We start from the raw sequence: 143,059 nt of genomic DNA on the forward strand, positions 1-143,059 counted from the left end.
TGCCTCCCTCTCACCGGCCAAGTGCTTCCAGTCATCCTCCCCAGCTCCTCCAGTGTCCTCTCCCTGTACGACGATTTGTCCACTTGCTCCAAGCATGTCTGAAAATGCATCCCCGAACTCACATGGTGACAATATCAGATGTTCTGCTGTTATTTGTATTTGTTGATTTGAATCTAATTTTAAGCAGGGAACAATCCAGAGATATGAAATGTAGCTTCAATAAGGCATAACTAAATTCACCATTGTTTTTAATAAGTAAAAACACTTCATTGTTGTTACTGACACTTCATGGCCATAATAATCCATATTTGAAATTTGATCTGCTGTGATTAGAATGGCATATGTTCCTTTATGTGTAGCAATTTGTGCATTTGCAATACATTTAAAGGACATATTAATATGAATATTTTTATTTATGTTGTAAGATGGGAAATCACAAGCCCGTGACGTTCTACGGCTTTGTTTTGCATAGAGGTTCATCACCTCCGTTCTCCATGTATTTTTTCAGGCGGCCTTCCACTGAGAAAGAGGTGTGAAAGGCCAGCCATTTGTTTTATGATCCCCGCTCTGTCTTTGTCAGCCTCAGACAGGAGACACCAAGGGCATGACAGTGCAGAAACAACAAATTCTGATTGGTCTATGGCAAGTTCCTGGGAGTCAAATGTATAAAAGAATGTTCTCTTTGGGGTTTCTGTTTGCTTTCCATCGGGAACTGGGCCTTCTCGTTCCTGAGTCTTTTCTTCTTCTCCTGGCTTTTTCTCTATCTTTCTCTATCTTTTCTCCTTTCTTTTATTTTTGGTTTTCTCTCTAACATTGGTACCTTTTTTACAAACAATAGTTACAACTGCAATAATAATCTACTGGTGTTAATAAATCAGAAACTGTTCATCCTTTTAACCGTTATTGTGCCATGCCTTTTTCTGCCAGGTAACATCAGGTTGGAGTGGTTTTAATACAATGCGTTTGTGTGTAGAGAGAAAATGTTTTTACTATTCTCCACTTTTTACAATGTGCTTCTCATATTATATGGTCTAATGCAACCGTATTGCACACAAATCTTTTCATAGTTCTCTTACTCTCACATGCAATAGGGCACACAAACACACACAATCATTTATTGTATTTTTTTTAGAACATGAGCCTATAATTTGCAACAAGGCATCTTTCCCCCAGAAGAGCTAACAGCTTGGAAAATTAATTTTCAGCATTTTATTTTTTCTCTTCATGCAAGCACAGTCATGTTAAGAACCAAAGTGTTAAGATTACTGTAAAAGAAGCCACAGCAGGCCAGACTGATTCTAATACTTTGTGTGTGTTTGTCATGTTTATGCATCTGAGCTACTGAAGTCATATGCTTCCGTCTCAGCCTGATAACCGTAGAGAGGGTTGGAGAAGGACATTTTGCCATCATAACCCTAAAAGAGACACACAGGCACACACTTTAGATATATATACCAAAAGTCAAGTTTTTTGGTTGAGATTCTCAAATAAATGCTGATGATGGCAATCAGTGACACTTATTTCAGGGCTGATTTTGTGTCTAATCCCCTTACCTCCATCTCGCTCCTCCATGGGTACACACTGATTGCAAGCCCAGGAAGGTGACCTGGCCTGGGTGACCAGGCCTTGGTCCTCTGCTTCAGTGTGGGTTTCTGCGAATTCACACAATGTAAACAGTATGTAACAGTGTATACAACCTATTAACATGTTGACTGAATTATGGACAAATGTACTTGTCACAAGTAGAGGGGACATGCAGGTATAAGTATCTGACAACCAAAAGCTAAGGAAACAGAAACAATGCTCAGAAAACACAGGGGAACGGGCTCAGAAATAGATTCAAGCACAAAGCTTGCGATGTAGATTTTAAATTGGGTCCAGTATATCAGCCAAAACCTTAACATGTTAACATGAATGTGGGCATGATAATGTGTTACCATGTTTGGGCCGCCAACAGATGCTTGAACACCCTAATGTCTGAGGACCTTAAACTCCACATAAAACAACAATATTCAATGTTTCATGGTGTATCGTCTTTTTTAAAGAGGTTCCTGATATCACGGAATACTGTTACCATTTTGGCATGTTCTGTAGGGGGTCTGCAACCAGCCTCAAAAGTGTGTCCGTACACTCCTACATCCCTGATTTGATGACATGATTTTCAGCCTTGTGTTTATATGGAAGCTGAAGCATATGGAGCATATGAACCAGTAGACCACAAACAAACAGGTTCAAACTCCACTTACTACCATTGTGTCCCTGTGCAAGACACTTAACAGTTGCTCCTGAGGGTCTGTCCCTGTAACTACTGGTTGTAAGGGCATCTGATAAATGCCATAAATGTAAATATAAGAAATGATCCCTAATCGATAATAATGAAAACTAAACATATAGATATGTATGACTTTTTTTCTTGGATTTCTAGGAGAATAAAATCTCATAAATAGCACTGTCACACTCACTTAGTGAGTAGTGAGTAATGAGAAATAGGACACACGTATTTATGCACTAAGCTTGGGGCTTGTTTGCTAGTGTATTGCAAGGCATACTCAGGAATGACATAGACATTACCAGAATAAACTGTTTGGCAATTATGTGTATCTTGAAGAAAAGATCTTTATAAGATCTTGAAATGGGAGGAGCCTGATGACTGACAGCTCTCAAATAAGCTACTTTCTCATTCTGGATGTTTAAAATAGTCAATACATCACATGTACAAACATAATTTAAAAAAGTGTTTCTTTCTTGTGTAAATTTGTGTACATTTTAAGGACAAGGTTGGCAAATGCTACACTGAAAGGTTCTCTCTGAGGAACAGTTCTACCAGCCTGAATTGACAAATCACCGGCAGGCGAAGCCTACTGACCTCAGCCTTCCAAACAGACAAGCTGTCTTCTGTTTCCAGAGGAACCTTATCAGAATTACTGTAACAAAAGAGAGTACAGTGTAAACACACACACACAGGCCAGGAGGAAAGAAGGAAATATTTTAAGAAACTGTGAAAGCCATGAACGCTAAAATGTTTTTGTTGCGACATACTCAGCTAAGTGTCTTTTCTGGAGTACAAACACCACTGTGATGGACATTCCAATGACCAGCAGAAACAGAGACAGGCCTATACCAGCATACACAGCCACTGAAAGACACACACACTCGCCATTATATGTAGCGCACATACCTTCACTTCAAACGTGTTTTTGTAAAAAAAATAGAACTAATCATTTACAAAGATGCTAGAATCAACCAAGATCATTTAGGCAATATAGTGAGAAAATATGCAATGTGCCAAAAAAATGTGTCATGCTTTTCAGTTAGTATATTTGGTCCTCACACACACAGACACACACACATACACACACGCAGAGTAATACCCAGTGAAGTTTCCTTTAGCAGGTGTGGTGGAGTCACTGTGGGCCGGTCTTTTTCTCTTACATGACAACGGTTACCAGTCCAGCCAAACTGACACCTGAAGAGAATCCGACCATTACACTGGTATCACAAAAAAGGGAGAAATCTCTATATATTCCTGCATACAGTGGTGTAAATACTTAGAACTACTTGGTGGAGAAAGACTGAAGGTTGCAACCTTTTTTTTTTTTTTTTAATCAATTTTAAATTCATTGGAAGTATATCTGGATGTCCCAAAGAGTAAATTTTTAAGAATAAGAGTGTGGCATGAAGCTGAATGACAAATGAATAATTTTTTTTTACATCCATTCAAACTAATCAATGAGATTAACACATAATACTAATACAAAAGTTTCAAAGGAAGACAGAATATAACTGGCAGAGAAAGAAGAAGACTGCAAGAAATACAGAAGAATTAAGCAAGAGCAGAGGAGGTGAGAAACAAATGAGGTGTGATCCACCCATCAGCATCCCTGAGTTAATTGTCTACTATACTGAAATCACAAATAAACACACATACACTCCTGTTCATCACCCCCTCACAGTTGGCCTTAATAAACACACAACCATCTCCCCCAGCCAGTTTGATGATCTTTCCCCATCTGCTGTGTTATTAAAAGCTCCACATATTATCTGTTTATGCTGTAATCAGACATGTTCTTTATTATTCCTGACTGGGTGCCTGGACCTTGTGAAGGTCCAGCCGTGCAATTACTGCTGTGCTAACATACATTTACAGATGCCCTTATCCAGAGCGACTTACAATCAGGAGTTACAGGGACAGTCCCCCCTTGAGACACTCAGTGTTGAGGGACACAATGGTAGTAAGTGGGATTTGAACCTAGGTCTTCTGGTTCATAGGCGAGTGTGTTACCCACTAGGCTACTACCACCCAACAGACGTTCTCTTTGCTTTAAGAAATCTCACACTCAGTAGGCAGGGCAGAAACTGCTCTAATGTAAAAATAGACCAGTCAGACAACTCTGTACTAAACGTGTCTCCTTGCTGCAAGAACATTAAAACTGGGATCCAGTGACTCTGTATCTACTTTGGGTAAGTTTTAAAACGTGAGGAGAATCCTTCAAAGAGTGTTTCATCAGTTTTTGAACTTTTTAATTCTCTCCCACATGTTTAATGTTGACCAGTTAATATGCCAAATCAAAGCACAGGATGATATTTCTCAGCAGCGAATCAGCAAACAAATGTTATGGAAAGTATGCATTATATTTCAAGCATCATGTATCAGTTGAATTAATTTTGATCATTTGTTGACAAGCTGCTGGTTAAAATGACTGCATCAGTCCTGACTCCTACTACATCTACATACTGCATCTATTAATGGATTCATCCTGTGAATCCTTAACCTGGTCTGTAATTAAGTAAGCATCATTTATTCAAGAATGCTAGTGGAATTGTAATGGTAAATATGTGTCAGGATTGGCTGCAGCTTGAGACACACCTGGGCCCGATCAGGACAGTTTTTAAAAGGCACTGTGCAGCAGCTGGGCAGCGACGTTCTTTACATTTACGCCATTTGGCGGACGCCCTTATCCAGCGACTTATCCAGCTGTTCATTAGGACCCCCAACTATGAATACAACCTTTTTATTCACTCTGTTGTACATTCTGTACACTAGTTTGACAATAAGAAGGTTACAAGTTAATCTAAATATTCTTTAAAGAGGAAGGTCTTGAGCTGTCATTTGAAGGTGCTCAGTGACTGAGCTGTTCTGACCTCGAGGGGAAGTTCATTCCACCACCGAGGGGCCAAGACTGAGAAGAGTCTAGATGAGTGTCTTCCTTTTACCTTCAGAGATGGAGGGACCAGGCGAGCAGTACTGGAGGCTCGGAGTATACGAGGAGCAGTGCGAGGTATAATAAGGGCTGTGAGGTAGGATGCGGCTACTCCTTGTTTGGCTTTGTAGGCCAGCATCCTGTGGCTTTATGTCCACCAGATAACGACCTAGCAGCAGAGCAGAACCCCAGGGAGGAATTTCCTGACCCAACTGCGCTGGTCCAGGGCGATGTGGACAAGCCCCAAAATACCCATAAGTCCAGCTAGGGGGGGGTGCTCCCCCAAAGTTTTTTTGGGGGGGATGCAGTTCGGGTTAGGGGCTCCTCCAGAGGGGAGGGTGGGTGGGGAGTAAGAAGAAGCCAGTAAGAAGGGCGCGCCAGGCATCGGCCTGGGTCCGCCTCCAGAGGGAGCCAGCCAGAGGGTCCAGGTCCGCCAGCGGGAGGACACTGCAGGCAGAGGCCCTGTGATTGCCACCGCCCGCCCCGCCTCCTCCTCCTCCTCTGATGGTACTGCTGGGGCTCGGGGACGTAGCCCGTGGAGGGGGCGCTCTGCCAGGATTGGCTGCAGCTTGAGACACACCTGGGTCCAATCAGGACAGTGCTTAAAAGGCACTGTGCAGCAGCTGCTACATTCTTTAGTGGCCCTGCAACTGTTTGTGTTTAGTTGTTTTGAGCAATTGCCACATGCCTGCGGGTTGGTTAGAACAACTTACAATCAGTAGTTACAGGGACAGTCTCCTTGGAGACACTCATGGTAAAGTGTTTCGCTCTGGGACACAATGGTAGTAAGTGGGGTTTAAACCTGGGTCTTCTGGTTCATAGGTGAGTGTGTTACCCACTAGGCTACTACCATCTCACAATTGGCTTATGTCTGTCAATGTCTCAGAGCAGGGCCTGACTTTTACTGGGGATAAAGGCTTAGAATTCCCACACACTCCGCCAAGCATGAATTCAGAAAGAAAATATTTTTGGTATCTGTAAATACATCTGTATGAATGTGTTATGTACTTTTGAAATATTATTCAGTGACAAAATAAATTGTGCCAGCAGATCCCTGTCACTGCCAAAAGGGAAAGTGAAGTGATTGTCATTGTGAAATACCTCAAATGGATCATCTGTCCAAAATTGTATACCTATTTAGCCAATTAATGACAGTTAATAATTCTATGACACCAGAAACATTTAATAAATAAATGTTAAAACATTATACAGTATTTCAATTCAGATATATTGTGCATAGACATTGAAATTTTTATATGAACTATTCACTGTACAGGTATGATTACCTGTACAATGAATAGTTCATATAAAAATTTCAATTTAAAATAGCATTGTTAAATGTTTTTCTGCATTCTTATAAGTTCATTAATAAGATGAGGGACTGGAAAGGAATATTCTAATTATATTTATATTCTGAAGGAACCATAGTTTTAATTCCTGGTAGACGCATCTTTACAGTGTCTACATTGATGTAGCACATGGTTTTTCTTTTGGATGTAGTTCTCTGAGTTAATTGTTTGTGTGTGTGTGTTTAAATGTGTCTGTACCTACAGACAAACAGGTCCATGCTCGTGTATGTGACATGTTCCTCTGTTCATACAATAACCTGTTGGACATTCTGAAAAACACATAAAAAACATTAAACATATGCATTTACAGCATTTATCCAAAGCGACTTACAATCAGTACTTACAGGGACAATCCCCCTGGAGCAATTTAGGATTAAGTGTCTTGCTCAGGGACACAATGGTAGTAAGGGATTCGAACCTGGGTCTTATGGTTCACATGCAAGAGTGTTACCCACTAGGCTACTACCACCATATGCGTGCACACAAATCACACTCCCCAGTTCTCTAGAAAAGATCTGCTTTGTTTTTGTCTGGGTGGAGCTCAGATGCCCCTCCACTTCCTCAGCTGACAGACAGCTGACTGCTCCCCAGCCCCAGCTCTAACTAGTGTTGACTACTGGGTGTTTAAGATGGGTGTTACCATGGCAACAAGATTCATCTGGTTGAAAGGGCAGGCAGTCGACTGTGACATCACAGCGTTTCTCATACGGGATGCAGGAGATCTCTTCACAAACCAGCGAGCCTAAACCACACTGTTCCAGTGCTGATGGAGAGATAGATAGAGAGATAAAGTGTGTGAGTGTGTATGTTCAGAGAAATGACAGAAATTGAGGACGAATTTTTTTACATTGTACTGCCACAAAGCACTTTTACTGAGCCTGAAGGATATATTATGGTGCTATGTTAGACCTACACTGTTGCTGTTAGGTTTACTCCTATTCACTTGATGCAATATATACTGTAGTAGCATCTGTAGGTACTCGGCCACTGTATCTCCACTGGAGACCAAAACTGCTCCAGGAATATTTACATTTACAGCATTTTTCAGACGCCCTTATCCAGAGCGACTTACAATCAATAGTTACAGGGACAGTCCCCCCCTGGAGCAATTTAGGGTTAAGTGTCTTGCTCAGGGACACAATAGTAGTAAGTGGGATTTGAACCTGGGTCTTCTGGTTAATAGGCAAGTGTGTTAACCACTAGGCTACTGCCACCCTATGAGTGGAATATGAGTGGACATTCAATGAATGGACTAGATATTCCAGCATTTTGTATCATCTTATTGCAGCTACAGTTCCAGCATTGTAGGTATGATGCTGAAGCTAAGGAAAGTAAGGAGTAGACATAAGCTTATTTGACTAACTGTGTGTGTTGTACGTCTGTGGTATGCGCAGACACGGTCAGATTTTAGTGTCTTACAGCACTGGTTCTCATCCTCCCCCTCAGGGCAGTCAGGGACTCCATCACAGCGCAGCAGGGCAGGCAGACAAGAGCGGTCGGCACACTGGAAACGCTGAGGGCCACAGTCATTCTGGGGCGGCACGGTTCCTGGGGAAACGCTGGAGCACAGATCTTCGTCGGAATGGTCAGCACAATCCCACTCACCATCACAGTGCCAGCTCTCTGGGACACACTCGGAGATGTATGCACACTGGAACTCTCCACTACTACAGGTCAGTGGCACAGGGGTCACCAGAGCTGGACACACACACACACACACACACACATATCTGATAAGCCATAACATGATTGTGTATGTCCAAAACAGCTTTGACCTTTCACAGCTGGGACTCCACAAGCCCTCTGAATATATGCTGAAGTATCTGGCACCACGTTCTGTAAGCTCTGAGGTTGTGCCTCAATGGATCAGACTAGTTTTTCTAGCACATCCCACAGATCCTTGATTACACAACATTCATATTTCTACTAGAGCCAGCACTAACTGTTACCAAAACTCTCCTATTGGAGCTGACAAAATGGACCAGCCTTCCAGAAGAAGTTTGAGACCCAGTGATGGAACATAGCATTGACTATTTCCTATATTCCACAAAAGTCATTGGGAAACAGTAAGCAGGACTTTGTTTATAGTAATATTTACGTTTGTGGACAGTAGGCTGCTCTTATTAAAAAAAAGTTGCTTTTAAGAACCCCCACCCCCTGTGGAGCACTCTGTGGTGAAGGAGACATCGTCAATGGCAATGTCTGTCCACTGGTCCCCACCGACCTCAGCCTGAAAAACCACACTAAAGGGCACAGCATGGGATAAGATCACGCTTCCATAGTGCCACTCTTTGCCACGGTTGCCACTGGTCACCCACATCAACAGACGAGTACCACTCTGGCCCACTGTAAACACCTGTGGAAACAAAAAGCACCAAATCAATTTATTTTCCCCATTTCCACTACATTCTATGACCACTTCGCATCTAAAAAATGAGAATGTTATTATCTTTTAACAAACTGAAAACCTCTTCACCATTTTACCTGCTACTCAGCTGAAGTGGGGAGGCATAATGGAATACAGCTTTAGTTCTGTCACTGTCAAAGAGTTCATCTCATAAAGTGCGTAAAAACAGTACTTATTGTCACCACCTTTCTGAAATTCTTTTCGATTTCTCCTCAACACATTGTGTACATAAATCACCTTACTTCAGGCTTTCATTTAGAATTGGATAAGGCCACACGAGCAGCCATATGTCCAAAATCAATGAAACATTGAATGTAAATGAAACAGAAACCAACACCGTTCAACAGCTGTATAAATGATGGGTTAAAAAACGTAGGACATATAAAGCATTGTATTGAAAGGATTTAAGCAAACATTTGGGGACCTGACATGGTCAATACATAACCACCCACACTGTTTACAGTTCATAAAAAATAAAACTTTCTGTAGCCGATATCAGTTGTTATAACGCTGACCTTGAGCGATCCCATTTGCTCTGATCCGTACATGTAGAACCAGAAGCGCAAGTGGCACACTCCCGTACTGGCTGGAAACTCTTTGCGGGTTATTACCCGGGCAACGTCTCCTTCTCTCTGGACTGCAGAATTTGCATATAGAAAGCTGCCTTGTCCATCTTTGAGAAAGAACAGGGAAATATTGGCTACAAAAGAAAAATTATGAGAAAAAGATGGATGTGGTGGGAACTGGTGCTTTCAGTTTGTATTTTTATGATGTAATGTACACCGTGGCGATAGTGGTAATACCACTATGCTTACTCTGAACACTGCCACAAAACTCATTCATTTCTGCCTCTGTCTTTCACCATATCCCTCACACACTCCATCTGCTGAGTTCTCCCACAGCAGTGATTACATCTAAGTTACCCAATAAACTGAAGAATGTCTCAATTTCCTCTTCTGAAAGTATCATAGTGCACTGTAATATTGTCCATCTGCCCCCAACACACACACACACACACACACACAGCAAACCCCACTTGAGCTCTCCAGAGAGCAGAGAGGTGTGTGGCAATAATATCACTTTCCAATTTCAACTACAGCATCTACAACATGGCACCTTTTTCCTATTTTATTCTATGAGATGTGCCAAATGTTAGCACAGACATGTGAGTACAGGTCCAGCAGGAAATAAGACACCAAAGGGGATTTTCATGCATATTTAATTAATTTAAAAAGACATTTCACAGGGTCAGGACTGCTGGATGCTGCAGTCACAGACATAAATTCACATTAATTCACCTTTAATTGTAATCGCATAGTAATTTTATGTAATCAAGGTGTCATGGCCATAATTACTTTTGATACTAAGTAATGAGAATAGTAGTAACTTTTTAAATTATTGACCTAACTAATAGTGACCAAAGTTGTTTTCAAATGTACATTATAATCCCCCAATGGTATTTGTATGGGAATTGAGTGGGAAATTTTTGAAAGCCCTGCAGCTCCATATTGAATTCCATCAGTTTGTAACCCACAGTAAGTTTGACCCACAGCAAGGTGGCAGATGTGTTAATCTATAGCACACATTACATCATTTACATGGTTGCAATTACCAGGACTATGGTCAGACATGGGTCCTGTTCCAGGGTTGTCTGAGGTCTGCCTGATTGTCCAGTCAAAGTCATCATCTGACTCTTGTGACCACTGGCACACGGGCTGCCATGAGTGTTCAGGCAGGTTAAAGTCACAGGTGCCTGGGAGGCTGACACCTGAGAGATACAGAAAGTGACTACAAATAACCATCATAAATCCTTGACAGCTGCATAAAAATGCCAAATTGATGTGAAAACGTCTGATTGGTCAGTTAGATTTAATTTTTATGAACAAACCACATGCTAACATTTTTTGCTAGGACTAAACAAAATAGCATTAACTCTATTAGATGCTATTTATGATGAAACAAACTGCTTAACACTCATGAAATGACAAAATTTGTAACCGTAAAAAAGCTTAAAGTTGCTGAGTGACTACAGCATGTAAAGTTGCAACTGTTATGGGTCTGTTAGGCAGGGTTTCATTTTTCTCCTACGCTTGTCGAGATTCAGCCTTTGGCAGGAACTGCTGAGCAATTATTACTAAGGCCTCCCTTTCCTCCTGCAAACCATCCTAGATTTTAACAGATGAAAAGTGTACAGAGACAGACATGCATTGCGATTCAGTAGCACGTGGTCTGTAAGATGTTTGTTTTCACTGTATTCCAGGGGTAGTGGAAGTGTAGCACAGCTTAATTTTTTTATGTCATGTTGTTACTCACTGCAATCCATCTCATCTGACCCATCAGCACAGTCAGCTTTGTGGTCACAAATGAGGTGAGATTCAATGCAGTGACCATCGTGGCACACAAAATCAGTTACTGAGGGACAGGATCCAGGCACTGCATCTAAGACATTCACACACAAAAAGAAAAATGTTAACGTTTGTCACATGGTTTACAGGAATGTTTCACAGGTTCTAAAAGGCCATGTTAGTAGCAAGAGTGTCAGCTAGCATTGGCCTTTAGGCTCTTAGTACAGTTAAGGTAATACCTCGGCTATTTAGCTGAGAGCTAGAGCGGCACACATCACAGGGTACCCTGAGTGCCCTCTGAGGATCAGAGACTTCTACTGAGAATTTTACTAGACTGTGTCACACCAAGGTTGCAAAACACAGCTGTCTGACACCGTAAAATGAACACGGTCCTTTAACACCCCCAGTTCCACCAGCTCACCAGCTTCCATCCCTGCCACCCCTCACGGTCTGTTAGTTTTCCCATTAACACTTCATAAAACACCCGATCCCCTTCAGTGTCACGAGAGCAGCTGTTCAGCACAGACACATTTTACAGGCAATCAAACAATACCCTCATGACAATACCCCACACAACCTATTGGTTCTCATGACGTTAACAGGAAGCACAATGCTAGTATGCAGGTTTAAAAGTCCAAACCCTTGCTGCAGCAGTTCATACTGCAGTTCAAAATGAAAGACAAAGACATTTTGGGCTCCACGGCAACGATTTAAAGACAGTTTTTAAACAATACTTTGCTGTGTCCACCACCAAGTTTCTAGTGGTGCATTGCTCATTGATCTTGTACCCCTCCTTTTTAGAAGTGGGGTGACAAGCCATGTTTGTTACTTGTTATAGGTTTGTTACTTGTTATTGGTTGGCCTAGCAGGTAAGAAAACTGATTCCAAACTGCAAAGGTGACCCTGCAGGGGTGGCCTAGAGGGTAAGGAAACAGACCCATAATCAGAAGGTTGCCTGTTCAAATCCCAAACCACCAAGGTACCACTGGGGTTCCACTGAGAAAAGTACTGTGCCAACGCACAGCTCCCTGGGTGCTGCTCATGGCTACCCACTGCTCACTAAGGGTGATGGGTTAAATGCAGAGGACACATTTTGTTGTGTCACCGTGTGCTGTGCTGCAGTGTATCACAATGATAATCACTTCACTTTCACTTAGTATGCCCAAAACCCACCTCTGAATAATAATTTTTCCACTTGCACAGACGTGGTTCAAAGAGCAATTTGGACTTGGGCATGTTTTACACTGTGTGCCAGATCACTGAATTAGAGTAGTCAATCATTAATAATGTAAAAAATAATGCTAATAAAATGAGAGTAAAAAATGCTGCTGTCCAGTGCTTTTATAATCACATTTCATAGACATTTGCAGAACAATCAAAGAGCCAAATTGTCTCCAAATTGTTACACATTGACTTAATGGTGTGTCCACAGAGGTTTTTACAATATCTAATACCTACAACAGGTTTTAGCAGTTCTTTTCTGTTATTAACATGTAAAGTGTGAGTGACTGCAATGAAGTGTGATTTGATCAGTCTCACCGCAACTCTGGTACCACCAGTGTCTTAGAATCTGTTTCAGTGCCGGTTTTACAGCCTTTCATGAAATTACTCTGCTCAAATTATTTCTGCATCTTTTTCTTCCATCGGGTTATTGTTTTGCATTTATAACTTGATCTCAAGATCTTGTACAAATTAATGAATCAAAATCTGTCTCACATGCTTTTGCTGTGCTTTAATTTCAGTTTACCGTGTCTGTTTCCTCAGACGCATATGTTTAAATATACTGTATTCTTTTTGTGACATTATTTTTTCACATTTATAAAGAAAAGGTTAAGCACCTGAATATAACACTGACTACTGAAACCAATCCTAGTAATTCCCTGTGAATCATAAGTTCTGGCCCCTGTTATATCCATGAGGTTTCAGACAAAACATTATGGCAGCCTTCCATTTTTATGCATCACAATAGTTAAGTATATTAGGGAATGAGAAACTGGTCATTCACTAAGCAGGCCGATAACCATTTGAGGTGAATATATATCTGTAATGCATACTCACATGGAGCACAGTCAACAAACTCCAGGTCATCCAGTGCAGCTCCACCACTGATGTCACGTGACCGCACCCCTTCAAAGATGAGCTGAAAATTCCGAAGCTTTCGGAGTGGAACCTCCGCTCTTCTCCACCCTTCTCCTGCCCTCTCCTCATTTGTCCAAACCTCCCACTGATTATTCTCTGTCTGTAACAGAAAACAGAACAGAAATCTTCATGTATTCATTGATGGTGAAGGATAAAAAAAAGATGTTGACTTTACATGTAGTTAGTATAGATTTTTTTTTTTGTAATTTATGTTGTTATATTGGATGCCTTAGTAACTGCCATACATATTTTTGTCCACCACTGTTTGAGCATCAAGGCCCTAGGGAATCATATGTAATGTACATGAAGGAATGTGTAAGCAACACAAGTAATATGTTTTTGTAACCATATTGGTGAAGCAGCAGGAACTAGAAGAAGACACCATGTATGGGTTGGAAAATTGGTAGTCACAGTGCGCTGTTAGTATAATAAGGTTTTGTTCAGATGTTTCATTGCTCTTGTGCCCAGGCCGAATGGCACAGGAGTCTGCAACTATCAATAAAAATTAATTAGGTCAGTTAGTCACGTCATTAGCAAAGCAGTGCTTCTGTATTAAAATAACTTTGCATCACCAGAACAATTTCATATTTGCATACAGCACAGGACATTATTCAAACACATTTATGGATAAAAATATCAAACAAACATTCATCATTCACCAAATGTTTTCAGTAAAAAGCAGCCTGACAGCAAGACCAGTACTTCATTTGTGTCACTGTTTCAGTTCTCATTTGAAAACTATTTTATTGAAAGTGTTTATGAGTCTACAGCAGTCTACCATGAACACCAAAATAAAAACTAAAACTGGTTCATTACTGGTACAGTAATTACATTCCATAGTATTATTAGACACATGCAGACAAAAAGACCTGACACTTAAAGATGCACTGCCCTGTAATTAGCTTTGTGTGTCTGTTCTTTAATAAACTTTGAAGATAAAGTAGTTCCCAGTCTAACTATCTACTCTACACTCTCATTATTTTCTTAAGTGGGATGCTAAATGAAACTAAATCCGGTATGTGTGTGTGCGCAAGTGGGAATAAAGGTATTGTTGTCCCACTTAAAAATATGGCAGATGTTTGTCATTTTTATCATAAGTACACTTCAACTGTAAGAGACTGAATGTAAAAAAAAAATTTTTTTAAGGGAATTTATTTAAATATGGTGCAGAAAATAAGTATTTGGTCAATAGCAAGAGTTCACCTCAACACTTTGTAATGTAACCTGGCAACGAGGTGAAGCAATGAGGTGTAGGTCTTCACCAGGTTTGCACACACAGTAGTTTGTCCCATCCTTTCATGCAGATCATCTCAAGAGCTCCGATGTTTTGGGGCTGTCCCAGACTTTCAACCCCCCCCACCCCACCCCACCCCCACAGATTCTGTATTGGATTGAGGTTTGGTTAACTGACTAGGCCACTCCAGAACCTTGCAATGTGGTATCATGTCATGTTCATTGTCATGTTCGAAGATCCAGCTACGTTTCACCATCAATGCTCTCACTGATGGAAGTGCCCAAAATCTCACAATACACAAAATTGCCCAAAATCTCACAATACACAATACATCCCATTGTAAATTCCCTAATATGAATCAGTCATTCTGTCCCCTTTGCAGCCTCAAAGCATAACAGTGGGTGTGGTGTTCTTGGGATGCAACTCAGCATTCTTCACCCTCCCAACACGAGTTCTATTTTGGTCTGACCACATGACATTCTCCCAATCCTCCTCTGGATCATCCAGATTGTCTCTGGCAAACTTTAGATGGGCTTGGACATGTGCTACTGAAGTAGGGGAATCTTTGGAATGCTGCAAGATTTTAATCCATGATGACATTGAGTTACTAAAAGTACACTTTGTTACTGTGGTCACATCTCTCTTCAGGTCATTGACCAGATCCCCCTGTGTAGTTCTGGGCTATTTCTCAAGATCATTTTTACCACACGCAGCCCCAGATTCCATTTTCTAATAATTGCTCCAATTGCTCTTCTCACCAAGCTGCTTGCCTATTGTAGATTGTACAACTGCACAAGTCTGGGACGAGTCAGTCTGTTTGAAGGTGTGGCTAGGTGTCTTTAATACAAATAACTAGTTCAAATTCAGGAAACAAATGATAGTAACAAGCTCTTCTAATTCTGTGAGCCCAGAATTCTTGATTGTTTATAGCTGTACTTGTTTTCTTCACCATATACAAATAAATTGTTTAAAATTCCTTCAATGAGATTTCTTGGATTTTTACAACTGTCTCTCACAGTTGATGTGTACCTTAGTGAGACAACTTGCACAATTGGTGGCTGCCAAATACTATTGGCCCACTGTATCTGTCATGTGACTCTGGCCACATGACCAGGAACACTGTGAAAACCAGGTAACGCGACTCCCATAAATTGGCAATATGGCCACTATCAACTTTACTCGGCTCTATTTCTCCTCAGTTAAGTAAAACTGTCCTTATCTGTCTCCTCATCTACCCACTCATCCTTTCGTCCTGTCCCTTCCCCGATCTGGTCCGAGAACGTCAACATCTGTGGGGTTGTTGCGGCTTACACCAGCTCACGTTCGCAGATTAATACGGTGGAAACTTACCTGCCTCCTTTGTGCTCAGCCGCACTGGGGTACTCGTTCCCATCAACACACGTTCTCTTTCTGTTCCGTGTCAGAACCGTGACAGTATCTGTTTGTTGATTCGGTTTTGGTCATGGTGCATATAACCTGAATGTATCAAGTGCCTTGTCTAAATCTATGTCTAATGACTGACATGTTGTCTATTAGAGCTCATTGAGTTGAAGGTCAGTTAGTACTTGATTCATACACACCATACCATCCGAGATGTGAGCATTAGATGCTCTGCCATCATTACTGACCACACTGACTCACTGGCTGTCTGCTGAATGCAAATGATATATTAATTTAGGTACGCCATGCCAGCTGAGGAACAGGGTGCATTAGTCAAGGCGCCAAAAGGTGTGTTCTGGTGTGCCTTCAAAATGCATAATTTTACATTTACAGTATTTTACAGCATTTATATTTTACTGCTTATATTTTACATGCTTATGTTATACCTCATCTATTCATTTGCACATTTAACCCAAACTGCCCTGTTACCTTGACAAAGAGGTGTATGGTGCCTTTTGCCTTATGAGATATAAAGTAATAGAAGGTGAGTTTGCAAGTGGCACTGGATTCTTTCCATACGGAACTCCTCATGTGAGCCTTATCACCCTTGAGTCCTGTAGGTGTGACCTCAAGATACACAAAATGCCCTAAGAGAAAAACAAGAGAGAGAGAAACTGAAAAAAAGGGCCAAAACAGGAATGAGAGTGGGACAGACAGAAAAAATTAGAAGACCAAGTAAAAGCAGTTCAGAAAGATTGATTTCTCTCTCCTTGGCATTCAGTTGAAAATGAATTACTAGGGATCTTACATCTGCCAGAGGTGGGGTCAGAGGTCACATTGTAACCATTAACAGCCTCCTCAGAATCTGACAGCTACACTCAGCTTCAGCTTATTCTATGAGAATAAGATCTGCAGCTGGTAGGAGCTGAGCCTCAGACCATCAGACAAAAACCTCAACCTCAGCAAAACAGTATAAACAGCAAAATGGTACATGAAAGTGAAGTGATTGTCATTGCGATACACTGCATCACAGCATACTGTGCACACAACGAAAAGTGTCCTCTGCATTTAACCCATCACCCTTACTGAGCAGTGGGCAGCCATGAAAGGTGCCGGGGAGCAGTGTGTGGGGACGGTGCTTTGCTCAGGGGCACCTGAGATCAGGATTCGCACCGGCAACCTTCTGATTACAGGGCCGATTCCTTAACCGCTAGGCCACCACTGTCCCACATTAAACAGTTGTGTACATGCAATATTCACATCTCTTTCACACACGGAGAAATAATCTTTACCATGTTCGTTCTTCAGAGTGTGGTCAAAAGGAGGTCTGATGCTCTGGATGGATCCTACACCAAGCGTCCAATCAAAATTGTCCGCCAATGACTTTTTCCAGCCACAGCGGCCATTCTCAAAAGAACAGGACGTCCCACAGAACTTTTCATCTGACGCATCCCCGCAGTTGTCCACAAAATCACAGCTCTGCTCTGGCAGGAAGCACCCACCATTATCACACTGCAAATAGCCCAAATCACAGGAACCTGGAAACACACATACACACGTTTTGGAGTTCAGATAGGGTTAGGGTAACATGTCACAGGAGTAAATTGTAGTGACCAGTCAGCGGAACAGCGTGATCAGTGGAAGGACACTTTATCTCTGATGTTAACGACACTACAAATCATCCAGCGCTGCATCAGCTCCAGATTCAGGTTGTGGCGTGTGGTATAGAACCTAAGCCCCTGTTAAACCGATGCCTGTTAAACCAGCCAACCAACTGAGCCAACCACGTAATGTTGCCCAACAGTGGTCCTTTTATAATGGCATCGCCAGGCTGCTGCTTCAACTTTTCCCAACATAGAACGATTTTGGCTCTGCCATCTAGTTTTAAATCTTATTTTTAGTGCTCCCCCGTCTCTGTGTGGCAACAGAATGGAACAGCCAAATATTGACCATACCTGAACACTAATATGGGACATATGTATATAAATGGACACTTAAGTAGTATAGCGTGTATGTATTTAATATGTACTGTGTAACATGCTCATCAACACTGTGTTGAAATGGAAGGAAATTAGACTGAAGCTAATTTGATACTGCCAAAGGCAGAGCTGTTGGCAGACCAAGTGCAGTCAAAATGAAGACCTAAGACCTAAAATGCATGGATGACAATGTGAAATAATCAATAACCAATGACCCATCACCAGAACACAACCCACTAACCCAATTAGCAAAATCATGTAAAAAATGCTCTGTACTTTTTTCTTTTTACAGAATAGATTTTATCTATAGCAGCTTTTAGAAAAGGGAACAGTTAGAGTCTATATAGGTTAAACATTGACAGGGGCAGCTGAATGTTTCAGCCTCACAGGTTGATTCCAGGCTCTGTACATTGCATGTTCCCCTCGTGTTGGTTTCCTCTGGGTTCTCCGGTTTCTGATATTGTCCCTAGGAGTGAGCGTGTGAGTGAATGCTGTCTGTTAATGGTGAGTCCTCACCCTGCTCCAAATAAGCAGTGATTGAGAAAGTTATTTTATAAAGGGGTTCTTGTTATTGTGTGGGATTTTCTCTACATTACCTTTAAGGTATTTATCAGACACTCTTGTCCAGAGCGACATACATCAGTGATTTGTAGTCAATATCTGTTCTTTATACCTGTATAGCCAGACTTAAATCAAAAACTGCTGCTCTTCAGCTAAACTCTTTATTAAATTTATCTGTGAATTTATCTGTGCATGAGCTACAGAAATTATGGCACAGGACATTCAATAAGGCTTGAACCCTCAGTAATGGCCTATTGCATATTACCCAGTGTACCACATACTGGGTTTCCCAATGCTCCAGTAATTTCACCAGAACTCAAACAGTGCCCCCTTTTGGAGGGAGATGGAAAATGTCGTTGCAGTTCGCCATGTGTATTCAGAATCATTAACATCAACTGGTTCAGTTCAGGTTCAGATAATTATATTAGCTGGATTACATTTATACAAAGGAACCACAAATGGAAACCCAGAATCCGGGTTAAACCTGAGCAGGTCCTTTATGATATTGATTTTTTTTTTTTTTTTTTTTTTTTTAGTGAAGTGGTTGTCACATGTGATACACAGCAGCACAGCACACGGTGAACACAGTGAAATTTGTCCTCTGCATTTATCCCATCACCCTGAGTGAGCAGTGGGCAGCCATGAGAGGCGCCCGGGGAGCAGTGTGTGGGGACGGTGCTTTCCTCGTTGGCACCTCAGTGGCACCTTGGCGGATCAGGATTCGAACCGGCAACCTCCTGATTACGAGACCGCTGCCTTAACTGCTAGGCCACCACTGCCCCACACAAATCCAGAAGAGAGGACAAAGAATGAGGGAGATTAATAAAATCCATCACTTCTGAAGTATTATAATTCTTCGGCCTCAAGGACAGCGGGTACCAGTATTAGAGCATCCTCAATCACAGAAACAGATCATTCGAGCCAAGGTCATTTTTGACTCAGTCGTCTCTTTAATCAGTTTCCAATGATGAATGAAAATCTTCCTTTTGGTAAAAACACAAATTAAAAATTTTACCTGAAACTTTAAAACAAATTATTTAGTAAATAAAATTAAAGAACTCTGATTGCAGGCCTGCCCCCATGATTCCTGGCATCTGACATCCTCCCTATTGAATTGTGCCTACATCAGTGCTCCAGGTTCCGTATTGTACCGAATCACTCGATGGAAGGGAGACACGTTTGTGCTCAGCTGCTCTTACATTGTTTCTTAGTTTTGTGGTTTTGAGTGTTATGTTAGCTTTTCAGGTAGTGTGTGTGTGTGTGTGTGTGTGTGTGTGTGTGTGTGTGTGTGTGTGTGTGTGTGTGTGTGTGTGTGATCCCTGTGTGAGTGGTGCCTTTCCTGTCCCCGTTTCCAAGGTCCCTTTGTCCAGTTTAAAAATAAAATAAAATAAAAATCGTTTGGTTCTAATCTATGCCTGGGTCCTCCTCCTCTTTTCTGTGTTGTGTCACTGGCATCAAACTGTCAGATATCAAACCTTCATGCTAGTGATCCACAGTCCTAATTGCATTTGTTAGAACTGTCGTTTAATTAGAGTAAGAAAATAATTAACATTAGACCCTCAAATAGTTCAAACAGATAATGTCAGTTCTGGAGAACTATATGGGATATAACTTGCACTGTGTATTTAGCCACTACACACCCACACACAAACACACATAACAACACATGCTAGAAATGATCAGGCAGGATGTACACAGCAACCCATAGGTCTCCAGCACTGATTGTCCTTTCATTGTCCTTTCAGTTTACAGTTTACAAACCAGCCAATCATGTTAGTTTACTATCTAATAATCGCTAATCATCTGTACACACAAACTTGTTGTACGAAATGGTAAAACAATTATAATAAATTATTACATATTAAAGCTTATTGTGGAATACTTAACACAACCATACATATATGCATGTCTTTTTCTGTATGTACACATTTAGCCTGGCTCTTTTATACACATATGACTGATTCAGTGTTCCTGAGGGCTGAGTGTGTGTCACTTGTTTGTTCTTCATGGTTGGGCTATGGATCATAATTTATGTCCAGATATAAAATGGTGGTCTGAAATTCAATATATTGAATCCAATCTGTTTGCCACAGAATCATACAAAATTTGACAGACTGACATTCATCAAATGAAATTGGACAGATAATGTGCTGAACACAGAAAAACACAAGGCCAAAAAGCAGACACATTACCATGTGAAGGTGGAGGAGGTGTGGCTTCATTCTCAGTCTCAGGCTTGCTGAGGATACAACCAGGAGAAAATATGATATCGTCCAGGCAGATGTCTCCTCTTGAGTTGGGACCAACCCTACCCTCGAACATCACCCAGAAGTGCCCAGAGGAGCTCAAGGTCACCTCCTGTCTTTGCCAGTTGTTGCCTTGATCTCCAGTCAGGTTGAGCAGAAGCTGGTGAGAGGAGCCTGACACCTGATAGATGGTTAGAGTCCCACTACCCTCTCCTGACATGTGTGTGTGAAACACCATCTAACAACAGAAACAACAGAAGACAAAAATAATACATTATGAAGGAAGACCTAAGTATTCTCTTCACTCAACCTTTTGATGAATGGCACATGTTGCCATAGCCACAAACTCGGAATCTTTAAAAATGTAAATCTTTACATTTTAAAAATCTTATAAAATTAAATTAAGGGTCAATGGATGGACATTAAATCACCTGAAAAAAAACAACAACTCTGTAGCAAGAACATATCCTTCAATCTTAGCATAACAAAAACAGGCTTTTTATCAGACCTTGCAGTCTTTGCTGCGGGGGCTGAACAGGGGTCCAGAGATCCGTGCAATGTCTCCAGGCTTCTGTGGAAAGGAGCTCTCCAGGTACAGGTAGTTGCCCGAGGCGTCTCGCATGGTGTGATCCGTTGAGGGTCCTGTGCCAAGTGTGGGTGTGCTTCCTGCTTTGATCCTCCAGTCAAAATCATCTTTCTGGCACTGCCGCCAGGAACAGAGGTCAAACTCGAAGTTGCAGCGTCCAGTGGCAGAGCCCTCTGAAGTGAGCATAGAACATATATCTTCAATATGTTTTTATATTTTTCCAATATGTGTCTGGCAGGGCTGTGTGAATGTCTCACTGCAGATGAAGTGTTCTTCATCAGAGTCGTCTCCACAGTCACTGATGAAGTCACACAGGCGCGTGTGTGGGATGCAGTTGCCATTTGCACAGGTGAACTCCTCCCGCCTGCAGGGGCGGGGTGGCTTGAGGGCAGGAGCACAATGAGTGAAGAGAACATCATCCACGACCACGTCCCCCATGTAGCTAACACCACGCTTCGCCCTCAGAATCACCTGCAGCACACATACAAACTTCCTGTACCATAATTCAGACACCAAGAGGACCCGAACACTTCTATTTCCATTTTATATGCTCAAAGTGACCTTTCATAACTCTGTTAGACTGATTAAATTCTCAAAAGTGCACTTCAGACAGTGATATGAAAAGTGGATTACACTCGATGATCTGATTAGGTGACATGACGACTGCCGGATGATGAAAGAGCAGAGTGATGAATGTTGATAACTGACTTTAAAAGAAGGGTCATATTAACCAGCCTTCTAAAATATCAAATGCAACATCTCAAGTATCAGGATTTGCAGCACTACCTGGCCAAGTGCTAATAAATCTACAAGATGACTATGGATGAAAGCAGCAGATGAAAAAGGCCCAACTAATCATACATCCCAGTGCATCTGTAGGATGTACATCTCACCTGTAATAAACAGGTGATTTATTGCTACAATACACTATCAACAGCCATAACCTTTCAGTACAACTAAAACCTGCAGCTTGTAACAGATGATGCACATGGTCAGGGACTGATGGAAAAAAGATGGACAGACAACGCATATTTGCATATATGCCCATTCAAATTGTATTTGGATCAAGAAGGACAACAGTATGCCTGTATTTGATTAGAGCAGGGAAGGGGTTGGAGTGGATGCAGGGTTCTGGGATGACTGAGCCAATACCACAGGTGTATAGAGCCATGGGAGGAGCCGCTGTAAAAACATATTTGCATATTGACTGCATTTCCCAGCGTGCTCTGCAGTAATGGTGGTGTGACACAAGCCAAATCACATGCCAGGTTACTGATGGGTCAAAGAGGACTGTGTGGAGATGATCTTTTCTCAGCAGAGAAGAAGTTAGTCTATCTTCCATTTGTGTTAATTTTGCAGTATCAACACCCATCCACCAACTCGAGGATCGCCCCAATTAGATGCCATCCCCTCCCTCTGCGGCCCTTACTGCCCAAAAACCCATTTGGTGGCCATGTAATCATGATGTCAGGGTCGCGTACAAAAATAAATAAATAAATCCCCACCTCCATAATGTCGCCTTGTGCAATCGGTTTGTGTGTTAGAGCATTTTGAATGTGTTGTGGTACTTATTGGGAATCTGGAGAAAATAACTTTAATGTTGTATGTTCCACAGTGGAGGAAGCGCTCTATTAGGGTTGAAGTAGGGTTAGTGATTAGGAAGCAAGTCCAGACACTCCACAATCTGCCATGGGACACAAGATCCTGTGTTGGTGGCTGAAAAGGGGGTTACAATTGTATGATTGAAAGGTTACAAATATTATCTGTATATATCTGTATATTACAAATACCGGCGCTCACACCAGTCATCCATGGATCACAATTTAAAAAACACATCCAGACATATCCAGATTCTTTTTCTTAAAACATCCTGATATTTATATTCTTATATTGGATTAAGGGGTAGTGGTGGCCTAGCGGTTAAGGAAGAGGCCACGTAATCAAAAGTTTGCCGGTTCCCAAGCTGCCAATGTGCCACTGAGGTGCCACTGAGCAAAGCACCGTCCCCACACACTGCTCCCCGGGTGCCTGTCATGGCTGCCCACTGCTCACCAAGGGTTGATTCTGAAGAAGGATGGATGGTTTATTATATCTTGCATTTAACTTTTAACTTTAAAAAGTTTCCATCCATCAACATTCTTTGCTGATTGATTTGAAATGTCAAGGCTGTCTCACTGGGCAAATGTGTTTCCGTCTGTCTGAAAGTTCATATTTTTGGTTCATCTCTGGGTATCTCTCTGCTTTATCATTTGTATTTAAGTGGAGTAAGAATCTTGGAATACCTAACAATACAGGGCATAAATCCTGGGATGAAGGTTTCCCTTTCTTTTGTCTGGCCATCTGTCTGGTAAAGGATCAGACCAACGTAAACACATCTGCACAGGTCTAAACACATCTGAACTTTGATGGATTCCACAGAAGAAGAGACGTACCTGGAAGTTGTGTTGAATTCCAATGAACACCTCCCCTCTCCTCCAGCGGTTACCTTGGTTACCCGTCTGGGACCAGATGACATTTGTGAGACTCTCAGACAGAATTAAAACCTGCAAGAGGAGTAAAGAGTGCTCTTGTTTTAATATCAAATGGTGAGAAACTCCAGGAAAAACTATACTGTCTATACACCCTTACCTGAAAAGTTCCCACTGTGAACCCTCTCATGTGATACCAGAATTCCAAAGTGCACTGTGGCCCCGTGGAGGAAATCAGTGGAGTCAAAAGATCAGTGGTGTGTCCATAGCCTCCATTAGAGCTGTCAGCGTATATATACCATCCTTCTGCACTGCCGCTGAAATCACACATAATCATCTCACACAATCAGGGACACTGCACTGTTTTAATATAAATCACTGGTCAAATTAATTCTGTGTTACCTAGTTTAGGTGTGACAACTGTAAACTACTTAAACTTAGCCTGTAAAGGAGGAAAATTAGAAAACAGGACAAAGGCAGTACCATATCAGTACCTTTTGCTTTAACATAAGAAGGTTTTGCCATAAGAGTACTAAATGCTTTTTTCAGCATGTGCTGTGTTCTTTCTGAATACATAAAATCATAAAAAAATTATACAAAAATTATTTGTACATCAAATTTTGCCTTAGATGGACAAAAAACATTTTGAAGAGCAAACTTTCCCATTGGTCTCTATAGACCTGTGTGTGTGTGTGTAATGGCTCACATTGTATGGTCAGTGCTTGGTCTATGATTCTTCTCTCCTTGGTGGATGCTGCTGCCCTGCCCAGTGAGCCAGCGGAACGCATGCAGATGAACTTGGGGAGACGGATGATCAAGGTACCATCCACATAATGAGTCCTCAAAATTACACAAGGTTTTCACTACAGATGCAACAACACACAAAAGTTTCACTGGAATAAAATACAGTTTCATCCAAGAGGCCATTTTACCAAAGAAAATGATCACAATGTCATATATAAATATATACATAGTGTTTAAATAATTTACAGCATGAATGAGAGTGATTATACAAAGCATGTGTGGTGGTTGTAGTGCAAGAAGATCACTTATAAATACCACAGTCAAGTTCATCTGAGCCATCGGAGCAGTCGTGCCTAAAGTCACAGACCTGGCTGAGAGCCACACACTCTCCATGTGCAACACACACAAACTGGCCCTCAGAACAAGTGTGTGGAGGCACCACAGAAGATGAGAGTGCTGGATGGGGGGTGGTTGTGGGCCCAGTGGATGGCAGGGCACCTGAATTGAATAAAATGACAAACAAATAGGTTACAGTCAGAGGAACACAATCACATGAAATAAATAGATAAAAGTAACATTTTACCATCATACAGATAAATGTGATAAACTTGTTCAATCAATTTTTCCATAATTTATAAGAATACCACTCGTAGACAACAAACAGGTCGACAGTTCCATTGGTCACCCTGTTTTTACCTTCAAAAGGCTGACACCCTAAAAATGACAGGTCATCTATGGCAATATCTCCAGTGAAGTCGTCTCCTACAGTCCCCTCTAGCAGTATCTGCCAGTGGAAAAGGGCACACAGCCACAGTCAGAAGTTACATACGCTGATTGTTGTCATTGTCATTTTGTGAATTCTTTGAACTGTTCCTTTTGTGGAAATGATAGATTGTCCAACATACATGTATAATTTAGTGCACTTAAGAGTAAAGCATAAAAACACAGAATTAAACAAGAGAGACAGAAACAGGAATATGATAACCATTTATGAAGGTGTAAGAAATGAAGGAACGTAAGTGTCTTTTCCTCTTAAAATAAGATAAGAAAGTGGGGGACATCAGTAGAAAGGCAGGATTTTCCTGAACATCACAATGTTGAATAACACAATAACTCTTGATAAATCATAAATCACTGGCCATCTTTCAAACAAGCAGAAACTTCTACCTCACATGCTCATATTAATTAGACACAAATTGAATAGATGTGACTGTGTGGTTCCCAGTTTATCTGAAGAATGGTAGATTAGAATATTTAAAATGTTTTTGTATTGTGAGATGAACATTCCATGGTACTTTCTTATTCACTCAGTCATTGTGCTCTTTGTAAGATTATTAAGTTAATTTACCTGAAAGGGTTGAGCACTGTTGAGAAAGAGCGTCTTCCTGTGCCATAGGTTGCCTTGGTCACCATATCGTACCCAAAGCATATGGCCCCTCCCATTGCTCTTGGTGCGCATGTAGACGGCTAGCCGGAAGACATGCTGGCCGTACATGTGATAGTGGAATCGAAAAACACAGGAGGAACTAGACTGGTGCTCATCCCGCCAGATGCTGGGCTTGAAAGGCTGACTGACAAGCACAGCTGTGTCTTTGAACTCCTGTGGAGCGGAGGATTCAATGTAAAGATAGTGACCATTGGCATTGGCGAGAGTATGGTCTGCCCAGGGGCCGGTGGTCTCAGTTGGTGTGGGCCCCTGCACTCTCATCCAGTTAAAGACATCCCCCTCAGTGTCCTGAGACCAGGTACACAAGTCCTGCTCAAAGTCACACATTAAATCCGGAGCTAAAGAGATAGAAGGAAGAGGATCAGAGAGACATTAGGCAAATGGTCTAATATTAATTGGTTAAACCAACCAGCAGACACTCACAACAGCTCTCCTCATCTGTTCCATCACCACAGTCATCCACAAGGTCGCAGAGCAGCAGGCGATTGATGCAGGCCCGTGTAAAGCCACAGTGGAACTGCTCAGCTGGGCACTCTACCGCCGGCTGGGGCAAGGAACAGTTGTGGAAGACTAAATCATCAATGGCGGACATGCCATCATACATGCCCAAACTGAGCTTGGTTAATGAGAACTGGAAAGGCTTTAACTGGCGACCCAGCTGGACAGTCACTGGATGCCACTGGTTGCCTTGGTGATAGAGCGTACGCCAGAGAATAGTGACACTGTCTTCTCCTTCAATAAGAAGGTGCATGTCTGCAGCACCAACCTTATTACCAGAACTGAAGTACCTAAGAGAAGGTAGTGAAATAAGACAAATGTTCATTGAAAAGAGATGTGGTCTGTAAATTAACCTATGAATTACAGTTGTAAGGATTTGTTTGTAATGCAATGTAGTTGATGAGACTGGACCCATATTTGCTAATGCAATCTTGAATATATTGGAACTTATGGTGATTTATGTTATGTCTGCTGATTACCAAAAAGTTGCATTTAGAGCCTTGACTTGGATTCAAAATAGCAACATTAATGAAAGAGACAGTCTGGAAATCTCACCAAAAGGTCATGATACATCCTGATGCTGCTTGGCTGAATTTTGGACCCCGAAGAAAAGCCTTTTGGGAAAAGCTGCTACTGTTTTTCTGAAGGAACATGAAATGACCTGTCCAAACAGGTGACTGGTCAATGTGGGACAAAATACAAACAAAGAAAATTGACCAAGCATGGATATTTGTATCACTTACCATCACTTGTGTTGGTGGTATGGTCTCGAGGTGGAGCTTGGTGTTGATGCTGTGCAGTCAATCCGGTAAATGAACTTCTGACCCAGTCGAAACCATCTCCAGGAACAAACTCAAACAAGCCACATGAGCCATCCTCAAAATCACACTGGGATGCTGCATGAAAACAAGACAGAATATTTTTACAACAGTGTATATATATATATATAGATCATTGTAAAAAGTATTTGTGAGTTGTATAGTAATGTACATTCAGGGCCTGGGGTCTCTTGTTTAAGTGGTGCATGTGTTCATTTCTAGTTGTTTCTACATCATAAAGGAAGTGAAGTGATTGTCATTGTGAAGCACAATGAAATGTGTCCTCTGCTTTTAACCCATCACCCTTGATGAACCGTTGGCAGCAATGAAAGGCACCTTAGAGGCACCTTGGAGGCTCGGGATTCTAACCAGCAACCTTCCGATTATGGGTCCGCTTCCTTACAATCAATGTTTAGTTCATGTTAAACATTTCTCAGGACTAATTAATAGCAGGGTACATTGGGGTAATATATCTGCATAGATATTGTTTTTTTTTTTTTACAATGGGATATAATTGCATTTCTAATAAAGCTTCATATATAGATATAATATTTATTTTCTTCTACCCTAACCTTATTAAGACCTAAAATAAAGGCTTATTAAGAGAAGTTAATGATATGTATTGACAAACATTGTTATAAGACATAGAAATAAATTCTCTATGCACTATTCACAACTAATTTCTTAAATAACTTCTATCTTAAATGATACTTTAAGATATTTAGTTCCAGAAGCATATCCTAATCTGAAATCAATGAAACATCTAGACTGTCTTGTTCACAAAATGAATAAATCTCATGAATTTGGAAACAACTGGTTGTAACTTGCATAATTTGGGTTTATGAACCAGACAATTATGTTTTTTGTGCAAAAGCAACATTCTGTAACTTTGACTGTTGAAGTGAAAGTGAAGTGATTGTCATTGTGATACACTGCAGCACGGCACACGGTGACACAACGAAATGTGTCCTCTGCTTTTAAACCTCACCCTTGGTGAGCAGTGGGCAGCCATGACAGGTGCCCGGGGAGCAGTGTTTGGGGACGGTACTTTGCTCAGTGGCACCTTGGCGGATCTGGATTCGAACCAGCAACCTTCTGATTATGGGGTTGCTTCCTTAACCGCTATGCCACCACTGCCCCCTATCACTTATATCATTCTTTCAGTCAAAGTATATCAGCAAATGAAAATGAAATGAGACTCACGGCAGTTGTCCTCGTCCTCCCCTTCTGGACAGTCCAGGGTAAAGTCACACACTCTCTTGCTTTCAACACACTCTCCATTTGCACAGCAGAAAGAGGAGAGGAGATGTTCTTGGTCTGAAACGAAACCCACAAACAATTGGCTCTGTTCAGCTGCTTGGAAAATCATTTGAGGAGGTTCACTCACTTCAAATAAGTACATTATGTATATAATGGCAGTGGAATGGAATACAGTGTATACACTCATATTTCAATTTAAAAAACAACATATACAACATGTAATGTATCTAATCTAATGTAATGATGTAAGTGTGACATTTTACTCATTTTGAAATATTTGGGAACCAACTGTAAGTGGTATTGAAAACAAACAGCTGAATGACAAAATGTTGTAACTAAATTGTTACAGTGATTGTCATTGTGAAATACAGCAGCACAGCACACGGTGCACACATAAAAGCAGTGTGCAGGGACGGTTCCTTGCTGAAGCGCACCTCAGTGGCACCTGGGTTGTAGGGATTTGAACCCTGCCAGTTCAATGAGTCTGCTTCCTTAACCACTAGGCCAACCACTGCCCCAAACATGACTAGTAACTAAGGGAGGCAGAGGTTCACCAAATGGCGATATTCTGCATCTATAAATGCTCAAAAGCTGCAAAAATGTAAAATATATGCAGAAATGTATATATGATGAACTGACCCTCTTACCTGTGAGAGTGTCACAGCCTTGGCTAAATGACAGGTCATCAATGGCCAGAGACTGTAAATGGTCAGTATTGCTGAAGATTTGTCCCCTAATGATCACCTGATCCCAGGTTTTTGGAAAAGAAAAATTTTAATATCATCTCATGTCAGGTGCAAATGTTTTAGGCCAACTAGATCTATTTAGTATGAAATTATGTCTTTCTAAAGGAAGAAAAACCTTCTAAACATTTTAGAAAAATGCCCTGAAATCTTTTTAAAATTGCCCTTTTTGTCAGGATTGCCTGCAGCTGGCCTCCACACCTGACTTTAATCCTGACGCCCCATAAATGCCGGAAGTTTCCGCCCGTTCGGGGTCGCTGGCATTTTCGTGAACTCTATGCACGAACTTGACCTTGTTTAGTTTTATGTGTTTTGAGTTCTGGCAATCGCCACACGCCTACGGGTTTGTTTCAGTTCTTGATTTATGTTAAACTGTTTTTGGCCATCTCGCCATTGTTTATTTGTATTTCTTTGTTTATTGTATAATAAAACCCCTTCCCAGTATATCAGACCTCTGCGCTTCCTTCCCCCGTAAGTCCGTAGTCGTGACAGAATGCCAGCGACCCACCCAAAAGCGCAGAGGTGGAAAGCAGAGGAGAAGAAACGCCGCGAAGGACGCAGCCCGGCGCGGCGAACGCGGACGGCAGGGGAGAGACGCGCCGCCCGTTCTGGTGGAGCGTTTTCTCCCCGAGAAGCCGTGGTACGCGGCGCCGCGTGATGACGTCACCCCCGGGAAACTCCGCGAAACCCGGAAGCGACAACGTCGGCGGGTGAGTGGGCGGAGCGAGGACGTTGGCGTCGGCAGCAGCGAGGAAGTGACGTGGGCAGCGAGCGCAGAAGATGCGACCCCCACGATCTTCGCCATGTCGAGCCAAGAAATCTGCGCTCTGCTGGCAAGGCTCCCCGTGGACTGGGACGACACGGACGACGACGAGAGCACGGGAGACGAGAGTTGGGCTCCGCCCATCGCACCAGTCTGCGATCGTCGCAAGGTCCGTGGGGACCCACGTCACTTCCAGGGGGGTGAGAAGCGGCAACAACAACGGCGGCGTTCCTCCAGCGAGGAGGTGGGCAGCCTCCAGCCCGAATGGCCAGAGTACTGCCCATGGGAGCTTATCGCGCCATGGGTCCAGGATGTCCGCAGGGTGGACGACCCTTGGAGTCACCGGTGGGAGGACACGGATGACGAAAGCGATGATGACGTGGATTTTCGGTGGGCGGTCGGTGCCGGGATGGCTCCGCCCAGCGTGCGCGTCCGAGATCATCGCGGCGTCCGTGATGACCCATGTGACTTCCGGGGGTACGAGGTTGACACGGACGACGACCAGGATGACGCCGTTTGGGCAGGCGGTGCCGGGATGGCTCCGCCCATCGCGCCCATCCAGGAGCGTCACGAGGTCCGTGGAGACCCACGTCCCTCCCAGCAGTGTGAGGAAAGCTGGTGGAAGAGGGCGACGGGAGGTCGCCAGCCAGCAACTGCGCTGCCGGGACTGCCTCGCAGGGAATCCTCCATTCCTGCTCCAGTCGCCGACCCGCCTTCCCTCTGCCCGGACGTTCCCCAGCAAAATGGCAGCGCAGCACCAGCGTCCACACCTGCTGGAGAAGACGTCCACCCCCCTCCACACCACACACCTACCACCATCTCCAGCGACGTGCCCAGCCCCGTGTGGGACCGCCCAATTGTCCCGGGACCCTTCAGTGGGGCAGCAGACACAGACGAGATCACTACCATCCTCACGTGTCTGACTGGATCAGCATGGGGCTGGAGCACAACCCTCTGGCAGCAGGGAGAGACAGACAGGAGTTTTCGGGACTTCCAACAGAGACTGAGGGCGGAGTTTGATCGGCCTGAGCCAGGGATCGAACTCTGCCCCTCCACCACATCCAGTGCCAGTCAGGATCCGGGGCAAGAAGACCCAGCACTGGTGGGCGACGAGAAGGTCGCTCCTCCCGAGATCCTGGCTGTGCCCCCTGAGGAGGTCCCGGAGAGCCCAGAGAGGGAGCCAGACGACCCTCTCTTCTGTCTGTCTCTGTCTGTGTGTGTCTGTGTGGCATATGTGTCCGTATGTCGCCCCCACTTCCCCTCTTTGTGTCCACCAGATGGCGACCCAGCCGCGGAGCTGAACCCCAGGGAGGAGGTTCCTGACCCGAATGTGCTGGTCCAAGGCGAGGTGGACAAGCCCCAAGGTACCCCTAAGTCCAGCCGGGGGGGGTGCTCCCCCAAAGAATTTTTTGGGGGGGGTGCAGTTCGGGTTGGGGACTCCTCCTGAGGGGAGGGGAGGTGGGGAAGCGATGGAGCTGGGTCCTCCGGTAGCCAGTGAGGAGGGCGGGGCAGGCATGGGCCTGCGTCTGCCTCCAGAGGGGTGGAGCGCCATAGAGCCCCCGGGTAGGCATGAGGACCCAGCTGGGACAGGCAGGAAGAGGGCCTGCTTGTCCCAACGGACGCAGAAGGGGCTAGCCGGATGGTCTGGCAATGCCCCCCCCTTGGCACCAGGGCCGTGCAGCGAGAGGGGCTGCATAGTCCCAGAAGGCACCAGCCTGGGGTGCCTGGAACAGTCGCCGGAGGCTCTGGGACAATCTCCCTGCGCGGTGCAGGGGGTGACACAAGATGTGTCAGAGGGGACATGTGGAGACAGGGCCCACACGTACCCAGATGGATCGGCCCTGATTATTGTGTGCAGGTACGGGAGTCCGGGGCCGTCATGCGGGACCACGCCGGGGAGCCAGGCCGAGGGTCCGGGGCCGCCATGCGGGGACCACGCCGGGGAGCCAGGCCGAGGGTCCGGGGCGCCAAGCGGGACCACGCCGGGGAGCCAGGCCGAGGGTCCGGGGCCGCCAAGCGGGACCACGCCGGGGAGCCAGGCCGAGGGTCGGGGCCGCCAAGCGGGACCACGCCGGGGAGCCAGGCCGAGGGTACGGGGCCGCAAGCGGGACCACGCCGGGGGAGCCAGGCCGAGGGTCCGGGGCCGCCAAAGCGGGACCACGCCGGGGAGCCAGGCGAGGGTCCGGGGGCCGCCAAGCGGGAACCACGCGGGGAGCCAGGCCGAGGGTCCGGGGCGCCAAGCGGGACCACGCCGGGAGCCAGGCCGAGGGTCCGCGGGCCGCCCAAGCGGGACCACGCCGGGGGGAGCCAGGCCGAGGGTCCGGGGCCGCCACGACTGACCACGCCGGGGAGCCAGGCGAGGGGTCCGGGGCCGCCACGCCTGACCACGCCGGGGAGCCAGCCCGAGGGTCCGGGGCCGCCACGCCCTGACCACGCCGGGGAGCCAGCCCGAGGGACCGGGGCCGCCACGCCTGACCACGCCGGGGAGCCAGCCCGAGGGACCGGGGCCGCCACGCCTGACCACGCCGGGGAGCCAGCCCGAGGGACCGGGGCCGCCACGCCTGACCACGCCGGGGAGCCAGCCCGAGGGACCGGGGCCGCCACGCCTGACCACGCCGGGGAGCCAGCCCGAGGGACCGGGGCCGCCACGCCTGACCACGCCGGGGAGCCAGCCCGAGGGACCGGGTCCTCCAAGGGGAGGATACAGCAGGGCAGGAGCCCTGTGGTTGCCGCCGTCCACCCCGCCGCCTCCACTGATGGTACTGTTGGGGCTCCGAGGACGTAGCCCTTGGAGGGGGGGGCTCTGTCAGGATTGCCTGCAGCTGGCCTCCACACCTGACTTTAATCCTGACGCCCCATAAATGCCGGAAGTTTCCGCCCGTTCGGGGTCGCTGGCATTTTCGTGAACTCTATGCACGAACTTGACCTTGTTTAGTTTTATGTGTTTTGAGTTCTGGCAATCGCCACACGCCTACGGGTTTGTTTCAGTTCTTGATTTATGTTAAACTGTTTTTGGCCATCTCGCCATTGTTTATTTGTATTTCTTTGTTTATTGTATAATAAAACCCCTTCCCAGTATGTCAGACCTCTGCGCTTCCTTCCCCCGTAAGTCCGTAGTCGTGACACTTTTACAGTCCTCTGTAAACAATGGAACAGTTAATGTTGGTAAAATGTGGATGTGTTTGCACAGAGCATTCTGTAGAAACACTTAAAAACAAGCAGGAGTAGATTTCTGCTCAACATTGCCCATCCCCCTTCAGTTTCTTAGATTGTCAATATATTAACCTTGCTTCACTCTACTATCAGCTGGGGGACTTTTTCCATGTGTCCAAAGTACAGTTTCTGTTTTCTCCCAAGCCATTTGTTTTATGACTGGTTACTGATAGAGGGGGATTTTTTTTTTTTCCTGAGTCTCTACATGGGACATTAGGGCATTGGGGGCTTTTGTGAAAAAAAATAAACAAGTTCCCCAGGCAGTTCCCCAATTAAATTCTTTAATTAAAGTAAACTGAATTTAGCATATGTTTTGTTTGATGGGTGGGAGTGGTTCTGGCATGATAAGAGATCCCAGACACCCTGTGTACAAGATGGGAAGGAGGGAGATAGATGAGGAGATTGGACAGGAGGGCATTTAAATCATTAATTACTACAGGCCTCTGCCATTTACACATACTTTATAAAAACATACAATAAGTTCACTTAATTGGTAGTGGAAATAATTACAAAACGTTCTGGGTGGGTAATTAGTTGCAGTTTAGAGTTGCAGTTTTTTGGCACGATCATAACCCTATTTCAACTACTTGCATTACAACTACAGTGACTTCTATAATACACAATATTTATTGAATGTTGATCACAGAACATGGTTCATACGATTTCATCCAGGAATAATGGAAATGTTACAGTTGTACTACAGACTGTTTTCTGTATATGCATAGCACTTAATAAAAGCTTTTGTGTTTATGCTGATTGTATGAACTCTCTCTCTGTCAGACATGCACAAACCTGAAATTCAGTATTGCTCTTCAGTGGGACTACAGTTTGTTGCCAAATGTCAGTGTCTGTACTTGGCATTTGAGTCGTCCACATGGCCACTTCCACATTCTTGCTGCCACTGTTTGACTGGATCAAAACCTGCAGCTCCCCAATCACTTTGCCAAAATGCCAGTAGAACTCTACCTTCACAAGGTGGAGAAAACATCTATGTTAATCTATGTCCTCCAACCTTTCCTTTAAAAATAATACCTATAGCAGGATGTATGGTCAGACTTTACCTTGCAGGAGTCTGACGGTAGAAACACAGGGCTGATCAAATCTGCTATGGCCTTCTCTCCATTGGGAGACCTCAGAGACAAGTAATGACCTAAAAGAAAGCCATATACAAACATACCAATAGAAAGTACTACAAGTCTATAGTTAAAGGAAACCCTAAACATATTAGTATATGTCCCAAACCTGTGTTTTTATAGCCCCTAATTTTAAATAAATTATAGTACTTTGTTAACCTGTTTCAATATTCTCTGTCCATTTATGGTCCTCTGTGAACAACTGATAGTTGATGTTGCGAAGATGTATGCTACACAGTAGTGTAGATTTACTGGAGTAGATTTCTGCTGAACATTGCCCATCCCCCTTAATTCTCTTTACTCCTCTATCGGCTGGGCAACTTTCCTCTATGTCCAAAGTACATTGGTTGGAAAAGGGCAGCAACAAGACCACTGTTATTGAACAGATTTAACCCCACCGACCTTACTTTCATTAATTTGATTATCATTAATCCCAACCATGAGGAAGTGGAGGGGAGTAAATCAGACAGCTCCAAACTTGAACTGTTTACCTGTTATACTCAATCAGTGTCCAACACTAAAATCTTCTCTGAGACCCACATAAGGTTTGATTAAAACTGATGCATCTCATTAAATACCACTCCACCTCAGAGAATGAAGAAGTACCTGTGAAGTTCCCCCTGGCATCAGCTTCAGGACCAGAGCTTGTCTGACCGGTTCCTCTGGACCATCCTCTGTCTTCATTTGGACCGTTGAAGAGACCACACAAACCCTCCTCAAAATCACACTGCAAACCTGCACAGACAAATTCAAATGAAGAGTTACTAAGAACATGCAAAATGGAGGACGTGCAAACACTCAACATGAGTTCAAAAGGGTGTCATTCAATAAAAAGAAATAAAAGTCAAAAACTACACATATGCAACTGAAAAAAAATAGTTTCCGCTACTGTAAAATGTCGATGAGGGTATTTTTTCAACATATTGCCAGTTAAGAACGCATGATGTTAAACACATAATTAGACTTTAATGAGGTGTGGATACTTTTAACTCTACCTATGGAAAACTACCTTTTTGTGATAATTATAATACAACCCAGTTAGAAGAGAAGATATGAGCTACAGTCACGGAAAAAATATTTGAACCCCTGCCTATTTTTTGTAAGTTTGCCCACTTATACAAATTTTAATGAATTAATTAAATATTTGATCCCGTTGCAAAATGTGCTTTATTACTTGATGGCAAAAGGTCAGATGTTTCTAGTAGGTTCTATAAGGTTTGCTTTTCTGATTTTTTGCAGAGGTGATTTTGTCACACTCTTCTTTGTAGATCCTGCATGTAACTTTGTTTTGTCTAACATGGGCAGTAGTGGTCTAGCAGGTAAGGAAACAGACCCATAACAATAAGGTTGCCTGAAAACTGCAAAGGTGCCACTGAGTGCCACTGAGCAAATCACCGTCCCCACACACTGCTCCCCAGGCACCTTTCATGGCTGATCACTAAGGATGATGGGTTAAACGAAGAGGACATTAGGGGCAGTGAGGGCCTAGTGGGTAAAGAAGCAGACCCACCAAACCACCAAAAGTGCCACTGAGCAAAGCACCGTCCCCACACTCCGCTCTCCGGGTGCATGGCTGCCCACTGCTCACCAAGGATGATGGGTTAACAGCTGAGGACACGCTGTGCTGTGCTGTGTTGTGTTTCACAATGACAATCACTTAACTTATGTGGCTGAAATTACAATTAAACTCAACTAGAACTTGAGAGCCTGTCCAAGTTAATAATGTTTTGTGGATGATATTTGCCAATTTGGACCTTTAACTCCCTCCACAATCTATAGGATTAAGGCGAGTTCCCAGGCCCGCCTCCAGATGGGCTGAGCCAGGACAGGGACAGCACTGCGCAGTGACTACTTCTAGGCTCTGTGATGCCTAGGTGCCCCTGGCACCAAATCGTAGTCGTGCATGGGTTCTAATAACCCACAGCAACTTCTCGTTCGCTGTGGGTGATTTGGAAACTTTATATGTCAGACATTATGCAGCATTAGGTGGGCGTGCATTGTGGATACAGTAATAGTTGCTTCCTTCTATGCTGCATTTTCTCCTTCTCCTTGTATGCATCTCTCTTTCTCACCAACCGTGGCATTACAAATAATTGCAGACAATCTCTTAAGAATAGCAAGCCACTATGACATATGCGCTATGTGCGGGATCTCAGGAGAATTATAGGAAGCGTGTGGGAAACTTGTCATAAATGAACCTGAACCACGCCCTGGTCCGACCAAGTGTCTTGATTTCATTTACTGATATGGACTCCAGTATTGCTCCATTAAGATGGTTTCAGACTGAACAGCATACAGTGAAGGCGACGTTGTTCAGAGAAGAAAGATGGCATGGTTAACGCCATCACTGGCATGTACCACCCTCACGACTCTGCAGAAGCTTGCGGCATGCCTACTTGAAGACCACACATTGCAGTCAAATTTGAATTCTGACCAGCTCTGCCAAGTTACACAATTTCAAAATGTCTAACAGTTAAGAATATTACTTAATAATTTACATAAGTAATAAAAGTAATCAAATGTACATTACTTTTATATTTTAATTGAAATAGTTGCACTGCTATTACATTTAAAATATAGTAACTTGTAATTGTAATTTCCAATTTTCAAAGTAATCTTGCAAACAATGGATGTACCTAATAAAGTGGTCGAGATTTTTTTTTTTTTTAACATAAAGCATGTCCTTTTAAAAAGTTTGAAGTTTTATATGAGACAGAGGTGCTTTGTGATCCAGGGCAAATTTATAATTTAGGTAAATAACCAATTTTATATACATAATATGTAAAAATTCTATTTTACCCCAAAAAATCATGAATTACAGTGTTGATAAGTTATTTCAGTTAAACTTCCTGACTGTTAGAGTGAAGCTCATTTGTACTCACATACTCCATGTTGGCTGCCACTGCATTGTCCTTTGCTGAAGTTGCACAGAAACTTATCTGAGACACATAATCCATCTAAGCACTCAAATTCTCCAGGGGAACATTGTCTACTGGCTTCACTCACCAGAGACCATGACAGAAAAAGAAGTGCCCACAAACACACCATCGAAAGACTTTTCTTAATGTGGTCACAAGAACTCTGCTTCCCACATGAAGATTAATGTCGCAATTATTCAATCAACTGAACTGTTTTAACTATAATTTAGTAATTATATAGAAAGAAAAACATGATGAATAAGAGTGCAGTGTGAAAGAGTGCTCTCTTCCTTTTACACCAATAAGCCATAAATGACTTTTATGGCTGTTACTCAACAGGTTGTATTCCGTTTTGTCTGTGCATGCTTGTGTGTTCTTCCTTAACAGCATTTAAAATGTAAGATAGTCCCTCAATTATTTCATGTGTTCTTTTGCAAACTAAATGTGTTGCAGCCCACACTGTAGTACGTACAGAACAACTGTACAGAGATAAATGAGGTCCCAATGCTGTGAGGTATGTAAGAGGGATTTCCAATGCATAATTATTCCTTTCTAATATATAAAACACCTTTATTTCAAACATCTAAAATTATAAGTACACCTACCTTGAAATTAGAATTAAAGGCAAGAGGGTCCCCATCAGGGACAAAAAATTTATCAATCAGAAAACATGAGCTTTACATGCAGTAAAGCACCAAGCATAATGCTTTCAAAAAGTTGGATCATAAACCAACGTGATCAAGGTGCCAGTCATTGATGACAGTCAATAATGCCATTTCTTGTCCTTACAGACCTTGCCACTAAGGGACGCCCTGCAATTTGACATTTGTTCATAATCTGCTCTTATATCTTAAATTATTGCCTTGTCTGGAATTCTGCCATTTTTAAATAAAAACTATTAAAAAACAAATGGATGGAACCTGTGGTGCTGCTATTTTTATTAAACGTACATAAACTTTCACAACCATTTAATTACATTTCACTTCAGCAACCAGTCATTTACTGTCACACCTCCAGCCTCACCTGCCTTGCTCCTACTCTCCAACCTACTGATTACTTACTAATCACAGCCAGCAAAATTGACCCTGATTGGCACAGACTAGTGTTGACCCACATGCCTCAGTAGAGACTTGTGCTCACTAGCACCTAGTTGATATTGTTTTTTTGTCCCTTATAAGGGGAAAAGAGGTCATCGCGTCACATGTTTTGTATTTGTCTCGAATACCTGTTTGTGCTTTCTGTATATCAAACCTTTTACTTTATATTTTGCACTTGGGTCGGAAGATTCAGCATGATGCTTACAAAATATGAAAGTGAAGTCATTATGAAACACTGCAGCGCAGCACATGGTGACACAATGAAATGTGTCCTCTGCTTTTAAGTGAAAGTGAAAAGTGAAAGTGAAGTGATTGTCACATGTGATACACAGCAGCACAGCACACAGTGAAATTTGTCCTCTGCATTTAACCCATCACCCTGAGTGAGCAGTGGGAAGCCATGACAGGCGCCCGGGGAGCAGTGTGTGGGGACGGTGCTTTGCTCAGTGGCACTTCAGTGGCACCTTGGAGGGTCGGGATTCAAACCGGCAACCTTCAGATTACGGGGCTGCTTCCTTAAATGCTAGGCCACTACATTTTTAATGGTTTATTTCTTTTATGTGTTTGGCCAGAGATTTTGCCATCTCTTCCGGTTAAGATGGACTGTTAATTATAGACAGAGATTTCGACCATGCAAATCTCAAGTCAGTTCTCCCAAAATTCCATCAACATGTGGACTTTGCGACACTCAATCCCGTCTACACTAATGTCGCCAGTGTGTACCGGGTGGAGCCCCGCCCCATGACTACAGAGGTACATGAGCTGCTCAAAGCCTCCGCCTTGAGGAAGGGTGACAAGGTGGCCAGAACACACGGACAGAAAATTCACAGCCACTGCCAGGACAGCGGTGACACGTAGCGCATGTGGCAGGGCATCCAGGTCATCACAAACTACAGGACCAAAATCTGTGCCTGTGATAGTGACCCCTCCCTACTAAATTTGCTCAATGACTTCTACGCATGATTCGACAAACAGAATGACGTGACTGCAAGGAAATCCAACCCTCCTTCTAGTGATCAGGTGCTGTGTCTCTAACCACAGCGTACGTGAGGAAAACTGTTTGCAGAGTTAACTCACCAAAGGCTGCTGGACCAGACAACCAGACAACATCCCTGGAAGATGCTCAGAGAATGTGCAGACCAGCTGGCAGATGTTCTCACTGACATTTCACTTAGCCCCGTCATTGTTCCAAACGTGTCTTTAGACCCCCACTATCATGCCTGTGCCTAAGAAGTCTTCAGTGTCGTGTCTCAGTGACTACCGTCCCGTTGTACTTACACCCATCATAATGAAGTGCTTTGAGAGGCTGATCATGAAACATGTAAAGACCCTGCTGCCCAATGAAAAGCTGCTAATGGTCATAGAAATGAAAAGTAAAGTAAAATATAAATCAATCGATGTCCTTCACAACCTTCAGATTATGAGACTGATGCGCTACCTACTGTGCTAACAAGGTTTGCTTTCAAGTCTATATCCTGGTAAACTGAGAACTTTATGTTTTAACTTGATCACAAAGCTGAAAAGAGGTTTTCAAATTCTGTGAGAAAACAGATTTCTCCTGTTAAACCCTGACCAAACATAAGCTCTTGTACTTGGGTCTCAAGCAGCTAGACATAAGATGGCTGACTACATCATAACCCTGGATAGCCTTTCTATTTCACCAAGTATTGAAGTAAAGGATCTAGGTGTCATCATTGATGCAGGTCTCTCATTCAATTCGCACATAGATAATGTCACTAGGATAGCATTCTTTCACCTTGGAAATATTGCGAAAATAAGAAATATCATTTCAATGCATGATGCAGAAAAGTTGGTCCATGCATTTATCACATCAAGGTTAGATTACTGCAACGCACTACTGTCTGGATGCTCTAGTAGGTGCATGAGAAACATCACCCCAGTCTTACATTCACTGCACTGGTTACCCATCAAATTTAGATTTGACTAAATTCGCCCCGCAATACCTGAGTGAACTTTTAGTTCTTTACGACCCGCCGCGCCCCCTTCGATCAATGGGTGGTACTGCTGGTACCAAAAGTACAGAAGGTCACAGCTGGAAGCAGATCCTTCTCATATAGAGCACCACAGTTGTGGAACGGCTTGCCTGTCAGTGTCCGGGACTCAGACACAGTCTCAGTGTTTAAATGCAATCTGTTTTCGATGGCTTTTTGTTAAAGTCCTAGACCCTCATTTCACTTCACTTTGCCACAGTGTCAATTATAAAGTCCAGTTTATCACAGAGTCCCCCTGTTAGACACAGACACAGACAAAGTTAGGCTGTCCTAGTTAGGGTACCGGGCCACTGTAGCACCAATATACCACTATAACCACATATTTCAGTATCGGTCGTACAGTGCAACCGTCTGCCGCTGCTTCTGTTTGTTTTCTCCGAGACACGGAATCAAGCACCCAGACTACTGGCAGACCCCAGTGAAGAGACCATCCTGGTTCCTGACAACTGCTAAACATGGACATAGCTTTAAATGAACCAGAGGGTCACCACAGCCACCACCACCGTTACAACTACAGCTTCAGGGATCTTCAAGTGGACCAGTAGCATCATTATGGACACGTAATCTAGACCATGACACTGGACTACATTCTGGACTTCTCCAACCCTACAACTGTAGGACTTATTATTATATTGTACAAATCATCACCAGCCCTGCACTGACAACATTTGCACTCTACCCTGGAAGGGGGTCCCTCTCTACCACTCCTTCCCAATGTTTCTTCCTTTCTTTTTTTCTCTCTCCTACAGTTTTTCCTTGTGTGCAGAAGGGTCAAGTGTGGGGGTGTCAACTGTAGGGCTTGTTGAATGATGAATGGGCAAAAAATGTACTCTCTTAAGTATTGCTAACAATTCTCTCTACTCAGTGGTAACACAACAATTTGCCTGACCAGGGACTTGAACCTTGGTTGATTTTGGACAAGCTAAAGTACTTTCAGTTTGAGATAATATTTTGTTCTTGGACCAGCTCATAGACAGTCTGTGCTCTTATTAATAAAAACCAGCTAATGGTCATAGAATTGAAAAGTAAAGTAAAATATAATTCAATCTATGCCCTGGTTGAGGATTGAACTCAAGACCTTCAGACTATGAGACTGACACGCTATCTACTGCACTAACAAGGCCTGCCCTCAAAATGTGCACTTTATGTTTTACAATTGTGGGCCACAAGTCAGTGAGAAAACAGAAGTGTAAGGAAATAAAAATCTGCACACATAAAGATACTAAATCCTAAGTATAGGATTATTAGAGATGGTGTTCTGGTTGTGGCAAACTTTGTGTTTGGTGAATGGTGTTGATGATGTCATTTCCGCGAATGCCCCCTCAACTTCTATAGGCTTCAATTTCCTTGTGGCTCATCTGATGCACATGCAGCTCCAGAAGTATATAATACACAGGCAACAAAATATGTAAATGTAAACAAATATAAACTGGATCAATTTATTTGTCCAGAACCAGAAGGCATTTTTTCTAATTTGCACCTTTGAGGCTGGTATATACATTCAGTTGTGGTAAATAGTTAACATAAACTCATTATTAACATGAATGGCATGACATAAATGGTGCTTTTGGGGATTTTTTTTTCATTGTTGTTAAATGATTAAAGAAAAGAAAGAAAGGATTTATTATTCAAAAAAGGCTCTAATAGCAAGAGCTGTTTCAGACATTGCAAGTGGTTGATGTTTTTTTCCATTCCGCAACCAGTTTTGATGTATGCTTGGATCATTGTCCTAATGAATACCCAAGTACGTTTCAACTATCAACCAGTTGTTGATTTCCATCTTCTTTGAGCAATTAACCAGTACAACTGGCCGCAAAACCGCCCCAAAGCACAATGTGTGACAACACAGTCTTACATCTGCTTCTTCAAAAGGTATCTATGGTCTTTGTGACCTTCTTGTCTGATCATTAATTTTTTGCTCTCCAATTGGGCAGCTTGAATTTGTATGCGCTGATTTTGGAACAGATGTTTCTTTCATGGACAACACCCTCTCAGTCCATAGTTATTCCAGCAGTTTGCAGTTCATTCTCTCAGCAGAAGGTGACAGTTTGGATCTTCTGGCAAATATTGTCTACACTGTATGTAAACCTCGGACCAGTATTTATCCATAAAGCATAATGTTTAATGAAACCAACACATTTAAATGAGGCACATTTCTTATCTCGTATCTCTCGTATTTCGTGTATCAGTTTTCGTATATCCAGAATTAGACACACACACATATACCCTCATAAACACAAACACTGACAAGATACATCCAGTAGAGGGCAGCAGGCTGCAAGAAAACAATCCCTCTAGTTTTTGCTATTCTCTGAAACTGCCCTGAACTTTGTGTGTGTTTACACTGATTAATAAAAAGACAATCACTGTATGGATTGTACAAAAGTATATATTGTCATAATAATGAGACCCCAAAAGATTCAGCCTTGGTTTTGGTTTCTGCATATCAGTAGAAACGTGTGTAGAAGGTGTGTTCCTCTATGCTTTTCTCACCCTGTTGCCCCCGTGTATCCAGATTGGTTGAAAAGTTAATGCGATGTTGACACTGTTTTCACGCAGGCACTGAGGCAGAAACTTAAATGAAGGGACACAAATTGCAGTGTAATTATGCATACCGCTCTTGTGGGATTGGAATAGTGCAACTGAGAAATCCTCCTCCAGCGTGCTGCCATTCTACTCATTCCTATGACTGACTTGGCTGGTCTATGGAGAAGAAATTATATGCTACAGGACAGTTTTGACAAGTCCCTAAGCACAGTAAATAGCTGTGCCTTTGTGTGTTCTAACTGAAAGTTAAGTTGTAAACGAAAAAAGTCAGATAAGAAATGGAGCAATTGTTATTGTGTAATGGTTAGTTTTCTCCAACTAACATCATCATGGCACCAGCAAATTCCACTTGTTGTCCAAGTTGTTGTTCTCCCCTTGGTGGTTGAGGTTGTGATGTCCACTGATACGCCCTGTGTGGGTATTAGTAATGCAGTAGGGGAGAGGAGGAGATGAATGCTGCACAACACCTGGTGGTGAGACATATTGACAAGAGGAGCCTTAAATCCATTCACAGTGGGGTGTGTGAGAGCTGTCAATAATGCCTGCAGGCTCCTCCATGTTAAACTTTGCTTATATAGAAAGCTTGTGGGGGAAAACCTATATCAGTGTTTCCCCAGTCTCATAGATATTAATGTCTATGCAAATATGTGAATAAATGTAGTAACATAATTACTCATGTAGAGCTGTAAGAACTTTTTTCCATGGTAGCAATGCCATATTCCAAGATAATCCTAGGATTAGTTGGGTACAAATTGTGAAAGAGTGGTTCAGGGAGTATGAGACATGATTTTGACACATGGATTGACCACCACAGTCCAGATCTTGCTTCATGAAACCAACAATGTATTAACACATTTAAGCCGGTCACATGTCTTGACTATCATATAAATATGAAAGTGAAGTGATTGTGATTCACTGCAGCACAGCACACACAACAAAATGTGTCCTTTGCTTTTAACCATCACCCTTGGTGAGCAGTGGGCAGCCATGACAGGCGCCCGGGGACCAGTGTGTGGGGACAGTGCTTTGTTCAGTGGCACCTCAGTGGCACCTCAGTGGCACCTTGGCAGATTGGGATTCGGGCAAACTTCTGCCCCCAAATAGGACAGTTGATATAAATAAAGCCATTTAACCAGAATCACAAGTCTACACTTACACATATACACTTACAAGCCCAAACACTGACAAGATAAATCCTGTAGTGGGCAGCAGGCTGCAGGAAAAACAATCCCTCTAGTTTTTGCTATTCTTTGAACCATCCCGGTACTGTGTGTGTGAGTGTGTGTGTTCACACCAAATAATAGATATATAATCACTTTTTAGACTGTATATAAATGTATATATTGTCATATTTATGAGACCCCAAAATATTCACGTTTTTAGAAGGTCTCCTCTATACTTCCTCTTTACTTTTCTTTCCCTTCTCTTCTTATCCAAAATAAACTAAAAGCAGTCAAACTGATTATAGAAATGTGCAACTTTTTGTTCTTATATTTGTACACCGCTCAAAAAAAAAAAAAAAAAAAAACACTTCAGAAATGGTGTGTGAAAACACATCAGAGCTCAATATTTCATAGGTAATGTGTTAAGAACAAAAAGACGGCACATCATTTGATGAAAGTGAAAATGATCAACCTACATTTGGCAGGCTAGTCCAGTCCAATTTGCTGAAATGTCATCGCAGCGTCTCAAAATGGAAATGCAATTTGTATGGCCCCACATGTTTGTATGCATGCTTGACAACATCTCTTACAAGATTCTAACCAGGGCATCACTGAGCTCCTGAGCTGGCAGACTGGTAGTGTCGGATGGAACATGATTTCACAGAGACATTCTGTGATGAAGGTTTGTCGATGTTCCACACGTTCACTTTATATCAGTATGTGACTTTGTTTAAATGTTTTATGTAGCACCTGGTTCCAGGGAAATGTTGTTTTGTTTCACTATGTACTTCTTAACATGTATGTAGCTAAAATGACAATAAAGCTCGCTTGAACCTTCAAAATAAAATCCTAACTATAAACTTAACCATAATCCTGTGATCTACGGTTTTCACAAGTGTGAAAGTGCATGATGTACATGGATTTACACATTTTTGTGTATTTTGTGTAAGTTTGACCCCAATCTGTAAGGTATTATATTAATGTATATATTGTATCATTCCCTGTCTTTCCAATTCCATTGCATACTGTCAAAAGCACAGTGGGCATCTTAAATTGGAAGTGCGGTTGTACTTGTATTGTAAGTTCACAGACGTCTTTTTAGAGTTTTTATTTAATGAGTAAGAGAAAATCCAGCAAAGATCTGTGAATGCTGTCAAAAATAGTACTGAGGTCGTCCTTTCTTCCCTACTATTTTACTTTTTTTTTGTTGTTGTTTGGTACATTAAAAAGAGATGGTCGAAAATGGTCCATTTGAAGAAAAAACAGAAAAGAAGGCAGGATGGCCACAAAAAGACTACACAAAAGGTTCCTCTCAACACTAAATAAAGTAAAGTAAAGTAAAGTAAAGTAACACATGGAGAAGCCAATTACGTCAGACACACACACATATGACGCCACCTGGTGGGCCAGAGACACAAGGACGTTACTATTGCTATTTAAAACTTTGACAATTGCTATTTATTATTCTCTTTTAAATTGTTTCTATCCAAACCCATTTCATGTTTTTACTTTCATGGAAAAATAAGTTAATTTCAAATTGACCCTAAACTTTCTGCTCCTTGCAGAATGAGTGTACCATTTCACCAAAATCCCACTCATTGCCCCTAACAATGCGACGATGCTTGTGACACCTCTGAAAGAGCGTCGCCCACTCATGATCTTTGTTTACTGTAGAGCTGTCCTCCTCTCCTCTCCTCTCCTCTCCTCAACTCTCCTCTCCCCCAGTGCGCAGGCGGAGGCTCCTGCCCGGGTCCCCGTCCAGCTGCTGCACATTCCGGTGCAGAGCACGGAGAGGAAAGGCAGTCGGTCCAGACTACCCTGCTGCTCCGAGAACCACATATCCATATCCACGGAAAGACAGGGGAAAGGGGGGCAAATTGGATTCTGGGGGGGCTTCGTTCACCTTAGCAACTTGTGGACTTTGTGTTACATCATGACTAACATTTCAGCAATGGTAAGAGTTTGTGCTTTCTATAGATTATCAAAGGTTGTAACAGATTATAAAATATATGTAAAATCTACTCAGAAAAAAATTTTTTTATTTAAAGTAATTTTCATGTGAATAATAATTAGAATCATGTATAATGAAGGAACACTACAATCAATAGAGAGAGACGTTTGATTGTAAAGGTTACTCATGAGAGACAAAGGCAGTGTGTGTTGTTTCTCGATTTCTGCACACACTGCATGCCCCTGCAGTCCCTCCTGCAAGCCTTAGCATGATTCCAGCTGTGTTGTGTCTGTGGGATCTGTCACGTGCAGCAGTGCATGGGTAGATGCATATCTTTTGAATAGCTCACATCGCACAGACGACCCGAAACCATGAATGTTGTTGAAATGGAGGACAGTTCAGACCACCAGAGCACAGCAGATTCACCAGCTAAAGGCAGCATTTAGATGAGAGAGAGAGTTAGTCAGGCGTTGGTCATATCACAGATCTGCATCGGTGACACGCACACACCTGTAGTTGTGACTTCTGACCAAAGAGTGAACCACTATTACGAACGAGTCACCTGACACGCGTGTGTGTGAAGTGTCAGTCACACTGACTGTAATAGCAGGGCTGATATCCGTGCCTTCTGTTAGAGGGCAAGTTGCAACTCTGGTTGCATGCATAACAATAATGTCATCTTCCTGTGTAAGTTAGGTAAGTTTTTACAGCTGCAGTCATAATTTTGAGCTTGTATGGATTTTAGATCCAGTCGTGTGAGACAAATTCTTGTTTCCTGTCATCATTCAAGTATGTTGCACAATTCCAACCAAGAAAATGAATCACTAAACCACCTAAATTATGAGTGCTTATAAACTTCTGTCTGTTCATTTTTGATAGCGTTTACAGTCCAAAGTCTACTTCATAAGATGGTGGTCCTCAAAATAGGGTCCATACTGAATTTTCTGGGGTCAATTGTGGTGTCCCATTCTCATTAATTAAACTACACAACTAATCATAGGAAGATCTTTCTCTTGCATTAACTTGGGTAGGTTAAAATGTGAACCTAATTTTTAATCATAAAAGTCCTCCCTCTTTGGTCATAGTTTCTTAAAATCTGGCTTTGGAGACCAGAGATGGGAAACAGAGAAGGGTTTGTCTTGTAAAGGTCCTGGCTTGGCTGCGAAGAGTGGATCTCAGGGAGAAAGGGGGCTTGGTCACCCCCTCATAAATGTGTGGCATGCAGGAGGGGATCCCATGTTGCACAGTGCAGCAGGCAACAATAGGCGCTTTGTCACATGTGACGGGGTGGCACGGTGAAGGGGGCATGGCTCTGTCCCCTGTTACATGACATGGAGTGTTAACCTGGTTTACTGGATTGCCATGCACAATTAAAGCATTGATTAAAGTAAAAATTGTTGTCTGTATTAACAAATGTAATCATTATTTTAATGTATATATCAACGTTTAATGAAAATGGGTTACTAGAAATTTAAACTAACATTAAGACATTCCAAGACATAAACCAATTTCTGTCTGGATTTATGATTTATAGACACCCTTTTCATCATCTCTTTTGACCAACCCACAAACATTCTTAGTGATGCAAACCAAATTATTTACTGAAAAATATCTATTTACAGAACAAATCTTGCTGACTGCCAGTACATCTTGTAAGGAACGGTCTAGACTGGACCCACATTCATTTCTAGCTTTGTTCATGTGCTGTAAAAATCCCCCGCCTCGTGATTTCATTTTCGCCCCTAAACCTATTAATTACACACGTGTCTTTGATGTGGCAGCAGAAGTTCAGACTTGTCTGGATCTACATAGTACCTTTTTATTAATGTCTTGAGTCAAAAGAAGGAGAGAGAGAGAGTGAGATGGAAAGCCATCTGAGGAATCAAGTGAACTAAATAGGAGTTGATAACCTTTGTAATTCCTCATCTGGGAACTGATAGGATCGAGTAGCATCTCGGGAATGGCTCGGGAATGTGGCTCCAAGGCATGAAGGTGGCCCGGCCGTGCAGGAACATGCCTGCTCACCTGGCGGCAGGTAGGGGCTATGAGGGGTCACAAAGGATGTCAGTGTGGAGCGCCAACCTCAGCCCACCCCGCGTATTCTGTCTAAAATCTGAAATCTGATAAGTGTCTTATCAAGGCCCAAACAGAACTTCATAAAGACATAAAGAGTGTTTAGTGGTCCATTAATGAGCCTGTTTTTGTGCCGAGCGGAGTTGTGTACACTGGCGGAGTGCTGAAGGAAGCTGATCTCCCTGATTAAAGCCAGGACTGATTTTAGACTGGCGTGTGAGAGGCAGTGAGGGTGTTCAGAAAGCGTCCGCCCCACACAAAAGGAAGTCAGCTTTGAATCCAAGGAAATGGCGGCGAAGGGGGGGTCTGCGGCACAATTTGTGAGCCGGGCTTCCTCCAGCTCTTAGGGTTGCCAGCGGGAAGAGGCAGGGGAGGACCAGAGGATACAGCGGTTTTCCAGAGGTTCTAATGTGCTCCACCCAAATGCAGCTCACACACTTCATGTGGATTTGTGGTTTGTTGGTGGGAGCTTTGTGGGTGGCTGTTTTTTGGCAGATGATCTAAGCTTGACTCCCAACCCTTTCCATCTCTATCCACTAGATAATAACCTACACGTGTTTTTGTCTACTTATCTCTCTCTCACACAGTTTTATTCTCTCTCTCTCTCTCCCTCTCTCTCTGCATCTATGGTTCATGTTCCATTACGATGGGAATAATGGTGCAATAGACCTGCATTGCAGCAGGTCTGTTAGGTGTCAGGAATTTGCTAGAAAGAGGTGAGGCTTTGAGGCTGAAAATCATTCTGGCCTGTTGCTGTGATGATACAGAAATGGACTGCAAATGGCTAATATTGGACCCTGCAGGTCCAATGTGCAAGTTTAGCATCAGCTTGAAGCTAATTGCGAGTCTCAGTGTCAATGTGGAAGAGATTCCCGTCCCTTTACAAGCACTTTATACAGTAATAATTAGAGCCTATTGAAAGTTCTGTTGTTCAGAGTCGTCTCTTTTGCTACCTTCATGACACAATCGTTATTACTGTAAGGGGTCCTGAAAGCAACGACATCCAAAGGAACAAAGAGAGGCAGAAATGAAGATAAAATATTCTTAACACAATCTAAGCTTTATCAGCCAAAAATTACCAAAGGGTCTTACAGTCAAGGGAATAGATGTAGGTCACTGTCACAGTTTTGGACTCTGCAGTTCTGCCCAATGTGGAGTGATGGGACAGAAAAAGCCACAGCCTCTTGGTGCCGAGGCCAGAGAGAGATGCATCTTTATTGTTGTCCATCTGCTCGGTAACTCCTCTGTAACTTCTGGACTGTTCAGGAAGTTTGTAATGAAGCAAGGGCCATCCATTCTCACTGTTCCTTAGCTGGCGTGACATGCCAAGTACACCCAGTGGCTCGTGGGAAATCGTAGGCATGGAACATTCCTGTCCAATCCTCCCACCCTCTGTTTGATTCAGAAGAATTTTCCCATCTGGAATGCTTTCATGCAGGCATTCCTCCCTGTGTTACCCCAGAAATGGTGGCTGCATGCAAGTGTTTGGCATGTACCGGTGTCCCTGCAGTGTTTGTGTTCCCTCACGCTGCATTACAGCAACTGTGAACGTGAGTCATTAGAAGGCAATTCAACTTAATCGTGCGTAATCATGCGCCTTTACAGATCACACGTTAGTGTGGATTGGGGCTAGTCATGGTTTGAGTCTCTACTAATCTCTCCCATGAGAGCAGCCCTTGCTCACAAGCTCTCTGGCCTGTAACAGCTACATCGGATCGGCTCACAAACAGTCCAGCTGAACCAAGTGTCTTTCTGTCTGCCCAACGAGTGTGTGTGTGTGTGTGTGTGTGTGTGTGTGTGCAGCCCTGCCTAGGAATGTTTAATTGTGTGACCGTATTTAGAATTTACAGAAACTCTTGATATATTATGAGTAAAGCTGAAAGCCCTTCCTCTACTGCAGGACACGGGCCCAGACTTCACAGACAGCCTGTTTCAGCCAGAGTCTGATCAACCCAACCCTGACAGTCTCAAGGTAAGCAGCCTTCTTTTATTAATGTGTGTTTGGGTTTTCATAATACAATGCAACATTTTTATATGTAATTTCAAGATGTCAAGTTGGGTTTGCATGTGGAAGTGAGGAATAATACATGGAAGCTATGAAGATAAAGCCTTCTTCCTTTCTCATGCAGAGCCCTCCTCTGGACCTGATTGACACTGGGAAGGGACTAAAAGTGCAGACAGGCACTCCTCACCTGGTCAGCCTTGGGAGTGGACGTCTCAGCGTAGCCATCACCTTACTGCCTCTGAAGGAAGGTAATACATTCAAATAAAGCTAGCAGGTACAACTTACACAAAAACAAAACATATAGGGATAAAAATACAATTATAAAACATACAATGAAAAGAATAACTATGACAAAAATGGTTATATTAGGATCTATTAAGATGCTTATCTAAATAAAATGCAAATAATTTTGTTGCCTCAGAAATATACAGCTTCAAATGCAAAGAATTATTGCTCATTTCAACCATCAAAGCCAGTAGTGTTGTCTGTAACACTAAACTGGTGGACTCAACACTTTGGTGACTGGTGTTAAGAACCTATGGAAGATTTAGTGTGACAGAGGATGTGAGCCTCTGTTATTGTTATTCCTGGCTTGAGGTTGAACCTAAATCCGAAGTTATCTTAAGGATGCCAGTTTGTCTCTGAAACAGAAACGGGTGCGGCCTGGGTTTCTGTCTATTTATTTATTTTGTCCACACAGGGCTTGTGCATGCACCAAGCCACAGATCCCATTACGGCATCACCGGCATCTGATTCCTAAGTCACGTGGCAGCCTCCCGCACCCCTAGCACTGTCACTGTGGGGGTTATAGGGACGTGACCCCATTCGAGGAGAGGAAATGAAGTATCGTAGCAGGAAAACAAGTCAAAGCTGCTTCCTCCCTCTGGGATGCTGGGAGATTCTCAAAGACAAATGACGAGAAGAGCAACACAATTGTGTTTTCTCATCCAGTGGCAGGACAGACAAACGATGACAAATATAAACCTCTGGCTTGGTTCTGACTTGAACAAAGGAACCTGGGATTTTTTCTGTTGCCAGTATCTACTACATTTCAAATTAACAAGACCTCATAAGGTCAACGTCTGCTATTAATCATTTCACGCCATTAGTTAGGATGGCATGTTATGCAGCACGACTTTCATGTTCATTTGGTTCCACTTCTGTTTCATTTATTCTGGAGAAGGAGGCCAAATCTGCAGTATATTGTTGTAGGGAAAGTTGTGGGCGACAAATGCATCACTCAACTGATACCTGTGACTTCCAGACATCCAGGTCATGGTTCTAAGCCTTTTGCTTGTCTCTAACAATTAGTACTGCTTCTTTATGTGGCACTTTATGCAATTTCCCATATGTGGGACTAATAAAGGTTTATCTTATCTTATCTGAATCTGTGTAGATTAATTCCTGAAAAGTCAATTTAGGGTTTAGTTTAGTTTTGATGTCCATTCAGACAGCCCAACCAAAATGCTGGCTCCTGAACAGCAATGACACTTCTGTCGCAGGTTTGACCCGGATCGGCCGCGAAGATGCCCAGGTAGCTCAGGATATCACAATCGAGGGTCCAGGCATTGAGGCAGAGCATTGCATCATTGAGAACAAGGGTAGCATTATAACCCTTGATCCGTGCGGCCATCTGTGCTCTCTGGATGGAGTCCCCGTCACCAGGCCCACACACCTTACACAAGGTATGTGACAATTCAACACACACCCGGGAACAATTATAGACCTACTGCATGATTGCACGAAACCAGCGCAAGAAACCAGGCATTTGCCTGGCTCCGTTGTTCTAAAATAGCTCTGGGCCAGTCAGTTGAAGAGTAGGAAGTATTCATATCAGCTAGCAATAACATCTGAACCCTACTCTTTGTAAACTCTCTCCTGTGTTCAGATTTTCTTTATGGCGCAAGAGGAAACTTACTATTGCCCTCTGCTGGTAAAGAAGACAAATCACACAAACACATGGGGCACTTCAAACACACTTTAATTGAATTTGGTTGCATGGTTGATTGGTGAATTAATATTTTTACTATTTGCTTGTAAGTGCTTGTTAAGTCTGTGTGTGTGTGTGTGTGAGAGAGAGAGAGAGAGAGAGAGAGAGAGTTATGACCCTTTAAAGCACATATATGTTGGAACGCTGTTCTTGATATCTCTTTTTCCAGTGGTACACTGGTTTCGTACGTCATTGCTGGCGGGTGTGCAGTGGGTTTGGCATGGCTGTTGTGCGCTATGCAGTGACTCAGAGCTTCCAAGGACTAAGAAAATGGTGCAAAAGAGCCAACGCTCCACTTATTTCACACTTCTCCTTTTTTGGGTGCTCTCTACCAGAGAGAGTGGAATGAAAACATCCTCCTGGCATTCAAACACATGGCTGGCCTATTTTGACATCTTATCACTTGTGCAAATGGACAATGGAAGACTGATGGCCGAGGCCCCTCCCGCTTTACATGTGTATAATGTAATAGTGGGATTTACAGAAAGCAGGACTGCAGACGCTGGGCCATATGCCCACCCCCAAGCGCCTAAACGGGCGGCCAAGCAACCACCACAGTGGAATGCTGCTTCCTGTCCAGCAGAGAGATTTATGGCGAGATTTTCCTGTATGGTGTTGCCAGTGAAGATGAGGTTTAGAAGAGAGGAGAGGAGAGCAAGTAGTCGACTCCTCACTCCATAGTGACGACGTGGAAAGAGCAGACAAACAGGAGACATCCACAGAAATCCAGCGTCTGCCAGGAGCAAAGTCCTCTTTCGTATGGACGTGGCACAGCAGTCCGTGTTTGACAGTGTTTCGTAATCAGCCCAAGTAAAAGTGAAGTGAGCACATCTGCGCATCTCCGCAACCTTTTCCACAAACTTGACCAACAGGCATTACGCGCGTTCTCATACGTACCCTAAACGTTCACAAGAGTACACAAGTCGCAAGTCGCAGGTCACGGACTAAGACCCCTGCAGACGCCGTGCAGACGCATGCACAGTACACAGCAGGCCACGCTTTCACTGTCCACACACAACAGTGGACGTGGAAATGACACCAAGAGACAAAAAAATGAACTATAAGTAGAACACGTATGTTTTTCCTTTATATGAGTGTACAAAAAGGTTCTCCGCGGCTGTAAATCTTTAACTCAAGGTGTCTTCGCGGTCCGGGGTGGGGGCGGAGATTCGATGTTTTTCTAGTAGTCTCCACTCCCCCCGGCCACGCAAATTCTCCGGGGATTAAAGCTCCCTCCGCCTTCAGCCCGTCGCAGGAGGAGGAGGAGGAGGAGGAGGAGTAGGGGGAGAAGGAGGGCCCTGTCGAGGCGCATTCCTCGGCCCGGTCGGGTCATTCCGTCACTCGGCTCAGCGGCTTCCGAGAGTCCGGTCCTGGTCACGTGTCGGCGCCATCGGCGGAGCTTGACGGTAAAGAATTAAAGACGTTTCTGTGGTTTTTAATGAAGCGGATTCAAAGCTAGCAGCGTTTTGACCTGGTTTGTTAGGGTTTTTTATTTCTTTTTATTTACGCACAAGTTCAGACCCCCCGGAGCTTGAACCTGCAGCCGAGTGGTCATCGTCTGATTGTTTCCCGCGAGTGACGTCATCATCATCATCATTATTAGTTTTTAATGCCTTGATATGACTCAGGACACATAGTGTATTTAAAGCATGTTTATGTGTATGAAACTGCAGCTCTTTCAAGCAATGCGTGGTGGCCGCGAGCAAAGTTTGCTGCTTGTCTACTGGTCAACTAAATCTGGCCATTTAAATGAAGTTTTTTTTTTTAATGCTGCAGAATTACTGAAAGTGCCTGACAGGTCCTGCGTTGCATGTCCAGTCGGGGCCGGTGAAAGTTGCATCAAGTCTCGGCAGCCTTGAAAACTGCACAAACGGTTACTTTCTTTGTCTTAATTAAATGATCTAAGTCACTTGTAAAAGTTACAGAAACCCTTTGATGTTTTTTTAAGTGTATGGCGTTAAGTTGCACGAAGAGGAAATTAGAAGCAGCATAATAAACGAAAGGGGAACATCAGAGTATCAAAGGGCTGCGCCTTTTATTAAAAATAAGTAATTGGTCAAGGCTTTTATAGAAAGATGTCAAATCCACAACCCCTCCTCCACATGTGCCTTCATGTGAAATGTGCAATGGAGCTGTTAATAATTACCCAGCAAGTGTTGGGGGAATTTTTTCTACGCACACACACGCACAGCATCTTGGGTTATGATGCTGGTGTCGGGACTGTTTTTTTTTTTTTTTTTTTTTTTTACATTTCTCAGTGTGCATTTATGTGAGATTCGTCTGCCGCAGGACAGCTGTGTAGACTAAACACACTCCTCATCCGTGGTGAAGTCTTTCATGCCGAGGTGTGTGTGTGTGTGTGTGTGTGTGTGTGAGAGAGAGAGAGTTGCTGAATTTTTAAAGGCTATTTTTACTATTTTAATTATTATTTTTTTTTAAATCCAGGTGCAGGATGCTTTCTCTCATGTTTGCGCCTATCTTTGTTCTAGTCCTGTGTGCGCTTTGTTACAAAGCTGCTTCTGAACTCACAGTAACAATAGAAAGATCCCAGAAACCCCACCATTAACTATGGAAAGCAGGCCAGATTGGAGGAAGCCAGGAATGTGTCTGAAAGGGAAAGGGAACGATTTGTTTTTTATTGTTTTAATTCTGACCTTTTTTATTGCATAGTGTTAATAATAATGTGAAGTGATTGTCACATGTGATACATAGCAGCACAGCACACGGTGCACAGAGTGAAATTTGTCCTCTGCATTTAACCCATCACCCTGAGTGAGCAGTGGGAAGCCATGACAGGCGCCCGGGTAGCAGTGTGTGGGAACGGGGCTTTTGCTCAGTGGCACCTCAACCTTCTGATTACGGTGCCCCATAATCAGAAGGTTGCCGGTTCGAATCCCGATCCGCCAAGGTGCCACTGAGGTGCCACAAGGGTGATGGGTTAAATGCAGAGGACACATTTCACTGTGTGCACCGTGTGCTGTGCTGCTGTGTATCACAATGACAGTCACTTCACTTTAATATTTAGGGCGTCTGATCTCAGATCAATCATTGTCATTACTTTTCTTTATGAGCTAAAAAGCTGTGCTGGCTCTGGAACCAGCGATCCTGGTTCAGTATGGCGTGAAAACATCACGCCACACTGACCAGAATTATGCTGTCATGCTCACCACAGCAACACAATATTGACGAACTCCCTGTCATAGAGACAGCAGGTCTGACAAAGATGACAAAAAATCTTACAGCACAAAAATACAGATTGTGGGAAAAAAAATAAAAAATCGGGGGGCTGTGGCTTCCCAAAATGTTCTTTTTAACAACTGAGTTTAAACAACTGAGTACTGGATTAGGGTATGTGTGGAAAATGTATTTTATTGATCTGGGGCTGGTCACCTGGTGTTAGACCTTTCTTCACATGTTTCACTCTCCAGTGTGTGTCACTCTTAACCTTTGTTCACTTGTGTGTAAATGCACCATTGGCCATGTGATTGGTGGCACACTTGGATTGGATGACCTTAACGCTGCGGTGGTTTCATGCTGGGACCCCCGGGGCTCCGTCCAAACACCACTGTTAGCGCTGAGCTGTTTGGACAGCTGTGGCTGTGCCATCACAAGGCTGTGACCCTCGTGTCTTGTTTAATGCAACACTTTTTGGACGGCATTGATTGTCTGTGTGTGTGTTCTTCTCTTCAGGGTACTCTCTCTGTCTGGGCAAATCCTACTTCTTCCGCTTCAACCACCCGGAGGAGGCCAGCAGGATGAAGAGCATGCTGCCACAGAAGAGCCCCATGTCTCCTCTGGCCTATAGTACAGGTGGGGTTCATCCATATTTGCCGCAATGGCCATTCAACTGCCATTTCAGTACTTCCTTACTATATTAACTACCATTAACCTGTGTGAGAGTGTAAGAGGGAATTTATTAATACAAACACATGTCTTCTCACTCTATCCTGCTCTTTTTAAATGCTCTTTACACCAGTGCTGTTTTAAGGGGTGTTAAACTGTCAAGTTTACAGGCTCATTCTCTGAGAAATGAGACACACACACACACACACACATTCCCAGGCAGTTGAAATTCTTGTGCCAGTATGTGTGCAGATGTGATGTCTGCTGTAGAGGTGAGTGATGGGTGTCTTTGATGGTGCATTGTCTGTATATGCCCCACCTTTTCAGTAGAAAACAGGAATGTGTGTTCCCTTATACAAACACCTGAGAGAAACACACAGTTGCAGTATAACTGTCCATGACCAGATGTGGCTCTGGCCTGGCTTGGCCTGGCCTGTTCTGCGTGTGTGTTTTTGGCCTGGGATTCACAAGCCGTAGATCACTGTGGTGCACCAGGCTGTTCAGACAGGGGTATTGTTCAAACCTTCCCTTCTATGGGTATGTGGTGCAGTGTGTGGAAAGGTAGGTTAGTGTCTGTGCGTGTGCACATAAGACAGAGAACAAGATACTGATGTGCTGTGCCATGGTGCCATGCTCTAAGTTTCTCTCAGACCACGTGATATCATTTCTCCTGCTTGGTTTCCTGTGGTCCGTACAAGGTCACACAAAGTCTTATGTTGACTTTTAAGATGTAATCTCATTGCGTGCACAGGATATTAGTTTCAAATGCATGGCAATGCTTCTATCTTATCTCTTCTTTTTAATGAGCACATTTGCTTGCAGATCTCAGCCTTTGCACGATCTTAATTTGCAGGCCTTTGTATTTTGTGCTTGAATATTTGAGAAATTTACTCTAAGGGACACTGATCTTTGTGTGCTTTTAAAATAGGACAAAACACCTCACAAAATCAGAGAATTGGTTGTTGAGGATATTTATTGAGGAAACTGTATTTGAGTGTGTTTAGCATAAGCAAAAGGTAATAAACGCTTTTCACATAGATTCTGGATTTTTAGGATATTTGTGGATTTACCAGATATCTATCTAAATCTATTACAGCACATATTTTCTACACTATTTTGGCACAAGGTGGTGAAAATTACTCTTTCTGAAATTCAGCCGTGGTGCAGAATTACAGCCAAGTTTAGCAAGTTCCCCAGGATTTCAGTGTCTGCAGTTTTAAATGCAAACAAGGAGGAGAGAAGCAGGACAAGGAGGAGAGCGGCCTATAGAAGTTGATGCGGCAATCGCGGAAATGACAACTCCATTCACCAACCACAATGTTTGTCGGTGTCGGTGTTTTTCCAGAGTAAAATTAAATTAAGCCAATTAACCTACTGTCTCATGTGACGGAACTATTTACATCCAATCATCGGGCAACCGTGATGCTTTGGGTGCTTTCAAGCCATGACACTTGGTGTTGTTTTTTTAGGAGAAGAGCGGGAAATTCTCCAGGCGGAAAAAGCATGGGAAACTGGAGGTAACCCCCATAAGGGGAGAAATTTCAGATCCAACCATCTGAGCTGCTGCTCTCTGAATGGTGAAGCTGAATGACCAAAGCACTCTTTATACCTGTCATTTCTAGCCACTGCAGGACCATAGACAGGCTTTTTTAATGTTAAATAATTTTACAAAGTGAAATTTTCATAATAGGGGACCTTAAAAATGTGCCTGCAAACACAGTTATAATAGTTTTGGATTTTTCATTAGTTTTTATTTCTTTTGATTTTTTTGTTTTCAGATTCATTTAGTTTTAATTAGTTTATAGAGGCAGATTTACTAGTTTTTATTAGTTTTGATATTTTGAAATTGCTTAGTTTTTATTAGTTACAGTGTTAGTTTTAGTTTTTTTTTTTAAATTAGGATATTTGTCAGGTGCATGAATCAAATTCACCAGGAGAAGTACTGTATAATAAAAACTCAACCAAAGATACAGATTGAAACATGTATTCAGAGGACACATGAACAAGCAAAAATTGAACTACAACAGCCCACAAGATAACAGTCCTAAGTACAATATTTGTGCAATGCTGCTTCTGAGGTCAGATACACAGTGTGCTGAGTACAAATTAACATAGCCAACAGACTAAAGACACACATGAACATAAAAACAAACATGCATGGCAACCAGAAGTCCCAGGGAGCTCAATCTTTTTCTTACAGGAATCCCAGGGAGAAATAATGAACAACTTGACATCCTTTGCATTATGAATGAATGAACGAACTATCTTAAAATTCAGCTTTTTGAAATTTTGTGTGTGTGTGTATAAACAGAAATGGGTGAACTTCAGTCAAGCAACAATTTGTTGTTGATCTTGAGGAAAACACGCTGCTCAAAAGATGTGGTTGTTCTGTTTCTAAGGCCAGATGAAAACAGTCCACACACAGAGAAGATGCGCTCCACAAAGGCTTGTGAGGCAGGGGCACTTACAAGGTCCAATGCCATAGGGGCAAGTTTTGAATAGACAGCCGTTCTTGACCTCCAGAACTGTAGAAAGACACCGTGTTTGACATCATCAACATACTTATTTATTTCAGTCACCAGACTATTGGTCACATCAGGCTGATTTGTCAGTGACAGATTTCCAGCTAACTGCTTTCCAGCAGTAGTGGTCAGCAGGTGTAGCTCGAGGTTGAGCAGGCATGGCACTACTTGTGAGAGTGACTGGCTGTCATTCTGAAGCTGGTCTGTGTGAATGGCTCAAGTAGCTTGACCAATTTCTCAAGCTTAGTCCAGTCGCTTGTGAGAAGTGTGTCTATGCTCCTCAAGTACTTGGTTTAGTTCAGCTCTGATCTCCAGCAGTCTTCTCAGCATATCAAATGTGCTGTTCCAGCGTGTGCTACAATCCCGGACCAGAGTTTTGCCACACTTTTTGATCAATGCTTCATTTGCCACTGATGATTTCCTCACAGCACTTACCAGATGTCGTGCTCTTGTTATGAGTGAATCAGCATTTGGGTGCTTCATGGCATCTTTCAATGTGAGTTGAAGGGTGTTTGTAAAGCATGGCATTCTCTGGAACTTGTTCTCCCCATCATCTGGCAGGTCAAGTTCTTTGCAAAGAAGAATAAGAAAACAAGCAATTAGTTACGTAAGCATAAAATGTAAAATAAACATATCCAAAATAAAAAAAATCTAATAATATGAACAAATGTATCTGTCAAAATAATCACTAGGGGTGTAACGATTCGTGTGTCGTGTATAGTACAATGGACGGTCATTTTCCAAATCACAAGTGATTACTAGGGCTGCACAATTAATCGTAAAAATAATCAGGATTACAATTACGGGTGAAACAATAACAAAATCACCAAAATCCTCAATTACAGCTGTCCCTTTGTGCTCATATCTGTGCGTTTCGGCAGTGTGTTTAAGCACTAAACACATTGGTAAATCAGCGATTGTAAAATTGATATATTGAAGTTATTCTTTTTGTATTTTTTACTAACAACACAATTCCCATAATTATTTATTTACATTATATGATTTAGTTTTGGATGTTGAGAATGTACCATGAAGCTGCTGCACAGAAAGTTATAAAACATAAAATCTATTAATCAACAATAATAATCGCAACTACAATATCAAGTTGAATAACCGACAATTATGATTTCTGTATTAATCATGCAGCCCTAGTGATAGTGTTCAGAGCATGTGTGTGTCATTATTTAGTCGTTTGGAATGCTAACAATGCTATAACTGTTGCAAATAAACATATATTTTAATAAAATATATATATTTTTTATATTAAATGTAATTTTATGCAACGCTTCAGTCCAACAAATCTGCTGACTCACATTGTGCTAAATCACACTCACCAAGCTCACTACACTCCTCGTCCTCCATGTCCGACTCCTCGGATTCATCCTGGTTGTCTCCAGCACCTCCTGGTTGAGGCTGTGAGCCATCAGCTGAATCCCCACTTTCCTCCCGGCTTCTATCCCCAAGTAGACGCACAGCCTTGACAATGTTGGAGCCGTTATCTGTCACAATAAGCAGCACTTTGTCTTCTCCAATTCCCAATTCATCTAATGTCTGATCAATGCAGCGGGCAATGGCCTCCCCGGTGTGTGGGTGCTCCATCCGGTGTAGGTTTAGCAAAGCATGGTGAACTTGGCCTCCGGGCGGATGGTAAAAACAAGGTGACACACCCATGAAAGATGCTGTTAATCCTCTCTTGCTCCAACCATCTACACACAGGCTCACCATCTTCGCCTCTTTTATTATATCTTTCAACTTCTGCTTAGCCATCTTAGCTCCAATAAGGTTATTGACTCTTGCAGCTCCGGGTGTTTTGAATTTTGGTTCGAGTGAAGCGGTGAACTTTTTGAAGGTAATCGAGTCACACAGTCGTGTAGACATTCCAGTCTTAATAAACATATTTACCAATGCTTCTTCTCATTTGTGGTGTTCCTGCGTATTTACTAGCCAGCAGCTACTTGGTCGGTGGTGGAAGCGGTCCATTATGGATGCTGTTGTATCACGTTCCTTTCCCATGTTACCTGGCCTGGCTACCGCTTCTCTTTCGGGGGAGGGCGGGCGAGAGGCTAGCTTGTTCAGGTACTCTTGGTTCGCCTTTTTGTGTGAGCTTTTCAAATGGACTTTCAGATTCGTGGGGTTTTTCCCCTTGAGAAGTATTCCACATATTGTATCACCTGCTTCTACAACAAGGCACTTACTTTTATTTTTGACACTGTCATAATCAAATAAATCCCAAATAGGACTGCCGCTTTCTTCCGACTCTCGCTGCAGCCATCACGCTAGCCGGCGGCGTCACAGATAGACTATGGACACGTGACGTCACAGACTACGTGTTGTCATACTGGTCCAAACCTGGCTTAAATCTGGCAACGTGAAGTAAATAGATTTTAATTCAACCCAAAAGGCTTATTACAAAGACGAAAACGAAGGACGTATTCACACAAAACAGTTTCAGTTAGTTTTCGTTTTTTTTTTAACTCGCGCTGTTATTTTAATTTCAGTTAACGAAAATGCTTTTTCAATTCTAGTTTTAGTTTTTAGCCAAATGAGCCAGTTTATTAGAGAGTAGGAACAACATTCCCCACTGCAGTGCCTGTAGCATCATGTGCATGAGGCTTTCTGGCAGCCTCAGAACCCGGCAAGATCACTCACAGCAGCTGGGGGGGGGTCAAAGGAGCAGAGCATCGAGGGTTACTGTGGCTGGATGCTTGGTTATCCCACAAATCCCCAGAGATATGATTGGGATGGTGGGGCTCCTTAACTTAAAGAGGCTTCCTCAAAAAGAAGCACCCCTCCCCACACACACCAGAAACCAACCGCACGCACCCCCACCCATCCCAAAAAAATATGCTTGGGCCACCCGTCCTCTGCCATTTTTAGCAAAGCGTTTGTGTTTGTGTTGGGGCTGAGATCTGCTGAGAACAGGCTGTGTGGTTCTGGGTCGCTGGGAATAGACCGGTTACAGGTAAAATTACTGGCCCAGTCTCTTCTATCCAGACACATTTCCATAATGACAGGACCACAAAACTGGGATGTGTCCTTGGCTGCTGACTTTCTTAAAATATTCAGGCATTATTTTAAGATAAAAACAAACTAGGACTAAATGCAGCTCACCTGTCAAATCTGTCCCCCTTTAAGGAAATCTAACAATAAAGAAAGCTTGGATTACCCTTTCTACCCGTTGGTATGTACTTATTTCTGTCATCCAGAACATCTTTTAAAGTGAAGTGATGCACAGCACACGCTGCACACAGTGAAACTTGTCCACTGCATTTAACCCATCACCCTGAGTGAGCAGTGGGCAGCCATGACAGGCACCCGGGGAGCAGTGGGGGCTTTTCTCAGTGCTGTTCTCGGGATTTGAACCGGCAACTGGTTAACTGCTTAACTGCTAGGCCACCACTGCTCCTTTACACCAGATTGAAATTGTGACTATAATTTTGTTATTTGCTTTTAATGTTGTCACTTTTTCATGATTATGGCCAATGCGCTGTGATATTTATTTGAATGGAAGGTGGAATTCTTTTCCTGACAACAATAACCTTGTTTTTTTGCTTTTTTTTTCCCCCACAATCTTCCCAAGGGGGCACAGATTCTCTATTGGATTGAGGTCTGGTTGACTGACTAGGCCACTCCAGAACCTTTTGATGCTTTTTATGTAGACACTCCTTCATTGCCCAGGCAGTATGTTTAGGAAGATCCAGCCACGTTTCATCTTCAGTGCTCTCACTGATTGAAGGAGAGTTTTGCCCAAAATCTCACAATACATGGCCCCATTCATTCATTCGTTCTTGGGATGCAACTCTGTTTCCCTCGTGTAGTTCTGGGCTGTTTCCTGACTGTTCTCAAGATCATTTTTTCCCCACAACGTGAGATTTTGCATGGAGCACCAAATTGAGGGAGATTGTCAATGATCTTGTATTTATTCTATTTTTTAATAAATAGCTGCTTTTTGGCTCATCCAAGCCTTTTGCAGGTGTACAATCTTGTGTCCTTAGAAATCTCTCAGGTCTTGGCCGTGGTGGATGTTGTAGTCTGAATGTTTGAAGGTGTGGACAGATGACAAGTGTAAACACATCTCGTTGATAAAGGTGAAGGACTGAAGAATTAGAATTCTTTCTTTTTTGTCGGTGCTAAATACTTATTTTCTGCACCATATACAACTGTCTCTCACAGTTGCAGTACAGACCTCTACACACACACACACACACACACACACACACTTTTTTGGCCCCACTGTAAGTGCTCTATTAGTAATAACAAGAAAAATCTCTGCACTTTGTCCCATAATGAAAATGATTATTGCAGGTTATGTCTGATTTCATAGAAGCTACAATCTACAAGCTCTGTGTATGATGTTTCGCTAAAGTGTCTGCAGCATAATTATAAATATATATATTGTGTTTCTGTACAGATTATTTGAAGTTCAGCAGTGATTACAGCCATGGTGTGGGAGGCCCAGGCTCTCATGGCATGCGTTCAGCCTCTGAATTGCGTGAATTGATGGACACTCTCCAGCGGAAGAAATTGGCCCTGGAGGCCAGCCTGCGTATCAATGGGGACGCCAACCCATCCTACTTCAGCATGACTCAGTCTCCGCCCACCACACCTAGTCTGCTGTCTCCTACACCTTCCTCCATCTCTGTCTCGGCCTATCAGGAGCAGGCACGAAGGATCTACTGCGCTGAGCGCCCACCACTGTCCTCTAAACCCCACGCATCAGGCAGTATGCCACCTGGACCGAGCCGCTCTGAGACACGTGACCCCTCGCTGCCATACAGCCGCTTGCTCTCCCGCAACCAATCACAGGACAGCCTCCTCCTCTCTCTCACCGCTGTTGAGGGGCGGCGTTCGGTTGGCTCTGGCTCTATGCTGTCTATGTGGAATGGTTCTTCATCTTCCAGTGCAATGGAAGCGCTGCCCCCAACACCTGGGGGTGGTAGTGGGGCAGCCAGCGTGCCCTCCAGTCCCCGCCTGGGCCGCAGGCACCACGGACAGGACACCACCAGCCGCAACGGGGTGCTGGAGCCCACCCCGCGGCCGAGGAAGTATTCTGCTGGTTCTTTGACTGGAATGGGTTCTCACAGCCGCTCTCTTCCTCGCCTCTATCGCCCTGCCGATGCCCAGATGGCACCCCTCAGCCTCCCTCCTCCTCGCCGCTCCTTGGACGGCCATGCTCCACCACGTCCGTCCCTCACTACTGAGCCCGGCCAGCAGAATGGCCACAGTGAGGTGGTGTCCATCTCTTTGACCTCCAGACCCCTGTCCAAACGAAACCCGGGACCCCCTGACGTTACAGTGACCTCTGGCGGCAGCACAAGCCCGCGTGTGGCTAAAAAGATGAGCCTGACTTCCAGCGTTTCCTGTTCCGACCTGGAGCATCCCATGCCCTCACCCTCTCCTGCAAGGGAGCTGGGACTGGGCCTTGGGGAGAGGAGGCCATCTGTAGGTAAAGCAGGGCTGGGGACACAGGGCTTCAGGGAGAGGAAGGGCAGCATCAGCTCCCTCAGCGGGAAGGAGGAGCTGAGAGGCTACCACCAGCATCAGAGAGACGAGCGGCTGCGCGAGCAGGAGGTTGAGAGACTGGTGAGGAGGATACTTCACATTTTAATATTTCTGTTTTTGGGGGCTGCCCAACCAATTAGGTATTCACTTCAGTTTTACCACGAAAGGCAGCAGTTGTTTTAAAGAAATTTGCTTGATGACGCCCTTCAATTTTTTAAAAGCACACTAAAGCATTCAAATGGCGCAAAAAGATGTCTCTTTATAAATGAGAGAAAGTTACTATTAATTAATTCTTAAAATCCTGACAGAATTATGGCCATAGTAGTATCAGTCAAAATAGAATACGCTACATGATATACCCATTTATATATATTTGGAATATGATTTGTATTTCCAAACATACAGGCACCTGAAAATGAATGAATCTCATCCAGTGTAACTACTTGACTATAAAAGCTATGGCATGTTTTTTTTTAATCCGTTTTTAATTAATTCAGTCCATCAGTGATGAATGAGGCTGTATATATAAAAGCACACTTAATGAATTCTGCTGTCTCTGGGGATTCACCACTGAGCTGCGCGCCAGCAATGAGGTTTTGAAGGGAGGGTCCCACCTGCCTCTTCTTTTTATCCGTCGCTTCGTTTAATCGCTCCCTTCAACATCCCCCCGCATGTGGGGGAGTAGCGTCTGTTGGATGAGCGGCAGAAGACGCGCCATCGCGAGAGGAATCTGTAAACACCGCCCAGCTCTCTCCTGTTCCAACGCGCACTCCCTCTGGGAGGCCTACGCTAGCAGAGCTATTCCTGCACCCTGGCCTGGTTCAAGTTAAGTTTGTTTAGCTTGGCCACTGCTGTGGGTTCGAGCCACCTGCAGCACCGCCCTGCTGGCCAGAGAGCAGCGTTGTGGCCATGCTGCTCACTCATTATCCATTACTGCCCCGGAGTTGTGGCTGTTTTTAACGGAGTAGATTACAAGGCAGGGATAGCGGGACCGAAGCCCACAATCATCTGCAGGTGAAGAAGTTTGTTCCCACATGCACGCACATTTTCTCTCGCATTCACACACACAGATGCGCATAGAAAAAAGTTGTGGAAATGGGTTTGTTCGCACAGAAATATGTACTTGTGTGCAATATTGGCCCACACAAAGTTAATTTCTGAAATCTGTTGTGTGTTTTAAAAAGGACACATTACAATATTACAATGTACTCATTTCAATAAATAAGTAAATTATTTATAATAACTACACTTGTAAACTGTAGCAGCATGTAAGGATCATAACATGAATATGGTAGGAAACCAAACACTCCTTAGAAATCTGTAAACCTATTAACAAAAATCATGCAATCATGCAGATTGTTTTACATCAGTTAAAATAGTTTGTGTATCAATCAAGAAGAAAAACTATATATAAAACTATAATATGCAGTGTTTTTTATCATTGGTAATTTCATATTGCACAGCCTTAGTTTGTGGCATTATTTAGACTGCATGCCTCTTCTTAAACACACATACTCACAAAGTTTCTCGCTGCTTTGGACATCAGTGCCACCCACTGATGAGTTTAACCTCACCCTCTCTCATATCTTGGACATATGCAACAGAAAATCTTTTTTCTCTCAAGGTCAGTGGCCTTAATGATTTTAATAAAAACACCGTGTGCGCCTTAGAACATTCGACCATCCAGAAGGGGAAAAATATTTTTGTGGGTTTGTCCTTGGTGGTCTGTGTGCTGCATGCTTCTGCAACGTTATTACAACCTGTCAAGTTTACAGAGTGGGTGTCGAAGAGTGACTTTTACTCTCTCTCAGGTTTGGTGTCCATTAATGGTGCAGGGTCCGTGTCAGGTCAGATTATTTTTTTTTTTTTCCTGCTCTGCCTCCTGAAACGGGCCATGGTGGGAGGTCCTTTCAGCTCCTTCATCCGGCCAGGAGCGGAGTGCAGTTGGGAGGCGGAAGGATTAAATCTCTGCGCTCCTATATTTGTATATCCTCCCCTGTCCGCTTGCCAGAGGGTGATTTTGATGAGGTCCGGTTACAGTCAGCAGCCCAAGCCTCCGTTTGCCCCTGTTAGTCCGGCTCCCACACCACACTCTTCCCACGGCACATGTCCCCCATGGACTCTGTGACTGTCATCCGAATCAGGGGTCTCTGCTGAGGTGTGGTGGCTGCCATGCGCTTCAGCCTGCTGACCTACGGATTGGTGGGAATGGTGAGTCCGGTTTGAGCCCACTGCCAGAATCTAACTATCTATCAAATTTATGGCAATTCTTTAAAATACATTTTAGTCTGCTTGTGTCCAGGGGGTAAATGTTTCTTGGTTTTTCTTCTGGTTTCAGGGTTCTGAAACTGCGGTTTATGACAGCTTGGGATTGTAAACTTTTTTTTAACCGTTTAGATGTCTAATCGAGAATCGTTGGTGAACACAACTTTGTCTTGCTGTCTCGGCACGGCAGCGTTCCATCTTACGGATTTGACTGTAAAGCCGGTCTCCTTGGCTTTTGTTCATTGAGCCAAACTCATGGACAACCTGGTCTCCTCACAGGTCTGTGCCAGACTTGCTGAAAAGTACCCAACATGTGTGCATGTGCACGTGTGTGTATGGGTGCAGTAGTTTTTGTAATTGCTGACGCTTAATATAGAAACTTTTTTTAAATTTAATTTACAAAAACCTGGTTGCTTTGTTTACTTGATTTTTAAACTGAATTATTACATCTGTGTATTGTGTATTGTTTTGTGTGATCACAGGAGCGGCAGCGTTTGGAGACCATCTTGAGCCTCTGCTCTGAGCTGGGTCGCGTGGAGAAGGATGGCAGCGGCTCCACAGTGGCCGACCTGCAGAAGATTAACAGGGAGTTGGAGAAACTCCAGGTTTCAGAGGACAGCGATGAGGTTTACTCGGAACCTTCCGGAAGGCTGTCACAAAATGGCTATGCGTCCTCAGCCCATGAGCTCCAGGTTGGTGAAGGGCTTCAAGTCCGGTATTGCAGAAACAGCGGCCAGCGAGACGTCAGCGCAGAATCTCCCACTCTCGGCCCACGGAGCTCTACACCGTCCACATCCCCACGCTTAACGTGCACCAATAAAGTGAGTTCTACATCTGAAACCTTAACCCACAAAACCCATAAAGGAACATAAAGGTTTGCTGTGCCTCATGGTCTGAACCGAATGCTCACATTTCCACGGCGTTAAAAAGATGTAAGCAGATCTAGTGATGAAATCTCACCCTGCCATGCAGCGCTTCATTCCAGCCATTCCCCAGTTGTGATGTTTCCAGTCGGCTGAATGGTGCTGGCAGGGTCAATATTTAGTAAAGTTAGACAGCATTCATGTTGTTAATTAAATTTGTCTCCACCTTTTTATGAGAATTAATCTCTCACACGTGCAAAAACTCACACCAGACACACTTCTGCAGAGGAATGTCCTTTCGGAAGCAGAAATTTAATTAGTCTTTATTATGGGAGTCATGGGAGGAGGACGAGTGCGTGACCTGGAAATTTGTTTTAAACACTACTGACACTGTCAACTAAATTTAATATTTTTAAAATAGAAAAAAAACCCTCCTCACTTTGGAAAAACACACGATACACAGCATAATATATGCTCATATACACAATCCCCTCAGTTGAAGTACTTTGTGTGTTCCTCTTTTATATACAGAGCAGGGTGGTAGTAGCCTAGTGGGCAACACACTCACCTATGAACCAGAAGACCCAGGTTCAAATCCCACTTACTAACATTGAGTAAGACACTTAACCCTAAATTGCCCCAGGGGGGGACTGTCCCAGTAACTACTTATTGTCTGATAAATGCTGTAAATGTAAATGTAGTGCATCACGACACATTAAACTGGGCATGAGAATGCAAGAATAACGTGTCCAAAATAACAAGAAGACAAATGTAACATGAGTTTTTAAAAAAGTTCTGCATTGTAAGAACAAGGTGTCATAAGTATGTGCACTGCTGTTAAACGGTTGGTAGTAGAGGGGCCAGCGATCTATAGATGAATGCTATAATCATGGGTGTGTTGGGATGGGCCAGTACAACTTTATAAAAAGTGAGGAGCGAGGCACTAACTGGGCTATATTTAAATTTACCCATTTGAAAGGCTTTGTTGCCTTTTTATAGTTGTCGTTGATCCCCCCCAAATACCAGAAATAAAATCAGACACAGTTGTGACTTGCTGAGACGTATGTGCTCCATATGTCCAGTGTTTATTAGATTAGTCCAGCACAAACACTTGGACAGCTGTCTGCGCTCTGATCTCATGCCTGGGTCACATGCTTCACCCCAGGCAACCCACTCGGGATGCTGTGTGTGTCTGGTGGGTGAGAACTGCTCCAAGCCAACTGAAAGCACAAAATCTCAAGTCGTCATGTAGGATTTTATTGTTACTCCAGCCATCTACACAGTATGAAATAAGACCACGTTCCTCCAGGACCATGGACCACCCCAACAACTACACAGGACCTCACAATTGCTGACAGGACTACACAATAGACCACACATGTGAAGAATTACAGCAGAGCAAGACATGCCATCATAAAAAGCAGCAAAAATAACAGCAGGTGTATATTGATATGTATATTAGACGATGTGCAGGATGACCATGTGGGAGCAGTCCTGTCTTTTTACAGTCCAGTCCTTCTTAACAAATAAAACATTTTAATAGTAAAGTTTTTGAGAAATTCACATTTAATCAATGGGCTTAAACATACAGTATTTAGAACTTTTTTTTTTTTTTTGAACAGCCATGGTTATTAATGTCAGCAGGGTGGAGCTGAAGTGTGAAGCTGAAATTTGATTTCCAGGAGCCTGAGGCATTGGAGGATGTCCAGATGAAACAGCATGTCACCCGGCTTGAGGAGGAGAGGATCCAGGTGCTCAACAACATAGAGGAACTGGAACAGAAGATTAAAGATCTGGATAACCAGATGGAGGAGTCCATCAGAGAGGTGGGTGTCAAGTGGTGAACCTGATCCATGAGGCTAGTCTGTGTGCAAATTTTAAAGGGTTAGTTTTTCAGTCAGCCAATAATAATGAGGTTAAATGGATTCCAAAAAAGAAATTCACTGAAGGCTTTTATTACCGGCCCACAGCCGATCTCCACGTGTCAGCTTTCACCCCTGCTGTATGGTATGTCACATGTAAGGTTGTATATGTGAGTGTTGAATGCATGTGGGAAAGATATCAGAGAGGAACATCTGGTCCACTGACCCTCAGAAGGCGCATATAAAGTGACTGGCTGCCCTCTGCCAGGGTTTCTTTGTGTCTTTTTCCTTGTGATTATGCCAGAATTGCTCTGTCCTCAGGTGTGTGTCCAGGCCTATGCAGTAGTGTTGTCTCTGGTAATCTGACAGCATTACCTTCTGAGCACCTCATTAAATGCAGATCTCAGCCAACTGGATTTAATGGCATGATAAACGTTTTGGACAAAGTTTCCGAAAGCGTCATGTTAAATCATGAAGACTAACAGTATAGATCAACTGCTGCCTTGAACAGCAGATCCTGGCTCACTGTAACCAAAATCTGACATTCGGCTCAAGTTAGTCGGTTTTCAATCTTGATAAGCATTTGGGACGATATTGCTGTACAAGCAAAACTCCGATCTGTTCAGGATACTGTTCTGCCAGACTGTATGTATTGCAAAACATATTTGGCAGCCCCCAATTTAGCATTTTGTATCAAGATGAGAGAGGATTGTAATTTTCATCATAGGTACAATTCAACTGTGAGAGAACCAATATAAAAAAAATAAATCACATTGTATGATATTTAAAGAATTTGTTTGTATATGGTGACTCTCTCACAGTTGACGTGTATCTTTGATGAAAATTTACAGACCTTGCTGGACTTTCTTGTTGGACAGAACAATAAATAATCGCTGCACAAAAAGCCATATGTACATTTATTGTGTTCTTTCTCATCCTCAAACTGAATCACCAGTCAGTTTTTTGGAAAGGGCAATTTATGAATACAACTGCAGGGTTGCATGGGGAATGTGAAAGGTAAAGTTCACCAAAATTCTTTTCTCCTAGTACCTAGTAAGGGTTTTAGTAGCCATTGGGATATAACCTCTCTATCTTTCGATCCAGACATATGTCTCATCTGGCTTCGCCTCCTGATATATTAAGTTTTCATCCAGATGTGAAAGAGGCCTTTGCACTGTGCTTTGACTGCAGATGGAGGTTGAGCAGGCTCTACTGGAGGGAGAGCAAGACTCTGAGATGGCCCAGCTACAACAGGAGAAGGAATCTCTGGAACAGCTGAATGAGAAAATGGCCACCATGGAGAAAAAGGTGCAGGAGGAGAAGACGCAGGTAATTTTCACCATGTAAACTGTGTGTACTTCAGTGGTTTTGTAGTAAATGTTTTGGTTCGTTCTTTTGACAGGTTTCAGTTGTGGTATCCATTTATATCCATATGGACATATCCTTGCCTCCTCATTATAATTTAAAGCTACAGACACCGAAACCCCATGTCCTGGGTAAATCATTGTGTGACTGGCTCAAAGCACCTTTAATTTCAGAAAAAGACTTCAGATATAATATTAGGGGACTGCTAAGACCGATATAAAAGCAAAAAGGAAGTTCACACATGCTCTTCAAAATCGTATATACTAGTGAGAATCTCAGATTCTCCAAAATTATTCTGCAAAAATGGCACAAGGCAGGTGATTTAAAAATGGTGTTTTATATTAAATTACATGTATGCAAGTTAGGTAAGTGAATGAAATTTACATCTAATTCTGTCTTTTAAATGTCAATTGCATCAGCGTGGTTAACTGGCTAGCAAACTAAGAGCTCAATGCATGGTAATTTATTAAGTCATTTTTGCAAACTGGGAAGTAAGAATTTACAGAAATGTAGAAATGTAGCTTTGTTGTAATGGCTAATTTTGCTTTTAGGTTTAGAACTCCAGGTACCAGAAATCTTTGAGCGGGATGTTTGCTCAGAGTAAGCTCTTTACTATTTTAAAAACAGTCCCTTATCTCTCTTTAATTGCACTATCCCATTCATCCCAACCTAATAGTATAAAACACACTTGCCTGTGCTCAGCAATAAAAAACTGGTCTCCTCTCAGGTGATAATGCTCTTTCCTGTCCAACATACGGTTCCCCCGACCTGTGAAGGTGGGAACAGGTGACTCTGATCCCTTCCAGGGGTTGTCTCTGTTACACAGGCGGCTGTAGAGAGGGATCAGTGACAGGCCTGAGGCCTTCACAAGGCTAGCCACCTGTGGCCTCCTCCATCTGGCGGGTTTGGTTCAGGGTCGGGCTCAGCTTCCAGACAGGTGCCAGGAACTCAACGCCCCCATGGTGCTGCCTCCTCCGAAGAGTGGGAGATGTGGAGACATGGGATGTGGGTTGATTTGTACTCTGTTTCTCTTTTTGGAGCTGTGCGTTGGAGAATTTCGGGTTTTATCCGATGAACTGCAACCTAGATTAGAGCACAAGGCCACCCTTTCATAAATATGGACAGGTTCACGCTACTCCCCCCCTGCCCATATTCATCCTGTTCTCCATCTCCCATTGTCTCCTTCAGCGAAAGTGCAGTTACTAACCCAGATCATTCATTCCCAGCTCTAACTAACCTCTCTGTCTCTCTCTCCCTCTTGCTCCCTCCATTTCGCCCATCCTTGCACCCATCGCCGCGTGTAGGACAAAGCCCAGCTCGATACTGAGAGGTTAAAGGTAGAGCAGCTGGCTGAGTTGGTGTCTGAGCAGAGGAGCCAGCTGGACACTTGCCCCGAGGCTCAGAAGGAGCAGCTCCAGCTGCAGGTCTTCAGGGTCAGTAGTCGCAGCCACCCTGCCTTTCTATGTGTGTTGACCGACCTTCGGCAGTTTTGCATTGCGTTGCCAGTGATTGATTTAGTTTTATTTTTTTCTATCTTCTGGTTTGGTTGTCTGTTATTTTTCTGCTGTGTCACACTGATTTCATCATTTTGAAATTTTAACTAGAGGCATGATGAACATGTTTTGTTTTGGGATGAATCTGAATGCCATATTATGCAATAATCCATGATCTTGAACTTGAACATAACCAGTACATGGCTAAGTGGAGGAGATGAAGGAAAGTGCTGCATGAATCTCTGCAGTTTCAGGTTTTGGAACATGTTATATTGAACAGCCAAGGTTGTCGCTCCTGCTGCTCTGTTTCTGGCCTTCAGTACTTCTGTGGTGAGGAGGAGCAGGAAGCAGAGGAGGAACGGAGCAGTAATGTTTAGGTTTTGGGTTCAACCTTGTGGTCAGCGCCTTGATGCTGAGGCTGGACTCTGTAGTCTTTCCTTACTGGGCCCTTTGAGCACCACCTTGTGGTGTGACCGTGTTTTTTTATTTATTTATTTTTCTGAAGTTGGATATCTGTGTTACTCCATGGAGAAGCATAATACAGTTGTGGCATGTAGGGCTGAGGGAAATAATAATTTTTTAATTGCCATGAGTTCTGAGAAAGCTACATAGATTTCTGTCAGATTTTAATTTCATTTCTGTGTAAAATTTAGATCCACTCTGATGAAGGCAGGCTGTGCTGTGGTTTGACAGTGTGTGTGTGTGTGTTTTGTGTGACAGGACTCTGAGGTGCTGGAGCTCGAGTTGAAGCGTTTTGAAGATCTGGAGTTTCAGCAGCTGGAGAGGCAGAGTCGTCAGGACGAGGAGAAGGAAATGCAGCTGCAGCAGATTCTTCGAGAGATCGCGGAGTACCAACGCAGCAGCGTCACTCGCAAGGTGTGTCTGTGTTTCTCAATTGGCAGTTACATTTAAAAATTAATTTAGATCTTAACTGTAATGCTGTGACGATCAGCTGATGATTCAGGAAATAAAGGAAAGCCTTAATATTCTAATTTAATTTGTCAGCCTAATGGCAGTTGGGTTGTGTGTCTGTGTGTGTACACTCTCGTAGGAGAGGCTCCTTGCCCTGAAGAAGCAGTTAGCTCAGATCAGCCAGCAGGCCCAGCGGGAGAAGGACAGTTTCCTCAAAGAGAAAACCAACCTGCAGCTGATGCTCCAGCAGGTACGACTGAAATTCACACCATTGTAGACTACTGTTGCTGATCAGTGGCATTGTGTAAGAATGACTTCCTGAAACAGGAAAAGGAGAATCTGACCAATCTGGAGAGAAAGTATGCTGACCTAACAGGCGGACGTGGCTTCCCTGTGAATCCCATAAACTTGAAGGAGGTAAGTGTCAGTGCAAGTTTTTCAGTTATTAATTTAGCAGACATCCTTTCAGATTGACTTTCATTCACTAAATAGTTGCTTCCATTTTTTTGTCTTTAGTTACTGCATTTCATGTGGGATTTGGGTGGGTACTTGAGGTGTGTGTGTGTGTGGTTGTCATAGGGAGGGATCCTCACTCTATGACAATGTCTTAGGATTCGTCCTTGTTGGCTGACGTTTGTCGGTACCACTGTGGCCCCTCCCATTCTCCTACGCTCCTCCCCTCTTCTCCAGCTGACCTGCTGGCACTTTCTTCCCTCCTGTCTGCTCTGTGCACCAAGAGTGCGGAGGTACATTGGCCACCAAGGCTGTTGCCACTGCTGCATGCGTCTGCTTGTGGTACAAACACACAAATATATGCAGCGTCACTAACTGCAGGTTGATATGCTGGGCAGTTGGGCTTTTGCTGTGGGTGACTGATTTGCACAAGGACAAGGGTTTCAGGCTCAAATGGGTCTGAATCCTCATTAGCATGTCAAAGTTCATATGCAAGTTCTGTTCCTCTTCACTAGTTATCATCATATTAAATTATTGAATTGCATCCAAAAAACATGTCTGTATGAAGGGTTATTTTCTCTTGTCAGTCAGTTTTTGAATCCATTTCATTCAGGCCTTCAGGCTTAAGGTTTTTTTTAAAGTGATTTATAACCTCTAACCTGGGTTGTGTGAATGTGTTGTATTCTGTACTCTTTCTAGCTTTTAACTCTTTTTACTGCCTCCCCTCTTTTCTGCTCACTTCATTCTACAGGGTTATGTTACTGTTAGTGAGATCACTGAATTGTATAATCAGCTGGGTGTAGACCCTGCACAGGCCCCCAACTCCACTTCCATACTGCTTGCCCCCGAAGCCCCTACCTCTGGGCCTGAGTCCAGCACTAACCCTGAAGACCTGTCCTGCACCCCAGTGAAGGAAGAGGTTGGTTCATGGGGTGTACATTCGGTTGGACATTGTAGTCTCATTCACAAGCAGAAAGTTTAGTACGAAATAGCAAAATGTAAGTCATGGTACAAGTTGTGCAGGCCAGTAAAAAGTTAGTGCTCACTGGATGTTCTCAGTAGGAGACCCATTCTTTCATGTGTTTGGGTCCTCTCTGCTTGCTTTGCTTCAAAAACCTTTCTTCTCTTCTGTCTGAAGCTTTCTACCCCCCTCTGCTCTCTGGCTGATGCTTCGTCCTCCTCCTCTTCCTCTCGTCCCCACTCCAAGCCTTCCTCGGTGCACTGGCCTGAGGACATGGTGACTTATGTTGACCCCTCCCCACTGCCTGACTCTCCCCCTCCTCCACTTCCAGTCAAAAAACACCACCGCCACAGGCAGGTACAACATGTATGAGACTGTGTGTGACTTACATTCATATTTACATTTACGGCATTTATCAGACGCCCTTATGTAGCGCGACTTGCAATCAGTAGTTAATCGAGTGGGCCAAGTGGGCTCTTGGACACAATGGTAGGAAGTGGGATTTGAATCTGGCTCCTCTGGTTCATAGGCAACTGTGTTGCCCACTAGGCTACTACCACCCTGTCATGAAGTGTGTGTGAGTGTTTGTGATAGAATGTGCGTGTGTCTGAGTGTGTATGTGACTTTGTGGATTTTCGTTCAGCATCTTCGCACCTTAGAGGACAGAAAGAAGAGTAAGGAGAGTGGAGTGCATGTGAGTGACACGATGCCCCGAAAGAAGTCCCAGAGCAGCTTTATGCCTCAGTTCAGCGCTGCAACTCTGGGAAGGAACACACCTTCAAAGGTACACACGCCTACACTTGCTTTTAAACATTAAAACTCTGTCTGGACTATACAAAAACCACTAACGCACCACATTAATGTTTTAAGTCTTTGTCTTCTGGATTATAAAAAAAACATTTTAATATACCTCTGCGAGAAGACAGGCAGTCATGCAACCCTGACCTGAAAGAGGACAGTTTGGATTAAAGATTGTGACTTCATGTTCCCCACCAGACTCATCTGCCCCTGTCTCAGAGTTCTAGCTGTGGGAGTATTCTGCCTCGTGCTCTTACTGTTGCATCAAAAGACATGGAGACACGACGCCTGCACAAGGGTGAGTTTCAGATATACACACTAGAAACACACTCAACATGCTGTGTTTTTGAAAATGTACCACAACTGTGCCCTGTCTGGGTCCCACATGATCTCTTCCCTTCCTCCAGGAAAGTTCAAGAAAGGTAGGACCTGTTGGCGCGTAATAATGAGCAGCATATTCCATTGCATCAGAATCACATGATATAACTATTAAAATGGAGATTGCTGTCAATGTTTGCTAATATACTCACTGGCCCAGATATAAGTCTCTCTATCCGTCTATCAAAATATGTTTGTTAGTTCCATCATATTATATTCATAGTCTAGACAAAATAATATTTTGATATTTTAAAATGTTTTAATTTATTATTGCAAAACAGTCTTACAGTCAGACAAATATAGTAATTATATTATTATGTCAGTTTTATACTGAAAACAAACTTCCTATACATGTTCTTTGCTATGGAATATGGAACACAAACTACATTTTGCATGTTGGTTGGGTGAAGGTTTTTCTATGGGTGGCTTTTAAGAGGAGTGGAGATTTTCTGTCACATTTGAAATAGCCATGTTCTATTTCATACATGAATGTGTAGCTAGAGAACTTTTCACTATTCCTGCATGGTCAGGTGTGTGGTCTCGCCTAATTTCATATCCTCATTTCCTCATATGGTTTTTTGGGGGAAATGAATGTGTGGTGTTTTATATTCATATAAATATTTGTATATTATAAATGAGTGGCATCTCTCCCTGTATGAGGAACCGTTTAGGAAATATTTCAGGCATTTGTTACACGAATACACATATGAACACACATATATGAAGCACTCACAGAGATCCATGTGAAATGGACACGGACACGGACACAGACACACACACACACACACACACACACACACACACACACACACACACACACATATATATATATATGAAACGCTCACACGGATACAGGTGGAATAGACTCTTATGTAACAAACAAAAATTTTAATTAAACGCTGTGTTAAATGCCCATATAGCATGTTCGTGTGAGGGAAAACTTTTCAGTATATCCGGAAGGTAGTTATATGGATTCCTGTGTTTTGCGCATGCACAGTCCAAGCCGGGTACCGACGCCGCTCTCCCTTCTCTTTCTCTCTGTATCATCTCAATACATCACGGTGAATCTATTCATTGGCCCAAACTCCCGGGAATGAGCTAAGTAAAAAACTAAATAAAAAAAAATGTAATATTCATAGTAGGCATGCTGTGGCTTGTAGCATGGTGCCGCTCGGGAGACAGAGGCTTCCGTTAGGAAGGGAGAGCGTGTGTCGCTACCCGTTTTGAATCAGGTCGACACCCAAGAATACATAGAACCGCCTTCCGGATATACTGTTTTCACTCACACAAACACGTGAAAAGCTCTGTTACTGTTTAAACACACTGTTTAAGTTTAATACTGGGGCCTTTTGCTTGTTACATAAGTCTATTTCACCTGTATCTGTCTGAGCATTTTATATATACATATATATGTGTGTGTGTGTGTGTGTGTGTCCATTTCACGTGGAGTGTTTCATAAATGTGTGTGTGTGTTCAGTAGTTTAAATGTATGCTTGTCAGTTTCATATGTGAATGTGTATGTGTTTCACATGTGTTTGTGAAACAAAAGTCTGAAATATTTCCTAAACGGCCCTTCATGTCCCTGTTCTGTTCCTTGCTCTGGAGAACACTTGGTTCCATTACAGCCTCTCAGGCATAATGATGGGTCATCAGAAGGACTTTTCTTTGAACATTTTAGTGTCTTTTAGGTCAGTCAGGTCACTTCTTATGTGACTCATTTTGCTTTCTGATGACAACCTCTTGTCCAATAGGATAAGTCCCTGAGAATGGGTGGATGGATGTGTGCTGTGGTGTCAGTGGGTGTGTGTGTTGATGTGCTGGTGGAGATAGGAAAGGAATGCAGGGAAGATGAGGGAGAGAAAATGCTTCAACCACTTGAAGCTGAGTGGTTTTGACAAAAAATGACCACACACTGACCACATGGTCGGCGATTCCAGATGTCCAGCCATATTTTCATCTCAGATCTACATTTCCACAGAAACCAGAGATGAGCCCTTAGTGTTTTTTATGTTATTTGTGTGTATGTGGGGTTGTGTTTGGGGTATGGTGTTTGGTTTTTGGGGGGATATCTGTGGGTCCCAGGGGCTGGATCATCAGTGAGGCGGGTCCTCCACCAAAGACCCAAACAGGCTGATGCTATCAGAGTTCCTGTGATGTCTTACATCCTTTGGGCTGGATCATACTAGTAGTGGCAAACGACTCTTCACACAAGACACTTCACACACACCTCAGCTCATCTGTCTGTTGTGATTCAGAGCCCCACTTGCCATTGTTTTGGATCTTTTTTCTCATTATTTGGCCAAGGAGGCAACTTATTGGATCAGGAAAGGAAGGGAAGTTTTTGGGGTGTTTTCTGTTCTGGATCAAGCGTTGGGCTCTACAGTGGCTGGTTGCTGTAACCACAGGGAGACCCCACAGGCTGTGCTGGACAGGAGGTTTGGTGACCAGCCGCCTGAGAATGGGGCTCCAGTCAAAGGTACTGAGGTCATGAGGGGCACAGTGGTGGGCTGAAGGATTTTTTGGAAGGATTTGATTTTTTGCAGTCTGATTTTGTTTGATTTAAGGATTTAAATCACTTCACTTTCACTTTAAATTAATTTGCTCAGGTCTCAGTCAGCAGCAGGTGGGCGAGGATTCGAGACAGAGGTTGAATGAAATACCCGGCCGTGCTGCCTCCCAGTCTAATGTCTACCTCGATTCCTATGGTTACCACGACAATAGCCACGCCTTGGATACGCTGAGTGTGGACAGTTCAGACAGCATGGAGACCAGCATCTCTGCCTGTTCCCCCGACAACATCTCCAGGTGAGCCTGGCCACGCCCTAATTGCCCTCACATTACATAATCAAATTTTTGTTGTAACATTATGTGCATAGTCATATACCAGGGTAAATTTGTGTGTGTGTGGGTGTGTGCATGTGTGCACATTCTCTCCACCCAGCCTACATAGGCATCATATACAGTCTTTCCCCCTCTTTCTTTTTTTGCAATTCCTATAATGTGAAACATTGCTGTTCCACTTTCTGCATTTTGGGAATGAATGGGAGGGGTGAGGGGGCTAGAAAGGGGGTAGTGAATGGAGCTGAGGGGCTGGGGTAAGTCTGACTGGGGGGTAAAATGAAGTGAGTACAAGACTTTTCTGCAGGTAACAGAGTGATGGTGATGAAGTGAAGGTAACAGGAGAATGTGACCTGTGCACGGCCCGGGTCGTCTGTGTTTATCAGTGTGCTAGGAGTGTGTTTGAGTGTGTGTGGCGGCTGTTTTGTGCTCTGCAGGATTAATGTGTTCTGCTGGATCTGGACTACAGACCCCTTTTTGGGGGGCATGGGGGTGAGCAGAGCCCTGCCTCTGAGTACGGGACCTGGGGGAGGAGGGTTCGGATTACAGGCTGGAACGGTTGGGATGAAGCAGACTGAGCTTTTCCCTCTCAGATTTGAATGTAATCGCAGCGGAGAGCTGGCCGGAGTGTGTGTGAGGGTGAACGCTCTGTGTGTACGAGGCTGTGGAGACTGTGGCCTTTAAAATGGAGATGACCTTACCACTTCCACAGATCTACTGGTAAGCAGCGCTTTATACAGAGATGGCAAAACTGCAGAGCAACACTCCGTGTGAGAGGGATGGACATGAGAGAGAAAAAAAGATGGACACTAAGGGAGGAGAGAAATGTATCTATTCTTTTGATGCTTTAGTACGTAGTTGTATGTACTGTTTCTATTTCAAATTGTAATTTATTCTACTTATCTATGTGTAATGATGAGACGAGCTGGATATCTGTATAGGACAACTTCCATTATGACAGCAGATCTGCTGGTTAGGATGGAGGGAAGAAGATAGAGCTCTACATCACCTGTGTGCAAGTGTGTGTGTCTGTGTGAGCATTATTCTGTCAAATATAGGATGTAGAAATATAGAATGTATATAGTTATACATTCATAGACAAACAATCTGCTTATATTTAGAAGCGGTGTGTGTGTGTGTGTGTGTGTGTGTGTGTGTGTGTGTGAGAACTTGCCGTTTTCATTGAACAAAAGGTCGTTTCCGATGAAGACAAGCAGAAGCAGATCACTGAACACAGGCAGCATCTCAAGCAGGGATTGCAGTCAATGGAGCTGATGTTCCGGAGAGGGATAGATGCTGTTTCATTGTCACTCTTAAGTCCACGCCGCTGCTGCCCGACTGCTCCGTGCACCAATCAGAGGAGATGCCTGCAGAATGCTCCCTGGAACTGTTTACTTTATGGCACTGATCCAAATTGAATAACAAGAGTCCATTTCCCATTAGTCTGCGGTCGCGGACCCCAGCTTCATTTCAGGTGCTCAGGCTCAACAGACTCGCTGGCAGATGTGCACATCTGGAGAGGGGGTTCTCTGTTTACTGGACGCCGGGGACCTGGGGAGCTCATGGAGGGTGTGGGGGAGAGCAGAGTGGATGTGCAGTAAGGAAGGGATGGACCAAGGAAGCAGTCGCTTTAGTCAGAGACAGTAAGAGTGAGTGAGAGTGGGAACAGCAGAGGGATTCTGTCTGTGTTCCTTTTGAACTCTAAATTGAAAGCATCAGAATTCTGTTCTCTGGCTGCACAGTTGGGCAGCCTGCCTGGAGTTTAATGTGTTCCAGCAACGGCCAGACTTATTGATTCCTGCTGTGCCTTACAGGGTGTGTGTGTTTGTGTGTGTGTGTGTGTGTGTGTATTTGAACACTATTGGAAAACAATGGTCAATGTCTGGTGTGCCTGAAATAGCTCTGAAGTCTAACTCTCCAGCCACTTTATTAGAAACACCTTATCGGCTGCCACACTTTGTATGTATTGATCAAGCAGCCCATCACAAGATTTTTGGAGATTGTTAGAGCCTAACATGGCCAATTTACTTAAACTTTTCTGAAACTTTGCAGTGCATGCTACTATGTTCTAATGTTAACTAGAGGAAGAAAATGGATATCGGACTATTATTCTGTGCCAGTGTGGCTGCTGCAACCTTGTGTTGCCACCACTATTGTTCTAACTTGTGGGATTGTTGCAGTGGATTAGGAAGAAGCTGTGAAATCACTCAGTAATCAATTGTTGCCATTTCAGCATTACAGAATGCTGGATGAACTTATCTAGAGACTGTAGTTAAACATTTTGTTTAAGGAATTCACATATATGTATGCATGTCTGTATGCAGGTTTTCTCTCTAATTTCTCTAATATCACCTCTCCTGTGGTCTGGACAGTGCCAGCACCTCCAACATGGCAAAAATAGAAGAGATGGAACGTCTACTCAGGGAAGCCCAGGCTGAGAAGCACCGACTCCTGGAACATCGGGTAATGTGGCCGTACATCAACCTTGCACGCCTTTCCCAAACACTTTCATACGGAGAATGAGAACAGTTCATGTGAAGTCTCCTATTCAGCCGGACAGAGAGACATATTCTGCCTAAACAAACAGACCATTGTGGGAAATGAAATCCTTCCATCTGTTTCATTTTCTGCCAAACAATGGCGTACGGTGTTCTGAACCTATTCTGATCACATTTATTTCTTCGCAAGAGGGCTGTTTTTATTGGTCTGCTATCGAGGCTTGTGGGGGTGTGTTTGTGCACCACATCATTTGCATGTATGTGTCTCACTCTTAACTTGCCACTCTTTATCTGTCATCTATCAAACCGAGTTTAGTTAGTCATCTTTTTAGATGTTACTAATTACTTAAATGACTTCAGAATCATATGTAACATTTTACTATTCTTAAGCTAGATGCATTTTTCATGCATTTTCTGAAAAAGAAAAGAAAGAAAGTGAAGGGATTGTCATTGTGAAACACTGCATCACAGCCCACGGTGACACAACAAAACCGGCTACTGGACTCGAACCCGCAGCCTTCCGGTTACGAATCAGTTGTTTTCATGTGAGAAAGGACAATTGGCATTTAGGGTTTACAGATTTTACATTGCTCTATTCCTTGTTGTTTGCTTACTTTTAACAACAAATTACCTTAATTAATTAATCACCATAATCATTGCAGTAATTGTACAAAACTGATCAACCACTAAATCATGCATCCGTCTGTTGTTTTAGTGCCTATTTGTCACAACCAGGATATTAGTGGGTTTAAACAATTGTAAATAATTAAAAAATTCTTTCTATTTATATAACTCCCTACACTGCCATAGACTGATTCATGCTGCACAGTTGTCTTCTCTGAACTTTAACCGTTTTAATCCAGGAGCGGGAGATCGAGGTGCGCAGACAGGCTCTAGAGGAAGAGAGGAGGAGGAGAGAGGACCTGGAAAAACGGCTCCAGGAGGAGACAAGCAGGCGACAGAAGCTCATTGAAAGGGAGGTGAAGCTGCGTGAGAAGCAGAGAGCCCAGGTGAAATAAAGGAGTGATAAGACAGCATTGCTTTCATAATTTCTTCATGGGGAACACCGATATCAAAGTTCTCGGAACTGCTGAAACAGTGTCCTACATATTTAACTGCCATGTTACTGGTTAATTAATGCACACTGAAGCACACTTAAATGAGGGATACTTATTTTCACAATTTGTCCCAAAATATTAAGTTCAGATCCACCAAATCTGGAGCAAACACAGTCTCAACATGCTTTTTGTGTCATTAATGAGAATTGATTTTAAATCTGTGAGCAAATCAAATTAATGTGTAAGATGTGGTGAATTAAGATAATATGATCATAAGATTTACATAATTTAAATATTAATCTTATCATATGATTACAGTTATCGTTCACTGATTTTACTCTATCCCCCCTCAAAGAAGCAGTATACCTACCCCGGGTCCATACAAAATTTTAATCTGTCTAAAATATATTTTTGTTATGTTGTATTTGAGGTTCTCAGGTCCTCTCTTTATGCTTTAATATTGTCTTCTCAGATCTGGTGAAAGAGCTAACTGATAACTTTTTGTGGCTTCCTGTTTTTGTTACTTGTCATCATTCTTGAAAAGTAACTGGACAGTGAATTATTGACATAACCCTAACTTTTGACCCCACACAGTCCCGGCCATTAACACGTTATCTGCCGGTAAGGAAAGATGACTTTGACTTGCGTGGCCACATTGAGTCTGCTGGACACAACACCGAGACCTGCTATCACATTTCCATCACTGAGAAGACCTGCCGTGGCTTCCTCATCAAAATGGGAGGCAAGATCAAGACGTGGAAGAAACGCTGGTTTGTCTTTGACCGCAACCGCCGAACTCTGTCTTACTACTCAGGTGAGTTTTACCAAAACACTACTGTCAGATTTCACCAGACTCTTAAAATATGCACATGTGAACAATGTCTCCTGTCTTCAATTTCAGATAAGCACGAAGCCAAGCTGAAGGGGGTGATCTACTTCCAGGCCATAGAGGAAGTGTATTATGATCATTTAAAGAATGCACACAAGGTAATTGTTCAACAAAAACTGATAAGTGACAGAACATCTTGGTAATTATCTTGAAAATTACTGCTGCTTTTATAAAATTGGAGAATACACACATGCCATATAACATTGTACTACCATGTACTACCATTGTGTCCCTGAGCCTTAACCCTCCGTTGCTCCAGGGGGACTGTCCCTGTAACTACTGATATTAAGTTGCTCTGGATAAGGGCATCTGATAAATGCTGTAAATGAATTTTGCCCTCTGTGTTTGTTGGATCCTTGATTTGAACGGCTCCTCTTCATCTCCATCTCTCCCCAGAGTCCAAACCCATCCCTCACCTTCAGTGTAAAGACACATGACCGGGTCTACTACATGGTGGCCCCCTCTCCAGAGACTATGCGCATCTGGATGGACGTTATTGTCACAGGAGCTGAGGGATACACACAGTTCATGGTGTAGCAGCGGGAGGATTGCTTGGCAGCGGCTCTACTAAGGGATCTGCTACTTTTAGAATTGAAAGAAAGGCATATTTTTCTATACAGAGTCCTTATTGTGAATTGTGCCTTCACATGGTGCCAAGCTTTCACATGAGTGCCTTATTCTTCTGACTGCAGCAAATCAACTTTTCATTTTTTAAGAATAAAAGTAGAATGAACTGTTCAGATTGGCACTAAAACCAAAAAGCTTCTGAGACCTTAGACTGTGTGTGTGTGTTTGTGTGTGTGTGTGTCCATATCCATATTTATCTTGGTCTTGGTCATATGTAATGTGGTCTTAAATGTGCCATGATGTTGCCACATGTATTTAAAGACATGTTGAATTTGAGGAAGGGTGTGCTTGTGTGTGTGTGTCAATTTGTGTTTAGAACCAAAGTATTACTCAGGGACTCAGAGGCATAAAACGCAATTCAGCATTTGCTCCCCTGCCAAAGACCTTACTATGGAAGCTGGGATGACTGAGATGTGAACCGTGTGTGTGTGTAAATCCACAAATACCAAAGATTTTATTAAGGCAATTGGACCTTAGGAAACATAAATTCTTATGAACAGAATAGAGTTGTTACACATCAGCACTAATTTTGAGGTTAGTCAAACAATAGGTACAGAATGATTAATGATGATAGTTTGTCCATATTTTGTACATGATCTCTTATTAGCCTTTGTATTTGGTGTAGTGTTGAGAATTTTTATATAGAGTTTATTTCATTTTCCTTATGTAACAGTTGTAACTATATGCATTTCATGGAATTTATTTTATGTTTCTTATTTTATTTAAAGTGAGTTTGAATCAGAACATTTGATCTCTGCTGGACTTTTACACATGTGATATTTATGCTCTATTCATATCACTGCCAACAAACTACGAATTGTTTTATCCTGAAATGCAGAATATTGTTTTATTTAGAAATTTTTGTTTTGTTCAGACAGTGACCTTTCATCCACTGTTTTCTCGATATACAGTCAGGACCTTTTTAAACCACCAGAGGGCAGCAGCTGCTTTTCAAATTCATCTAGGAAGGGGAGCTTGGGATGATGTGGATGCTCTCTATTTTATATTATAGAAATTGTTACTTTATCGCCGGGAGTTACTTTATCTTTAGACAAACAGGTTCCCATTGACACCCACTGTCACAGTATGTATGATAATGTGTGTGATGCATGCATCTTCTTATCATCCAAAAAATAAAGCTGTGCCAACAGTAGAGGATTGCATGATTTGCTATTTATTCATCCATGGACGGGGCTCCAATGGCAGGTAGGTTGCTGGTAATAAAATCCGAGGATTTTTTTTTTCTGATAAGTAAAACACAGCTTTTTTTGTCTAATAGCATTCCATCTGGAAAATCCATTCCACTCTTTAGAGTGTTAGAAATGACTGATAAAAGCCAGCAGTCTGATTGCAAATCTGTACCTGTGTCTGCAATGTCGGGTTACAAATCTTACTGCAGACCTCATCAGACCTGACACGAGCCAAACATCAGTGTCATGTCTGAGTCTTAGCTGGGCCTTAACTTCACATTTACATCGGCTAAGACTCAGACGTGATCCTGATGTTCGGCTTGCATCATGTCTCATGCATAAATCCGGAACCAGAATTCATCTGCAACAGCACACTACATTTGTGGCACCAGAGCAAATGAAGTGCTGTGAGGAATGTCGTTGTCCTACAGGTTTAAAGATTACTGGTTGAGGGGAGATGCAGCAATGTGATGCCAATCTGAGCGTCAAATCTTGATTATTTGCATGTTATGTTCGAGTCACTTCTTGCCCAAAAAGGATAATCTGTACTTTGGATGTGCTTGGAATTTCTTGTGGACAACTTCTCCAGAATGGTCATCATCTACTGTGCATGTCAGTATTTGGTGACCTACTGGAGAACATGCCACTGGGGAAACATTATTTAATCATGTTTTAACCTCTGGTTGGCATATCCTATAAAAAGGAGACTATGGCAATAAAAAAAGATGGTTGGTGTCTGCCCTCCATTAGTTGATGAGTCTGAAGATCATGTGATTTTGATCCAACCCAACAACACACCTACGTGTTATTTTTTTTAGTTGGTGTTCTCCACCACCACAACAACAAATGGTGGAGTAATGGAGTTCAACCTTCCATGAGAACAACAGAATCTGGAGAAACTGACAAGATTTTATTCGAATTGGTTCATAGTGGCCCAAAGCAACATTTCCCCAGAATTTGTCCACTTGTAAGTGTGAACTTCAGTTGTTAAAAAAAACCCTCCTTCATCAGTGTGAAGCCTCAATCAATTCTAAAGCATCCTTTCTATCCTTTTTAAAGGCATCAATGACTGGAGCGTAAACTGTAGGCTGAAGATAAATATGTTGATGGAATCTATTCTTTGATGAAAGATCCTTTTTGGATCTTTCCAAATTTAATTTGAATTTCCAGAAGCCTGTGACACACACTGACGTGTTCAGTGTGCATCTCTGCGTTTTTGGAAAGGAGGAGGAGGGACGTAAGGACCCCATGTGGTCTGAAGCTGCTGCTGCTGGATTTGGGGGTTGGGGGCGGTGGATGAAGAATATCTACCTCCAGAGGGAACGTGCATGAGGGGGTTTGCCTTTCTTACACTTCCCTGGGGATGTGCTGTCCAAATTTACAGCCTTCACCCTCCCATCTCCTGGCCACCAAAGCAGAGGACAACAGCACATGTGTAGCGGGGGGGGGGGGGGGGGGGGTGTAATTTAGAGTAATGAGACCGGTATGTCCAGTGATGTAACCACGCTGCCCCAGGACATTAATATTTAATCATAATTGTTTTAGTAAATAGGTAGAAGCACATTAGCCTTCTGGGTAATATTATACGTTAGTGGGATCCCTGAGGTCAGACACATTACACGACAGAGAGGCTGAATGTCACTTAAAGACCCTTTTGTGAGCGTCTGGGGAGGGTTCTCTTAAACTGCTCATCCATTTCCCTGCCCTTGTCCTGTTCAAACCCCAAAATGATCTTGGGTTGAGGACTTTTGTTCAGTGAGGGTGAATTTGGGGGAATAAAGTTTTGGGATATTATACTATCCTGTCTGCATGTTATAAGAATCTGTGTGTATTTTAGAGGTGTCCTGCCCTTTGTCTGCGTGTCCCAAGGGTGTGTGGGGCTTTTCTTTCCTCTCCCAGCTGGTCCCATTCCCTGCATGCATAAGCCGCCCTGCTAAGGATCATGGGTATATTCTGCTTGCAGTGGTGCCAGCTGATTGTTGATTATCCTCCTCTGATGGAGCTGAGATCAGCAGAGCTGCAGCTGGTGAACAGGAAGGGGGCGGGCAGAGATTTCCAGACCCTGACAAGAGAGCATCCGTACGCTCGGATGGTGTTATGTAAGCATTCAATCGCTGGAATTTAAAAGAGTCGCCACCCATCGTTGTCCCCTGGTCACATTGCCCAGTTTGGTCAATATGGGACCTTTTCCTTCCTGACAGCTTGCGGTCATTTGTACAATCAGAAATTGTCCCTACTGTGACCAGATGGTAGCATTCAGTTTCTATATGTTCATGAAACTTTCACTCTTTTCATCCTCACTCGGGAATGCAACTGTTTTAGAATAATTTGAGTACAGTTGCTGGCTGCTGCCCATCTGCCAGCCTAGTCCATTCATTCACAGTCACATTTCACAAAAGGCCAACAACTCACCAGCTGTGTGTTCACCAAACCCCAGCAAGTTGCTGACATAGTTAATATCTGTGCTTTTAAGCAGATGTACTTTTTGCCGACGTTTAACCGTACAGCAATTGCACCGAAGCGCACTCGATCCTGCTGACGGGTAGTGGGATGTTGATTAATTTTTTATACATGCTGATGTCGTCACTGGACTAAAAATATCCAGTGTATCAGGTCTTGCAAGGTGTATCTACAGAGTGGGCAGGTGAAGGGTGGATAGCCCATCATCACAGACTGTTGCCCAATGATCGCAGGATCGAATCCCACTTGCTACCATCACGTCCTAAAAAAGGCACTTTGCCCTGAGTGTCTCCAGGGGGTCTGGATAACAGAGCCTCCTACATGCCATAAATGTAAATACTGTATACTGAAGCAGCTAGACACTGTTAACCTCCTGTCTCCCACTACCTCCACATTTTCCAGTTCTAATTTAGAAGAAATCAAAACCACATTATAGTTTAGATTAAAAATACCACAGATGTATACCACACATCGGACGTCATCACGATTAATCACATCACGTTAATTTGGGTAGATTTCTGTCCTTTTGAAGGTTATGTTTCCGATGGATCACTAAAACCTATTGATACTTTATACACCTTCGTGTTTAATGGTCTGACGTTGAGCTGTTCACAGCCGACAGAGGGCTTATGGATGCAGAGACAGTCCACAGGCGTCTTGTTCCCAGTACTCAAAGAGAATGAGTTTTGACACGAAGCCCAAGCACAGGATGTGGATGCAGTATTTATGAAGCCAGAAGAGGACTTACACAACACTCCTGGCGAGAGAAGACTGACCTGGTTCCAGAACTAGGAAATGACATCATCTGGTGGGACAGAAGACGTTAGCACTGTGCACAACTGAGAGTAACCTGAGGGACCACAGCATGCACAGCATTGTTCCATGAAGCTGATTTATGGCACAGTCTCCAAAGCACCTTCTGTTGTCATAAATGGCAATAAAAACTGGCTGGGACCATGTTCATAGATGTCACATTCTTTAGTTCGGCCATTGCTTGAATTGAAGTGCTGATAATTTGCATGTTTGTCATGGCAGTGGCCTTGGTTGACCTGAATGGGATATATTGACAAGAGCCGGTTTATAGGGTTAGGGAGCAGAGTAGCTGCCCATCATGCCTACTGGCTCCTTTCATTTTAAACACTGTTAATAAAAACATAATTAAAGTTTCTTTTCTAGGTGTCATAAAGAATTTAACACAAAAAAGACCTGCTAATGTAGTCCTTTCTTGTGTGTATTTCTGCAAATCCAGGCAATATGTCCTCAAAATGTCCCCTAAGGCTTATTTAACATTATCCATGATGTTCTGTGGCTGAAGTAACCTTATTGAAGCACCATTCATTTTAGTCACACTGCCGGATTTATTACTGTATTGGACTGAGGGCACTCACCACATTCGATTTCAGCAGAGCTGGGGTGTGCAAAATATGAGAAACAACTTTAGAGAGATTTACTACTGGTGTGTGTGTGTGTGTGTGTGTGTGTGTGTGTGTGTGTGTTTCACACACTGCACCAGTCTCACTCCAATCAGCTCCCTCATCCTTGCTGTCAGCCCCATTCACACCCCCACCCTCACAGCCCCACCTCCACCTCCCATTGGTTGACCTACTGGGGTTGCCATGGAGACTTCTGTAGCGAGGCAGGCATGAAAAATGAGGGGTGCCCATGTTCAATGGGTATTTCCTATCACACACCCTCACATGCACATGCAACACAAAGAGCTGCTTTTACAATCTCCTGTTTGTCAGGGTGCTTCCTCCAACTGTAGAACGCTCATGGAGGCCAAACGAGATGAGGTAACATACACGCTCTCCATTTTTCTCCATGTCAGCTGTTTTTCTCTTTAGAACAAAGCCACAAGTACACTTTTCACCCCCAGCACTTAAGGCCTGGACAGGCAGGAGTAAAGCTTCAGGCGAGAAGCGATCACTTTTTAAAGTCGCTCACAGCCGGGTCTAGTTTCCCCCAAGAGATGAAGGAAGGAGGACACTACGAGAGAAAGAGAACAGGAATGATGGAGCCCTGGGGTGATATTCAAATATGTCAAGGAAATGCCCACACCTACAGACTCTTTTATTCATCATGCATTTATGAATATGTTCGTTTGGTTTGCGCATGAATGCGCAGAGTGGCGTTTGGACTCTATTCACGACCATTGACTGCTCTTTCACCCCAATTCACTGAAGACTCAGTTGACATTTAGAGTTTGCTCCAAACAATCCCTCTAGTCACTACAGCCATAGAGCTCTCTTTCTCTCCACCCTTCCCTCCCTTGCTCTCCCCTTACTTATTTGTATAAATGCACTCTTCTGTATCGGCTCCACTGATTCTGGCTCTAAGCAAATTCAATAAGATCCCATTTGGCCGAGACTCTCTCAGTTGTCACTGGGCACACTAACACCACACACACGCACATTTCTGGGGGCCTGTTCGAAACCACAGGTGAGTGTTAAAAGTGAAGGCAAAACTTACTAACTGTGCTTGTACATGCATATGTCCTACCATATAGTGAGATATTAAAAAAAATATATATATCATGCTGAAAGCAGGGTGCCGGCTCATTAGCTTGGATGAAATAACAGCGTGTATTAGAGGACTCAGAGCTCATTAAGCAGCCCCTCGCCCCACTGGAACCAGACAGGGCCCAGAGGTGCCCACACGGAGGTTAATGAGAAAATGGGCGGGGCATCTCAGCAACAAGAGTCACACCAAATCCATCTCTACCCGTCTGCCAGACAGTTTCCATCAATGTGTCATTTCTGTCGGTCTGTTCTTCACACATCCACACACACACACTCAGACGTTCTCACTTACATTTACAACTGCAACGCCTGACATGTGGCCTCACACACCTCGCACAAGCTTTGGAAAAATAGGCCACAGTCATGACTCATGCACACACACACACACACACAAACAATCCAGGCGTAGCACTGCTCTGTCACTGTGACCCTGGTATAAGAGACACAGCTCCTCTCAGGGCACAACACTGGTATTCTTACAGCATACAGACACTCACACAGGCACCTCAAAGTAGTCAGCGGTGCCGGTTCTGCGCTGGTGTACTGCGGTATATTGTAGTGTCATGCCGTTACATAAGGATTTTACGTAAGAAAGCAGGCTGCAGTGAGAAAGTGAGAAGGGATGTTGCTATGCAGATCAACATGTTTTCACTGCACCAATATACTTTGGGGATTCACAATGCACCAAAACATCCAGCTGTGACACACACACACACACAAAAACCTCCCTGCCCCCTGATACTATACACACCAGGCAAACATGGGGCTGCATCAGACACTCATCCATCCATGTTCCTGAGTCTGAGCCCACAGCATGCACTTCTGTCACCTCAATTCTGTCTTTGTGACCAGAACATGGAAAACTATAAAATAAAATGATAATAAAATCCCTCCGCCTCCCCCTATGAGCTTTTGATGCTCAGATGGGTGTGTCCAGCAGAAAAAGCAGAAGGGCAGATCTCCAGCCGTTTCCTGAGCTGGAGGAACTCACTGACACCAGAAGCTTGGCCATCACAAGCTGGGCTCACTGCCCGTAACAGCCTGGCCTGTGATACGTGTGAAACAGGCACACACATTAACAAGTCGGAAGGCTCTTCCTCAGCATACATACAGTGCTTTATTCATTAAATTAGGGACAAACGGAAAAAAAAAAATTCACAAAGAATAAAAAAAGGGACGAACCGTGAGAGTTACATTCCGTCAGCAGAGAGGGGATGGAACACAGTCACGGTCCCAGTTTGGTGGAATATATTACTGTAACTCATACAGGTGCTGACAAGGAACTGAATTATTTGTACAGTGAGATAATCCCCTTTAATGTGTGACCTTTGATTCACACAGGATGATGGCGGCATGGTGATAAGTTTACCTTGACCTGCTACAGGAGGGGACTGGTGGACACGTTAGATGTTTCCCAGAGAGACAAATCAAACAGAATCCACAGTGAGAGAGAAAGAGCATCCGATAAAAAAGCGAGTATGAAAAGTGAGAAGATGAAGAGCTAAAAAAATCGCAGTAGTTAGGAAATCTTGTCATCTAGGAAAGAGAGTCTGAAATGAAGATTGTTCCCTGATCTGACGCATATCACTCCATGCAGAGTGGCTTTGGGAGTTTTGGGGAGCAGGGGTGAAGACCCAGGGTGTTTTACTCCTCTTGTGTGAACTGCAGCTGTATTTCCCAGGGTTTCATGCATCCGTGTGAAGAAAGCATCCAGAGGAAGGACCCCAGATGATGCCGTTTTCAGTTTTTAAGTGCTGGGAAGAGAGCACTCTCTACTTCACCCTTCCTTTTTTTTTTTTTTTTTTTTTGCATGTGTGGTAGACAAACAAATATTACTTGTAATCAAGTGGTAATATGTTACATACTACATGGCATACTACATATTTATATTAAATAGATTAGGTGTTATATGCAACATATTACTCATATTACTCAACAATTTTGCAATAAAAAACAATGTGTAAAACAGTAAAGGTGCAAACAGTGTGGGACAGTGATGGCATTGAAAAGTTGTCCATTCACAAGTATCAAAAAAGCTGCATTTGGCCTGAAGCTCCTCAGTGGTGGGTCTGCATCATCCAAAACAAGTTCAGTGGAAAGCTCTTTACTTCCTGCTTCGCGCAGCACTGGCAGCCTTGTTGCCAGAGCGACGGACGGGTACCTTGGAGACGGGGATGCGAGTGCGGGGTGGGCCGTCCACCGTCGCTGGGGGCTTGCTGGAGGTGGGGCTGACACCGGAAGACAGCGCACCCTGACTGGAAGAGTGGGTGGGTGGCACGTGCCTGACACTCACCGGGATTTTGGAGTCACGGGGAAGGCTGGTGCTGCCCTTCATGGAGCGGAAGGATGAAGACGATGAGGAAGACTGGGCCTGAGATGGTGGGCTGTGTTTTACATTTCCACTGGGAGGCGACGGAGAGCTCATGTCTTCGTCATCAGAGGCGATGGCACCCGGGCTGTCAGGGTCGTAGAGGTCATAGAGGGCATCACCTGAGCAACTGTCCCGTGTGAGACCGCCATCTCGACGCAGAAAACCACTTTCTTCATCTTCTGGACCAGGAGTGGGGGAGTCCCAGTACCCCTCATCGCTAGGCGGAGCGTCTTGGGGGTCTTTGTCGAATGGAGGTGGGGAGGGATGTGCTGAATGCGGTTTGCCTGCCCTGCTGCTTCCACTAACTGGAATCTTACTAAGCCCCAGCCCCTTCACAGGAGGGGTCCTCTTCTCCACCCTTGGATGGGCATGATGGAGCACAGGGTCAGCTCGGGGCAAGGCTGGAGAGTCCTCGCCCTTCTGCGGCAGCATGTGCCACAGCCCCTGCATGTCGGCGTCATCCACCCCCTCAGGACTGGCCATCTCCTCCCCTCCGCCCATGTAGGCCACCACCCCACTGCCCTGCTGTGGCTTTGGGGGAGTGGGCCGTACGCGCTGGTGGAGTGGGATGTAGGCGGCGGCTGGTGGAGCGCCGATGCAGGTCACCTGGGTGGCGAGCGGAGGTTTGGCTGGGGAGCACCGCTCTGTAACACCTCCCACTCCGCTGACCCTGCGGACCCCTCCACCACCTCCTCCATTGCTGCTTCCTGTTCCACTGCTGGTCACACTGATTCCATTTCCGTTTCCAGCATCCTCCTCAACGTCAGCAATGATGTCTCCACAGCCTGTCAGAGAGTCAAAGCTCTTGAGAGAGGTGACATCAGTGAACATGGAACAGAGGCGATCTACAGAAGGCTCAGAAGGGGGGTCAGCAGCACTGCGATCCAGGGGAGGGGTCACAATGCTGTCTGGAGCGGAGGAAGCGGTCAACCTGGCTGGGCTGCAGTGTTTGACAGTAGGAGACCCAGTGTGAGGAGCCCTGAGTTTGGAGGCCTGTGAGGACTCCTGACTGCAAGCTTGCTGTAGGGAAGGAAGGGTCTCCTGCTGTGGGTCCTGAGTTGGTGCATCCCCGCTCCCGCAATCACTCGTGGCAGCAGAGCTTCCGGAAATGTCCTCTGTGGGATGTAGCTGTGGCTCCAGGATAAGAGTCACATCGTCCTTGATTTCCACACTGCTGGATCTTGAGCCCAGCATAAGATCTCCTTCCTTAACCTCCTGCTGAACCTCCCCTATGTCCTCTTGACCTGCCTTTTCTTTCCGACGCCAGCGCATGCTGCTGAACAACCCCTTCAGCCCCCGACCCCTGCGTCCCAGGGTGGCTGAACCCTCCACTGCCCGGGTGCTGCTGCGTCTCAGCAGGGTGAAGAAACTGAGGGACTTCGAGATGGAGCTCCGTGTCTGTGGCACCGAGCCGGTCTCCAGAGCAGCGCTGTGGAGCTGGTCACTGCTGGCTGATTCCTCTTTCTTGTGTCCCTCCAGCTCAGAGGCTTTTGTGGTCTCGGCCATTAAGCCATCATGGGTTTTGCTACGAACCAGATCCACCATCTTTCCAGCTGACTTGCCACCCCCCTCCCCTTTGTTTCGAACCGAGAAGATGCTCGGCATGCCCCCGCCGGACTTGCGCTTGCCAAACAGCTTGAAGGCAGCTTTGTTGATCTTCCCGGATGGCTGGGGGTCACACAGAGGCGGTTCGCTGCACTCCGTCTGCACCTCCATGACTGCTGGTGCCCAGTGATGCTCTCGGCCTCCCGGTCTCTTGCCTTTTATCTTGTGCGCCCCCTCTCACCTTGTCTGTCTGTCTCTCTCTCTCTCTCTCTCTCCGTTCCTCCCTTGTTCTCCGTCCGTGACTGCCTGTTGGCTCCCTCCCTCCCTCTCCCTCCGTATCCACTCGCTTCTGCCGCTCCTGACAGTCTCTACGTTTACTGGGAGGGCTAAGCAGCTTTCGTCAGCGCCGGCAGGCAGCCAGTAGCCCACTTGTCCCCGCCCCCCTTCCCTTCCAACCCGTCTGCTCCAAAGCAAACCCCGCCCATCCCCCCCAACGTTGGATCTTTTTTTCTGTCCAGATCGTTTCATTCTTCACCCGCAGACTTATTGGCTCTAGATTTGTGAAGAGTAGGAACAAGCTGTCACGTGTCGGAGGAGAACGCCTTATGTGTGTTTTTACATTTCGGATAGCAGCACTTGCTCCGGGATTTGATAGAAATTACCGTGGCAGATTTATGTGGAAATGAAATTATGCACATTGTGGTAGAATTTATTTTTTTTTTTTTTATTACAGCATTAAAGTAAACAAAACTGAGCCTGGGAAAATCCCTTTCAGATGCAGCAACTCTGGAGAAGGCGGCTGAGTGACTGCACTGCTGTCTTTGTTCAGGATTTAGCTAAAACCGCTGACTGGGAAAATTATTATGGGGATAAAGAAGGGATGTGGATTTAGAGAAATATTTCAGCTGGTTATACTAAACCCCTCTATAAACACACACACACACACACACTAAAGTGTATGTCAACAAGACTCAGGGGTGTTATTGATATTTCTCTGTGATTAAGCCTTCTTTGTGTCTCGGGCCGTCCTGTCCTGTCCGCTGTCCCCTCAGCCCCATCTGCACTCTGACATATGGACACTCCAGCAGTTATGACAACCTGCTGTCCGGTTAACAGGTCCTTGTCCTAGTGGGTGTGTGTGTGTGTGTGTGTGTGTGTGTGTATCCTTCTCAGATGGCACACGACAGGGAGGAAAATGCATTTGTAAGCAATATAAGCAACAATGAGGTGTTCTTGTGACAGCAGGTTGTTCTGGATCCAGCCGAGCTTGAGGTTGAGTAATGAGCTTTGCGGGATGGATTAGAAAAGAATTTTCACACGCCTGAATGTGTCATGCGGGCCACCTCATCATGGACCTTGCTGCTAACAACAACCAAAAAAAAAAAAAAACATGCTGTAAGGTGCAGCAAAGGTGCGTGCGTTTTTTTTATGTCAGACTGAACTTGCTGCATCACTTACGATGTTCAACTGCCAGCTGATTCCTAAAACCCCCGCTTCCACCTCACTGACCTCAAACAATGTCGGTATTTACCCTCCACTGGCCAGAGGTTTCACCCGGGGATCCTGCAATGTCTGTCATACACACCATTCAGAAGAGCGAAAGCCCTGGTTTGTGACGTGGCTTCTGCACGTGTGAGTGTGTGGACCACACTTTGCTGGCAGAAGATGGAATGCATGTGTGATCTGTTAATCGGCATGTCTGGGCTGTACCTCCCCTCATTGCTTCACTGGGGTGGGTTGGGCCCGTTTTATCAGTTCTGCTGCACTCTCTAAAAAAAATCTAGGTCACGGTATCTGGGTTGCAGGCTACAGGAGGCCCATGCTAATCAGAACCACATGAGGGGGGGAGGGGGGGGACAGGAGGGGGTTGAGGAACCACCTACATGACACCACCAACCTAGTTGATCCATTAACGTTTCCTTTCAGTTGGCTGAGTTCAATATTTGTCTTTCACTCAGTTTCACTACACTACTTTCACTACAGACAAATTTAACACATACACATGCATACACATTGAACAAACAAATACAAAATGTATAAATACATTATAATTTTTCTTAGTCTAGCACCCAACACTCTCCGAGCATGCTCTTCAATGACAAGTCTAAGCCTTATCAGGGCTCTTAGTTTGTATACTTGATATTCTATAGAAATCGAACGAGAATTGCTGGTGTCTTCCCATTGTAAGTCGCTTTGGATAAAAGCGTCTGCCAAATAAAGTAAAGTAAAGTAAAGTAAATCCCTCCCTGCGTGACACTGAGCGAGACAGTGAGGCCGAAGATGCTCTGTTTGCTGAAATACACGCACAACACATTAGTGTTGCTTTATTACATTATGAAAGGGTTCAATGCCGCTTTTATGCTCTTTCTTCTGCTGCAAGTCACAGGCATCAATGTTGACTCTGTTACATCAAACACTCCGCCTTCTAATGAACAAGGGTGGCTCTGGACCGTCACGGCAACCTAACTTTTGTGAGGTTGGCCTTTAAACACACACAAGACAGCAATATTTCTCAGATATTTGCATGAGTAACTCAACACAAGATCAGAAATATAGGGGTCTATATGTCATTCTTGAACGTCAGATTCACTATAGTTCTCCAATCAAAGCACTGCTAATCTGCAATCTACATGTTTGGTCTGGTCGTGGATGATTATAACTGAGATCACGCGTGTGATGTTCACTGACGGCTCAGTGAAAAAGATGCCTTACAAAGCAAAAACCTAGTCATTTGTAAGGTGGTGTAAGATTAGCCAATTTGTAACAAAACGAGCCAAAGAAAATAATTATTGACGAACCCAGATGTTATAGGTGTGTTCATTTCTTAAAAGTATGTTAAAAGTAGTGGCAGCAGTTAGGCACAAACAGGCTTGGTGAGTTTTGCCGCATTTCTTAGGAACTGTCGTCTGTGCAGTTGCAATGTGCACGTGATGTATTCAGTGAGAGCTGTGAAGATCATCTTCTGGGAATTAAAAAAAATTATTGTACACAAACAAAAAAGGGCTGGGTGGGAGGGCATTTCCTCTCCAAGATGCAGATAACTAGCTGTTCTTCCTCGTTTAGTTCCTGTTTATTTTACATGACGCAACGCTGTCCACCATAGTGCTCACACACTCACAGACTATGCAGACACGGCCTCATCTGTGCGTGTTTTTTCAGTAGAAAACGTGGGGGTTGGGGATCTTCATTATGGATTAGTCTGACCCTACGGGGGAGGGGGGTGTCACCCAGACTGCATTACCAACCTTTGGAATGACCTGCTACTGCCATAGAGTTCTGCTTTTTTTCCTGGGTGGCATCAACAGCAATTTCCATTGGACCCTACAATGTTCGCAGATGGAAAAGTAAACAGAACGCCCACAAAGCCCACAGTTGCCCGGTTCCTGTGAGTAAACCTGATTTTGTAAACCGATATAAACCACCACTGCACATTTTGCGAAGGTGCCTTCTCATCATGTTAAACAGTATGTTTTGCAGGGAAATATTAGATAGTAAAAACCCCTGAGTATGTAAGAGCCTGTGGACACTTTGTACTCGGAGGGACTGGTAGGTTTACACATGAAGGCTTCTGTACACTCCCGAAGGATCACGCTTGTTTGAGCAGAAGGGTTGTACACTACATCACAAAAAAGGGAAAGGTTAAGGTAAATACTGTTCAAAACCAAGTTGGTTTTACTACCTGGAGACACATTAAAGGCCTGACAGTTGCGGTTTCCAGCCCCCACCAGCAGCATTATGAAGGCCACGTTAATGCATATCAGTGTTTTAGAGCGCTGCGTAAAAGGGGCATTAATGTTTGATGCTTGCTAAGTGCAGGGGCGAACCAGTCTAATGCAGCACAGTTCCCACGCGCAGTAGGTGACCCTGCTCTACGCAGTTTTTTCTTTATCTTTGCACTACTCAAGAACATAGAATATTAATACTAATCTTTAATACCTTTCTTTAGACAGACACACACACACACACACACACACACACACAAACAAAAACACTTGGGATTTCAAATGACATTAGCACAGAAGTCTCCCAGAAATCCATTCTAACCCATAAGTGGGTCCCTGGGGTCTTAATCCATAATCATCAGCCCACTCAGTTATAGGTGCCACCACCCGAGAACAGCCATACATCCTTCAGAGCAAGGATAAGTAACAACAGGGTAGAAAGCTTTTAACAGTCCGAGACGGGTGTCTGAGGAGGGTGCAATAAATCATGGGTGTTTCCCACTGACAGGCTGACATTATGAGCTGATGTGACCCACTCTGCTCTTCCGTGACCCGTAACTGACTTCTGTAATGTTCCATGGGGCGAATGTGACCTTTGCAGTGTTCCATGGCGACCCTACTAAAGCATCTTATAGGAACATCATTGCAGTGATCCTTCATCATGAAGAAGAACATCAATCTCCATCCTGCAGAGTAACATTTCACATGCTCTTCAGGCACAATTCCAGTTTCCCCTGAACAAATAAGGAAACGTTACTGAGTCAGTCAAGAATTTCGCCATCCCTTCATTTATTCACTTTAGTGCTTTTGTCATTCTTTAAAAAAATTATCTGTGGGTAGATAATAGCAGATATAATGTTTCCTCTATAATGATTTTACAGTACATATTAGTTCATTCATTCAATCAAAATATGGCAGCCAGCACTGAGATTACTGCTGCCAAAGAGCACAGACATGACACAGGCAGCTGGACTCTCTCTCTCTCTCTCTCTCTCACACACACACACACACACAAAAACCATTCTCTGGTCACTGAATCCCTATATTATCTACAAATACCCATTATTTTTTATGTTTTTTTTTCTTTTATATGTTCCAGTTCGGCGCCAGTCCAGTACCAGCCCTCAGCAGGTCATCCTGGCCACGCCGAACTCCAGACTGACCATAGCAGGCTCAGGCTTTGAGCCACACGAGAGAGGCAACTCCCCATAGCCGTTCTCTGTAGCGCTGCCGCCCTCTACTGTCCGATCACCGTCACTGCCCACAGGAATGTCCTCCCTTGCTTCCTCTCCCTCTACCAGCTCGTCCTCATCCTCCTGATGCACCTCCTTCCGACTGAACGGGGCCCCCAGGATTAGGGACTTTGGCCGTGGAGGCAGGGCACATTCCCGGGGGGAGAGCCGGACCTCCAGGGGCGAGGTGCTGACACCAAGCTTCTGTAGTTTCTGTAGAGACACAGAGGGAGCAGGGGGGCATGCTTCAACCCGGAGGAAAATAGGGGTCAACAAACTATGTAGCAGGATGTTAAAAACAGGTGTAAAAGGAGCGGGAAGGGCTAGTCATACAGGGGACAAGGGGGGAAATAGCAGCAGGCAGAATAAGAGCTTCGCTCTATAGAGACTCAGAGACAGGCTGAGACGAGCATGAGAAATTACATGAAAGATGGCACTCACAGCCTGCAGGTTCTGAGCTATGCTCTCCAGTTCTCTGTTGTTCTCCTTCAGGGTCAATGCTTGTTTGAGGATGGACTGTCTGGGGTGCATGGGCCGATCAAACTGGTGGTACATGTTCCTCCAGAACCTTAAAGCCATACAGAGATCAATAATTGGCATTTGGACTTTAATACAAATTAACAAGAATAATTCCACCATTTCTCCTTTTCGATACTCAACTGCTATTAATGCAGTAAATTCATGGGAAACAGCATGTTAAAGTGGATTAAAACTCACTTGAAGTGGCAGGGCAGTGTGGAGGGCTCAAGGACAGGGTTGGTATAGCCATAGCTGGGGCAGTACAGAGGGTTCAGATAGTTCTGCTGCCCACTCAACAGATGGGCCCAAAGTGAATGGGTCTTCTCCTTCACCCTGAAAAAACAAACATGCACACGCTCTGCTCAGCCTATGTAGAACTAATTTATGCATCTGAAGAGTGCGTTATTCTGTACATGTGCTTGTCTGTGTTCATTTCGATCTACACTCACTGCAGCTCCTCTCTCTGGCGCTGGCTGTTGCCCAAAAAGTTGCCGAACTGACAGGAGTGCACGTGTTCGTGGATCTGGATTAAAAACCACTCGCTGAACTGGAAGGCCTGAGGGAACTGCTCAGTCAGCTGCCACACACACTCCAAAAACTGGGTGAAGATCGGAGACACCTCCTTGGGGTCACCATCCAGCTGGTCGCACCTGCACATGAGAATAGGATGGCACCTCATTAACAAGAGAGACAATATCCCAGATGGCCTGAGCTTCAGGTCAGAACAGACAACAGGAGATTAATAGAGATGTAGGGAGCCACCTATCACACCACAGATTAAAAAAAATCAAAGCACAGGAATCACAAATCTTTTGGGAAAAGATGCTTCCATGGTAGAGGACATAGGAGTCATTTTCATTTGAATGTTATTTTAATCTGGACATATTTGTCTGGAACATCTTTATTTCAAGTAACTTAGGAAATCTGCCTTCTAGCATGACATATTAAATGCTCCTTTGTAAATACTAGCAACCAAAGTGGCTCATTAGCTTATCTCGATAAAGCACATTAAAAAGAGTTAAGTAATTAATTAATCCCACCTGTCTGCAAACTTGTGTCCAAAAGAGATCCAGTCCTTTTCAATAAGTACCTACAGAAAAAAGCCAGAGAATCCATATTACAACTGAAACTACTGTGCATGGGGTGAAAAAAAAAAGTACCATGAGGAAATCTGACATAAAAACACACTGGTATATGCACTAAAGGAGAACCAGTAGGCCTGACTGTCTGGACTATAGGGCTGGACCTCACAACATAGAGGTTATCTTTTTTAGGGGAGTGGGACCTGCCTTGATTTGCATTGCAAAAGGTAGGCTGAATTCTCAAAGCATGCTGGGACAGGTTCTGTGTCAGGGGGACTGAGGGAAGAATATCTAATGGCCACATTGGATGGGGTCAGTCAGATGTGTTCTGGAGCTGGGGGAGGGTTGGTTGGTCATACCATGAAGCCCTTGATGGTGCGGTAATAGGGGTCCATCAGCAGGGAACCCAGGGAGCAGACCTGAGCCGTACGATCCCATCCATCTGAGCAGTGTACCAGAACACTGGCGCCCTCTACTGTCACAGCCTGCACCCATCAGAATGTGCATATATATATATATATATATTGCATCTCATTGAGACTTACAAACAGAATGACAACAGAGGATCGAAAGCAACTTCAGTGCATCACAAACCCTGGTGAGAAAGATGGCCGCATCCACTATAGCCTTAACATGCCTCAGCCAACCAGAGTTTTCCAGTCCCACGAGATAGTCAGTCACAGAGAGTGCACGAGTACCGACCACTGAAAGAAATTAAAATGAATAGTCTCCTTATTCTGTCAGTTATAAGCTATAAGAAACCTACTAATTAAAATATACTCCTAACCTTCCTGCAGCTTCTGCAGACTGCTTCTCATGACGTGGATGTTCTCAATCCCCACAAACTGGAAACGGATGTTGGAGTAGTTGTCTTCATTTTCGTAGCCTTTTCCAGCAGCACGATTGGCCAGAGCATTCAGCTGCAGCAAGACCATATATTTATTAGAAATATGCAAACTAGTCAAACAGGCCTACACTGTTGTATTTTAATGCTGGCCACAGTGGTAGTACTTGGAGAGCCATTTGGTACTTACCACAAAAAGTAACAATGCTCTAATCATACAGCCTTCCTCACATTAAACATAACAAGTGTTAAGTCACTGGCGTACCCAGGCTCAGCACAGTATGATGTTGCCGTGCTTGTTACCTTGGGCCGAGTGTCTATGACATAGATGTAACGGGTGTTGGGATTGGCCTTGCTGACTGCCTGCAGCATGTGCTCGTCTTCCAGACAGCGAGCACTGAAGCCAGACAGAGGCTGGCTGCTCCGGCACACGGCTGCCTGTAGAAGGAGATGCAAAAACATGACAAATCAAAACACATTTAAGCTTCCTTAACCTCAAAAAGTAAAATGATTCACTGTGGGAACAGTTTAGGATCAAAATTTAGCCTGACATTAATATTTGTGCCCCGCCTGATCCTCATTCCCATAATGATATAATGTAATTTAAAGAGTAATCTATTAAAAACAGACAAGAGCTGGGTGGTGACAGTCTACACCAAGGTCACGCCCATGCTTGTTTGGCCAGTTCAGTGACTCCTGATAAGAAGCATAATTCATGCATGTGTCTGTGTGTCCTTGTTCTTCTGTCTATTGAGTTTCAAATGCTTCCAAATATGTAGATTAAAAGATTTGATATTGGTTGCTGAAGTTATGTTTAGGGTTTTAGTGTTGGCAAAGATTTTAGCCTTTTACAAAACTTATTACAGCAAAGCATCTTTACCTTCTTCTCCTGGTAGAAATAGGTGAGAACTGGGAACCGCCCTTTGCTCCTGAACTTGGAACTGCCCATGATGATGGGTTTGCTGGCCGTGATGGGGACATATAAATCTCGGGGATATGTCTCACACACCTACACACAAAGCAAACAAAAGCTGTGTCTGAGACAGGGTAGGAAAACCTCATCTGTGAGTTGGTTTTCATGATGAGACCTGTTCCCAGGTGTTACAGCAACCCGTAGTCTGAAAACAAGACTTAAACCAGTCCGCTGTGCAGCCTAAATTAAAGCAACCCCACTGCAAACACTAAATCAGATTTGGCAGAGACCACATTTCATTCCTCTATTAGGCCTCCTAATGAGAGGCTGGATCCTTGTTCTTGTGCAGTCACGTCAATGTATGCACCCACCTTGTAGTCTCGGTTCACGTCGGTCAGCTGCCATTGGTCACATGGTACACCCATTCGCTCAAACTCAGCAGCAAGGTCGATGAGCTGCCAGCCCTCCTCCCTTTGCCGGTCATTCTGCTTGGGGTTGTAGGAGAACGCGTACAGCTCATCATAGGACTCTACAAACGGGGGCAGGAACGCAGTCAGCCATACAATTCCACACCAGCCCACTTTTAAACTGGGCAGAGACCAATTCACAAAACATACACCTGGCAGAGTATAAACTACCCACCCAGTCTGCAACCAGTCTGAAAACTACAATTGAACTGCCCACTGGGACCAACCTACCAGGCCGCAGCAGTCTCAGCAGGGAGCTGTAAACGTCGTGACAGTCCCTCTCGCGTGGGACAACAAAGTGCACCATGCGGAAATTACGGCACTGGATGACCAGCGGGCAGCCACTGGTGGTCAGAGAAAGTTTCTCCACTGATGCAATGTGATGGTGCAGGATCTATTGTGTGAGAGAAAGAGAAAGAGGAAAAAAAAGACATGTTGACCTTGGTGTCCCAAACAGAGTAGCTGACCTATAGGAAGGGTCCTAAATTCCCATCAGACAGTGATTACATTTACATTAATATTTACAGCAATTATCAGACGCCCTTATCCAGAGCGACTTACAATCAGTAGTTACAGGGACAGTCCCCCTGGAGCAATTTAGGGTTAAGTGTCTTGCTCAGGGACACAATGGTAGTAAGTGGGATTCGAACCCGGGTCTTCTGGTTCATTGGCGAGTGTCTAGCCCACTAGGCCACTACCACCCTGATTACTTTTGGTTAAAATTAACTGCGATCTCCAGAGTTGTGAAACGCTGAAACGTTTATATATATTAAGATTCTTCAAGAATTTCTTGATAGGACAGAAAAATACATTTCATTTTTTTCTTAATAATTAAACAAACCACAGCCACTGGAATTTTAATCAAATTGTGTGGCGACCCCCGCTGTGCTTCCCACTACTAATTATGGCCATTGAAGGAGTAATATTAATCTTACTCGATATATTATTACAGTGGCATACAAAGGTTTGCTTAAATATCTGTTTCTGTGAATAGTACATTTGAACTGGTATTAAATTTTGCATTCCACAGAATATTATTGTACACTGTATTAGATTAACATAATTAGACTATATTGCATATATCAGTAACAAATACATAAGTACAACAATTTCTCTATTCAATGCCAACTGTAGTCAGCATTAAGATTGTCCTGAATTTTCATGTCCTCCTGTTGTTCATTCAGCATACAAATGATGGTAACTTTTGTCCCAGTCTGTGAAAAGACACAGAGCTTCAAGGTGCAACATTACCATATTCAATACATTCAGAGGGTTGTCTACCGAGTGGCCTGGTCTGCAAAGCTATTTAAATGCGCATTGATCTGCATGTTCATTAGGGCAGTGTCGCAATCCGACATGGTCGGTGACTTTCAAGCTGTTTCTTTTGAACAATTTCAAAGTGTTTGCCCAAGCAATGTGACAACTCTCAAGGCCACAGTGTCATCATACAAGGGGACAGAAGGCCCATTGCAAATTAGGCACCATTAAAAGATGTGGAAGTGAGCGATTTCAACATCTCTGCAACTTCCAGGCAGAAAACGCTGACCTCAATGCGTGTCAACAAGGCAAGCTGCACCACAATCTTCAATTTTTAATGACACTCACACAGCTTCATTCGTTTCAGAGCTTCCAGATTCCTCCCTGCGTGGTACCACCGACGGACTGTTATACAGCAGAACCAGGCAGGAAATGAGGAAGAGTTTCATTCACACCAGTGACCATCTTACTGACTAAAATCTGTTTTATTAACAGCCTCTGTACAGGACTGATTGAGGGGTAAGATAGCATGGACCGCGGTGATAAGACTAAACGCTGGCAGGCTGAGAGTACATTTACATTTACATTTACATTTACGGCATTTATCAGACGCCCTTATCCAGAGCGACTTACAATCAGTAGTTACAGGGACAGTCCCCCCTGGAGCAACTTAGGGTTAAGTGTCTTGCTCAGGGACACAATGGTAGTAAGTGGGATTTGAACCTGGGTCTTCGGGATCATAGGCGAGTGTGTTACCCACTAGGCTACTACCACCCAGAGAGAGTAGATGAAGCCAACTGGTAGATTGGGTCGTGACCTGAGCCACATACACAATCACCATTAGTTCTGGTTCAGATATCCACTGTCAAGCCCTACTAACCTCGTTACCACAGTTTAATCCAATGTCTCAGGGAATAAGAAGCCACAAATAACACACTTATGCTCGATGGTTCCACACATTATGTAGCCTGACTGACCAAGCAGCCAGATGTGTCTACAGGATGCAAGTACCATGCATTTCATACACTTTAAATTGAATAGCAGGTTTGAGCCTCCCATTGTCCTGAAGAGTGACTGTAATTCCTCATCTGTAAATCAGTTTGGATTAGTGCCTTGGCTAAATGGACACAATATGTAATGCGACGTACCCATATCTCCTGGGCACTGGTAGAGTTGCTCTCCACGAAGATGAGATGGGTGGCAGTCAGGTGCAGCGTTCCTGTGGTTGACTTGTTGCTGAAGCGATCCAGCAGCCTCACCTGTTCTACCTATGAACAAAAACAGCATATTCACCTTCACAATGCATCACTGGTCAGATGAAGATATCCAGAGCCACCTCAGGTCACTCTGTTAGGGAGCACAGGACTAAATAAGTTACTCATAGACAGCAGCAGCACTTTCACATACAGTGGGTATGGAAAGTATTCGACCCCCTTAAATTTTTCACTCTATTATATTGCAGCCATTTGCTAAAATCATTTAAGTTCATTTTTCCTCATTAAGAAACACACAGCACCCCAACAGGATTGTTGAGAATATTGCAGGTTTATTTAACAAAGAAAAACTGAAATATCACATGGTCCTAAGTATTCAGACCCTTTGCTTATATACAGTACAGGCCAAAGGTTTGGACACACCTTCTCATTCAATATGTTTTCTTTAATTCTTTCATGACCATTTACATTGGTAGATTCTCACTGAAGGCATCAAAACTATGAATGAACACATGTGGAGTTACGTAAAAAGTGGAGACCTGGCCTCCACAGTCACCGGACCTGAACCCAATCATGATGGTTTGGGGTAGCTCAATACTGAAATCATTCACATTTTTCTAGAAATCTAGTTGAGCTAATACGGCAACTCAGATAAATGCTGAGAAATGCACTGATTTACTAGAACAGCACTGTTATGCAGCTCGACTGGTGCAACGTTGCTGACCATATGTCAGCTTGGAACATTCACAAAAATGCCAACTCGTTTCACAGAGGGTGACATGCTGCAGCCACCCATAAAATGGGTAATGCATAAAAACTTTCCTCTTGTAAAAGTCAGACTGGTTGATCTTCTTCTTGCTTTTACTTCAGAAAATTATTGTGAGGAGTCTGGGGGTTTTAAAAATAGGATGCTTTTAATCTTGTATAAGATGGAACAACCCCATTAAGAATGGATAGTGGATTGCTCTGCACTTTTATCAGCAGAGAATGTTACATAATAAGATAGAGGAGATAGTTCTCTAATGATCACATCAGTTCATGCTGCAGAAACAGGGCTTCCCGTCAAGATTTCTATTGCATATGCAACTACCATTATAAGTAAACAATTTAGAAAAAGAATGTGATTATGACAGAAAAATAGATGAAAATTTATTATTTCCAATGATTACATTACCCAATACAACACAAAACCCCAATTAGGCATTGCCTGTTCACAAAGCAATTCTCTGATGGCCTTGCAACAATTGTGTTAAATTTAAGACATGATAAATGTCATTGCAGTAAATGTAGTGGATAACCTGTAATATTGTGTTAGAATTTAGCATTACAGTATTACGGGAAGCAGACAATTCAAACGGACCATAATTCTTCTTAATAGTCCACCAATATGGGATTATTATAAATTGTGGAATTTATCGAAATGCTCCTTAACCAAACAGAAGTCACATGTACTGCACACTACAAGAGCTTTGCCAAACTTTAACTACAGTGCAATATGAGACTGCTGCGAACCTGGACACTTTTCCTATCCAGGCCCATTTTCCCACCACAATACGTGCCCTCAAAAGTTCTCCAGAGGCATCAGAAGCTGGTATTAACTGTCCAACCGCAGATTAAACCATATCAGATTACCAAGCGGACAACTACCTTCTCACCCAGCATCATTATTAACAACAATTTATTTTTGTGTAGCCAAAATTCATTATTAGCACTGCAATTCAATGCTCCTTGGATGTGGATAGGTTAAGAACATATCCCAAAACTCCATTCAGACAATTCAAATGGTCCTGTGTGACCCGGCAACTGACCTGCAGCTAAGCAACCACTCTACAATCTGAGCCGCAACTCACAGGAAGTTGAGCAAGAGATGCAGCAGTGTCTTAAAAAAATAACCCCCGGAAAGACAAAGTGATCTCCTTGTGCTTGTTGGTTAATGAAAGATTTTCCACACAGCCCAACCCATATTTACCCTGACATACAAACATATCACAGTTTGCGTGTTTTATATATTTATAGTGGAATATGTAAAAAATAAATTGGGGGGGCTTTTTATATAGGTCTTAGTGGTCCTCTCATACTGTATCTGAAGTCTTTCCGAAATTCAGTCTTGGTGCAGAATTACAGCTACTTTTAGCCAGCCGCACAATGAGATTTCCCCGGGAATGCGCCGCTTCTGTGTCTGTAGCTTTAAATGCTAATGAGGAAGAAAGCGGCCTATAGAAGCGAGCAGGTATTCGCAGAAATGACATCATCCTCACCCTTCACCAGCCAGAATAATTGGCGCAGGCGTGACGGAACTAATATATACATTTGTGCTCATTTTTATCACAGAGCAACTGCAATGCTTTGCAAGTTTTGAAGCCATGGCGATCGATGGAGTTCCTTTTTGGGGGGAGGGGCGGGAAATTGTCTGGGCAGACAAAGTGCGAGAAACAGGAGGTAACCTTCTAATGTTCTAAAAGGAATCTTTGCATTCCTTTAAGACAAGCATTTCTGCAATGATAGAAACTACACAGATTAGTAAATTAATCTGCAACTATTTAAATTATTATTCAGAAGAATGGTTGCTGCAACTGCAATGTAGCAAATTATGCAGTAGCTACAATAGAAAATAATAATACAATTTGTATTATAGTGGAATTAATATAACTGTTTTTTTTTCTGGTAAATATTTTCTCTAGGCCATGCCTGACACAACATGACTGAACATATCTGAGGTCAGGAATATCGAATGAAAATGCAATTTTTGGACACAATCTCCAGGATTTGCAGACAAGTGACACATCAACAAGCATTCAGATCACAGATGAAGCTGTGTGACTTGTTTACGACCAAAATACCTTCATTCAGCAGCAGGATTATTGCTGCATACTGGTGCTAATCAGGAAATGCAGGATTTTTAGCCTTTTCCTACCCATACTTCGATGGCCATCTCTCGTTTCCCTGCGCTGAATCATCACATGCGGTGAGCTCATGTCCTGTTCTCACTCCTCGACAGACTACGGTGATTATTAAACAGCTAACCACTAAACAGATGCACATTCAACTTTAAGCAAATTCCGCATTTAAGTAAGAAATATTCCACCGCCACTTCTCTCTTGAACAAAATTACTGACGGAGAAAGAAAACACTGCATCTCGCCCTCTTTTATAAGACGTGCAGTGGACAAGAGCTCTTTTTTAATTCTGGTCTTACAGTGTTATAGCATCGGCTCCAGCTGACGACAGCGTCTACAGGGCCAGCTTTCTGCTTACCTTTGACGTCCGTATGTGCTCCATACTGCCGACGGAAGGGCTTCTCCGAGCTGGCTATGATTTTAAAAAGCGCCGTAAAGAAATGCGTTCGCGCATCGGGCGATGCGGGGGAGCAACACGACACGGGCGCTATGCGAGGGCGCCACATACATTCACAACAATTTCGTTTCCATTTGCTTCCCAGCCCTTCGGCAGCTATGCGCTTCCTGTTTGGACGCGTCGCTCCGCCCCCGCACAGAGCGGACTGGAAAGATGGGGGAATTGTAGTTTTTAAGCCTAGTTCATGGAACGCAATCCGTCCATGATTGAGGTTTAGGATTAAATGTACATGGTTGAAATACGATGCTTAAATGCTCTAATATGAACGCTAACTTGAGCGTTTAATTGCGATTAACAACTGGATACATGGGAAACGTCAACATTTTGTACAGTTGAGAAGCGCATCCGAAGTAGCACTCATCCCGGTCACTAGGCGGCGCCATCCGTCCGTCCAGCCTTGCGGCGCACGAGCTCCACCGGAAGCGGCGGAGCACCGGCGCGGAATCGAAATCCTCCTCGGCGCAGTCCGCCGTGTGTGCTGCCGCTCACTTGCGCACTTTGTCGTACATTTTGCGCTTGCTGTAGCGCGTACGTCCGTGTGTTAAATCGAAGCGCTGCTTTTTACGCCGAAGCGCGGGCGTCTTGCGGCGGCTGGCGAGCGAGCCGAGGCCGCGTGGATAATCGGGCCTCCACGCGGCGCGATTCTGTTGGCCTTCGGCTCGGTGTTAGCTGTCTTGTTCAGATGGCCTCCCGCCTTAAATGACTGGAGTTGTGCGGAGACGGTGAACCCGGGTGAAATGTCGGGCTTTAACTTTGCAGGCGCGAACGCCGGGACGGGCTTCTCCTTCGGGGGCGCAGCCAGGTGAGAGGTCCGGACCGAATGTCTGAGCATCCGTGTCTTTTAGCCTGGACGAATATCAGTTGTTGGTGCGCGATGACCGGTGTGAACGTTGCCTTGAAACGGTTCAGACAATTTCCCCACAATTTTTTTTTTAACTTCCTTTCCCATTTTTTCTGTTTAACAGTTTTTCTTTTTATCACGGTGTGAAATGCCAGAATTGCGTCTTGTTTGCTAAAAACATAAGTGATTTTTTTTTTTTTATTTTGTGAAATCTGCTGAAGTGCACCCGTTGCAGGATCCTGAAAGGTTCTGGTCTCTCTTTGCAGCGGCACCCCTGCAGCTGGGACTGGTGGGTTCACTTTAGGTGGTCTGGGTGGATCTACCGCTGCTGCTCCACCTGCCACCACTGCCTCATCGCTTGGTCTCGGAAGCAGCTTCTTCAGCGCAAAACCTGCCACTGGATTCTCTTTTGGTGCACCTGGTTTAGGTACAGACACTAACCCAGCTCGTGTAACAAGTTCTGCTAAATCTTCAAAACCAGAAGTTTTTAGATCTTTGCTAGTGCCATTCGCCAGCAATATAATGTAATTGCATTTTTAATGTACAAATAATAAGTTTTAATAGAATAGAGTCTTAGTCATGTTTCTGGACATTACTTTTAAAGCACATCATATTCTAATGGCATCTTTATCTCTTTCTAGGTACTTCTGTTTCCACTGGACTGACACTAGGTAAAAGATCATATGAATTCTAATGTCTTAACTTGATTAAAACTTGATTCTTTAACCAATTCATATTTTCTGATATTTGTGTCACTAGGTACTTCAGCAGCCCCCACCGCTGCATCCACAGGCTTCAGTCTGGGTTTTGGCAAACCTGCTGCCTCAGCTACGCCTTTCTCCCTTACAACCACATCAGCGCCAGCAGCCACGGGCCTGACGCTCGGCTCAGTGCTGACGTCCACCGCCCCGCAGACGGGCTCGACTGGGTTCTCCCTTAACCTGGGAGGCACTGCCACCACCTCCTCTGCTGCCGCCACTGGCCTTACGCTTGGCTCCAGCCTTTTCCCCAGCACAGTCTCAACTGGTCAGCTGCATGGCTTTTTTTATTTGTTTTTAATAATTATGGCTTGTTCTTTTGGCTTTGCACAAAAAGGGCTGTCAGTCTCACTTTCATATTGTTCTTCAGTACAGTATTTACAGGAAAAAAAACTTGTTTTGTGTGTGTTCAGGTTTAGGGCAGTCCACATTAGGAGGAGGTTTGACCCTGGGGAGTCTGGTTTCCTCTACCACAGCGTCCACAGCAGCAGCCATCCCAGCCGCCAGTATCGGCTTGGGTGGGATTGATTTCAGCGCCTCCTCGGAGAAGAAGAATGACAAGTCTTCTGGTGTCAGCCCCCAGTGAGTCACGCAGAATGCAGTGATGGTCACCTGAGGACCTTGCTCGTAAACTTTGAGTCACAATGCAACCTTTTCCCATCATTCATTAAAAATGGCCATTCTTCCCTGTTTCCTTAGGGACAGTAAAGCCCTGAAAGATGAAAATCTGCCTCCGGTCATCTGTCAGGATGTAGAGAATTTCCAGTAAATATGCTTCCCGTATTTCCCATTTACTCAATGGGAATCTCCAGCCACCAGAGCCAGGGCTTTATTGCTTTTTCCTCCCACAGGAAGTTTGTGAAAGAGCAGAAGCAGGTACAGGAGGAGATCAGCCGTATGTCTTCTAAAGCCATGCTGAAGGTGCAGGATGATATCAAGAGCCTGAAGCAACTGCTCTCTGTCAGCGCCAGTGGGCTACAGAGAAATGCCCTGTCTATAGACAAGCTGAAAATGGAGACGGCACAGGTACAGGCCCACAGGTTGTCTCACCGACATGTCTGTTGTTTAAAGTGGACTGTGAAGTGCCACACCCAATCTCCACAGGGTAGAGTGTTCTGTTCATGGTTATCTAGCCCTTCAGATGGGTCTTCAAACTGAACATTTTCAGATAGTACCAATAAACAACTAAGACGTTCCAACACCAGACACAGATTTAATGTTATTTCTAGTGTATATTCAGTCGCCCATCAACCAGAAAACCTCAGTCACGGGTTGAAACCCAACTTATTACTATTGTTAAGCAAAACACTTAACACTCTGCGTCTCCGGGGGGGACTGTCCCTGTAAATACTGATTGCAAGTGGCTCTGGGTAAGGGTGTCTGATAAATGTAAATGTGTATTTGTATGACTGGCAGGAGTTGAAAAATGCAGACATTGCATTGCGCACCCAGAAGACTCCACCTGGGCTCCAGCATGAGAACACAGTTCCCTCTGAGTGAGTAGCGGCCAAGACCAGATATATCAAGCAGCAAATCGACCTTTCCCCCAATTTTTTTTTTTTTTTTTTAAGCTAAATCGTGCCATTTTATATTGTCATTTAATTTACACACTCCAGACTCCTTCACACTCCTCTATTTAATTTGATTTGTGTCATTGCATTGTCCCATGCATGTGTGTTCAGTCACTTCCCACTATTGATTTTCTTCCTTTTTGCTGTGTGCCAAGTGCTCTGCTCTCTCTTTCTGCAGCTATTTCCGAGCTCTGGTGGAGCAGTTTGAGGTGCAACTACAGCAGTATCGTCAGCAGATCGAAGAGCTGGAGAACCACCTGACCACCCAGAGCAGTGGATCACACATCACACCACAAGGTGCTGTGCTGTAATATCTCTTACTGTAGTGTTTCTGCTTAGCTCATTTTCTCAGTTTTGTGACTTCTTTTAAAAATGAAGGCACATATTTAAGTTTTTCTTTGTCTTGATTATTTGGCACAGACCTGTCCCTGGCCATGCAGAAGTTGTATCAGACGTTTGTGGCTCTTGCCGCGCAGTTGCAGTCAGTTCATGAAAATGTCAAGGTGAGCTCCCCCTTCAGAGTGAAGCCTCTCTATGTTGTTTATAGCTGAAGCTGAGGAATCATTCGCTTTTTTCCCTTTTGTTTTTGTTCCAGATCCTCAAACATCAGTACCTGAACTACAGGAGGGCCTACTTGGAAGACTCCACGGACATCTTTGAGTCCAAACGCATAACCAACAAGAAGTATCAGCCTGCCCCACGTGTGACCACGGGCCCCGCTCCCTTCAGCAGTGTCCCGAATGCAGCGGCGGTTGCCATGGCTGCCACTCTCACGCAGCAGCAGCAGCCCGCTCCAGGTCTGACCACCTTAAAGTTCTAGACATCTTGACCTTAAGTCTGTGAGAGACAGTGAACAAATAGAGGTTGATATAAAGAGGTGGAGATAATTATTATTGAGCACAGACAGAAACAGCCTTGACTTATAAGTGTGGAATTGTTTTCCCCACCCTCTTCCCCCTATGAGGACTCTATCTTAGAGTTATGTTCTACCTTTCCCACCCACGGAACCTTTTTAAATGCTCACTTCCGACTTTTTGAGTCCTACACTCTGTCTCATCATACAAGTGGGGAGTTTAGGGCTTGGCAACCATTTCAGCCATTATAAAACAAACATTAATACAGACAGAGAATTTCATAATGGTGAACCTAAGCAAAAACTTGTTTTTATCAGTGACTGTTTAAGGGTGCTGCATATCGTAACTTAGAACATAATCGGTGTCTTAACTTGACATTACTATAGTGAAGTCCAGGGTACATAGTAGCGAAGCTACAGCACCACTACACTCAAGGCCCTCATGTGCCAACTGTCATACACTGCTCATTTACCAGCTCCTCCTCCCCTCTGTCCTGTAAATATTGTCTCATTTCCTGTAGAGTTGATCCGCTGTGTGCTTGATAGCATGTATCTTGATCCAGTTGTTTGGGGGGGGTTGAAGCAGAGTGCCATCCAATAGTCCAGTAGCAATAAGCTATGTGAAAGTAGTTGGATGAAGCACAAATAAGTCACTAATGAAGCCACAATCACATTTCAACCATCATCGTTGTAACTATGCAGTTCAGTGCCACTCACGACTAGAATGTAGCACCACAGACACAAAGCAATTTGCTTTTTTTTTTTTTTTTATTTAAAACATGGTCTTACAACACTTAAAGTGTTTGCTGTTTTTGATTACTATTTCCAAGGCATTTTAATGGGCCCTTGATAAGCCACAGGCCTGCTGGAGGGAGTGGTTATCTGGAATAACCAAGATTGATACCAAGATTTTAAGTGAGGTAGATACTGTGCTTGCTTTATATTGGGTATGGCTGTTTGGCACTTATTTAAAACCTTTTTTTTTTTTTTTGTCCTTAGTACGGCTGTATGATCATTCAACCAGTTGTCATTTAAAAAAAAACAATTAGATTTTTTTTAATCATCTACATAGCTTCATTAGTCTGCCTATGCATTTTTGGATTGACCCATGTAAGCTACTGATTGTTATTATGTGATAATGTTAGTCAGAGTACAGGTTTGTCTAGATGACTCATTTATGACTGTGTTTGAAATATTATTATTATTATTATTATGCATGTTTTGATGGATCTTTCTAGGCTGGAGTGTTTGACTAAGTCTAAACCATTCCTTTTACGTTACCATGGCAATGTTCATGGTTTCTATGGCGATCGTGTGGCAATAATGGCAGTTACGGCTGAGAAATGATTTATTTGGTGATGAAAACTATAGCAGCTACAGTGTTAACACTGAGACATTGAGGTCTTTTTCTTCTCAAACCACAGTATTTTTGCACTCTTGCATATCACACATTATATTAGCGTGGTTCTCACTTCTGCATATTTTTTATCGCTTCCATGTTATTGTTGATGTGATTGAGGCCAAATTTTAAGCATTGGTAATGAACTTGCCAAAAGGGCTTTCTAATAGATGGCGAACTGTGTATTTGGGTCTGGTAATTGAGTATGAGTTGTGCCTACGATCCCTTAAATACAGCTAATGAAGGTTTTAATCTTTGGGGTGCCATTATTTTATCCAACAACCTCATCTTTTCCCAGATGTAAATAACCTCCATATTTCCTGTCTTTTCCAGTGGTAGGGAGTTCTCACAAGACAGATCAGGAAATGTAATATTATTTAAGGGCTTCAGTATTTAATTCACTCAGCAGTTTGCAGTTGAGGGTTGAACATGCTGCTCGTAGTAACTTGGGAAGGTCGACATGTGCCAAAAAGCGGTGTTATGTAAAAAAAAAAAATCTTTTTTGATTGTCTTAATGACAAGCTGCTCTTCTGGACTATTGTCCAACATTTTATACTACAAGGGGCTCCTCTGCTCTAGAGGTTCTCTCCACTCACTCACTGGTGCTTTGAAGGCCTGTAATAATGTGTGATTGCTTTGATTTGCAGTCTGATCAGAATCCGATTTCTGAAGAGACTTTGCCCAAACTGCTAACTTGTACATGCTGGTTTAACCGTAGAAGGTACTGAATGGGTTTAAAACAAGTTTAAGTGCTTTAACACAGGGCGTGGCCTGGTCAGCCTCTCCATGGGGGTCATTCATCAAATTTACTTTACGTTATGCCTTTCTTATTGCCCTTTGATTCACATTTAGATTAATATTGGTGTTTGGGAGTGTGGAGTTAATGCAGAAATGTTTTAGAAGAAAAGGCCCATTCTCTAAGCTAATTTTTTGTGTGTTTCTTAGATTAGTGCGTTCCACTTTTGCTTGTTAATGCATATGGTTTGGTGTGCCTTTTAAAACTACACAGAAATATATATCAAATGTTTGACATGCGTTTTGGCACAAATTAACTCATTCACTCTAGATTTTGGAAACATGTACATGCAATAGTACATAGGAATTAATTAGTTTTGTCTTCAACTGTTTGTCATGTTTTATGTAAGTGACATGCTTTAATCGACAATAAATCCATTTATAAAGAAAAGCCCTTGTCTTTGTTTCTTTTTGACTGATAAATACCTTATTTATCTTCTAAATTGGATGAAGAGAACAGAGATGCAGAGATGATTTTTCTTGTGCTGCATCTCAACAAATTGTACAAAATAAACATTCAACTGTGACAAGCAGCTGAAAGGAAACGAGACAGGAGCATGCATGGGTTTCAATGGAAGACAGTGTATAAAATTCCCTTCGTTTTTTTTTGTTTTTTTTTTTACTGCCAAAGCCCTTTGAAATTTAGGTTAGTGGAAAAGGTAAGTCTAGTGTGGACTAGGATGAAGATCACTGCAGTTGGGTTTGCAAGAAGCCGTTGCGTCTGCCTAAGTAGCTTATTTTTACATTACTAAGTACTTCAATGTCGGTGTCCAGATTTCCTCCCCAACCCTGCTTGAAACAAGCCTAGTTGTGTACTGTTTTGGTGGTGACTGTTTGGTAGAGCACAGCTTCTTGAGAGTAAGTTCTCTGCTCTCTTTCTCTCTGTCCCAGGAACGCAGCCACCTCTGGGGTCCAGTTTTGGGACTCCCTTTGCCTCAGGCGTGGGGACTAGTTTGGGCTCTTCAAGCCTTGGAGGTATCTGCTGCACACTCATTGTTCTCTCAGCTGCTGCATGTGCTGTAAACTGTCAGGAGTGATTCGGGAGAGGTGTCACTTACATTAGAGGTATCCATACTGGTACACACCCTGGATTATTGTAGTCCTGTGAGGTTGTGTTGTATGTAGGCGAATTAGATTTTTCATCCGATGTTGCCCAGACCCATGGACCTCTCTGCATTTGCTCCTCTCCTCATTTTCTAGTGCATTATAACATATATCTTATCTTTATTGCCAGAGTGTGTGATTTTGACCCAGGGTGTCCTATTCTCTTGTCTCCTTCAGCATTTGGTAGTGGTGCTGGGTTTGGCAACGTGGCTGCTGGAGGCTCATCTTTCGGGTTCTCATCAAACAAGCCTTCAGGAGGGAGCTTGAGTGCAGGTGTGTCCTTGGTCGTGCCTTGTTAGACATGGTCTACTCTGACAGACTAAACCTAATTAAGTCCAACATGAGATGGTATATTAACAGTCTGGTGCAACTTTAATCAGACAAGCTACATTTCCACCTAAAGTATGCATGCAAAAATGTATATGCAAAAAATTCTACAATTTAAATTATTCTGTATTTTCTACACCGCTTTAACATTTCTGACATTTATCAGGCGCCCTTATCCAGAGTGACTTCTATTCAGTAGTTACTGGGACAGTCCCCTTCTAGCAACTCAGGGTTAAGTGTCTTGCTCAGGGAGATGCAATGGTAGTAACACTTTGGATAAAAGTGCCTGCTAAGTAAAGTAACACACATAGGCAGGTGTGTAACCCATTATGATGCTACCACCCAAAAGTACTCCTTTTATATCTGTTAAATTCTGAATTTCCCATTTGTATATTGAACCGTGTTACATTTTTAAAAAAATTTTTTGCCCCTCCAGGATTTGGTGGCTCCAGCACTTCAGGTTTCAACTTTAGCAACCCCGGCATCAATCCGTCTGCAGGGCTCACCTTCGGTGTGTCCAACACTCCAAACCCAGGCTTTGGTGCTAGTGGCCCTCTGCTGCAGCTCAAAAAACCACCTGCAGGCAACAAGAGGGGCAAGAGATAAAACAGCTAGGGGCAAAAGGGACTGAAGGGGGGTGTAGAATGTCAGTTTGTCTGAAATCTCTATTTTTTTATATTTGGAGTCGGTGTAAGGGTCATGTCACTTTTCTTTTGCATCCTTGTCTTGTGACTGCATATTTTGTGTGTCCTGGACTGAAAAGAGTGAGGGACTGAGGACCCCCCTCCCCTGAAGGGATTTGGACCTTGGGTTCTGAGCAAGTTTTAGAGCACACCGGTTTTGTTTCTCTGTGTATGTGAGTGTATATTTGCATTTTTGCCTGTGTGTGTACATGTCTTCCTGCCTGCCTGTGAGTGTGTGAGAGAAAATGTAGTCTATTTTGAGGTGTGACTGCTCTGTTTCAATCAGGAGACCTGGCCTGCCCGGCCTAGAGTAGGCAGGGGTTTCAGCTTCATCACATCTGTTGTCGTCGCCACATCGAATCTTACCAAACAGTGAAAAAGATCTTTTGTATGCCTACTCAGAATTTATGTGTAAACATGTATTTTTCAACTTGGAAGAGCAATTTAATAATAAAAGTGTAACGAACACCAAACTAGTTTTCAGAGTTTTGACTGATGCAGATATTCATTGCTTTATTAATTTAAGCCATTTATTTATTTCTAAAGCTGTACCAGTGTAATTTATAGTAAAATTTTATTTGAAATTCAGGCATTGAGATTATTGCAAATGCATAAACCATTTGTTCATTCAATTCTAAATTGATATATATATATTACACATACACACACACACTAGAGTAAAACTATAAAAACTATATTAGTTTGTTCTAGGCCTGTAATGAGTATTGCAAATGCATGAACCATTTGTTCACCTTTACAAATGTAACAAGGAAGTCGGATTCCAGGTTTTTATGAACACTAAGCATGTTTCTCACATTCCAGTGTGCAACACGCTCCCCTGCGAACCAGAACCCCACTTTACACTTTAAGCACAGCATGAAAGTGTGTCCGCCTCCCCGTACATGTTCTCACATCCATTTACCGTACTTATAATAAATATATTATACATATTTATTAATATAACGCTTAAGGCGAGTCCGGGCATTTCAGCTAATCATAAAGTCTGTAAATACAAAAATAAATACAGCGGATGTAATATTTCTTCATGAACCGTCTGCTGAGGAAAAAGAAAAACCTTCCAGGCCCATTTGCAGAGAGGCGGGGAACCGGACGCCGGAGTTAAAGACCGGCGCTGGCCGCCCTCGAGTAAAGATGGCGCCCACGCACGTACTGAGGTGCTGCCAGCGGGGACTGGCCTGGATACCGGTGGTTTTCATCGCGCTGGTCGTGTGCTGGTCGTACTACGCGTACGTCGTGGAGCTGTGCATCAGTAAGTGGCGCGCCGGCCCGCATGCTTTTACCGCGACGCGACGCGACGCGCCGCGACCCGCGAGTCGCCGCGACGGCTAGTGCGCTAGCGTGCTAGCGGCGGCAGGAAGTGCTCCGGCGCGCCTTCACTCTGCGTCTTTGCGCCTTTGTTTTCAGTGGTTACCAGACCATGGGCGTCGTCGCCTTATTTACTTCTTTAAGGCCGTGTGTAGTAGTTTTAAAACTAGTCTCATTTGCTGGTGACAGCAGCCATTTGTCTCTGCCTGTATAGCCGGCCGACAGCCAGAATTACTGAGCACCAGTAAGCTGGCTGGAGCTCCAGATTTATCGTTTGAATAGTACAGTAAGAGAAACGAGCGTGAATCGCCGATTAAAGAGCTGCCATTAAACGTGGTGTAAGTTGTGCGCCTTGTTTACTGACTGATCGGAGTCCTGCCGTCGGTCACGTTACTGTGAACTTGTTGAAAAGCGCGGCCACTGGGTAGGTTTTGCAGTAACATGTCGCATGTCCTGCTTTTCGCTCCAGCATCTAATGAGCCTGCGGACGTAACGTGTGAAAAGTGTCGCGGTGTTTTCATGTCGCATGCTTCATTGCCACGCTGCACGCACACACCCTCACAGTGCGGGGTGCTGCGAAGACATGCTGCCTAAATGTCTTCTTTTTCTTTTTTCTTTACAGTCACCATCATAAACACGGGGGAGAAGAGTAAGTGAAATGGCTTATTAAATGTTCAAATTGTGCTGTATCGTAGCTGTGTAATTGTAAAAATAGCCTAGACTTTTCTTGACTAAGCCCTGAGAGATGCGGTTGGTCTGCGAATTGGATTGTTGACAGGTTGGCGCTGCTCTCGGTGCTTGGCCAATCAGTCTAAGATCAGGCCTTCATTTCCTCTTTTTGTGCTGAGTACAGGCTGGCCAGCCAGAGCGCTACTGCTCCAATAATAAAAATAATAAAAAAAACACACATGAGAACGATGAACTGGATGTCATGTAGTCCGCAGATCATTTTCAATAAGCCTTTGATGGGGAGGCCTGATGGTACTACTGGCTTCAATAAAAGATGAATAGGGTTGGGTGGTATGCCAACATTGATTATTCTTATTGTGGACATTGATTATTCTTAGTTGTTCCATAAGTATTTGTAAGAAACAGTAAATTATTGAAACCCAAAGACACCCATCATATTTGAGTGTTCTGTACCTTGTGCATTTTATGATATTGTGACATATTTTGTTATTGTGAAAAATCTCTTTGGAAAGTAGAGTTTGTTTGTCATGTCTCTTGCAGTTGTCTACCTGGTGTTCTTCCATCTCTCATTTATCATGTTTGTATGGTCTTACTGGAAGACTATCTTCACTAGGCCGGCAAACCCTTCCAAAGAGGTAAACGTTCGTCAGGTTAAGGCTCATGCCTTCATTTCTGTCCATTTAGAAAAGCCAGTGTTGGTTGTGCTCATGTCGACTGCATTTTGTAGCCACAAAAATCCAGACTGCTATAGAAAGGGAATATAGTGCCTTCATAAAAAATGTTTTGCTCTTTGCTGTATGCTTTATGGTAAAAAAACAATGTTAACTAAATGTCTTCAGTGTAGAAAAGGCAGATAACCAATGGGAGCTGTTCAGGGTCCTGAACATCCCTGTGAAATAAGGACACAGGCTACTTTTGCTTGAAAATGTAATCATATTCATTTTAATGGGATTTAAAGGTCTTTACACAATTTAGAGGTATTTCAATTGAAGTTAATGTTTTGGAGGGTCTGAATAGTGTTTAGTGTATAGTTTATACTATTTCTCCTGTTTCAGCTTCATCAAGTAATTCAAAACTGTATGTCTTACGTTATCATCCATCAGTTTTCTCTGCCCAAAGCTGAGAAAGAGCAGTATGAGAAAGAGGAGCGGCCAGAAGCCCAACAGGAGATTTTGAGGAGAGTGGCCAGCGGGTTGCCTTTGTATACTCGCACTGGGGCAGGAGGTCAGTGCGTTATAATCCCAATCCCCCAAAGTCTTCTATTCATACGGCCTTTTTCAGATCCTGATTTCCGCATGTATGAATGTATCCCTATCCAGCCATCCGGTACTGCGACCGCTGTCAGGTGATCAAACCAGACCGGTGCCATCACTGCTCTGCCTGTGACATGTGAGTTATCTGGCCATCTGCATGATTTTTTTCCCTCTCGGGGATCTAGAGTGGAACCAGGTGTTCTTTGTAAACTCCCTGTGGTTTGAACAGACACATATTAGGTCCATGCTATACTCTAACCCAATCAGAGATCGTAAGGGCAGGGCCCACCTCTGATTGGCCGTGGTCCAGAAATTCCGGCACGTTTGAAAGTGTGCGTGCTGCACTCAGAGAGGGAGAGGTGAGCAGCCTGGACCCATCAGAGAGACAGAGTGGATGTAGCCGCAGATTCGAGCATTAATCAAGCCTGAAAACGTACGTCTGACAAGTACAACTTTTTAAAAGCCTGAACCCAACATTATTAGTGTTCATTAACATGACTCTACCAACATGCTTCACACTTGTTACAATTCTTTTATAAATTTAAAGTCTGTTCCATGGTCAAAGTTTCAGACTTTGCCTTCATAGCAATTGTAAATGGCGGAAGCTAGCACCCCTTCCGCACTAACAGAAAGGTTCACATGACCGCTCATTTATTGCGCAAGCTAGAGTAAAATTATAGAAATTAAATATTGAAAAAGCATATTGGAAAAAAACAAACATTACATGCAGTAATAAATGTACTGGACAAGTATCCCCTCTCTCCATTTCCTTTCAGCAACATTACATGCACATTTAGGTGCCCATATCCAGTCGTGGTGCTGCATTCTGTATTAGTGAAGGAATCTACATCAGCGGGAAAGATTGGTGATGTGACTTGGTTGTCTATAGTTACTCCAAAGTTGCGTGCAGTTGTAGAAGGAGAGATCTGAGAGTTGTTCAGGTAGATAGCAAGATCCTGATGAGGTGAAGAATCTGCTGGAATGAATATTATGAGTTTTACATGATAAGCTGCCATCCAAGATGAAATGTTAGTTAGATATGCAGGGATTTTGGAAGTGGCATATACATCTGAGGGAGGAAAAGAGAAGATGAGTTGTATGTTGTCACAATTTCAATGCTCTTCAAGATGGCGTGTCAAATCCTGCACAGGGGTTGAGGAGAATAAGAACAGATGAGTTTTTCTGATCTGGCCGCATGTAGCTTTTTAGAAATTGCCAGAAGTGCTGTCTCTGTAGAATGACCTGCTCTGAAGCCAGCCTGGATCTGGGAGGTGGTTCTGAAACAGATGAAGTGACACCTGTTTGTAGACAAGTCACTCAGGGACTTCAGGAAGAAATGAGAGAAGAGAAACTGGTCTGGTAGTTATGGGATGGTAGTAGCCTAGTGGGTAACACACTCGCCTATGAACCAGAAGACCCAGGTTCAAATCCCACTTACTACCATTGTGTCCCTGAGCAAGACACTTAACCCGAAGTTGCTCCAGGGGGACTGTCCCTGTAACTACTAATTGTAAGTTGCTCTGGATAAGGGCGTCTGATAAATGCTGTAAATGTAAATTTTTACATATTTTTGTTATTTTTTATATATTGTTATTTTTTTACATATAGTTGTTGATGTCTGCATGGTGAGTGGTGGGTTAGTATTGGAAGAAGCCTGGCTGTTTTTAAAGACAGATGGTATATGACCAGATGTAATTTATGACATGAAAAATGATGGGGATAAGTTCAGGAGTGATTGTGTATTGGGGAGGGGATTGGATCCAGTGGACTGATGGCTGGATTGCCTCTAGATATGATATGGATGATAATATCTGATGTGAATTTTGAAAATTGTTCTAGGGCAGTCGGTGAGTCTTCAGAGGGTAGAGTAGGGTGGTGGTGGTGGAGAATGTCTGGCAAATTTGTTCAATGTTCCCTGTGAAGAAGTTGGTGATGGAAAATGAAGCAGGGGGAGTTGGAGGGTACAATAGTGATGAGAATATGTTGTGGAGTTGACGGATGTGGTCAGAGACTTCCAATTTTGCTTGGTAGAAAGTAGATTTAGCAGAGTTGAGGTAAGTGGATAAATTGTGTAGGATTTTCTGATAATGCGGCTGCTCTTAGTTCGTTCCCTTCAACTGCTGTGCAACATCTCAGATAGCTAGGGAGCAGCGGGAATAGTCTTTCTGTTTTGAAGAACTGCTGCTGTTGGCCAAGCAGAGGGTGAAGAAGGCAAGAAAATTGTCAAGTGGAAGTTTGAAGTCACCAAGGAGAGTTAAAGGGGTGTCTATGGGAAGATTGCTGAACAAAGTGTCCAGTACATTTACGTTTACGATATTTATCAGACACCCTTATCCAGAGTGACTTACAATCAGTAGTTACTACTACAGTCCCCCCCTGGAACACTAGGCTACTACCACCCCAGTACATCAATGAAGGTTCCAAGAGACCTCTGGAGGGTGGTCTATGACTATGAGAAGGAAGAAACTGAGACTGCATGGAACTCGAAGGAAGATATTTTAAGATGTGTGAGAGGCAGTGGTGTGAAGGACCAATTATGTGATGGTAAGAGGCCAGTAGGGCAGAGTCTGCTTTTATAACAGCAGACAGGCAGTTTCAGAGCCCACCTACCAGTCTTGTTTGAGAAGCAGATGAGGTCGCTGGTAACAGAGCCTCTGCGGCAGGAATATGGTTTCCTAAGGCTGTAAGAGATAGTTACAGAGGGGATTTAGACACGTGATGGCAGTTTGGTAAAAGGAAGATTAAGAGAGCAGCAAACTGATCATCATGCTGAGATGATCAAGTTCAAGCCCTAAAAACACTTTTAATTTAGATTTTTATTTATTATTTAATGTATTTTGTTTCTTTTCTGCTTAGTAAAGCACTTAAAGCACAAACACGTTTTCAGTAAGTTACCGAGCTTGTGGAATTACAAGTCAGTATTTCCTATATGGACAGCTATCTAAGAAGAAAAAAGTGACCCTGTAAAACTGTGCTTTTAAATCTGATGCCATCGAAACTTTGGTGCACCTAACTTCTTATGCGCACCAGTGGAAAACATTTACAGAATTTATCAGACGCTCTTATCCAGAGCGACTTGCAATCAGTAGTTACTGGGACAGTCCCCCTGGAGCAACTTAGGTTTAAGTGTTGTGCTTGGGGACACAATGGTAGTTAGTGGGATTTGAACCTGGGGATTGAACCAAAAATTGGGTGCCTCTACTGCATTCTGTATTGTGTGGTACAGTGTTGTTTGAGAGACACCAATGGCTAGATTTAAGGATGCTCTGTTCCAAATGTGTGGTGTAGCTATATTTTTAATATATATTCTAATGTCTCACAAACTAAACATTTGTGCCATATGTTGTAAATACATATTTGAAATGTGTATTACTGTGTATGGTGCATAGGTTTCCTACATCACATTGTACTTGGTGTTCTTTCCTTTGTCTATGATAGGTGTGTTTTGAAGATGGACCATCACTGTCCATGGTGAGTGTACTATTAATAATAAGAATAATACTAACAGAACATTCCCACAAATTCACTTAGAATACTGTGTCTTTATGTTTTCCTGGTCACCTCTAGGGATTGGTTTCTGTAGCTACACAAACCATTCAAAGATTTAGGATATTTTAGAAATGTCTTTGTAAAATTAGTTTGAATAGAAATGATTGCTATATTAATAAGAAATAGTTGTTGACAAAGAAACAATGATCCCACTTTTGCTGGTGCACAATATACCCAACTGGTCTGGTTTTGAAAAGTATAATTTCTAGTTTAATTAGTGAATTGTTTCCAGATCACTGTAACTGTTTTCTAATAATCACAGAACACAGAATCATTCCATTCCAAGTAACACAGAATCATTCCATTGGAACGCAGGACTAATTGTTTACATTTACAGCAATTCCATGTTGGACAACTGAGTATATTTTTATTACTCTAAACTTCTGAATAGTGTTTTGAATATTATTTTAACCAATATGAATAAGGAAATCATAACTATGATGTTATAGTAAGTTTTTATAGAGGCAGACAGTTGTATATTATTTCTTCAGTTGAAGTGTCACTGCTGGTTTTCATATTTTGGGCATTTTGTGTTCATGATGTTTCAGGGTGAACAACTGTGTGGGCTTTTCCAACTACAAGTACTTTATCCTGTTCCTGGCCTACTCACTGGTCTACTGTTTATTCATCGCGGCTACGGTTCTTCAGTACTTTATTAGGTTTTGGACAGTGAGTATAAGTCTTTGTCTTCTAATCTATCTGCTGTCTCTCTTCCCTTTTAATTGACTAACTGTTCAGAATTGCCCCATGTACTGCAGTGGTACAAAGAGTTGTGTCTTTTGCTACAGCTGGGTTAATTTGAGTCAAATTTGAGCAACAAATGCTTTTAAATATGCAAACAGTGGTTGGTCATTTTTTATGCAGCTTTGAAGTGGTACAGTGCTGGCTGACACCATGAAACAACATGCTATGAATATTGAACGTGTTCCCAGATTCCCAGTGATTTTTGATACTGGCTCCCGTGGGACATTAGCTTATACATTTCCCATGCATTTCTTTTCTTAAGCAGCTAGAAAGCTTTGTTCATTCTTTAGGCATTGCTGTGACGCTTTTTTTTTTTTTCTCAGGCCATTCCAAAATCGCTGTCGCCTGTGGCACTCTGCCCTCTCTCATTGTCCCCTTCTTTCCTGTGGTTCCCCCCCTGTACTTTCTTCTGATGGATGCCTGCTCTGCCCTGCCTTTCCTGGCACTCTAATCACTGCTGTTGTTCCCTTGCCCTTTCACTAGACGAGCTCTCCCCTTGTTCCTGCTGTCCTGTCCCTGTGTCTAACAGTCTGTCTCTGTTTGCACTAAGCTTTGCCGGAGGAAATCGGCAGAGAATTGTCCCCAGGTAATCAGTGGAGTTAATGTCTTGATGGATGTGTCTGATGGTGCTCCAGTGAAAACGTTGCGTGACTACTGAGATAAATATCTGTAAAGTTACGGTCTTGTTTTCATGTAGTTTTTATTGTCTTTGTGCACCCCTTGTTTACCATTTTCCTTTCTCTCTCTCCCCTCCTCAGAATGACCTCCCAGACACTCACGCCAAATTCCATATATTGTTTCTGTTTTTTGTGGCGGCCATGTTCTGCATCAGCATTCTGTCACTCTTCAGTTACCACCTGTGGCTTGTAGGGAAGAACAGATCCACCATAGGTAACTCACCTCCTGCGTCCATTCTGCCTCTGTCTTATCCATGCGGGACTGACGAAGCTTTCATCATATGTACTTGTACATACTGGCCATTAGAAACCCCTTCCTGGAAACACTTCTTCTTTCTTTTATTTAATTAATAAGCTATACACATTATATTGACCTTATTTTGGTGGTGGGCCATTCCCAACACAGGCTGGTCAGTTGTCCCTTAATCTACAGCAAACAAGTTGTTGCCACAGGGGAGGTTTCAATAATAAAAGTGGCAGGAAGTGCTTTCGGTCGCCAGTGCTTCACTTGCTCTCCATCTCTCATCCCAGAGGCATTCAGGGCTCCTGTCTTTAGAAATGGTCCTGACAAAAATGGATTCTCTCTGGGCTTCAGTAAGAACATCGCTCAGGTGTTTGGAGACCAGAAGAAATACTGGCTGCTACCTGTCTGCACCAGGTGGGGCAGGTTTCTACTAAATGTGATCGATTTTCTTTTCACAGAGTAGAAGGAACTGGTGAAAAATGTTCTGTGGTTGCTCACATGCAGAGGAATGTGCTAATTAGTCTTGATGTTCACTTGTAGCCAAGGAGACGGACTCACGTTCCCAACACGTTTGGTGAATGTTGATCCAGAGCAGCCCACAGTTATTTTGCAGACTGATTGTAGCAGTAAAAGGTACATTCCTTTCATTTAGTTTCCAAATGTCATTGTGGGAATTAAAGCAATTTGTTGTGTAATTAGTGGAGGCATTTTTCCCCTCTCTGATAGTGTTGAAGATGGGTCCATCCCGCAAAGTCCCCTCAGTGACTCTCAAAACCGACTCCTAGCGAATGATCACCACAGCAGCGATGATCACTTGGGGATTGATGCATTGAAATCAGGTCAGTGGGCCATGTGCTTGTCTGTTACTGTAAGAAGATTAACTGCAAATAGTTGCGCAGCCAGTGCTTAACTTTTTGATGTGTTTCAGACGGAAGTGATGGTATCACGATACTGATGGAGAGTGACTCCTAACCAGGTGAACTAATTGGAATAGCATTGTTTTTTGTACATTTGAGCAGTAATTGAGTGGTTAAAATCAATTTTACTGGCCTGTCTTCTCACAGTGCTGTCAACGACTGTCTGCGACCATTCAGATATGCCTACCAGTCTCGGAGATTCCAGAGGAGAGACACACAGCCATCAAATACGATGCCTTAAGCAAATCTATCAGTCTAATATATCGCCATGGATACTACTTTTTGTCCAACATCATACCAGTATACACTGCTGCACCATCAGTATACGAACCCAAGCAGTCGGTCGGCTGAATTACGGCAACTGCGGTTTATTCTCTGAACAGTGTCCCATGTGCAAAGACGTTTACACGCTTCATGTGTTTCCTTACCCCATGTTATGTCTGCAAGCTTGCTGACTTCTGCAGCAGACCTCATAATCTCTGTTTTGTTTTGGGTTTTTTTTTACAGAATGTTATGCATGGTACCAAATGTCCTTTTTCATATACCAGTCATGAAGCTTTGTGGCCCATGAGCTTTTCAAGATTGAGTAATTAAGGCATTATGGAATCAGGCTATGTTTTATGCCATTTAGAACAAATTTAGAATATCTTATGATCTCTTATGTTAGGTATAAGCTGCTCAAGAAAGTTAAACAAGGGTGATTTTTAAAAAAAAAAATCTTTACAATAGTGATTAGTGTATTTTCAGATACATCTGAATGCACAGACCCCAGTGAGTAACAGTGACTTGTACCGCTTCATTAACTTACAACAGGGGTTCCCAGTCCTGTTCCTGAAGCCACACCCCATCCCTTAGACAGAATACTTTCAATTCAATCAGTATACTTTCAGCCTGCCTTGTTATTACATTATTAATGATCACCTGATTCTAGGGGACCCTGATAGTAACAGGATTGGGAGCCCCACGTTTTGAGCGCTGCAGAAAACGGTGAAAAAAACACAACCAACAGGCCACAAAGCATTGTCACCTGCCTTAAAGCTTGCATCGCCTGGTTCATTCAACATTCTGTTCCACCAGTGCACTACGAGAAATTGAAATGGCCTTTACCAAATGCAGCTCCTTGGTACTGGTGCTGCCTAACACTGCTCAAAAACTTTATCGAGGAGCAATGTCTTGAACAGTTCTTTTATTTAATTTATTATTAGTTCTTTTTTTATTCCAATGTTTACACAGTGCAGTCCTGAAAAAAAAAAAAAAAGTAAACTGGACATGGTGTAGACATGCCCGTGATCCAGTTACCGCAGATGGCCTGGAGAAATTGTGCCTGAATGTGCCCATTAAGAAAAGTTGGGCGTGACTGAGCGTTACTTGAGAAGTCATTAGAACGCACCATGACATATATCCTAAAGTTGGATTTAGGTTGGAGCAGAGCACAAGATGGAGCATTTGCACTTTTTAAATTCCTTTTATACATGTGTTGAATAATTGAAAACTTTTTTCCCTTCTCCATTATTGTTATGCTAAAATCCCTGCGTGTACACTCAACCCTGTGGTGCATTTGAGGCAACTGGGTGATCGTGTGAGGCGGTCTGGGTCTGGGGTACAGAGTTTACATCCGTAGTGCTGCTCGTTTTTCTGCAAAGGTCTTTGTATTATGTGTGTGTGTGGTCAGAATGTTGGTTTGTAAAGAGATTCCTCACCCTAATCATATTGCACCTTGTAAATAAATGAATGAAGGTGACTTCAGTTATTTACCCATGCGAGGCTGCCGCAAATTGCCAAACAAAGGGCTCATCGTTGGCAAGCACTTACAGCGTGTGTAATACCTCCCCGCTGACCTACATCACCAGGTTAACCAAATGCGAGCACTCGGGTTGGTGGCGTTAAGGAACTGCAGTATATAGGCTTCCGATGCCGGTAACTTGTTCCTCACACAGGTAAAGAGATTTGTCCCACAGCTTCCGTTCCGGTGTTTTTTTTTTTTTTTTTTTTTTTGTATCCTTGATGCCAAGAACATGTTTATTGTAAAAAAAATAACATGAGTAGCATCATTTTTTTGTCCTTTCTTTCTTGGTCATTCCTTTTAAATTCAGTTGCAGTTAATGTGTTGTAACTCGATTTCTTTGATGTGTGTGATTTTGGTAATTGTGACGCAAGGTGGTGGTGATCCTTATATAAGATTTTTTTTCCCCTTCTCTCTTTAAAATGCTGGCATCTTTTGCACAAGGTTTCACCAAATTTTTTATTTTATTTTTTATTTTTTTCTGGTCAGTGTACTAAAGATTTGTAATTTATGGTTTGGGATTTGGGGAGTATATCTTCATGTTAAACCAGTGTACCGTTTGCTGGGAAACTCCTAGGCTTAGTTGGCTTTACTTTAACCCACATCCCTGCAGTTCACCATTTCTGTTTCAGATGATTCTGATGAGCTTTACAATGTTTTGACACAATGTTCAACCCTATTGTGCTCACAAGCAAGGAGTAAATCCAACAAGCTCATGGTTGATTTGTTCACTATGTAACATCAGATTTGTGTAATCTGAAGCCATAAAACGTCGTGAGAGAGGAGAAATTTTGGACCATTTACAATTATTTTAAGTGTAATAATAAAAAAAAAAAAAGTTTGTTGCATGTACAGCATAACTATTTGTACGCTGCTTATAGTGCAAGCTTTACTTGTTTTTATTGTCATGTTTTAATGAGATATCTGTATATATTGTGTAAAAAAAAAAAAAAAAAAACTTTGACCTTACCTCTCTATTTTCTTGTCTAATCGATTCTATTGTTGAATATTTTGCGAATGAAGTATTACATAAATATTATGTAACATAATAAATGTCATTTTGTAAATCTTCAGTATGATTGTGTTTTTGTAGTGCCTGTGCCATGTACTTCACTATTTATCTTTCTTCTTAATGTGGTAGGGCTCTAAAGATCTTGTAGGGGTATGAGGTTACATCCAAGTAAATGTTGGTTTCTGGCAGTGCCATCAGAAGATCTTCTCATCCCAGTTCTTGCATTTTTAACATATGCTTTCGAATATTCAGCAGCTTAAACCATATGTGTTGTTAGGTTCACACATTAATAGACTTATTTGAATTAATAGAATTGTTCCATGCTCCTGACAATCGGCAATGAATGAATCCGAACCTGATGATCCAATAAACTGTTATGCGATAACTCAAAACAAAATATGAAAAGCAACTGTTCTACCATATGCCAATCTGAGAAAAAATGGTTGAAAGTGAAGCACTAACACCAGACACACAATTTAATACTAATTCATTCATTTTCAGCCTGTTTTCAGTGGCTTGTTGAAAGCAGGTAGTGGAGAGACCAACAGAAATATATTACACACACACACACCAAGATATAAATGCAGATAGACATACATGTACCACCACAAAATACACACACAAATATATTCACAGATGTATGCACGGATGTAAAATTTCTTCCAAGATCATCCCAGAGAGGGTCAAAGGCAAGAAACAGAAACGTAAATAGCAAGAAGAGAGGAAATGTGGTTCAGAAGAATGCTCTTACCATCAACCATTTCTAAGAACGGGACCTTTATATGAGGTGCATGGGGCAGTGGTGGCCTAGCGGTTGTGGAAGCAGCCCATAATCAGAAGGTTGTTTCACAATGCCAACCACTTCACTTTCACATGAATATATAAGGATTTAAAGTGCGGTTGTAGGATACTGATTTCTTTGAAGCCTCAGGGGCCGTGGCGGTGGGCCTGCAGGCTCTGCCAGCAGCCAGACCTGCCAGGGCAGACCAGGTCCTAGGCCCAGAGACCCAAGGACCCCCTACACCCCACCAGGGACCCAACAGAGCCAGGAGGACCAAGACCTTCCAAGTTGCCCCCACTCTACCACTGGGCAGCCTGAGATGTGAGGTGGAGTCCAGGACCTGACCTGCACCCACATACACAAGCATACATTCCCAACCTCATACACACATATACAGGGAGTGCAGAATTATTAGGCAAGTTGTATTTTTGAGGAATCATTTTATTATTGAACAACAACCATGTTCTCAATGAACCCAAAAAACTCATTAATATCAAAGCTGAATGTTTTTGGAAGTAGTTTTTAGTTTGTTTTTATTTTTAGCTATTTTAGGGGGATATCTGTGTGTGCAGGTGACTATTACTGTGCATAATTATTAGGCAACTTTATTAGGCAACTTAACAAAAAACAAATATATACCCATTTCAATTATTTATTTTTACCAGTGAAACCAATATAACATCTCCACATTCACAAATATACATTTCTGACATTCAAAAACAAATCAGCGACCAATATAGCCACCTTTCTTTGCAAGGACACTCAAAAGCCTGCCATCCATGGATTCTGACAGTGTTTTGATCTGTTCACCATCAACATTGCGTGCAGCAGCAACCACAGCCTCCCAGACACTGTTCAGAGAGGTGTACTGTTTTCCCTCCTTGTAAATCTCACATTTGATGATGGACCACAGGTTCTCAATGGGGTTCAGATCAGGTGAACAAGGAGGCCATGTCATTAGTTTTTCTTCTTTATACCCTTTCTTGCCAGCCACGCTGTAGAGTACTTGGACGTGTGTGATGGAGCATTGTCCTGCATGAAAATCATGTTTTTCTTGAAGGATGCAGACTTCCTGTACCACTGCTTGAAGAAGGTGTCTTCCAGAAACTGGCAGTAGGACAGGGAGTTGAGCTTGACTCCATCCGCAACCTGACAAGGCCCCACAAGCTCATCTTTGATGATACCAGCCCAAACCAGTACTCCACCTCCACCTTGCTGGCGTCTGAGTCGGACTGGAGCTCTCTGCCCTTTACCAATCCAGCCACGGGCCCATAAAGACTCACTCTCATTTCATCAGTCCATAAAACCTTAGAAAAATCAGTCTTGAGATATTTCTTGGCCCAGTCTTGACGTTTCAGCTTGTGTGTCTTGTTCAGTGGTGGTCGTCTTTCAGCCATTCTTACCTTGGCCATGTCTCTGAGTATTGCACACCTTGTGCTTTTGGGCACTCCAGTGATGTTGCAGCTCTGAAATATGGCCAAACTGGTGGCAAGTGGCATCTTGGCAGCTGCACGCTTGACTTCTCAGTTCATGGGCAGTTATTTTGCGCCTTGGTTTTTCCACACGCTTCTTGCGACCCTGTTGACTATTTTGAATGAACCGCTTGATTGTTCGATAATCACGCTTCAGAACCTTTGCAATTTTAAGAGTGCTGCATCCCTCTGCAAGATATCTCACTATTTTTGACTTTTCTGAGCCTGTCAAGTCCTTCTTTTGACCCATTTTGCCAAAGGAAATGAAGTTGCCTAATAATTATGCACACCTGATATAGGGTGTTGATGTCATTAGACCACACCCCTTCTCATTACAGAGATGCACATAAACTAATATGCTTAATTGGTAGTAGGCTTTCGAGCCTATACAGCTTGGAGTAAGACAACATGCATGAAGAGGATGATGTGGACAAAATACTCATTTTCCTAATAATTCTGCAATAAACAGTGAATACACAATCCCACTCTCCATGCTTATTCTAATCTACCAGATCCAGGGACCACCACCACCAGAAGGCCAAGGAGACGGTCTCCATTCACACTGGTCCCCACAGTAGCAGGGAAGCCCACTAGCCCAGACCTCAACCGGGCAGCCAGCTCATCCTCTCATCCCCCAGCTGGCGATCAGAGAGCTGGGGTGTCAAAAGAACCTATGTCTCCCCTTGGATGCTCAAATGTTGTGTTGATGTGTGTTGTTCTAAAAGGGTGGCACCATCGTGCTGTGGGGATGTTTTTCATCTGCAGGAACTGGGAGACAAGTCAGGATAGAGGGAAAGATGACATCAGCAATTTACAGAAACATCCTGGATGAAAACCTGCTCCAGAGTGCTCTTCAACTCAGACTGGGGCAACGGTTCATCTTTCAGCAGGACAACAACCCTAAGCACACAGCCAAGATATCAAATGAGTGGCTTCAGGACAACTCTGAATGTCCTTGAGTGGCCCAGCCAGAGCTGAATGTGATTCAAGATCTTAAACTGGCTGTGCAAAAACATTTCCCATCCACCCTGATATAGCTTGAGAGGTGCTGCAAAGAGGAATGGGCCTAACTGGCCAAGGATAGGTGTACCAAGCATGTGGCATCATATTCAAAAAGACTACAGGCTGTAATTGTTGCCAAAGGTTCATCGACAAAGTATTAAACAACGGTTGTGAATACTTATGTACATGTGATTTTTATTAATTAAAAAACATCAAGTAAACTTTTTTCACATTGTCATTATTGGGTGTTGTGTGTAGAATTCTGTGGAAAAATATTCAATTTTGGAATAAGGTTGTAATATTACAAATTGTGCTGTGAATACTTTTCGGATGCACTGTAGGTCACCCAACAAGCAGACTGAAGGGGAGGCTGGAATGGTACATTTCAGACACTTTGATAAGTCTTCACAAATCCTGCACCAAAATCTCAGAACAGGGTGACAGAACTAAAGATTGTGGATGTAATTGTCATGTGTGTCGCCTTGACAGTGTGCACAGTTGTTAGTAGATATAAAACAGATCATAAACATTCTTTGGCCTGTATTCTGCCCTCTGAGCAGAATTTATTTATTGTATCAGTTGCAGATTGGTATTTCTGGTCAACTTAAACGTTTTTTGAATCCAGAAATTGTGGTCCAAGCTGACTGATGGATCCTCCTCCCCTTTCACAATAGGAAGGGATAGTGCTTCATCCGTATATGTTTTAGATGTTTTTGATTTGGGAGTTTTTAGATTAAAGAATTCTACCACACTTGGTGGCATTTGTGATTTGATTTTATTAGATTTACATTTCCTTCTTACAATATATTTAACTTGCTGATATTCTAAGAATCTATTCTTGTTAACACCATTTTGTTTAACTAATATATCGAAGGGAGTAAATTCTTTAACTTTGAATGTGTTTTCCAAGTATTTAATGCCTTTGCAGCTCCAATTTGGGAAGTTTATCATATTATTGTTTTGTAGTATGTCATGGTTCTTTCAGATGGGTGTACGTTTGCATGGGATTACTGATGACATATATAGAAACTCCCGCCATTCTGTCAGAAAAGAGCTGATTACTGATGCATTTGTGTCATTCTGTCAGAAAAGAGCTGATTACTGATGCATTTGTGTCTTTTGATAATAAAGATAATAAATGGAAATCTGAAATCTCTATATTATTGCATAGATGAGATGATGGTTTGCTTGGGATCATTGCAAATAAATAGTTAATTCTTTGTAGAACCATCCCTTCCCATGAGTGATATGGGCAGAGACTTCAATCAGGCCAGATCGTCCTCTGATGATCAACTTCAACACATTCTTTAAAAGCAGGATGTGGTTTAATTTAATCATGTCTGCCAGCCTAGTTGAAACGTTAATACCTAAAGAGTTCATATTTCCAGACTGTAGTGGGATGGAAGAACAATTCTGTAAGAAGCAATTAATCTGAAGGACTGTAGATTCACCTTTTGATTTCATTACGCCATTTAGTCTTCTTGGATATGAGTCTTATCAAAGTTGCACATCTTGTCCCACTCTTCCTTGCTAAAGTGTTCGAAATATGTCAGATTGCAAGGGCATTTCTTGCGATGTATCTCTCTTTTCATCAGCTTCGGAGGAACTTCCTGTACTTGTCTTAATTTCCAAAGCATATCCAGTGCTTTGGAAAGGTACCATTCTCCTGTCTGATATCAACAATGAGATCCCTTGGATGCATTTTAAGTCATCTGTGAATCTTTTTTTTTACTGAGAAAATTACAGTATTCATTGCCCTACTAAGGGCAGCTGAACTTCAACAGAAAATAGTTTATGTGTGTTGTATGTTTTTTCCCACTGCAAAAATGTTTTCTTTTTATTACTTCAATAGTGCTGCCAGTAGTTGACTGTACATTTACAGTAAGATGTTTTACAGTCTATAATATTTTCTGCAGTTTTACATTAATTTACAGTAATTTCACAATACAGCAATGTACTGTAATTTTACAGTAAAACAATATCCAGTAAGTTACTGCAAATTTACAGTGAACTTTTTCAGTGTGTGTCTGTTGTTTGTCTGTACATTTACATTATTTAACAGACGCCCTTATCCAGAGCGACTTACAATCAGTAGTTACAGGGACAGTTCCCCAGGAGACGCTTAGGGTTAAGTGTCTTGCTCAGGGACACAATGGTGGTAAGCGGGATTTGAACCTGGGTCTTCTGGTTCATAGGCGAGTGTGTTACCCACTAGGCTACTTCCACTCTGTAGGCCTCTATATTGTCTGCCAGAGACAATATCAGGTCAAAAAGTCTGTGTCCAGGGTGTGAGGGATCTCTGTTGATCTTCCCTGCCCTTTTCCTTCTTCTTGAGGAACAGGTCCTGGATGGAGGACTGGGGGACACTGATGACTGTTCCTGTCCTGTTTAGTGGCTACTCCATACCAGACTGTGGTGGAGGAGGACAGGACGGACTTAATGACTGAAGTGTAGAACTGGGTCAGCAGCTCCTGTGGAAGACTGTACTTCTTTGGTTGCCTTAGGAGGTACATCCTCTCCTGGGTCTTTTTGAGGATGGAAGAGGTCCTGGGAGATGGTGGTACCTAGGAACTTGAATATTTCCACAGAAGACACTGGGCTGTCTGATACGGTGATGGGGAGCAGTGTTGAGGGACGTACCGTGAAGTCCACTGTCATCTCCACAGTCTTGAGCATGTTCAGCTCCAGGTACCAGCCGCTCAGCTTCCTGTAGGTATGCAGATTCTCAGCTGGTGCATTGATGGTGGTTTTACAGCCCTGAGCCTTGGCGGGCAGAGTGGAGATCTGGTCTCTCCCCCACACAACAAACGATCAAGAAAAAGCGACACGTGAAGGAAGAAGTGTCAACAACATGCTTCCTTGACGAACATAGCTTGTAGGGAAAACGCGTGGAAGCGTTGCATCACATGACGGCCCGTTGCCATGGCAGCTGGCGGGCATGTGATTCGGGGAATGTACCCCCCCCCCTTCACCCACATACACATGCGTACTTTAAACATCGGTATAAAACATGTACTTTCCCCCCTGACTTGCCACCGCTGACGAGAGCGGCTCCGAAGCCCCTGATCCCCGGGAGCCCGCCCCCGACACCCCCGTGGGCGAGGAAAGCCCGGGTTTCCTCCCCACGCCCACCCACCCGTCCCACGGGCGAGACGCCGGGCGAGGTTCACTTCGGCGGCGGCGGCGCTTCGGGGGGCTCACAGTGTCGAGCCGAGCGCAGGATGGGCGACAACGGAACCATGGACCCGAACTGCTCGCAGCCACCACCCCTCGCCATCGACATAATCCGCAGTGAGTAAACAGCAGGCCGTAAAACTTTATATTTCACTCAGCAATAAACACGACAAGAGCCGACGTGAATTTTAACATGTTTATATTTATATATATATATATATTAAAAAATCTGGTTCATATCCAGATTGCTGCGTCAGGTGTTGTCTGAAGCTCGGAAAGAACCTTTTTTACCTTCAGAGTTGTTCGGGGAGATGTGGAGAGAACACGGAGCGGGTCCTGCACGGCCAGCCAGAGTAAAACAATGGCGGGTTTATGTTACTGTTCATTACTGTCCATTCATTAATGGCTCATGTGATACGCCAGATACAAATATGGGTTGACGTACAGCGAACCTCCTCGTCCAGTTCTCCATATGTCTGGTTTTATTGAAGTTCTGAAGGTTTCCCCATGGTCTTTGATGAAATGCGTTTTTAAGACATTAAGAGCAGATCAGAAGTTTCACACAGAGCCCCTGACCACCGTGGCAACGACTGGAAACTACAACATAGTGGATAAAAAGATTGTATTCATAGTCGGGGGTCCTAGTGAACCACAATTGATCACAATGTAAATGATATTTAACATAATAATTTCAACATAGAACTATTTTAGTGCTTTTTCTTGCCACCATGAACAAATGTACTTCATAAAGCATGAATTCACTAGTTTCTGTGCAAGCACAATGGACCGTTCAGTACGTCCAGAGGCTGCTGAAAAATACATGTTAGGGCAAGGATATAACAAACCTTTATACAGTGAAGTCATAAAATACGGGTAGCATGTGCAGAACAGTCTGTGTTGGCGGCGTCCTTCGTCAGTCATTCTTCACTCTTCGTTTCGAGTGGAAAAAAACCCAGCCTTTTATGGAGTTCGGTGCAATATTTATTTTTCATGTGTGAAGAAATGATGATTGGTTCATGCTTGAGACAGCTTGGCTTGGCTGATGTTGTCCCGCTTTACCTGAACCAAACGCGCACGTGTTGAGTCCAGGCCGCGCCGGGGAAATGGGAGGCATGTGTGTTCATGATTGCGTACGGTGCACAGCTGGAAGAAATCCGTTTCACTTCTGTCTTCCATCTCAGACGTCCTTTATCCTCAATCTACACCACAAAGCACCAGCAGAGCACACGTGCTGAACAATGAGCATGTCACCGGCGGTCACTAGAGAGTTCATCACTAAAAGCACCACATGTGTACAAACCAAAGGTTTAGTACAGAACTCTGGGCCCCTTTACATAATCAGCGCCTTGAATGGACACCATTCCTTTCAATCCAAGCTGTATGTTAGGTTCCACGGGCCCCCACCCAATTGGGTCCTGGGTAATAATTCCTCTTTGTCACCTTAGTATGACACCAATGATCAACTATGCATTGCACAATGCAGGGTGAAATACTGTAATGAAATCCCGATTATACCAGCACATCGGGACCATAAATTCCGCATTCCTGGAATAACCTGCAGCTGGTTCAAATTTAGAATCCTGACTCATTGGCTGATGTTATTGCTAATAAACGACCATGGACTATAAAGGCTAACTCAATAATTTCGAACTCATCAGGTAAAGTCTGGGCTTTTACCTGAATCATCCACTTTGTTGGACCTAAGCACAATATCATGACACTGTCCAGCCTTGTCCAACCACAAGTTAAAGACGTTATTTCCATGAGAAGGAAGGGGACATGAAACACTGAACTGGTCACTCACAGCAGGAACCAATGAAATGTGCTACATCTGCATTAGGTTATTGTGGTGAGTAATAAATGGTGGATTTTTATTGCTTGAGAATAGTAATTCAGGATGGCAAGACATAAAATACAATTCCTTTGGCTGAAACACATGCAGGGCATAATTTGTTTCACCTTTATTGCGGTTCCTGTGTTTTTTGGGTTGTGTTTTTTTTTTCCAATTGCCCTGAATGATCAAACAACTTTGTACTAATTAACTAGATACGCAGTTCCTGAAGGTGAAAAGTTAATAAATAGATGTGAAATAAAGAGAGAAGATAGCAAACAGTCGTCTTGCTGTCCAAGCAAATATAAAAGTCCGATAGTGAAACCAGGGCACAATAAGGAGACGATCTTAATGAATGTCAGATTCACTTGTTCACCATTCACAATTCTCGAATCTGTCTGCATGTTTGGTTTATAACTGGTTGAGTTTTTGATCTCGATAGTTTGTGGTGCTGTGAACAAGTTTAAATAGGACAGAAACCGGAGGTGAACCGAGGAGGGGGTGAAGTTGAATAGTTTGGGAGATATATGTTTCTCAACTTCTCCACTCACTGTCTATAGGAAAAAATGTCCGAAAACAGGGATGGAACTGACACGTGGAGCCAGTCAGACACTTTCCTGACAAGTACCTATGTTAAGTGGTTCTTGAGTGATTGGACTGAAAAATAAAACTGTTGCTTAGAAGGTTAAACCTTTCACCTTCACAGGAAATGTTTCTCAGCCCAGGTTATCAGTATATGATCATTTTTTTCCTTTTAGATCTTGATGTTTTCGGCATCATCCTCTACACAGTCCTCACCTTCATGACTACTGTATCCATGCTCGTCTATATAGAGGAGTGTGTCTACATCTACAGGAAGGTTGAGTCAAATAAAAAGAGTGCCATCATCTGGGTGAATGGAGCAGCTCCGGTCAGTTCTGTCTACTTTCATGTGTGTTTGCACCAATCTCCCTCCCTCATATCGAGAAGTGATCTGCTAACTGCTTTGAAATTCTCCCAGGTTATTGCCACAATGTCTTGTCTGGGCATGTGGATCCCCAGGTCCACAATGTTCACAGATATGATTTCAGCCACGTAAGTTGTGCTGTTATTCCATCCCCCAGTAGCTTTAAAGATTTACATACCAAGCTTGTTGGTTGTTCCTCTGATTCCATGCAATCAGATCTCCCAATCTCAGCAAGCGGGTACCAGATGTATTTTAAGACGCTCCTTTCACATACCTAAACCTTTGTTGTTGCTTCAGACAAGTACTGAGCACGGTTTATGAAAAGGTGGGAAGCAGTGTGCCTAGGAGGGGGGGTTCTGACCTGTCACTCTCTGCTGGTATTCTAGATACTTTGCAATTGTGGTGTTCAAGTTCCTGATCCTCATGATAGAGGAGTGTGGTGGCGACGATGCCTTTCTGAAGCGCTCAGCGAATAAGACCTTACGCATCAGTACCGGGCCCTGCTGCTGCTGTTGTCCCTGTCTGCCCCGGGTTCCTGTCACAAGGTAAGGCCTCTTGTGACTGGAGGGTCATTGATTACACATGACTCTATGTTTACCCAGAAATACTCACTCGAGCGTATTACACATTACACACTATTACACATCTAAAGTAATGGAAATTAACCGGAAAATATTTGCTTCGCGTTTGAAATCTATGTTGCTGTAATCGTTTTCAGTTGGCTGTAATTCCAGGTAATTGGTTGTCTGGCCAGCTGACCTGGATGAATGCACTCTTGGTTATTCAACTCACTGGGCTGGTGTATGCTTTCATTGCATAATTTGTTCGATACTGCTCCCACCAGATGACCTCCAACAGGTCACTGGACCCGAAATTCTGGGAGAAGCAGGTTCATTCAACCCTGGATCAGTGCAGTCTGAATTCTGTCAAGTTTAAGTGACAGACAAGGCACTAAGCGTGGGGCTTGTTCATTACTGCAAGACATCCTCAGGATTTACATAGATAAATAATGTGGTATATTGATGGATGTGGGTTTCAAACTGCGTGTGGGTCAGAAATCCTCTGAGAGAAGCACATGGACCATAACTTTTTTTCCCCACTTCTGGCAGGCGGAACCTGTTCATGCTAAAGCTGGGAGCTTTCCAGTTTGCTCTACTGAAGGTGGTCTTCACAGTCCTCTCTATGGTCTTATATTTCAATGGGAATTTTGACGTTTCTGATGTAAGTGTACTCTGAGCAGTAATATGGATAAATATACATGAAAGTGTTTATTGACTCAAAAAATATATGTAGGCACATTTTTACAGTCAAATCATATTGATATTATTAGGGATGACAGTTGCATATTACAAACAACATTATAATGCAGAAATGAAACAATATGTAATTATAAGGTCCATGAAACCAGCACCTTTAGTCAATTGACAGCGCTTATATAAATGTTTTTGACAGTCCTAAATTAAAGTCCTGAATCAGCCCTTAGGTATTCATTTATAAATGAACCATTGAAATAACCAAAGTAATTAGCACTAAAATGTAAAAAATAACCAGATCACCTCCCTTTCACTCCCTGACTCTCTTTGCCAATGTTTGTATGTATTAATGTGATATTAAAACAGTTTAGTAAAAATAATTCACTTTATCCTTTCTACATTAGTTGGGAATCACCGGTGCTGTAATATGGATAAATCCATTTGTGGGCGTTCTTACCATCATTGCTCTATGGCCTGTGGCAATTATGTTCATGCACCTTCGTAACACACTGCGCAGCCTCAAGATTATTCCAAAATATGCCATGTACCAGGTAAGTGAAGATCACCAGTCACACTCTGTTCATTTTAATGTCTCTTTTAGTTCTTTGTGACATAGTCAAGCCGGGTCTGTAGATGGACATTTCATGGCACTATTACCATACAGCAGAGTTACAGATCAAATGTGAGAAGGTGATTGGCTGATTGATACTGCACATTTCCTCAGTTGGTGCTGGTGCTGAGTCAGCTGCAGACGGCCATCATAAACATCCTGGCTTTGAATCACACGATTGCCTGTGCTCCACCGTATTCCTCCCAGGCTAGAGGATACTGTAAGTGAGAACCTCCACCATCAGATGTTGTCACTCTCTTATGCTAACCCTTCTATCTGTTTGCAGTGATGAGCCAGCAGTTGCTGATCCTGGAGATGTTCATAATCACCCTAGTGACCCGCCTGCTGTATCGCCGTCACTATGACCCTCTGCCTAAAGAGGAAGATGATGAGAAAATGACATTGTCCCCCAATGTCACTGAGAATGCTGCATAAGAACAGAAACAGTATTTAAGAAAGGGGTTTGCAAGTGCCTGGAAACAAATGAAGGGCAACGACCTTGTCTATCACGGACTGACAGACCTGTTGTTTGTGAGCTGTGCCAAACTTACAGGAAACAGCAGTGATTACAATTAGTGTGAGAAGAGTGAGAACACTCATTCCTGACAAGGAGCAAAAGTATATTTTCATACATGGATTTACACATATTACTACTTTTATACAACATGAAATGTCATATATGTCAAGTCTGCTCACATAGATATATACATTTATTATTATGCAGTTGATTTAATTCCCAATATATTTTATTTATATTTTCTAAGGGATGTATTGTAATAAACCCACAGAACATTATGGCTTCTTTTTGTACACAGACGTCCAACTGCATCTGTGCATGCAAAAATCTGGAGATCTCTATCAGGAAGTAGCAGGAAATTATTGTGGCCTTTGTTTGCTGCTGTTAACTTACCAATATTGTTTAACCGCATGTGCATATTGACCAATGTGATGAGCCTGTAGCTTATTTTAGGTTGATTAATATAATATTTACATTAATTACATTATTACGTTACATTCAGTACATAATTCATGATGTGCTGAATGTGCCCAAATTATGAAATATTTCCTATTTTCTGTAAAATATTAAAATATGACACATTTAATTCATGAAAAATATTGTATTTCTAGTATTTTGTAATTAATGACGTATTTAATTAATTAAATTATTTAATATATTATTATTTGATTTAGATGTCCACTAGGTGGCATGAGAATAGCTTCTGATGCAGTCAAACTGTCGGGTATTCCAGCCACCCTACTACACTCAACAGCAGATGAAAGCCTATAAGAGTCTGGTGGCATATAACAATCTTGGTACTATACCACTCCATGATGGTTCATCAGGGCGAGTGTTCTTATATTGTTCCATGAGTAAAGATGCTAACAGCCAGCAGTGGCGATAATATGAGCAATCCTGCATCACGACATCATCTATGTTTCAAGGTAAACCACTCTGAGAGATCAAGAGAAGCTCTGTGCTCTGGTTCACCAGTGTTTCATGCCTCAGACCGGCCCACTTTAGATCACAACCTGTTATTATTAAAATAATTATATGTTAAGTGATGGGTTAAATGCAGAAGGCAACAACGTCCTCAACATAGTTCTTTTAAACATAATTATTAAATATTTCAGTTACATAGAGCTATTGGCAGCTAGAATGTTTTGTGTGATGCATCGATAATTGAGGCACTGAAAATCAAATCGTATCGTTAGACCAGTGAAGGTTCACACCTCTAGTTAAAAGTTATTATGTAATGTGTAATGTAATAAATGAGCACAATTAACACAGTACTGTTTTGTTTACTTCCTGCGTGGGTCTGACCTGTGACGGTCAAAATGTATCTGTGACGCCCTGCATCACACCAGTCGGTCACTGTCACCAGATCCGTCACCTGCCTACTAAGCGGTAGATCACTGACTCCACCCTTCATGTTTCTGGGCAAGTGTTGGTTTCAGTTCTGTTAGTAAAACCTTCTGTTCCTTGCACTTGGGTCCTGGCCTTGACCCCTTCCTCGTGGCACAGAGACAGTCCTTACATGAAAATGGACAATGACATTTTAGAGTCAGTTCAGATGATGCATCTTTTATATGAACATTAATAATAATCTCTGAATTTGGCTGCAGGTGTCTCATTGAAAATACCAGGGGTCTCACTTATAAAACTTTGAGACAAACTCATACTAAAAATGTATGTACGCAGAGAAAATGTCAGATTTTTAAAAACAATTTTCCGCATAATTCGCCCTCAACACATCCCCCTTCAACCCTAAATGGTAAGTGCAAATCAACTCATAAATATTTAAGACTAAAATCTGAAAAAAATGTGAAAAGAATCAATGCGAAAAAAAAGAAAAAGTTCACAATTTATGTGCACACACTGTACGGTCTGATGCGACATGACTTCTCACACTACACGACCAATATGAACACATTGAAAGCAGAAGAACCCACATGCTGATGCTGAACAAAGCAAAACACGCTGCTTTGGCCAATTGGTGCACAATAAAATGTTATTAATAGGATTCAACAGCTGTGACGCATTGATTTAAGTTAAGATAAGGTAATTGAGTTAAGATTTTGTTGAAATTATATGTTTTACTTATATATTCACTATTACAAATATGTGATTGAAAAAACGAAATGAAATATCTTACTGACTAGCACAAGGAATTATTATATATGTACTATTGCCACTCACATTTTTGCTCAGCCTCTTCACCCAGTCACATTTTTTTCTTCCCAAAACGTTCGAAAGCATGGGTATATGTACGCATCTTTAAGCCCCCTTTTGTGCATACACAACAGTCATAAATGAGACCCCAGATAATCTCTCGCCTCTTTCCCACACTTGTCTTTGTCATAGTTGCGCATATGCACAATAGCTTATATGTTTGTCTTTTAACCAATCAAAAGCTCTGATTTAAGAACTGATTGAAAAAATATGACTGCAAATCTTTGACATAAATTTAAAAAAATAATGACCTGCAAGTTTAGCAAATTGTATTTGTTACATAAGCATTAATATAACTGTAAATGAACAAGCAACACTTAAGGACATATCTACTCCAATAATTGGAAGATAATTAATTTTGTCATTCAAAACTGATTCAGTCACTGATTTCACTGATTCTATATTCGTCTGCTTTGAACAAATTAAATGCTTAATGCTGTAAGGAAATGTCATTGGCAATTCAGAAAATTTGGCTTTCTTCAGACAATACTGAATTATTAGGCCATGACTGGTTACATATCAATTTCATATGATATGTAATATGTGCCAATGTTTATAGTATGTATACAACCAGTAATGTCACTTTAGGGTTACTATCAGAGTACCAACTCTGTACCTGATATATTTTAGTTCCATTGTCAGTTTGTT

At 43.3% G+C, this 143,059-nt stretch overlaps 7 protein-coding genes and 1 long non-coding RNA gene across 17 annotated transcripts; 4 read left to right on the forward strand and 4 right to left on the reverse strand.

The window, feature by feature from the left end:
* Positions 1-1,325: 1,325 nt before the first annotated feature.
* malrd1 (MAM and LDL receptor class A domain containing 1) lies at positions 1,326-37,530 on the reverse strand. Its single transcript, XM_028961868.1, has 34 exons — positions 37,521-37,530; positions 37,369-37,431; positions 35,121-35,249; positions 34,443-34,531; positions 34,174-34,347; positions 29,283-29,406; positions 28,606-28,710; positions 27,328-27,480; positions 27,140-27,245; positions 26,510-26,874; positions 25,988-26,424; positions 25,336-25,423; positions 24,955-25,137; positions 24,602-24,758; positions 24,056-24,212; positions 23,860-23,970; positions 21,685-21,898; positions 21,350-21,600; positions 20,788-21,079; positions 17,348-17,593; positions 16,545-16,702; positions 13,361-13,541; positions 11,271-11,396; positions 10,570-10,725; positions 9,473-9,630; positions 8,705-8,906; positions 7,970-8,248; positions 7,191-7,313; positions 6,753-6,819; positions 3,372-3,466; positions 3,040-3,136; positions 2,867-2,924; positions 1,554-1,652; positions 1,326-1,415 (listed from the first exon to the last, which is right to left on the reverse strand). Exons 1-34 carry the CDS (start codon positions 37,528-37,530, stop codon positions 1,326-1,328), a joined length of 5,343 nt encoding a protein of 1,780 aa, XP_028817701.1.
* An 8,508-nt stretch (positions 37,531-46,038) lies between these two features.
* Positions 46,039-84,550, forward strand: phldb2b (pleckstrin homology-like domain, family B, member 2b). 7 transcript variants are annotated; one of them, XM_028969620.1, is made up of 25 exons: positions 46,039-46,205; positions 50,176-50,247; positions 50,405-50,528; positions 51,783-51,965; positions 55,961-56,080; positions 63,047-64,218; positions 66,885-67,223; positions 68,948-69,091; positions 70,319-70,456; positions 71,797-71,925; positions 72,706-72,861; positions 73,037-73,147; positions 73,225-73,314; positions 73,509-73,643; positions 74,102-74,269; positions 74,489-74,668; positions 74,955-75,095; positions 75,308-75,407; positions 75,517-75,531; positions 78,094-78,292; positions 80,698-80,788; positions 81,687-81,833; positions 82,476-82,695; positions 82,783-82,868; positions 83,167-84,550. In XM_028969620.1, the coding sequence occupies exons 1-25, from the start codon at positions 46,185-46,187 to the stop codon at positions 83,305-83,307; spliced, it is 4,422 nt and encodes a 1,473-aa protein (XP_028825453.1). In that variant the 5' UTR covers positions 46,039-46,184; the 3' UTR covers positions 83,308-84,550. The 7 variants fall into 7 exon arrangements, with proteins under 7 accessions (XP_028825453.1, XP_028825454.1, XP_028825457.1 ...); XM_028969621.1 differs by lacking the exon at positions 75,517-75,531; XM_028969624.1 differs by lacking the exon at positions 73,509-73,643.
* A 6,791-nt stretch (positions 84,551-91,341) lies between these two features.
* amer2 (APC membrane recruitment protein 2) lies at positions 91,342-93,791 on the reverse strand. The gene has a single exon (XM_028969540.1). It carries the CDS (start codon positions 93,651-93,653, stop codon positions 91,671-91,673), a length of 1,983 nt encoding a protein of 660 aa, XP_028825373.1. The 5' UTR covers positions 93,654-93,791; the 3' UTR covers positions 91,342-91,670.
* A 4,185-nt stretch (positions 93,792-97,976) lies between these two features.
* Positions 97,977-108,184, reverse strand: mtmr6 (myotubularin related protein 6). The gene is made up of 14 exons (XM_028967749.1): positions 107,987-108,184; positions 104,667-104,786; positions 102,493-102,655; positions 102,166-102,323; positions 101,762-101,890; positions 101,185-101,319; positions 100,825-100,957; positions 100,632-100,741; positions 100,397-100,522; positions 99,996-100,045; positions 99,405-99,605; positions 99,154-99,288; positions 98,878-99,004; positions 97,977-98,649 (listed from the first exon to the last, which is right to left on the reverse strand). Exons 1-14 carry the CDS (start codon positions 108,008-108,010, stop codon positions 98,329-98,331), a joined length of 1,932 nt encoding a protein of 643 aa, XP_028823582.1. The 5' UTR covers positions 108,011-108,184; the 3' UTR covers positions 97,977-98,328.
* Positions 108,185-108,500: 316 nt separating this feature from the next.
* nup58 (nucleoporin 58) lies at positions 108,501-116,889 on the forward strand. Of its 2 annotated transcripts, XM_028970794.1 has the most exons (14): positions 108,501-108,887; positions 109,193-109,353; positions 109,568-109,597; positions 109,686-109,952; positions 110,098-110,266; positions 110,384-110,449; positions 110,536-110,710; positions 111,101-111,180; positions 111,434-111,552; positions 111,676-111,758; positions 111,851-112,052; positions 115,194-115,277; positions 115,584-115,679; positions 116,170-116,889. In XM_028970794.1, the coding sequence occupies exons 1-14, from the start codon at positions 108,823-108,825 to the stop codon at positions 116,337-116,339; spliced, it is 1,767 nt and encodes a 588-aa protein (XP_028826627.1). In that variant the 5' UTR covers positions 108,501-108,822; the 3' UTR covers positions 116,340-116,889. The 2 variants fall into 2 exon arrangements, with proteins under 2 accessions (XP_028826627.1, XP_028826628.1); XM_028970795.1 differs by lacking the exon at positions 115,194-115,277.
* Positions 116,890-117,500: 611 nt separating this feature from the next.
* zdhhc20b (zDHHC palmitoyltransferase 20b) lies at positions 117,501-127,101 on the forward strand. Of its 3 annotated transcripts, XM_028966235.1 has the most exons (14): positions 117,501-117,686; positions 118,365-118,391; positions 118,973-119,067; positions 119,536-119,656; positions 119,752-119,821; positions 123,124-123,156; positions 123,783-123,903; positions 124,529-124,564; positions 124,737-124,869; positions 125,187-125,313; positions 125,440-125,532; positions 125,626-125,738; positions 125,828-125,875; positions 125,964-127,101. In XM_028966235.1, exons 1-13 carry the CDS (start codon positions 117,569-117,571, stop codon positions 125,869-125,871), a joined length of 1,131 nt encoding a protein of 376 aa, XP_028822068.1. In that variant the 5' UTR covers positions 117,501-117,568; the 3' UTR covers positions 125,872-125,875; positions 125,964-127,101. The 3 variants fall into 3 exon arrangements, 2 of the variants coding, with proteins under 2 accessions (XP_028822068.1, XP_028822062.1); XM_028966229.1 differs by lacking the exon at positions 124,529-124,564 and having other exon boundaries at positions 117,521-117,686; XR_003744784.1 differs by lacking the exons at positions 125,626-125,738; positions 125,828-125,875; positions 125,964-127,101 and having other exon boundaries at positions 117,520-117,686; positions 124,737-125,313; positions 125,440-125,461.
* Positions 120,446-135,394, reverse strand: LOC114774322 (uncharacterized). Its single transcript, XR_003744792.1, has 3 exons — positions 135,332-135,394; positions 122,296-122,366; positions 120,446-120,754 (listed from the first exon to the last, which is right to left on the reverse strand). It is a non-coding gene; the product is annotated as an uncharacterized LOC114774322 (long non-coding RNA).
* Positions 134,869-140,475, forward strand: slc51a (solute carrier family 51 member A). The gene is made up of 8 exons (XM_028966240.1): positions 134,869-135,157; positions 137,630-137,781; positions 137,872-137,945; positions 138,204-138,362; positions 138,927-139,038; positions 139,475-139,621; positions 139,795-139,900; positions 139,967-140,475. Exons 1-8 carry the CDS (start codon positions 135,088-135,090, stop codon positions 140,113-140,115), a joined length of 969 nt encoding a protein of 322 aa, XP_028822073.1. The 5' UTR covers positions 134,869-135,087; the 3' UTR covers positions 140,116-140,475.
* The last annotated feature ends 2,584 nt before the right edge of the window (positions 140,476-143,059 follow it).

This window comes from Denticeps clupeoides, chromosome 2 (genome assembly GCF_900700375.1).
Source record: "Denticeps clupeoides chromosome 2, fDenClu1.1, whole genome shotgun sequence".
In the NCBI taxonomy this organism is placed as follows: domain Eukaryota; kingdom Metazoa; phylum Chordata; class Actinopteri; order Clupeiformes; family Denticipitidae; genus Denticeps; species Denticeps clupeoides.

Excerpts from the sequence above, each read along its gene's own strand:
- malrd1 (XM_028961868.1), bottom strand. Across the intron at positions 24,213-24,601 it reads CCAAGCACTGACCATACAAT|CGGCAGTGCAGAAGGATGGT; the intron begins GTGAGCCATTAC and ends GTGTGATTTCAG. Across the intron at positions 8,907-9,472 it reads AGCAAATGGGATCGCTCAAG|GTGTTTACAGTGGGCCAGAG; the intron begins GTCAGCGTTATA and ends TTGTTTCCACAG.
- phldb2b (XM_028969620.1), top strand. The coding sequence starts at position 46,185 with ATGACTAACATTTCAGCAATG. Across the intron at positions 73,148-73,224 it reads TGCAGCTGATGCTCCAGCAG|GAAAAGGAGAATCTGACCAA; the intron begins GTACGACTGAAA and ends TTCCTGAAACAG. Across the intron at positions 75,096-75,307 it reads GAAGGAACACACCTTCAAAG|ACTCATCTGCCCCTGTCTCA; the intron begins GTACACACGCCT and ends GTTCCCCACCAG.
- amer2 (XM_028969540.1), bottom strand. The coding sequence starts at position 93,653 with ATGGAGGTGCAGACGGAGTGCAGCGAACCGCCTCTGTGTGACCCCCAG.
- mtmr6 (XM_028967749.1), bottom strand. The coding sequence starts at position 108,010 with ATGGAGCACATACGGACGTCAAAG. Across the intron at positions 104,787-107,986 it reads AGCACATACGGACGTCAAAG|GTAGAACAGGTGAGGCTGCT; the intron begins GTAAGCAGAAAG and ends TTTTGTTCATAG. Across the intron at positions 100,742-100,824 it reads TCTGCAGAAGCTGCAGGAAG|TGGTCGGTACTCGTGCACTC; the intron begins GTTAGGAGTATA and ends AATTTCTTTCAG.
- nup58 (XM_028970794.1), top strand. The coding sequence starts at position 108,823 with ATGTCGGGCTTTAACTTTGCAGGCGCGAACGCCGGGACGGGCTTCTCC. Across the intron at positions 110,711-111,100 it reads TGAAAATGGAGACGGCACAG|GAGTTGAAAAATGCAGACAT; the intron begins GTACAGGCCCAC and ends TATGACTGGCAG. Across the intron at positions 111,181-111,433 it reads GAGAACACAGTTCCCTCTGA|CTATTTCCGAGCTCTGGTGG; the intron begins GTGAGTAGCGGC and ends CTCTTTCTGCAG.
- zdhhc20b (XM_028966235.1), top strand. The coding sequence starts at position 117,569 with ATGGCGCCCACGCACGTACTGAGGTGCTGCCAGCGGGGACTGGCCTGG. Across the intron at positions 123,157-123,782 it reads ATGGACCATCACTGTCCATG|GGTGAACAACTGTGTGGGCT; the intron begins GTGAGTGTACTA and ends ATGATGTTTCAG. Across the intron at positions 124,870-125,186 it reads GAAGAACAGATCCACCATAG|AGGCATTCAGGGCTCCTGTC; the intron begins GTAACTCACCTC and ends CTCTCATCCCAG.
- slc51a (XM_028966240.1), top strand. The coding sequence starts at position 135,088 with ATGGGCGACAACGGAACCATGGACCCGAACTGCTCGCAGCCACCACCC. Across the intron at positions 139,039-139,474 it reads GGAATTTTGACGTTTCTGAT|TTGGGAATCACCGGTGCTGT; the intron begins GTAAGTGTACTC and ends TTTCTACATTAG. Across the intron at positions 139,901-139,966 it reads CTCCCAGGCTAGAGGATACT|TGATGAGCCAGCAGTTGCTG; the intron begins GTAAGTGAGAAC and ends ATCTGTTTGCAG.